The 141,839-nt window shown below is 40.2% G+C and overlaps 6 protein-coding genes and 1 long non-coding RNA gene across 10 annotated transcripts; all 7 read left to right on the forward strand.

Annotated features, from left to right (window-relative positions):
- The first annotated feature begins 1,845 nt into the window (after positions 1 to 1,845).
- On the forward strand, positions 1,846 to 21,023 carry ZBTB41 (zinc finger and BTB domain containing 41). 2 transcript variants are annotated; one of them, XM_082765964.1, is made up of 11 exons: positions 1,846 to 1,945; positions 2,581 to 3,816; positions 5,055 to 5,262; positions 5,993 to 6,062; positions 8,668 to 8,815; positions 9,458 to 9,587; positions 11,087 to 11,182; positions 11,764 to 11,870; positions 13,394 to 13,499; positions 14,575 to 14,663; positions 15,412 to 21,023. In XM_082765964.1, the coding sequence occupies exons 2-11, from the start codon at positions 2,697 to 2,699 to the stop codon at positions 16,053 to 16,055; spliced, it is 2,718 nt and encodes a 905-aa protein (XP_082622090.1). In that variant the 5' UTR covers positions 1,846 to 1,945; positions 2,581 to 2,696; the 3' UTR covers positions 16,056 to 21,023. The 2 variants fall into 2 exon arrangements, with proteins under 2 accessions (XP_082622090.1, XP_082622091.1); XM_082765965.1 differs by lacking the exon at positions 1,846 to 1,945 and adding an exon at positions 1,966 to 2,477.
- Positions 21,024 to 22,025: 1,002 nt separating this feature from the next.
- ASPM (assembly factor for spindle microtubules) lies at positions 22,026 to 50,193 on the forward strand. Its single transcript, XM_082765963.1, has 25 exons — positions 22,026 to 22,312; positions 23,100 to 23,243; positions 23,964 to 25,326; positions 27,308 to 27,409; positions 28,207 to 28,353; positions 29,483 to 29,728; positions 29,885 to 29,952; positions 30,487 to 30,628; positions 30,707 to 30,837; positions 31,359 to 31,534; positions 31,635 to 31,780; positions 31,859 to 31,944; positions 32,721 to 32,939; positions 33,827 to 34,040; positions 34,127 to 34,263; positions 34,351 to 34,479; positions 35,864 to 36,058; positions 38,153 to 42,778; positions 45,387 to 45,533; positions 46,211 to 46,402; positions 46,833 to 47,025; positions 47,176 to 47,330; positions 48,183 to 48,359; positions 49,484 to 49,656; positions 49,733 to 50,193. Exons 1-25 carry the CDS (start codon positions 22,052 to 22,054, stop codon positions 49,842 to 49,844), a joined length of 9,681 nt encoding a protein of 3,226 aa, XP_082622089.1. The 5' UTR covers positions 22,026 to 22,051; the 3' UTR covers positions 49,845 to 50,193.
- Positions 50,194 to 51,209: 1,016 nt separating this feature from the next.
- On the forward strand, positions 51,210 to 64,118 carry LOC309880630 (coagulation factor XIII B chain-like). 3 transcript variants are annotated; one of them, XM_082765751.1, is made up of 13 exons: positions 51,210 to 51,525; positions 52,105 to 52,203; positions 54,085 to 54,285; positions 55,121 to 55,306; positions 55,730 to 55,906; positions 56,089 to 56,265; positions 57,988 to 58,167; positions 58,514 to 58,603; positions 59,285 to 59,467; positions 60,833 to 61,036; positions 61,519 to 61,701; positions 62,031 to 62,272; positions 63,339 to 64,118. In XM_082765751.1, the coding sequence occupies exons 1-12, from the start codon at positions 51,444 to 51,446 to the stop codon at positions 62,246 to 62,248; spliced, it is 1,980 nt and encodes a 659-aa protein (XP_082621877.1). In that variant the 5' UTR covers positions 51,210 to 51,443; the 3' UTR covers positions 62,249 to 62,272; positions 63,339 to 64,118. The 3 variants fall into 3 exon arrangements, with proteins under 3 accessions (XP_082621877.1, XP_082621878.1, XP_082621879.1); XM_082765752.1 differs by lacking the exon at positions 52,105 to 52,203; XM_082765753.1 differs by lacking the exons at positions 52,105 to 52,203; positions 54,085 to 54,285.
- Positions 64,119 to 64,305: 187 nt separating this feature from the next.
- On the forward strand, positions 64,306 to 69,125 carry LOC309880631 (complement factor H-related protein 1-like). Its single transcript, XM_082765754.1, has 7 exons — positions 64,306 to 64,491; positions 65,604 to 65,792; positions 66,223 to 66,399; positions 66,599 to 66,781; positions 67,316 to 67,516; positions 68,299 to 68,493; positions 68,749 to 69,125. Exons 1-7 carry the CDS (start codon positions 64,431 to 64,433, stop codon positions 68,760 to 68,762), a joined length of 1,020 nt encoding a protein of 339 aa, XP_082621880.1. The 5' UTR covers positions 64,306 to 64,430; the 3' UTR covers positions 68,763 to 69,125.
- Positions 69,126 to 73,188: 4,063 nt separating this feature from the next.
- Positions 73,189 to 140,138, forward strand: LOC309880777 (complement factor H-like). Its single transcript, XM_082766042.1, has 33 exons — positions 73,189 to 73,312; positions 74,101 to 74,289; positions 75,178 to 75,354; positions 76,024 to 76,200; positions 77,668 to 77,844; positions 78,583 to 78,765; positions 79,390 to 79,590; positions 80,510 to 80,707; positions 80,965 to 81,165; positions 97,872 to 98,066; positions 102,279 to 102,458; positions 103,978 to 104,169; positions 105,433 to 105,609; positions 106,588 to 106,764; positions 107,875 to 108,054; positions 109,252 to 109,425; positions 110,586 to 110,768; positions 112,699 to 112,875; positions 122,297 to 122,434; positions 126,475 to 126,720; positions 127,614 to 127,790; positions 128,315 to 128,491; positions 129,819 to 130,022; positions 131,314 to 131,511; positions 132,039 to 132,239; positions 133,182 to 133,376; positions 133,870 to 134,046; positions 135,035 to 135,211; positions 136,539 to 136,715; positions 137,430 to 137,612; positions 138,249 to 138,449; positions 139,320 to 139,514; positions 139,770 to 140,138. Exons 1-33 carry the CDS (start codon positions 73,252 to 73,254, stop codon positions 139,781 to 139,783), a joined length of 5,859 nt encoding a protein of 1,952 aa, XP_082622168.1. The 5' UTR covers positions 73,189 to 73,251; the 3' UTR covers positions 139,784 to 140,138.
- Positions 88,671 to 91,969, forward strand: LOC309880632 (complement factor H-related protein 1-like). The gene is made up of 5 exons (XM_082765755.1): positions 88,671 to 88,783; positions 89,882 to 90,070; positions 90,501 to 90,677; positions 91,343 to 91,519; positions 91,661 to 91,969. Exons 1-5 carry the CDS (start codon positions 88,723 to 88,725, stop codon positions 91,675 to 91,677), a joined length of 621 nt encoding a protein of 206 aa, XP_082621881.1. The 5' UTR covers positions 88,671 to 88,722; the 3' UTR covers positions 91,678 to 91,969.
- On the forward strand, positions 114,290 to 118,905 carry LOC309880633. The gene is made up of 3 exons (XR_014318012.1): positions 114,290 to 114,450; positions 115,803 to 115,979; positions 117,937 to 118,905. It is a non-coding gene; the product is annotated as an uncharacterized lncRNA (long non-coding RNA).
- Positions 140,139 to 141,839: the final 1,701 nt, after the last annotated feature.

The raw sequence follows: 141,839 nt of genomic DNA on the forward strand, positions 1-141,839 counted from the left end.
GGCTGAGGCAAATGGGATCATGTTCAACAAGGCCAAGTGCCTGGTCGTGCACTTTGGCCACCACAACCCCATGCAACGCTATAGGCTTGGGGCAGAGTGACTAGAAGACTATGAAGAGGAAAGGGATCTGGGAGTGTTCACTGATGCTTGCTGAACGTGAGCTGACAGTGTGCCCAGGTGGCCAAGAAAGCCAATGGCATCCTGACTTGTATCAGGAATAGTGTAGCCAGCAGGAGCAGGGAGGCAATCATCGCCCTGTACTTAGCTCTGGTGAGGCCACACCTCAAGTGCTGTGTTCAGTTTTGGGCCCCTCACTACAAGAAAGACATTGAGGCCCCCATGCATGTCCAGAGAAGGGCAACAAAACTGGTGAGGGGTCTGGAGCACAAGTCTTATGAGGAGTGGCTGAGACAACTGGGATTGTTTAGTCTGGAGAAGAGGAGGCTCCCCTCTCTCAGGGGAGACCTCACTGTACTCTACAACTTCCTGAAGGGAGGTTTGTGATAAGGAGGGGGTCGGTCTCTTCTCCCAGATAACTAATGATAACACTCAAGGAAATGGCCACAAGTTGGGCCTGGGAAGATTTAGATTTGGTACCAGGAAAAACTTTTTTTCTCAAAGAGTGGTCAGGCATTGGAACGGCCTGCCCAGGTAGGTGGTGGAGTCACTGTCCCTCATGGTGTTCAAGAAGCACCTGGATGAGGTGCTACAAGATATGATTTAGTAATTTAGTAGATATTATTGGTGATAGGAGGATGGTTGGACTAAATGATCTTTCCAACCTTATGTTTCTATGATTCTATGTTTAGGGACATGGTTTAGTGTATGACAGTACTAGTAGGGTGATGGTTGGACCAGATGACCTTGGAGGTCTTTTCCAACCTTAATGACTCTGATTCTGTAACTGTGCACATCTCAAACCTGTTCTAGTTAGTCCTGCTGGCAAAGTAGTGTTCACCAAGGTTGTACTTTCATCATATACTTCACTCATAAAAAACTCACACTCAGTTTGGAACTATAAATATATGTATTTGCTATGGAAACAGAGCCAAGAACGCAATTTACCTGGCTTAATTAGAGTTTTGCCTTCAGTGAAAGCAAAATCATAGTAGTGTTTGCTGTTCTATTATTAATTAATTATGCCTTTTTTTTTTTTTTTTTTCTTCAGGAGTAGTAACTGGAAGAACAGACAATTTAGGGTACTTGAAACATTTAAAATAGTATTTTTAATGTACTTACAGTGAGAAATTTAGTTAAATAATGGTAGACTGTAAATAAAATGTGTGGGGATTTTGAGTACTTGTGTAATAACAATCATGAAGTGACAGATGCTTTGAGAATTTTCAGAACTTGTATTGAGAAAAAAACATAATAATATGTGAAAGTCATGCACCACTTGTGCGAAATGACGATTTCGTTCCTTCTCAAATCTCTAAGTAGACGGAAGTAGCTGTGGCACAGGATTTGATCCTGCACCCTCCCTGAAGCCCTCAGAAAACGAAGCCCGTTCCAGGGGCCGCTGCACCCCCCGGCGGTCGCGAGCCGCAGCCCCGCCGCTCCTCAGCGCCCTGGCGAGAGGAGAAGCGCGGAGCCGGCGCAGTACGCGAGGGCTCCGAGTAGGAGACGCTGCAAACGCCAAAACAACGTTTGGAGGGCGGCTGCCGGTGGGCTGGGCGCCCGGCGCTGTGCGAGGACAGCTGCCCCAGCTCCTCCACAGCCTTCTGGAACACGCCGCGTGTGTGCGCAGCTGCCTGAGGCGGCCCCGAGCCCGCGCGGGCGCATGCTCAGAGGCGGCCCCGCCGCTGCCTCCCGCCCGCCCTCCGGCGCAGGGAGCGCGGCTGCGCGCGGCGCCGGGACCCGGAAGCGGCGGAAGCGGCCGCGGGGGCGCGGGGCGCAGCGGCCTGCAGCGGCCCAGCGGGCCCGGCGAGCGCCCGGCGCCGCGCAGGTGCGTGGGGGCCGCGCGGGGCCGCCCCGTCAGGGGGAGGGGGCGCGCCCGGGGTGGGGCGCGGCCATTTTGTGCCCCGCTCGGCGGGCCCCGGGCGCCCTCTTTGCCCCCCCCCGAGCTCGGCGCTGCGGAGCGGGGAGGGCCCCTCCGGGCCGAGCCCGGGCTCCGCGCTCGGCGGTGGGTTTGTTGGCACGGGAACAAAGGCCCAGTGAGGCGGGGAGCCCGCCGCCGGCTTGACACGGGGCGGTGACAGGCGCGGGGAGCGGGCTGGGCCGGCCCACACAGCCCCCCGCCGGCCTGCCAGGCCCGAGGGAGGCCCCCGGGGAGCGAAAGGCGAGGTGAAGCCGCTCGGGGCGCTGAGTGCCATCGCGCCCCCTTCTCCACGCTGTCTGTGGCGGGGAGGAGAGCGACAGCAGCCTCTGTCGCCGCTTTAGAGCTACTAATAGTCGGCGGCGGTTCCCTCGCTCGTAGCGTTACGTGGTGGCCTGGAGCGGGAAGCGATGAGATTTTAAAAGTTCAGTAAGTGCTTAAGGTACGCAGCGTAGATAAAACTGAAGTGGCATGCAAAGAGCACCCAACTCAGAAAAATGCATAGTTAAGCGCTAAATGCCGTTACTGTCGTCATTCTTTTGTAGATTATGAAATTACTGTTCAGTGTTTTCTCAAGGAGGTCTGGAGCAGAAGCAAGTCCTCACGAGAATCTTTTCTCAATCACCTATGAAGCTCCTGATTTTAAGGTTGCGTTTCTGCAATGAAGAAAAGGAGACGGCTCGCTGCAAATCTAAATGAAAAGGTTCATCTTGGCCATGAGAAAGATACTTCAGATCAGATTCTTGTAGTTGACTGTGCTCAAGAAATTGTCTCAAAGTCTGCAGAAATCGCCCCTGCAGATCGGCTCGAATCTTCCCAAGAACTTTCACCATCGTCGGAACAAAGGAAGCTACTGAGCTCCTTACAGTATAACAAAAATCTACTTAAATATCTAAACGATGATAGACAGAAGCGTCCATCATTTTGTGATTTGCTCATCATTGTAGAAGGAAAAGAATTTAGTGCTCACAAAGTTGTAGTTGCTGTTGGGAGTAGTTATTTTCATGCCTGTTTGAGCAAAAATCCAAGCACCGATGTTGTCACACTAGATCATGTAACTCATTCTGTCTTTCAGCACTTGCTTGAGTTTCTGTACACCTCTGAGTTCTTTGTGTATAAAAATGAAATTCCACTGGTGCTGGAAGCAGCAAAATTTTTGGATATTATAGATGCAGTGAAGTTATTAAATAATGAAAGTGTTTCTAGCGTACAGTCTGATGTGGTAACTGATGTACCTACACCAGTAGAAACACTCAATGAACTGACTGGTAAACTGTTAAATAGTCATCAGTGCACTTTTTGTGGTCGAAACTTCTGTTACAAGAAGTCCTTAGAAAATCATTTGGCTAGAGCCCACAGATCCCTTTCGCTGGAAAGAAAACATGGCTTAAAAATGGTTGAGAAAGCAGGCTTTTCTACTAGGCGATCTACAAGAAACCGCAAATGTCCAGCTAAATTTGAGAACAGTGACAGCGAAAGTGGTGATGCATCTGACAGCAATTTGGAGAAAGTTAGTTCTGACAAGGAAACATCTGATAGAAGTGAGTTTGAAGACAGTGGAAGTGAAAGCAATGTTGATGAAGAAGGGCAGGAGGAAGAAATGTCAGGTGAAGATTCAGACACTGAAGAGCAAAGTGAAAAGGAACATGATACTGAAGAGGGTTCTGAGACGGTTGATTCGGTGGGAAATATTCCTGAAGGCTTAGCTCCAGTTGTCATTCAAAGCAGTAGCAAAAAACTACTGCAGTGTCCCAAGTGTGACAAAAAATTTGATCGAATAGGTAAGAGCAAGTTAGGTAGTTCTTTCCTTTTTACCATATGGTGGTGCTATTTGTATGGGAAATAAACTGAGGTGATGGTTTCTCTTTCTGAATGTGAGGATCAGAATTTCTGGATTGTCCTGTCAATCCAGTCATCCGCTAACTTGTTAAAATGTATTAAGTTGTTATTTGTGATGCCAACCAATTTCAGGAAATGAACTGAGGGCACTATTTGAAAAATCTGCAAATGCTAAATTTGTTTTTTTCTTTCACTGCTCTGGATTTTAGTTGTTAGCATGCTATATGCAAGCAGCTCTGAAAAGGGAGAGAAGTGTAACAAGACATTAAAAGATAAGTTGCATGAAGTGTGAAACCTGTACTGTATTTTCAGCTAAGTAACTTCAAGTAACGAGGCTGTTAATTTATTACAGTATATTTATTACAAAGTTGAATTATGGTCATATAAGGTGGTAACAGTCTTTAGATCACATGTACTGGGAAAAAAACCAGTTCCTTGTAGTATTAGTGTGTATATATATATATATATATATATATATATATATATATATATAGTATTATAGTATTATATACATTATATACATATTATATATACATATATATAATATATATATATTATATTACACATATATACATTATATACATATTATTATATACATATTTTATATATAGTATTATAGTGTATATATATATATAGTATTAGGATTCTTTTTTTTTTTTTTCCTTTTAATAGCTGCATTGCGTCTTTTATTGTTTTGAAATATAAAGGTTTAAAAAATGGGGTAAGGTTGATGGTGCATGTCTTGGTTCCTCCATAAGCAGTGTGTTTGCTCTTGTTCAAAAAGTTGTTTGATATGACCCTCAGAACTGTTTTGCTTTCCTGACTTTTGCAAAAAAAAAAAAAAAACAAAAAAAAAAACAACAACTTTATTATAACATTAAAATGTAGTTCTGAATTGGTTTAGTTTTTATGTACATCTTTTCATTTTAAATATACTTTATAAACATTAATTAGTTGAGTTTATCAGCAGTTTTGAATGTAGTATTAACCACATTCTACAGTTCACCATGCAGCTTTCAGTTTTCAGTGTAAGCCAGTAAAAATCTGAAGATCCATATGGAAAGCACCCAGCCCTTGGTGACATTTGAGAGAGAGGTTACCGAATAAAACCCCAACCATGCATAGCATAGGTGATAATCTGTTATAGTTTATACTAACAAATTTTTTTTATGTTGCGTAGGCAAATATGAGAGCCATACACGTGTACACACGGGTGAGAAGCCTTTTGAATGTGATATATGTCATCAGCGCTATTCAACAAAGTCCAACCTGACAGTGCACAGAAAGAAACATTCTAGTGACACAGACTTTCATAAAAAGGAACACAAATGTCCTTACTGCAATAAGCTGCATGCAAGCAAGAAGACGTTAGCGAAACACGTAAAGAGGTATGGGCAAATTTGACTTACTTTCTGAACTATTTTTTGTATGTCAAAAGCTACGATAAATACATACACCATGTGTATGTGAACAGCATGTTTTTGCTTTATAACTAGTTTTAAGTATCTTTTCAAAAGACCTAGGGTTAGCAGTGTGAACTAACTTGCCATATAGAGAATATGGGAGTTGACTAAATAGCAGTTGTAGAGCAGTTCTGTAGTAGTTGTGCCGCAGGTTTTTGCTATCAATTTTAGAATGCTCACATTAGCTATTGCAGTCGATCAGAACATAACAGTCTTAATAATTACCTACGTTTTTTTAATTTGAGGGAAGAATGAAAGATTTTTGGTTTTAGATGCTAATGCTATCCTGTTGATGATAATAGATAGGTAAACCATTTCTCTGTGGATTTAGGTGAATGAATTGTCTGTGACAGTTGTAATTATAAAATATAAATATTTACATATCACTTTTCTCTCTTTGTTTGTAAACATCCGTAAAGCATTATAATTGAAACTGTCCTTTTTCTTAGCAACTATCAGATGAAGTTCTACAGGAGTCTATAGTCAACATTGTTTTTCAGTTACTTGTGCCTTTAGAATTGTTTAATTATCAGTGTTTTGTTCTGCTGTTTCGATGATCAGCTTTCATGACACACAAAGTTGGGAAACGGGTATATAGTATTTGAGTGATCTTCACAAAAATTAAGAATACTTTCAGCCTCTGTCTTTCTTGTAGATTTCATCCAGAGAATGTACAAGAATTTCTTTCTATTAAAAAGACAAAGAGTGAAGGTTGGAAATGTGATGTAAGTATTACTTCAGTACTTTTATGTTGTTTATATAGATACTATTTTGTTTTGTGACCCGAATACCTAAGTGAAAATAATGTATGTGTTTCTATGAAATCTCAGTAAGCTTTGCAGGTTCAGTATAAATTTCATAGGCTGAATTTAATTTTTTAGGTACAGCTTGTGACTAAGTAGACAGTACCAAGTTGAATTCTGAAATATTTTGAAGGCCCTAATATATTGTGTGATTAGCTGTTACTTTTATCAAAATACACCCATTTCCAGTGAGTGTCCTAACTTGAATCTTATGAATACTTTAAAAACAGAGTACTTGCTCTTCTGTTAATTACACACCTCAAACAATGACCATAAAGTGTATATTTTAGGAAGGCTTTGAAGATGTATGTTAAATATGAGACATTTTCTTATTTAGCTGCACACGCGTGTCAACAGAGTTGTAAATTTGTACTAAATTTAGATGTAAAATTGTAGCATCCTTTCCTCATTTTTCGTAGGAGAGGCTTATGTGTGAAATTACATCTACTGTAAAAAGAGGTGTGTAGAACTCCCACTCATTATCAGTCTGCTGCCAAATAATGTTTTAAGGTTTAAAATGTATTTTTGTTGTTGTTTTTAAAAAGGGGGCTGTTTTTTTGTTTGTTTTTTTTTTTTTCCAAGGCAGCTGTTTTCTTTATGCTAAATGCTGTATGCCCCTATTATGTTACAGACATAAGTCTGTTGCATTAGAGTGTGAAACATTAAGTGCTATAACATGATGTAATGAGTCTTGCTTTGTTTATGAGCTTCGGTTTATAAACGTGCATGAGGAAGCTGGGAGATATCAACTGCAGGAATTAGTGGTGTTCATTCTGCTGGTGATTGCACCATGGTTGGAGGCACTGCGTAGTTGGTCAACTTCTGTTATCTTCCAGAAGTTATGTTGAATGAACATATTACAGATTCCATTTGCTACTAAGTAAGGAACACTTTAAGAGCAGGAATTAATCATGCACCATAGACATTCCTTTCTCGGAATACATTCTTAGCAGATTTGGTAAACTCTGATGTATGAGGTTTCTTATTTGTTCTTACTTGAAAATTTTAAGTTCATGTTAAGTAGAAATTTTTAAAAAGCAGGCTGCTGCTCTTGCACCTTTCTTTGTGTGCTTAGAGAATTGGAAAGTAGAGGTAGGATTTTGACTTATTGCAGTTAGAGGCTGTTCCAAAGCCTTTGAAGTTGTGACTTTGTTTTCAGGTTGTCTAACATGTTCTGAGGGCTGAGATGTCACAGATGTAAGTTCCACGATTTCTTTAGCTTGTTGGTTTATGCTGTGATCCATGTAAGAACATCAGGAATTGCTGCCTACACTTTATTTTAATCCTTGAGGAGTATGAACAAATTCAAAGAAGCAGTTGGGTATTGATAATAAAGAAAAGCAAGAAGGCTATTACGCTTTTCACAGCTATGGGATTTTCTTACACTTGTATTTAAAAATATTTTTTTTAACAAACAAAGCCATTGCATTGGATTTTCTGAGACTAAAAGTGTTATTCAGGTATGCTCTCAAAAATTGATTGTGCAATGTAACATAATGAGAGTTGGGTAAGGCTAAAATCAGCTGTTGTCATAAACAATGGCAACAGGTGCACGGGGAAATCTGTAAGCACCATGTTGATTTATGTTTGAGTGTAGGACCCTGGTGATAGATTGTATAATACCTAGTTTAAATGCTTGAATTTGAGATGTGACAACAATTCTGTAAATGAACAGCATGCTTACTTTAATGACAACTAATAATGCTTATTCTTATAGGCTTTGACTAATTAGAAAACAATCCTAAAGAGTCATGTTATTTTAAAGTTGCTAAAGTTCTATATCCCTAATATATGTTTTAGGGTTGGATTGCTTTGCTGGTATTTGCATTTTCTTTTTAAATACATGCTATCAGAAGATTTCCCAGTGGAAATAAGTGACAAGTATAATTCCAGTTCTACAGAACTTTTACCACTGTCATAGAATCAGAATCGCTTGGGTCAAAGGAGACCATGATCATCTGGTTCCAACCCTCCTGCCATAAGCAGGGATGCCACCCACCAGATCAGGTTGGCCAAGGCCCCATCCAACATGGCCCTGAACGCATCCAGGGATGGGGCATCTGTAACTTCTCTGGACAACCTATTCCAGTGCCTCACCCTGTCCCACAGGCCTGTTTCGGCATATAAAACTGATCCAAAATGACTTGCTTTTGAAGATTTATTTTCTCTTGTATTACCATTTTGAAACACCCTAGGAAAAGTCTCTTAAGTGTTGGAGTCAGTAGAAAGTAGGGAGAGCGGAACATGTGGCAGTACAGAGCAGGTACCAGTAGTTAGTTTGATTTAGGCTGCTGTGGATCTGCATCCTGATTTATATAGTACAATCCACTAGGGTACATGTAGAACACAGGTTTTTCTGATGTTGACTGTAAGGCTTTACAAGTTTGGATGAAGTATGGCTTTGAGGAGTGAATTTAATTTTAATTTAGTTCACCTGCTCACTGCAGCAATGCAAAACTGGTAAAATTTATAAATAAAAACCACTTTGTAACTGAAGTATCTTTGACATATTTTGTTATCGTTTTAGATTTGTAAGAAGTCCTTCACTCGCAGACCTCATTTAGAAGAGCATATGATCCTTCATTCTCAGGATAAACCCTTTAAGTGTACCTACTGCGAAGAGCACTTTAAATCCCGATTTGCAAGACTGAAACATCAAGAAAAATTCCATCTCGGTATAGAAACCTCCTTCTGACATGTAAACAATAGATTTAAAGTAAAACCTTCCCCCCTCATTGTATGTCCTGATCAGTTTGGTTTCTATTTAATACACTCCTACTCTTCCAATTCTTTCTCTTTTGGATTTTTTTTTGTAATTTTCTCTTCAGCTGTCTTTTTGAGGCACTGTATCATGTCTACATAAATGAAAAGTTGGGAGGGAGGAAATTACATGTAGTTTAATTTTAAAATTGTTTTGTGTAAATTGTTCTCAATTGTAAAGTCAAATTCTACCTGAAGTTTTCCAAAGACCTTTTCCTTACTACCAAGTATTTCTGGCACTTAGGAGCTAGGGAACAGATTGTTGATAATAATGGAAATTTGTTTTTTGGAACAGTCTAAGTGGGCTTAAATATTTTGACTACTAATGCAAAAGTTTTGTTTTGCGGTCATGACACTTGACAAAATACCTGGCATTACAAATTAAGGAGAAATTGAAGGAAATTAAAGTATACTGACTGTACTAAACATTTATCATTTGTTAGGCAAAGGTTTTTGTTTGTTTGTTTTGCAAAATGATCATTTTTTTTCCATAGGTCAGTAATTTGTGCATCTTACTTGGTTTAACTGACAGTCTGCGCATATCTGTTTCCTTGTAGGGCCTTTTCCCTGTGACATTTGTGGCCGCCAATTTAATGATACAGGAAATCTGAAACGCCATATAGAATGTACTCATGGAGGAAAGAGAAAATGGACGTGTTTCATCTGTGGAAAGTCTGTTAGGGAACGGTAAGAAATTTCGCGACAGCTTAAACATCAGTATAACAGAGAAATACTTTGCATGTTTTGCTTGATTCTGAATATGTTTTAGCTTTGAGTTTTTAACATACAGGAAAAAAATTCAGAGGGCTAGTGTATCAAAAAGTAGTGTCAGAGCCACAGGTAACATGCAATTTTTTGAAGGTCCTTTAAATGCAAGAGTAACAACTGTAAGTAATTAGTTATGAGATAGAATTATATTAAAAATATCCTACCTCTAATTCACTCTAGTTGGGGTTCGTGTGTTGTGCCAGAACATGTTGCATTTATTTGAGAAAGAGCTTTCTCCTGTAGATGTTTTGGTAAATGCGCTGTTGAAGATAGGAATATGAGGAACACTGGTGAGTGAGAATGACTAAGAAGGAATTGGACTTTTACAAACAGAATTTCATGGAAGATGGAATAACGCTTTGCTGCTTCCCTGAATGGAAGATGGAATAATACTTTGCTGCTGCTTCTCTGAATTGAGAATACTGTTAACCTAACATTTTGAACAATGGAAATTCTAAATGTTTGCTAATAAATTCTGTACTATTTTTTCCACAAATATAATGTAGTATACATAAAATAGAAATAACATGTAAATACGAAATAAACTTCTAAATACAGTTCAGACCATTGGTAGCTAGAGCAGAAAAAAATGTAGAAATCAGACACACCCATTTCTATTCTAGGTATATAAAGAAAAAGATACGAATTCTAAATGGTTATTAATATAGCTTTAATGCAGGTGTATTGTGCTGCTCTGTAAAGGGAGGGATATCTTTAAAGTTTTCCCAAAAGTGACTTCTATTTGTGTTCTGAAACAATAATTCTTATTTTTTTTCTTTGGACAAAAGATACTTGTATTTGCCAAAAGCCATTTCAATAAATGACTGAAATTCTACTTGTAGAATCTGTTGAAAAGGTTTATGCATACTGTATTTTTTCTTTATTTATTCTCCCCCATCGTAAATGTAGACTTAATTTGTATACGTATATACATGTGCATATATATAGCTCTATATAAATAAATATGCTCTGTGAAGAATTAATTAAATAGACTTCCATGATTTGGATTTCCTTCTGTTTTGACATTAAAGTCTGGTTTATATATATATAGTAACAAAGAGATTATTACATAGAAAATAGCATCAAAATTGGTGTTTTCTTTAACGTATCTGGGAACAGATATATTAAACATATCTGGGAACCCAGCTATGTTGAAGGTCCCAGATATGTTAAATCCCCTTTAACATATCTAGGAACAGATATATTAAAGACCCAGCTGGTTAAGTACATAGGTTGTGGTACTACCATTGAGTGTACATGTATGTGTTTATATCTGCATAAATTGAGGCAGTTACTTGGATTCATCAGTTATTTAGACCCCTCAGAACTAAAGATGCAGAAAATGATGGCGTATTTCACTTCCAAATGTCAGTGACACTGTGCGCTTAAAATTAAATTTTACTGCCTTTGTTAAACAGAACAACTTTGAAAGAACATCTGAGAATTCACAGTGGAGAGAAGCCTCATCTTTGCAGTATTTGTGGGCAGAGTTTTCGTCATGGAAGCTCTTACAGGTACAGATTGGTATTATATACAATGCTGAAGTGTCTCACTTATTTGGTGATATATATATCCACTCAATGAACATAATTATTCATAATGTATGTGGATTTTGATTTATTGTAACTCTGGGAACATTAGTAAATGCTTTAAACACGATTAAATATTGAAAATATATTCATATGTGAGCAATCATTCATTTTTTAATTCAAGGTGTATTTGTGATTTCAACACAGACAGAATCCCGTACAAATTTTGTATCAAAGTTGAATTTCTTGCACTCATAAAAACTTCTGCATAGTTGTTAATCAGTTGTTAATCAGTGGGAAATTAAGTGGAGGACTAAAATATGATAAATTAATTTCAGATATGAGAGTTTAGCTCTATCATTTGTTGCTTTTTAAAAGCAGTTAAGAATACCTCAACTAAACATTATTTCCTGAGATTTGTGAGAAGCATTTTCTGGTATTTTGCATTAAATTTGCCATACAGATTATGTTAAGAAAATTGCCATTTATGGTTATGTTTATGACTACAAATTTGCTAGTCTTGAACAGTGGTATGGAAGTAAACTTTTTTCTCCATTCTAACACAGACTTCATCTAAGAGTCCACCATGATGACAAGAGATATGAATGTGAAGAATGTGGGAAAACATTTATTCGGCATGACCATCTGACAAAACACAAAAAAATACACTCAGGTAGGTATTTTCTTTGAAAATAGGCTCAGCAATAACTGATTTGAAATAAGATCAAACAATTACAGATTTTTTTCACTGTATATGTATGTGATGTCTCTCTCGCTGTTTTTAGGGTCTGCTTCAGTAGGGTTAATCTTCTTATATGTTTTCAAGGTTTAAATGCTAAATGTTTCCTCCATGTTAACCTAGAAAGCTGAGGGACAGTCAAAAACATGTAACAGTGAATTGCTTTAAAATAAAAATTTAAAAAAAAAAAAAAAAGCAAAAGTGAAAAAGGAGGATTTTTTTTAATGAGTTCAGATTTCTTTTTTTAATAGCAATTGCGTGAAACATTAATGCTACAACACAGAAGAAGCTGTCACAGTCTCTGTCAAAGTTTGTACACTGATCACTTTAATGTAAAAGTATCAGAAAGGTGTTTCTGAAGTTCTCTGGTATGGGGAAGGGGGAAGAAAGGAGGGTGGTGGGAGTCAACCCTAAGAACAGCCAGATGGAGATGATCAGGAGGAAGAAAAAAAATCATAAAAATATCTTTGCGTTGCACTGAGAGTGGAAAGGTTATGAAATGTATAGGAAGAGTGAAGATTCACTAGGGACTTTTTCAGAACAGGATCCAAAGAGAACGTGACCTTCTAGGAGGAAAAATTCTTTCTAGGCAGTATAAAAATATGAAAGTGATCAGAGTCTAAACTTCCTGAGCCTTCATTTTGAAGGACAGCTTCTTTCTTAGTGTTTGAAATCATAATGTCTGCTATAAAATAAAGAAATCTTTTTTGAAAACTCAAGTTAAAAAAAAAAAATCCTCTTTTCTACTCTATTTGCTTTTTTCCCCCTCTAGAAAGTTACATTCTTTGACTGTCCACACTCCTCCTACTTACATGAGAAGAAACATTCTGCCACTTTGTGGAAGATCTCAAGATGACTAAAAAAGAATCAAGATTATTTTAAGCAGCAGCATAAAAGGAAAAGGTAACTATGTAAATCAGGGTAATAATTTAAAAAAAAAAAAAAAAAAAGTAATATGATGCAATTTTAATTCTAAAAAGTAAATTACTGGAAATAATTGGTATGTTTAAATAAGCTTTTCTTTTAAGCCTCTCAGTTATTGAATGTTACCATGTTTCAGGCTGTAAAGAAAAGCATAGATTCCTAAGTCATTAATTAGTACCTCTCATGCAGTGGGTGTCTGGGGAAGTGTCCTTTAACTCATTAAAATGAATTCATGCATAGGAACGATGAAGAGGTCAGTTATAGTCACAAATAACAAGTGGTTAAAACCTTTACTCTGGCAGGACCACCCTACTTCTTGAATTTTGTTCTTTGATAACAGAAAATCCTTTGGTATAAGCATTGCGTAAGCTACGGAAGAGCTTGATTGGCTGGACTTTGTTTCTAAACGTGGATCTAGTCTGTGTTACAATTACAACTCTTAAACATAAAATCATAGCGTGATTCCGAATCAAACATTCACCTAGTAAGTTCTAGAAGAGTTAACCAAAATGTATTGAATTTTGCCTTTAAAGGTGAAAAAGCACATCAGTGTGAAGAATGTGGAAAATGTTTTGGCCGTAGAGATCACCTCACTGTTCACTATAAAAGTGTTCATCTAGGAGAAAAAGTTTGGCAGAAGTAAGTATGGGTGTCGTTCTTTTTTTTGTTTGTTTGTTTTTACTGGATAAAACATGTTTGTACTATAACTGTTTTTGTTAAGACTTGCACTTTCATGCGGAGATCTAGTAGTCTTGGTGTTTGTCGTGTTTGTTACCTTAGTCATTTGTAGACATACCATTGTGTTGGTTTGAAATGGATGTCAGAAAATTGCCTACACAATTTAAGCAAGATGTTTTCTTTGTAGCATAATAAAGTGAAAAACAAGATGAAAGAAGATCCAATTTTAATCCTATAGAAGTCTATCAGTTAGTAGCTGTCTCAGTGTTGTTCTATATGGGTGGTTTATTGTAATATTTCTAACTGTCATTGCATACTAATTAAGACAATTATTAAGACATCATTTAAGCATTGTGAGAACTCTCCCACAATTACGTAGTTTTGGAAGCTGGTAGTAGATTAGTAGCTTTGAAAGGAGATTAAAACTTTAAAAAAACCTAGGTACGTCTAAAAATTGAAAATACAGTAAGTTTTTAATTACTGAGTTCTAAAAATGAGCCTTTCAGAGATTTGCAAATAAACTGAGATCTAATTGTTTTTCAAACAATATACTTCAACTGTTTGTACTCAGCACTTGTGTATAAGCCGTTATAAACTTGTCTGTGTTGGAAGTACAATGCAATGTCTGTTCATTGTATGTTTGTTTTTTGTTGTTTTTTTGGTAGCCAGTAGTTTAAACTATCCTTGGTACATAGTTTATGGCATACTTCAACCAGAATGAAATTACCTTGTGGATGTTGGTCAAAAATGTTTTGGGGAAGGATACATTTGGAGTCAGAAAAGAAATTTTAGTGGTGTTTGCTCTAATTGTCAGTCCCTGCAGAGAATAAAAGAATAAGTTCTAGTATAGAGAAGAATCCAATTGGTTTTATTGTTATGTAGATGATGGGAAGCATGAATGTAAGTGAAGAAATTTGGAAAGTTTGATGCTCCATTATTTTGCAGTTAAAGATTTCAAAAAGGATTATGTATGTAGCTTGTTTGTTGTTTTAGAAAAAAAAACACTCTAATATGAAATGTGTTTTCTTCTTTAAAGATATAAAGCAACATTTCACCAGTGTGAAGTCTGTAAGAAAGTTTTTAAAGGGAAATCAAGTTTGGAAATGCATTTTAGGACACATTCAGGTAAAAAAAAAAAATAATGCACATGAATATATCCTTTTGCATCAAACTTGATGCTATTATTTAATCTATTATGGTTGAGCATTCAGGGTAAGAGTAGCAGGATATGGCAAGCCTTTTTATTCTTGTCTATGTATGCTGGCCCTTCCTGAATACTACCTTCTGGGTGTGTAAGTTGAAGTACTGAGAATCCTTAGCAATCCTTGGCTTATGGTATACTTTCTATACCTATTCCTTTTATTTACTGTTATATATTATTGCCAAACTTACCCAGATCACCAAATCAGTTTTGTTGTCCAGAGAAGACTACATTTCAACTGGTAATCTGAACAAGGATTTGAAAGCCATTTGGAAAGGTTTATGTCTATATGTTTGGCTTTATGTTAAAGAAATTTGTTGTCCTTTCAAAATGTGAAGTGCAAATTAAGCTTATTTAATAACAGTACTATAACAGTTGAAAGTTTGTTTGTTTTTTTTTTTTTTAAATTTGGTTTATATCTGATTATTTTTACATGTATGGAAAACCGATGTATTGGGATAATTATTGGTAAGGAGAAGGGTTTGCCGATATAATTTCTAAACTTCTGATGGCTCTCTTAATTCCTAAATTATTGCTAAGCATATGCTCTTTGTTTTCAGTGCACTCATTTTACACTAGGTTTCTATGCCATAATCCATGCATCTATTTGCAAGTTTGTGTGTGAAATGGTGTTACTCAGAATAACCTTAAATCTCTTTTGCATCTTTCTAGGTGAGAAACCATACAAGTGTCAAATCTGTAATCAGTCTTTCAGAATAAAGAAGACATTAACAAAACACATGGTTATTCACTCAGATGCTCGACCTTTTAATTGCCAACACTGCAATGCAACATTTAAACGAAAAGACAAGCTGAAATATCATATTGATCATGTTCATGGAACAAAGGCTGCAGAAGAGGCATTGACATCTTCTTCAGAGGAAAAGCTTGTCTCCTTACCAGTACAATACACCTCTGATGACAAAGTTTATCAAACTGAGGCTAAACAGTATGTGGAACAGTCCAAAACATATCAGTCGGAAGCCAAAACTTTGTTACAGAATGTACCTGCGGAAGTATGTGTGCCAGTGACTCTGGTACCAGTTCAGATGTCTGATCCTCAAGCTGACCTAGTACAGCATACGAGTCAGTCACATGGAATTCTTCCTCCACAGCCTGAGCAGGCAGATTATCAACGAGCAGCAGATCTGTCATTTCTAGAGAAATATACTCTTACTCCACAACCTGCAAATATTGTTCATCCTGTAAGGCCTGAGCAAATGTTGGATCCTAGAGACCAGTCATATCTTGGAACTTTACTGGGGCTGGATACAGCTCCTACTGTACAGAATATTTCAAATAATGAACATTCATGATCAGAGCATAACATTCCACCTAATTTACTAAGCCATTAGCCAACAGAAGGCTGATATGGCAATTAAGATTTATATTTTATATTTTATTTGGACTCATGAGTCTTCTGCATAGTTTTTGGAAAAACAGGTTTGTTTACATAATATTTGAACATTTAGGCACACTGATGTATACTGAGAGAGTGTTTCTTGTGATTTTAAGAGTTTATAAAAATCTTATAGATGGTCTTTTAAAAATTATGCTCTGAAATACCTTTTAAGGATGGTTGCTGAAGAAATTTAATTACTTATCTGGCTATTAATTTAAAAAATCGTTTGCCTTTTTGTATCTCACGATGAGTTAATATTTAATGTGTAATAGAAATCATACTGGAAGAACAAGGACTATATCAGATTCATTAGAAGTGGTAAGGGAAGACAGGAGTACAAAACACAAACTTCAAATTATGTTTCACATATAAATTAAGATTGAACCCTCAGGCATTTTTGGAGGATTTTCAAATCTCTGGTTTTAAAGAGTCTGGAGCCATGTTGATGGATATGGGAACGAGATAACTCTGAAAAGCAATTCATTTATTCAATTAACACACAAAAGGGGGAACTGTAGAGAACTCCCCTAAGAATAATTAGGCTACCTAATTAAGGCATCATACTTCTTTCTTGGTCTTTAATACTGAATTATGTGGGAAGATTTAGGGAAGATTTAGACAATGCTATTGTCTAATTTTCTACAGTTAGTCCTGTATAATGTAGTATGCATTTTTTCTTGCCTTTTTATACATATTTGTCTTCTAAAGTGTGTCCCACACTCTAACTCTGAAAGAAATGTTAACCTATGATCAGTCATATACAATTGGCATGGTTTATCCTCGTTAGTGCATAAATTGTACTAGTGTCCACCATTAGCATGCTTGTTTTCAAGCTGTCTGTGATGAAGAAGAAATTTAAAGGCAATTATTTCTAGAACAGCACTCAACCTTTATTTAAAAAAGAAATAATCAGTAATTATAAACCTCTTGTGAGTTGCTAACAAAATTGTTTTTTCACTTGTACTGTTTATAAACCGAAGTCAAGCTCTTGAGAGTGTTCTATGTCTTTAGTTATTTTTTTTATTTACTAGAAATAAGGTTCAAAAATCCTTTTTGAACTACAAGTCTAGTGTAATTTACCATGAAATGTAATATAATTTAAGCTCATCAGGCTATTTTAAATCTAATTTAAAAATTACACTTCCATGTTTATTTTGTGAAGATTATGCCAAAGAAGGTATCTGAAGTCATTTTATAATCTTTATTATTCCTCACAAGAATTACATTCTAACGCAAAATTTTCTTCATTTTTTCCTAGAAATCTGCTATTCTTAAATTATTATTTTAAAGAAACTTTAAAATGGGAAACTGGATGTATGTATATTATTGTAACTATTGAGTTTATCCACTGACCTGAACACCACTGATCTGTCATGAAAAGCTCTTTTATCATCCCAGTTCTGTAAACTCTAAATAACACTGAACATGTTAAATACTATTCAAATACTTTGTCGTTAGATTCTTTTAATCCTCATCTACTTTGCTGTTCAGTGGTTTGCAGGAGAGGGGCCAAAGCTGTCCCAATCTTCATACTTTGAAGCTTGTGCCCTGTTGGATTCTTGACACACCAAAGATTTGTTAGCTGTTAAATAGTGGCAGAGTTATAGAATTTTAAGTGTTATCAATATTTAAATAGGACTTAGCCAAAGAAGCACATAGAAGTCCTAAACTTTAAAAGTTCAGTTTCTGAAACAGGACTGTGTATGTTTAACTGTTCTGTGTTTGTATCTCTAAAGTAAAATTTAGAGCTGTGCTTTGGGAATGTTCAGACTGACATGCTGTAAATACGTCTGGTAAGAAGCTGAATACTAGCGATTACACAGCAATAATGAGGCCTTTGAATGCCACCTTCCAAAAGGACACTATCAAGTACTATCCTTCCTGCTTTCGAACTCCACCTTTATCTCATTTCAAAAATAAAACCGTTTCTGTCATCTTTACACTCCATGGCTTGAAAATTGCTGTTTTATGTGTAGTTTTCAAGTTAACATGTATGTATCATATCCATATTATTATGAGGATGTGAAACATTATTTCCAACGTCTGTAACAGTACAACTAAAACTCATCAATGGGGTCAGTGCAGTTCTCAGACTACAAAGCCTTTGTTATTTTTTGTCTGTTCTGTCCTACAATAGAAGTAAGTATTGCAGGATTTTGATAAAACAGTGGCTTAAAGTAGTTGGTAACTACTTTTTCTTGTAAGGTCCAGTCCTTTTGCAAGGCAGTCTAGTAAAATACTAAAACAGAATTTAGAGCACATTTACTTGATAATGTCCTTTTAAAAATTCTTTCATGACTGTGCCTTTTACGTATATTCTGAATAGTGGCTTTTTGTCTAGTTCAGTTGATAATTCAGAAAGAGTTAAGGTCAATATCTTCCAGAGGGCTTCATGTTTTTGGGTGCCCAGCAAGAAATAGACTTTAAAAGGACTTGTTTTTCAGAAAAAGAAAAAAGAAAAAAAAAAAAAAGCTCTAATCTTTGCTGTTTGGGTGACCAGATTTACTAGTCATTCCTGAAAAAAAGTACTTGCTATTTCTGTGGCAATCTTTTATTTGCAGATAACAGATCTGTGTTTTTACCTGCTGGTCAGGCTGGATCATTGCCCGTTGACAATGAAAGAAAATAGGGAAGCTTATGTACTAGATATGTAGTTGTGTTTTTTTTTTTTTTTTTTTTTTTTTTTGTCTATTTTTTGTTTTAATACCGTGAGCCATAATTTATGGCTTTGCATCTATTTAAATTCATGTATGAGCTAAGCGCATTTTCATGGACTGGTACTTCATTTGGTAGGTGGAAGTAGCTAATCTCTGCTTGATGGAGGACGGTTCCTCTTAGGTGTACTGGTGTTGAAGGACAGATCTGAACCTCACAGCTGCATGGGTCGAAACTCCTTAGGTGTCTCGTACCTCTATTTTAATATGTGTATACTCATTCAGTAGTGCATGTCCTGTTAATCTGGGGGGCATTTTTACAATAACAGCTGTGTTGTTTTTGGCAGTAATTGACTCAGCTGGCTGTTTTTTGCCAAAGATGTGTCTCTCAAAATGTCTCTAAAGATTGAACAGTGGCACATTGTAAAATGTTGATCTTTTCCACGTGCTGACCTTTGGGGAGAGGCACAGAAAGTCTGTATTGGTACTGTAAACTACTGCATAGTTCTGAGAACTTCCTGCACTCATTCTGTAAACATTGAATTCCTTGGGTTTTGCTAAACAATATTAGTAATTTCTGGTTGTTGACTGGATTACTGCCCTTATTTCTTTAAATGGATTTTATATTCCGTTTTATTTATTTATACTGGAATTTCCTCCTTGAGCACTGACACTTTTCTACAGAGGTATGGCTGTAATGGATTCTTTTTATTCTGAGCATCAGTAATTGTAATGGTGATGATATATCTTTTGTAAGGTTAGGGTTTCCTTAAAACATATAGTGTTACTTTAGTCTGGATTGTGATTTGGGTAATTATTTTTGAAGATGGGTCAGGTCAAAACACAAAGAAGATTTATTTGCTGTCAACAATGTGCTAAGTTTATTTTCATAGTAACAGACGTGAAAGTATTCAGAATACTGAAGAATGCTTCAAAGGAGTTACATTATGTAACATGCTTAATCAAATGCTGAATGTTGTTGAGTGATAAGGAATAAATGACCCTGAAGTTTGTTTCTACAATAAGAATAATAATTTATTTGTAAAAACTCATGGAAAGAAAGATTACAATTCTGAGAAGGATGTTGCAGATTGTTGCAGGAAGCACGGCCGAAAGCACAACAGACGCCAGTATGGTCAGATCATGCTTCATTTTATTGCCCGAATAGCCTAACTTTTATAGTGAACTTAACAGGGGTGGATAGTGTCTCACACAAGATTATTAGTCAAAAGCACTCAGACAAACAACTACAAGAAAACAACCCCACCTGCAAGAAAACAACCCCCTTGTGATTAGCAGTCACATAGACCTTGTCCTCAAAGCCAGCTGCTGGTAACAATGTTTTTCTAAATTCCTCAATTGGGCAATATGGGAACACTGTCACTGGAACTTCTCATAGTCATCCTGGTAACTTGGTTTGCTCAGCTGCAGCAAGCCATGGGATCTTTGCTGTTTCAAAAATCCCTCAACAGCAGATGAATTATTATTTTCCCCCTTAACCAGAAAGATTTTTTTTTTTTCCTCTTTTTCTATACTGAGCATACATGCCTGCTAGATTCCAGGCTGCATGTTCTTCATATGACTATAGGAACTGTAAGAAGTCGCTTTTTTTCCAGTATCATCTCCCAGTAAATCAGTTGTTTCATTGTATGCATTGAATAATAATACTTGCAGAATATAGTGCACGGCAGTCAGTGTTTAAGCCCATGAGGATCTTTTTCATAGTTCATAAGAAATGTTTTGGCTTAAAAGAATTTGAAGCATTAAAGATGGTAATAATGACATTTTTTTTTTTTGAATCTTCCATTACCATTTTGATCATGTTTAAATGTTGGTCCTTTTTAATGAAACAATAAGGTGAAATAAACTTCATATTTTGTCACTGGTATATGAAATACTGTGTTTTAAATGTGGTCTGTATAGGTTGATATTTTAGATGGAAGACTCTAAGTACAGTTGTCTTTTTAGGATAAATTCTTTGCTGTAAGGAAAAGTTAGGAAGTGTACTGTAAATGTAGAAGTACTCAGTCCAATGTGTAATTCTGTTTGTTATGGGAAAAGTGAAGTTCTTTTGTCTTAACACTGCTTGCTTCACAGGATTTCTTGCAGTGTTACTTGATAAAAGTTTTGATTTCTGCCTTTTTTTGTTTGAACAGTGTGGAAACGCCATGGCCTGTACATCTTTAACTTTTAATGCTCTTGGAAAGATAAACAGATGAGGCAACTTGGTCACGTTTGTGCGCGTCTCATTTTACTTTATAAAATATTTCATAAATTAAATTTATTTTAAAATACACTTCGCTTTGTAATAAATGGCTCAGTCTTCAAAATAGGACTATAATCAAAGTTCACAATTTATTAAAGGAATAGAGGTAAGCAAACAGCACTGGGTGCGCCGGGAGTCTCTGCTCCACCAAGATGCACACCAGTTACATCAAGCAGCTGATTTTTATGCTCCTAGGCTAATACATATTCATTACTACTTCTAAAAAAAACAGGGTTATTATAATTAGTTTCCGGAATCCAAACCCTCCTACTGGAGCATGCGTATCAGTCTCCGGTGGTCCCTCTGGGGGTCTCTTGTGCTGAAGGCTCATAGTCTTCCTCCCTCTTGTCCTTCTCCTTTGTCCAACTTGGCTGTATGTCAGAGACTTGTGCAGCATCCCCTGCAAGCTTTGTCTTTTAGTTGTTTTTCATCTCTCCCCGTCTCCTTAATCTCCTGGCCAGATATCAGAGACTTACATTGTGTCCCATGCAATAGTCATAATAGTTAGCAGTTATTCTGAAACCCCCCCGATATCAGAGACTTCAAGAAAAAGCCTACAAATACATTTCCCTTCAAGCTCTCTACAAGAATTATATACATTAACCACTCTGTTTTTCTTAGACTTGTGGTTATACAAGGGTATGTAAGACAGAAGGCCATACTGACACGAATCAGATGAAGATATCTCACAGCTCCAAGTGATTTTCTTATTATTTTTTTTTTCTTTGAGATGGGGAAGAGGTGGCAGCACCGAGCTGAGCCCACCTTTATTTGTACGCTTATTTATTTGTATTTTTTTTTGAGCAGGGCCGGGCCCTGCGGCCGCCACCGCCTCAGGGCGGTGCCGGGCGGTTTGAACCAAACGCCCCGCGCCCATTGGCGGCGCAGCCAGGCGGGGGCGGAGGCGCCGGGTTTGAAGCGGGGGCGGAGGCGCGGCCGTTGGCGCTCAGGGCGCTGCTGCTGCTCCTGCTGCCGCGGGGGGCTCCGGCCATGGCCGCCTGGGACCTGAACTGCGCGGCCAAGCCTCGCAGGCGGCGCTGGTCCGAAGATGAGGAGGACCCCGCCGTGCTGGTGCTCAGCCACTTCTCCCGGCCGCCCCACCTGAGTTTCGGCAGCCTGCGTGTCGGCGCCTCCCGCACGCGGCTGCTGGGCATCCATAACCCCAACGCGGAAGATGTCGAGGTGGTGGTGGAGCGCGTCCCGCCGCCCGCCCGCGGCTTCAGCCTCGGCTGCCGCCGCTTCTCACTGCAGGTACCGGGCATGAGGCGAGGCGAAGCGAGGCGGCTTCGGGGTCCCCTCCCCCGAGGGGAAAGCCGGGGGACTCGTCGTAAAAAGGAGGGGAAGGGGGGCGAAAATTAGGAATAAATGCTTGCGGTTCGGATAAGGAAATCTTAGGCACGGCTGATCGAGCCCGTGCTGACTTGTGGTGGGCAGTTGTGACGGGCTGGGACCTGGGAGCTCGGGGGGGCTCCCCGCAGGTTGCTCGCAACGCGGGGCTTAAAAAGCAGGCTGGACCCTCAGCCTGTGGTGTTTGGGTAGCTACTTCCCGTGGTAATTAATAAATACTAGGTGTTATATGCGGTAGAACTTGCCAAAGCACACGCTGGATTAGTGATTATGTCATCGTGAAATGGACTTGCCCAGAGGCGGAACTCCTCATTCAGATGCTCAAAAGACAGGTCGCTGTCACGCTCCTTGAATTTGTCTGTGGTGTGACCACAAATACAACAGCTGGTCTGTTAGTACTGAGATCAGCAGGGTGCTGAAGTGATCTGGTAGGTCACTGGATGAAGAACTGTAACACAGATCTGGATAGGGCTCCACGGCTTCCCTGTTTATTTATTTATTTTTTTTTAAGTCTTCTTGTATTTACGTATGCTGGGGTAAAGCTGACATTTAGTAATCATTTGTCACTTCATGATGTCAAAATATGCATTCCTTCTGTGTACTGGTTTTCATTTGATTTGAATACTCTGTCTTGGATGTTAGAAAAACTTACGTAAGTGCTATGTATTAAACATTTATTTCTCTCCATTAGTCAGGACAAAGCATCTCTATTTCTGTAACATGGACACCATTAGAAGAGGGCAAGGTCAGAGAACTGATAACTTTTGTTATTAATGGCATCATAAAGCATCAAGCTGTGCTCTTAGGTGTTGCTGAACAGCCTGTGAAGAAAAAAGTGAGTATGTTTTTATTGTCTGAACTAATTTTATTATTTTAGCATAGTTGAAACATACTGTTTTTATTAGTTAAAAAGATCAGTGCAGGAGAATTAAAAATGGATAAATGTTGTTTGTGGGAGAGTCCGTTACATTTAAACTTTTTTCCAACAGGCTGGGGAAATAGATACTGGTGCATTATATTGCTTAGAGAATAAAACTTGATACACACACAAAAACAATCAGTCATGGAAATAAGTTATAGTGAGTTTTGGACTAGGTATATTGGTTTTACCTTCTTTTCTTGATATACTAGGTATTAATTTTATTGTGATGCTTAGTCCTGTGATGTGTTTTGATATTTGTTCCAGTTTATGGCAATCACAGAAAGCTTTTGATTTGAAGTGGTGTCTGGAAATTGTCTTATCCAGCCTTCTGCTGAAAGAAGAACTTTAGACTACCTCATCCAAGGCATTGCCCAGTCAAGCCTTGAGTGTTTGCAATGAGGGAGATTTCACAGCTTCTGTGGACATCCTATTCCTATATATGTATATAGGAATGTATTCTTATATATGTAATAATATTCCTATATATATTATTGTATATAGTGTATAATACAATATGTATATTATTATTATATATATTTAATATTATTATATAATCCTATATATAATGTTTGCTTCTACGCAAATGTATGTAGAAAGTCAGCATACTAAACTTTCTTTATGGGTCCTTTTCAGAAGAGTCTCTGGGAAACTATGAAAAAGAACAACATTGCAGAAACATCGGCGTCAATAAAAGTTAAAAAAAGAAATTCAGAAGTTAAACATGTTAATGAAACCTTTGAAGTTTCTCAGAAGGTAGAGAGACTAAGGAGCCCACTTCAGTCATGTGAAAATCAGAACATAGTGGAAAACAGTACATCCCCGGGAAATGACTCTCTTGCTGGCTCAGAAAATAAATTGCCTTTATCTCCGATTTCACCTGTGCTACAGCCATGTCCTAATACTGCTTACACGCCACTTTCAATGAGAAGATCTACTACTTTCTCAGATATTGCTTCTGCTGTACGTGATGAGTTATTGCCTGAAATAGACTTCTATAATATCAAGAAATCTGTTGATAACCATGATGAATTGAAATCTGAAAGTGCATACAATTTTACTGGATTAGAAAAACCACTAAATTCAAATAATGAAGCAATTCTTAATTGTAAAATCTCACATGTTTGCATTCCAGAACATTCGGCATCTGTGCCCATTTTAAGTACAAGGAGAATTTTAAGTCCAGATTCTTTTGTGAATGACTATCATCATGTTGATGTAGATACAATAGAGCAGTGTGTTCCAATTCTGTCACCTGATCAGTTTGTGAAAGACAGCTTAGCATATGTACAACCAAAGACTCCTAAACCTGAGACGGCTTTAATATCTTCTGCTATGGGAACTTATGTCGTGAAGAGATTTTTGCCCCCAAAATGGAAAAAAAATGGAGACAGAGAGACAAAAACACAAGTCCACGTAAACTACATGTTAAATGAAGCCTTTGAGACACACAACGTAGAATCAGAGGTACTTCATTATAGCAAACCCAAAGAAAATCAGTCAAAATTTCCTTCTACAGAGGAGCTCCAGACATCCAATTCTCAGGCAGAGCAAACAAAAAAGCGATCAGTTCTTTCTGTCACAGTCATCAAAAAGAAGCCTGATGCTGGTGAAGGAAGAAGAATGGAAACTCTCCAGCCAAAATCTAAAAAATGCCTTAATAGAGCAATAAAGGATTGTGAAAATGTGGTGCCTGTATATACAAAGGTAGAAATATCGAAACACCTTCCAGTTACAGATCCAGTTTCAGCTGGAAATAAGTGTCACAATGAAAAAATAAGTTCACAGCCTACTACTGGATCAACTTCTTTGAGTCGTAAGAGGAAAAGCGAAATAAATATAGAAAAAAATAGAGTTACAGGCCCAGTGTATGTGGAAGAAGTGGAAAGAAAAAGAACTCTAACTAGCATGTACAATAAAAATAAAACACATACTGCTGTGACAACATCGGCCTTCAAGCCTACAAACCAAGGGAGAGTAGGGCTGAAAAAGAAAGCTGGTGAGTAGTATCTTCATTTACACCTTTTGGAAACATGCTTTTGATTATGAAATTTGTATAGCAAACTGAACTGTCTAGCAGCAGTCAAGGATATTTCATCTCACTGAAATAGGGGTTTTTGCATTTTCTTTTTTAGATATTACCTGCATTTTACAAGGTTGAAAACTAGATCAGAGTTTTGGTTATGTAATTGGCTTAAAATTTATTCGATTCTTTTGTAAACCTTGGCAATGACAGCAACAGGAAAAGTATCTGTCAGTTCCTGGGCAGAGTAATTCAAATTTGCAGGAAACTTGATCACTTTACAAGTGATTTCTGTCATGTGTACATTTACCATTGTGCATATTTGAATTCATAGCTGTTGTTGTGTATTTTCAAATATGTTGTTTCTGAGTCTCATTCATGCTGCCTGTTTTTTGTTTTTTTTTTTTTAATAATTAGTCTGGTATCAGCCTTGTGTAGATCTTTCTGTCTTTACAATTTGCTGATGTTTTGACCTTCAAGCAACAAAGTAAGTTGACTTCTTGTATTTCAACATTCTTTGGGTTTCAAAATGTTCCACTCCCAATTGTGCTTTGGAATACAAGAAGAATGTGTGTCACTAACTGAAGGAAGCACTCTGTTTGCTGAATCTTCATGCAATCCCTGCAATATAACTACCAGGAAAAATTATTACAGCTTTCAGATTAAAATAGCATGTGCTGCTTTCTTCAGATGATGTATTCTATCTAGATTTGATTTTCAGCCTTGAGTTCAGGCTTTTTAAGACAGTGTACATAAAAACTCACTAGGTCTGTGTCCACCAGGAAAAGCGGTATTATATACCAGATTATTTCTGTTCCTCCATTTGTATGTGGACTGGACAGGAAAGTATTCTGAGAGCCTAACATTTCTTAGGTGTCTCTTGATCCTGGCTGTAAAATGCAAAAATGATAACAGCTTTGAATTATACTCTATTTGTAGCAATTTTTCTTCCAAAAAATGTCTTGGTATTTTAATTGCTTTTGGAGGCAATGCAGTAGGTGCTGCTTGTAGTAGTGGAATGTGATTTTTCTTTGTGAAGCCTGAAAGTTAGCTTTGAAATATCCATCCTTAGGGTAATCCACCTGAAATCCAACTTAAAAGCAATCAAAACATTATTAAAAAGCTATTAGATTTGTGTGAGAGACTGGAATAAGCATGAAAAAAGCTAAGCATGAGTGCAACCTGTAATTTATGATCTCTTATATTTTTTTCATCTGAAATAGCATCTTGTTAGTGGGTATCAGACAGCAACCACTGACCATTTGCAAAAGCATGCATTTTTTAGTCTTCATTTGATGTCAGCATAAAGTGTTTGCATTAAATATATGTTTTCATGTGTTGAGAATTAGAAAGTGTGTATCTATTTTTTACCTGTGTTTTAAGTCCTTCTACCACTAGGTGGTAGATAAAACTTATCAGCTAATACCTTGATGCCTAAGGTAATACGCTCAGGCTGCTATAAAATGAACATCAATGTAGCATGCAATCTAACTGGAGGAAGAGGTCAATCAAGCTCCAAAAAGCCATGCATTTTACCCAGATGTTCACAGAATACCCAATTTCACATATCCTAATAAATATTTCTACCAATTATATTAGCTTTGTGTTCTAGGATATGATAATAAATCTAAAAACCTCAAAATGAAGGGGACCACTTTTTTTACGCATGTTGTGTGTTAACATGTTCTGTTCCTTGCTTGGCTGAGACCAGGGTGCAGTATTTGAGTACGTGTAGTGGAAGAACCAGGGAATACAATAGTCCTTATTTGCTCTTAACTGTTTTTCCCATGTGTATTGTAGACAAACTGCTTAAATGTTTCCATCATCAAGGGATCGCAAGTATGTTGAAGGGGGTTTATAGGGAATCACTCCAGTTCTTTGCTGTACAAGTGATATGAACCTTAATATGTTAACTTTCACTGACATCTGCATCACTGATGTGTTTTAATACTTGTAGGTTCTTCCCGTCAGGGAGCATCAAAAACTGCCAACAAAATTAATAAACCCGTTGCTGGATTGGCTCAGTCTCACCTGACATTTTTGAAACCATTGAAAACAGGTAGGCAGACTTCTGGTATTTAGTAGAACAATATCCACTGAACTGAATATCACAACTGCTGTACTGCTGTCTGTAGTTGAGACCCAACTGAGTAGAGTATGAAATAGAAGGTTGTACCCACAGTGAAAAACAATTAGTAGAAAAATTTATATACCTTTCATAATGTGTCTGCATCATAAGAAAATTGGTTGCCATACTTAGTCAGCTGAATGTAAATGTTCCTTTCCTCCGTTTTTGCATGTAAGTGTAAAAAACTACAGGTGTGCTCCCGGGGACTGATGGATATCAGTGAAATGCTTCTTCCACATCTGGTAATTTTACTGTAACAGAATATCATTTTGGCAGGTAGTTTTCTATTCTTAGGTACTTATTTTGCAACTCATATTAATACCAAGTTGATCTGATCAGAAAAATATATTTATAAAATGGTTGTTCCTGGCAGTAATACAACTGGACTTGGTTTTGATCCAAGATATGCATTAAAACATATTTTAAAAATATATTTTTAGATATTAAAAACACACATATTTGATATTAAAAATAATAAGAATATGGGTTCTTGTATTTGATCTAGTGCTTTAATAACTTAATGCAGGATTTGTGGCTAAAATTTATTTAACAACAGCTGACCTGTTTTTTTTTCTGCTATAGTGCTAAATAGAGTATCAAACTTTAATATTTACCACGATAAGGCATATAATGCTTATCATGTTATAATATATCATGTCATGATATAATGCTTATATCTTTAAATAGCAATCAAAGAAAGAGAGACTTATTTATTTATTTATTTTAAGTCATTCCTAGGCACCCAATGCCTTTTGCAGCTAAAAATATGTTTTACGATGAACGTTGGAAGGAGAAGCAACAACGAGGTTTTACATGGTGGTTAAATTTTGTACTTACCCCTGATGACTTCAGTGTAAGAACAAACACCTCACAAGGTAGAGACAAGAATTTTCACTTTATCTTTTAATATTCTTAAATGTTACATAAGGTGCCTTATTCATATTAGTGAATAGGGGTCCTTGTTTAACAGTAACCCCAACTCATCATTTTACTTTGTGTAGCATTATGCTTTTCTGTAAGAGTACATCCTTTTTTTTTTTCAATTTTTTGTATATTATATGCATTTTCAACCTTTGACTTAATACTGTGATAAGCTTAAAGCAAATATTTGGTGATGGGTTTCAGTGGCAGTTGGGCTAAAAAATATGGAGTATACTAAACCAAAGGCAATTCTAATGTTGGAGATGGTGCTGTGCAAGATGCATTGGAACAAGGAATACACACTGGAACTTGTGGCTGCAGTACCTCTCCGTGGGTGTTGAGTGGGGAATCCCCACCTGCTGAGAAACATTATAGTTGCTGCTGTATTAAAATGATGATAATATACTTCTATCTCTATTTTCAACCTAAAATTCTGAAGGTTGTCAAATTCATTTTAGAACTAAATTTCCAGCCCAGCCATTATTAGCCCATTACTTTAGGAAATAAGTGTTGTTATAACAAATATGTGGCTAATATATGTCTTGCCAGGTACAGGAATATAATGACAAGCTTCCTGAGGAACTGTTGCAGGAAGCACAGCCGAAAGCACGACAGACACCAGTAGAGTCAGATCATGCTCCATCTTATTGCCCGAATAGCCTAACTTTTATAGTGAACTTAACAGGGGTTGGATAGTGTTTCACACCACACAAGATCATTGTATTGGTCCAAAGCACTCAGACAAACAACTACAAGAAAACAACCCCACCTGCAAGAAAACAACCCCCTTGTGATTAGCAGTCACATAGACTTTGTCCTCAAAGCCAGCTGCTGGCAACAATATTTCTCTAAATTCCTCAATTGGGCAATGTGGGAACACTGTCATGGGAACTTCTCATAGTTGCCCTGGTAGCTTGGTTTGCTCAGCTGCAGCAAGCCATGGGATTTTTGCTGTTTCAAAAAATCCCTCAACAAGGAACAAAATTGTTACGCAGAAGTAAAATAACATTGTGAACATAGAAGGGGCAAAACTACTTTTGTTTGAGATCTAAGGGCATACTTTTTGTGTGTGCATTTAAACAGTAAATGCAGCTGCTCTTATCTTGGGAGAAGAGAACCATCATAAAACCAGTGTTCCTAAAGCACCAACAAAAGAGGAAGCATCTCTAAAAGCCTATACTGCCCATCGTAGATTGAATAAGTTACGACGTGATGCTTGCCGTTTATTTACATCTGAAGAAATGGTTAAAGCTATTAAGAAGCTGGAAGTTGAGATTGAAACTCGACGTTTGATAGTTCGTCGAGACAGACACCTCTGGAAAGATGTAGGTAAGAATGATAAAAATTTGCATACTTTCTTTACTTGCAAGTAGAAAAAAGTTTACTCATACGCTTAGTTGATTTAATCTAAAATAGATTGTTAGTAATATTATTTATAACATGAAATTTTTGCTAGATATAATATTATAAGATGTTCTCTTGCAGGAGAGAGACAAAAAGTCCTTAACTGGCTCTTATCTTATAACCCTTTGTGGCTGCGTATAGGTCTGGAGGTAAGTGCAGAATATGTGGTCTATAATCAAAGTTTTAGAGAGATCTAACACCCTTTCTAGTAGGGAGCGTTTTGGGTTTCTTTATATTTTCTGTTTTATTAATCCAAGTAAGTTCAATTTAATTATAGTGAGTTTATGTGTCTTTTTCTTTATTATAACAGACTTGCTTTAAAAACATTTACCTTATTAAAAAAAAGAAAATATTCAATCAAGGAAAGTGAGAATTAACTCCCCGACCAATAACAGAAGAGCAGTTCACAGTTTGACTCTTAGAGGAAAATGTGTCTTTCTTAAGAGAACTACTGATTGATTGATTCCTGAGATATAGATGATCAAATGTTTTTATATGAGACAGAATATTCTAAAATTTCCGTTGGTTCTATCCTTTAGTCAATATTTTGAACAAATTGATTTTTAGAGGCTAATAAACATTTGCTATCACAAAATTTCAGTATTAAATGATGTTCACAAATACATACATTGTTTAGGGTCATTTTTAATGGTTATGCTTTTTTCCCTTTTCCTTCATATTAGACTGTTTATGGGGAACTGATACCTTTGGAGAGCAATAGTGATGTTACGGGCTTGGCAATATTTATTCTTAATCGCTTGCTCTGGAACCCTGATATTGCAGCAGAATATAGACATCCCACTGTGCCTCACCTTTATCAAGAAGGTAATGGGTATTTCCAAAAATAGACTATTTGTAGCACTTAATTTTTGAACTGACATTTAATGGGTTCTATCTTTTTAGGCCATGAAGAAGCTTTGTCTAAATTTACACTGAAAAAAATGCTGCTGTTAGTTTGCTTTCTGGATTGTGCCAAACAGTCCAGACTGATTGACCATGACCCTTGCCTCTTTTGCAAGGATGCAGAGTTCAAGGTAAGAGAGCTGTGATTTGAAGTCTTTGTCCAATATTGTTCTATGTAATATGAATATTCTGTGACTGAATGTAGGACGCGTGTTTTTTATGCCTTTAGGTGCATTTCTTTAACAAGTATTGGCTGTTGATGTTTTTATGTGAACGTTCTCAGTATATGGTCTCATGGTTACGAAAAAATTTCCCAAGAAATCTTTGAGGTGTTGGTTCTGTAGAAAGGACTCCGTTATGTTGCATTAACTTGCTTTCCTCTCTGAAGTTAAGCTTCTGCAATATTTTTAAATATCACTGTAGCATACTGCAGCTGATCTTAAACTCCAAGTAAGTCCAGGCTTTTTTCTTGTCTTTTCTTGTTCTGCTGTAATAAGAGATGATGCAACATCTGTCATAGAAACTCTTTGATTAACAAATCTTTGCTATGCTGAAATAAAATTTCCTTTAGTTCATTATATACTGTGTAGACAGACTGTGATTTTTTTTTTTTAAATATTAGTATTTAAGGTGTGTGTTTGTTTGTTTTAAGACAAGTAAAGGCATTCTGCTGGCAATTTCTCGAGGCTTCCTGAGTGGTGAAGGTGACCTTTCCCGTCATCTTGGTTTCCTGGGACTACGTGTCAGCCATATTCAAACTCCACTTGATGAATTTGATTTTGCTGTAACAAATCTGGCTGTGGACTTACAATGTGGTATTCGTCTTGTGTGCGTTGATAAAGAATTATTTTGAACTATTCATTTTCTTTTATATAATACTTAATACGAGCTTAGCTAAGCTATTAAACTGTGACGTTCCCTTTTTTAGGAGAGCAATGGAACTTCTCACCAAAGACTGGAGTCTTTCAAAACAGTTGAGAGTTCCTGCAATAAGTCGCCTACAGAAGATGCATAATGTTGATATTGTTCTTAATGTCCTTAAAGAGCGAGGAATTCACTTGGAGGATGAGAGTGGTAAGGCCTAGAAATCGGAGTTATTCTAAGCCCATTGTAGGACTAGCACACATTTCATTTCTTTGTTTTATTTAATAGGCGCTTCAATTGACTGTAGGGATATTGTGGACAGACACAGAGAACGAACATTAGCACTGCTGTGGAAAATTGTCTTTGCTTTCCAGGTACTACTCGATTACTTTTTTTTTCATTTCTTACTAATTACAAGTGAAAGATAATGGAAAACATTAGCGCTTCAGCAATTATTTGTTGTCTGTGAAGGCTTCTACTAATCTAATTTTAAATTGTGGAACAATCTACTTTGTATGTTTGAAGTGCAGTGCAAACATTACATGACGTTCTTAACAGTCCATCTTAACCTTTTAATTATGCTCTTTTTTGTATACCTTCATAAAAGCTTTTGGAGGGGGAAAACAAACAAACAAAAAAAAACACTATTTTTGAGCTTCTGTTCTTAATGCTACCAGAACTGACAATTAGACTAAAATAATGTTGGTCTCTAAATGCTGTTAAGTTCTTACTAACTGAAAAGGGAATGTGGGAAATCAAATTTCGAATCAGCTTGTGAGGTCACTCTGACAGACAAATATAGAGTAAGCTCGATCTTTTTTACTATATCTTTTTGTTTTATCTATACTGAAGCTGTATCTTTTTAACTTTTTTCCAATTATCTCAAAACAGTAAATTTGAATAAATGTTCGGTAAGCTGGTCTTTAACAGTTTCCCACAAAACAGTGAGAGTGTGGGTTTAAGTTCTTTATTTCAAGCAGTTGGTAGCTGCCACTGCCACCTATGCTGGCAAATCTAGATTACCACTACTGATTCAGTGTGGCAGATAGTGAGAGTGGTTTCTCTTTAAAATGCTATATATAAAACTTATACATTCATCTGCTACCATGCATAGCAAAATAAAATCTTTTTTTTTTTTTCTTCCTAATAGGTGGATGTTCTTCTTAACGTGGAACAGTTAAAAGAAGAAATCATGTTTTTAAGGAATGCACATAAGATAAAAACACAACTGGGCACTCTCAAACTTTTTTCAAATTGTTGTAGAATACAAGAAGATAACAGTCGTAACTCCTTACCTCAGAATTACAGTGAAAACGTGAAGCTGCTGATGGCATGGGTTAACGCTGTTTGTGGATTTTACAATATAAAGGTAAAATGCTTACTCTTTAAAGAGCACAATTCTTCAATTTCAAATTCTTTCATGTGTATTAACAGCCAATGGTAATTAGTTTTAAACATTCCTACATTCTTCTCAACTTTATTTAATCTGATTTGGATTAATCATCTTACTGTGGATGTACCTGCAGAAGACAAATTTGAGTAAAAGGATTTCCCCTTCTAGCTAGTCTCATGTATAAAAATGCCTTTTAAAAATATAGTTGGAGTTCTAGTTGGAGGTGGTTTATAGTTTTTTGTTTTTGTTTTTTTTTTTTTCAATTGATATTCATCCTAAACAGATTTGCACATAAAATTTTCACCATTAGTAGGAACTGTGAGCATTAAACTAATGTTTAGGCTAAGGAGGATTCTTTTCATCAGAGGTGTTTATTCAAAAGGGTTGTGTTGTTGGTTGTTCCCTCTTAAGAAGAGAGGCCCTGTTCAGACTTGACTCTGATCAGAGTACTGTCACACTTGATAGTTTTTCCTGAAGGGCAAAATAGAACATTTGAAACTAATGCAAGTTCAGACCTTATTTCTGCACTGAAGACCTTAAAAGCTATCTCTAGAAGTTTCCTGGGGATCCTTCAATAGAAATACCGCTTTCTGTTGGGTTTCTTAAGTCTCTCTCTTGAAGATTCACTGTATAGTGGTTCACACCTGTGTTGCAGATTTCTTACAGCTACGTGCCAATGTACAGTGAATGTTCAAAGGAAGCACTGATTTTGTAACTTTTTCTCTTTGTCTAAAATAAATTTGCAGAATTCATACTTGGTCATTTTCAAAGGTGCAAGATGAAAAATTCTATATCCAGTTTATACCGATTAACTGTTACCAAAAATTCAAGGAACTTGTAACTTACTGTATTTTATTAAACAGGTGGAGAATTTCACAGTCTGTTTCTCAGATGGTAGAGTACTGTGTCATTTAATTCATCATTATCATCCATGTTACGTGCCTTTGGAAGCTGTGTGTCAACGTACAACTCAAACAGTAGAGTGCTCAAGAACTCATATGGTGGGACTAAACTTATCCTCCTCATCCTCAGAGTCTGATACTTCTCTAAATGTTATGGAAGGAACATTTGACCAAAGTAAGTTATTTAATACACGAAAACTCATGTTAAATCGATTTCTCTTGTATCCAATCTGATCTGACAAATATTTTTTCTTTGCAAAGCCTCAGTCATGTACAAGGAATTGTTGGACAATGAAAAGAAGAACTTTCAGCTGATCAGTACTGCAGTTTCTGACCTAGGTGGCATACCAGCAATGATTCATCACTCAGACATGTCAAATACAATTCCTGATGAGAAGGTGAGATAGCTGCCTTTAGAGTTGAAGTAAATGTGTCCTGCTGTCCTGTGTGTAGTCCTTAACTTGCTGCTTTCTGTGTTTAAATAGGTTGTTATTACCTACCTATCATTTCTGTGTTCGAGGCTTCTAGATCTTCGGCAAGAAACTCGAGCTGCTCGATTAATTCAGTCTGCTTGGAGGAAATACAGGCTGAAAAAGGAACTGAAACTTTCTCAGGTACTCTTTGCTTCTGCAATCTCGTGGCTCCTACTTTGAGAAAAACTAAATAAAGAATATAACTTCATTGTTTGGAGTATACAGGTTTATTAGAATAATATTGACATTTAATTTTAGCACCACTATTATCCAAATGTACATGTATAGGCTTCTTGGTAATTACTAAATTTAAGACTACTCTAAGGTAGTTACTTTTGTTTAAAGGGGATTATTCTTTAAAAGAAACCCTGAAGTACAATAGTCTTTAGTTTCTAACTAAAGTGTGGCACCCCTCAAACCCTTTTTCCAAGTCAAATATGAAACTGTTGCACTGCTTCCTTGAAACAAAGAGTTGTTCTTTTTTGATTCCTATTAATATCTCTTTGTAGTTTGTAAAATTAAACCTGCACATGGATTTAATATTTTTGTGTAGATGCTGAACTTCACCAAAGTGTTTTGAGTCAAGTTGCATGGTATTTTCTTTCTTACTTTTTTTGGTAGTTATGTCAGATCTTGTGATGGCTTTAAAACTATGACACCATTAAGGCTGATAAACACCATCACTGTATCTGAGATGTTTTAGAAACTCAAGCAGTGTTCAAGTGAAATATTTTGAGAATCTGTGGAATAAAGGGGGGATTTTTTATCTCAAATTTCTTTTTTTTTTTTTTTTTTTATTAAAAGTGTACAGCCTTAATGATAAAACATTTCCTTTATAACTGTTTTTCAATAGTGAATAGCAAAGGTGCTTGAGGGAGATGTCAAAGAAAACACATAAGCTTTGCAGACATTATTTTGAATTTAATCTTGCAATGTGCTCAAGTATGCTCTGCCATGTTACCATGTGGATAGTCTACTAGTAGGGATCTGACAAGACGAGCTACTTACCGAAGTATTACCTCTGTAAGTTGCTTTTTCCTGTTGCCCTGATGTTTATCAGTCTGTTACTATGACCTTTTGGTTATTATGAAAACACGGATAGATGTAAACAAAAATCTGGGCTGGATGGACATGATCCAGTGTGACTGTCTTTGTACTTGGGTTATTTCAGTATAGCTGGAAAACACTGGTACGTCAGTTAATATGGATATCTTAAACTCTTATGAATGAGAACTAAAATTGAGCTTTAAAAAAGGTTTACTTAGGAGTGCTAAAAAAAAATAGAGCAACAAGAACTATCAAGGTGGGAAGATGCAGATTTAGGTGATACCACACTTTTACAAAAAACTTAATGCTGAATTAAACGTTTTCTGTTTAAGAAAAGTTCTTGCCATAGAATAAAGAAAAGCTGTGTTATCAACAAGCCTAATTTTTATAAGATTGCTTTAGATAGTCATTCTAATACATCAAAATATGGGTGGAAATTGCAAATCCTAACTGTTCAGTGGAAATTGACTCTTTGTAGGAAAGAGACAGAGCTGCTCGGATAATTCAAAAACATGCAGTAAACTTCTTGTCTCATCGACGTATCTTGAGGAAAAACAATGCAGCAGTGTTAATCCAGAAGCACTGGAGAAGATACTTAGCCAGGATGAAGTTTTTAAAACTAAAAAACACAAAACTGGAGGAAATCAGAAGTAAATCTGCCACAGTAATTAAGGTAATATGATATAAAATGAGATTACACATCAAGGTAATATGATATAAAGTGAGATTCAAAGAAAACTCTCTGAAACCTATAAGAAAAAGGATGGCTCAGGGTCATTTGTTCTGCTTACAGCAGCAGATGTTTTCACGAGAACATACACGGTCTGTTCTGAAAGTAGTAGGACTGGCTTTTTCCTGGGTGAATGGGCAGACGAGAGGCGGTCTGCGCACGCAGGATCGGTGGAGGAGTATATTGGGAACGCTGGGAAAAATCGTCTGTCGGCTGTTGAAGAGAGCAGGTCGCTTGTACTGTGAACACCTGTCGAAATGCCTTGTCATGGAGAATCATGGAGCGTTTACTGGAGCAGTGATACGTGATCAAATTTTGTGTAAAGCTTGGTAAAACGGGCAAAGAGACTCACAACATGATTAAGGAGGCCTACGGTGATGCTGCCATGTGTAGATCGGGTGTTTTTGAGTGGCACAAGCTGTTCTGAGAAGGTAGGGAAAGAGTGGAAGATGACGACCGCTCCGGACGCCCTTCGACCAGCAAGACCAACAAAAATGTGTCGCGAGTGAAAAATTTACTGAACCATGACCGCAGGATGAGTATCAGAATGATTGCTGATGACTTGAGCATTCCTCAAACCCAAGTTTTTGAGATGGTGAAAGAAAATTTAGCCATGAGGAAAGTGTGCGTGAAGTTTGTGCCGCGAGTGTTGTCAGAGGAGCAAAAGGCCAACCGGAAAGCGATCTGCTAGAATCTTCTTCATCATGTGAATGAGGAGCCTGACTTTTTGGACAACGTAGTGTCCGGTGACGAGACGTGGGTGTTTGAATACGACCCGGAGAGTAAGCGGCAGAGCACAGAATGGCATACCCCTGCTTCCCCACGTCCCAAGAAAGCACGAATGAGCAAATCCAAGCAAAAGTCCGTGCTCATTTGCTTTTTTGATCGACATGGAGGCATCCACAAAGAATTTGTACCACCCGGACAAACAGTTAATGCATTTTTTTATGTGGAAGTGCTCACAAGACTGCGAAAATGCATTGCTCGTGTCCGCCCAGCCATTGTCAATAATTGGCAGCTGCAACATGACAATGCGCCGAGCCACACAGCGTTCCGCGTAGTGGAGTATCTTGCCCAGCACAAGGTGGCAACGCTGCCTCAGCCCCCCTACAGGCCCGACTTGGCCCCGCCAGACTTTTTTCTATTCCCGAGTATAAAATTGACGCTCAAGGGGAAGCATCACGCATCAGTAGAGGCGCTTCAAGAGGCCGTGACGAGGGAGCTAAACAGCATTCCGGTCCAGGCGTTCCTGTAGGCATACGAAAACTGGTTGACTCGTTGGCAGCAGTGTGTAGATGCGGAAGTGTGCTACCTTGAAAAATTCTAATCGTTTGTTCTATTCTCATGAATAATTTTTTTTTTTTAAATGAGTCCTACTACTTTCAGAACAGACCGTGTAATACACTTTTTTCCTTTTTTGACATGTTTTGGTAATTTTCTCTCTCCAGAGAGAAATGGTAATATGCTTTTAAGTCTATACTTGTTCCTTCTTAGTATATATTTTGTGCTGATATGCCATAAATATTAAAACACTGGACCATAACCAAGGCAATGTAAGGACCAATCAGATTGTTCTGGCTTGCTACTTTACAGCTGCTGAACACCATTAAAGAAGCCAGACAATAATTGGCCACCTAATGTTATGATACCTGCATTGAGCACTTTCAGAATGCCAAAAATTAGTTACCAGCTGGTAGTTAGTAATTGATAGTTAATGTAGTTTCTCAAGATACTTTTCCCAGCTGTTACCCAAAGCCATATATTACATTCTTAGGACTTTTTGTAATGGATTTTAAAGGTTCACTGATTTATCACATAGTTTAACAGGGAATCTTTTGTTGCCAGGGCAAATTTAGTGCTTTTTTTCTGGAATTTAAAGTGCTAAAAAAACAAGGTTTCAAGCATTTGGACGTTGTTTTTTATGTAGGTTATGGAGGTTAAGTAGAAGTACACAAATCTTAATAAGTCTGAGGGCAGTAGTTGTCAAGATTAGACTTAAGCTATCATAAATAAAATACTAATTTTTTTTTTTTGCAGGCTTATTGGAGGAGATACTCTGCTAGGAAAAAGTATTTGCAGCTAAGATACTATGTTATCTTTGTACAAGCAAAGAGAAGGATGGTAATGGCTGTTTCTGCATATAAACAAATTGTTTGGGCTACTGTTACAATTCAGAGACATCTGCGGGCAACTAAGTTGGCAAAAGAAGATCGACAAAGATATGAAATCTTAAAGTCTTCAGCACTTACTATTCAGTCTGCATTCAGAAGATGGAGAAAACGCAAAATGCAGCAGAAAATTAGAGCTACTTTAGTGCTCCAGACTTATTTCCGAAAATGGCAATCTTCAAAACTGGCTAAAAGAAGGAGAGCTGCCCTTGTCTTGCAGTCTTGGTACAGGATGAACAGAGATCTGAAGCGTTATCTACATATTAAGCAAAGCGTTATCAAGATTCAGGCTTGGTACAGGTGTCAGATAGCTAGGCATATTTACCAGCAGCATAGGGCACAAATAGTGACCATTCAGCAGTATTACAGAGCTTATATATTAGGAAAAAATGAGAGAGAGAACTACTTGCGAAAGCGTGCAGCTGTAGTAGTTCTCCAAGCTGCTTTTAGAGGCATGAATGCACGTATACTATACAGGCAAACCAAAGCAGCTTGTGTTATTCAGTCCCTATGGAGAATGAGACAAGAGAAACAAAGATTTTTACAATTAAAAAAACACATTACTATCTTGCAGTCACATGTGAGAAAATACCAACAGGTAAAAAGATACAAAGAGATGAAAAATGCTGCTTCTGTAATTCAAGCTTGGTATAGGGCATGTGTGGATTCTAAAAAAGCAGCCTTGTCTTTCCAGAGGATGCGTCTGGCTACTATTGTCCTACAGTCTGCCTACAGAGGAAGGAAAGCTAGGAAAGAGGCGCACATATTGAGATCTGTGATAAAAATTCAGTCAAGTTATCGTGCTTATATTGTCCGGAAGAGATTTAAAGACTTAAGAGATGCAACAGTGAAAATACAAGCTTTTGTAAAGATGAGACAAGCACGTAGGTATTATTGTGCGTTACTGGAGGCAACGCTTTATGTCCAGCAAAGGTATCGGTCTCATAGATATGCTCTTCAACTTAGAGAAGATTATAGAAAATTGAAGGATGCTTGCATAAGAATTCAAGCTGTAGTTCGAGGCTATCTTGTCAGGAAACAAATACAGAAGTGGACAGATGCTGCAGTATTTCTTCAGGCACGATACCGAATGAGAAGGGACAGGACACGTTATTTAATCATCTACAGAGCTGCTGTTGTCATTCAAAAACACTATCGTGCATACCAAAAACAGCTCTGCCAGAGGCAGGAGTTCTTACAAGCTAAAAAAGCATCCGTGTGCTTACAGGCAGCCTACAGGGGTTATAAAGCACGCAAAATGCTTAAACTTGAATATAGAGCTGCTGTTAAAATTCAGACTGCTTTTCGAGCTCATGCTGCAAGAATGAAGTATCAGGCCATGATTCAGGCCTCCATTGTGATTCAGAGATGGTACAGAGCTTGCAAGACTAGAAGCAGGCAAAGATTGACCTTCTTAATGACAAGAGCAGCTGTGCTTTCTTTACAAGCAGCATTTCGTGCCTGGCAGGTACGAAAGCAGATTCGAAGACAATGTGCTGCTGCAACAGTAATACAGGCTGCCTTCAGAAAATTCATCGCTCTGAAAAGATTCAGACTTATGAACCACGCTGTACTAATTATCCAAAAACATTACAGAGCCAGTGTCATAGGCCGAAAGCAACGGCAAGAGTATATTGAGCTGCGTAACTGTGTAGTACGTCTTCAGGCCATATGGAGGGGGAAAATGGTGAGAAAAAAAATTCAAAAGGAACACCATCTCGCAACTATTATTCAGTCCTATTACAGAATGCATGTAAATCAACTACAATTTAAAAAAATAAGACATTCGACTTTAGTGATTCAGAGATACTTTAGAGCTTACTATATGAAAAAACAACAACGTGCACTTTATCTAAAAACAAAGGCAGCTGCATTAGTCTTGCAGTCTGCTTACCGTGGGATGACTGTGAGGAAACAACTGAGGAAAAAAAGAAAAGCTGCTACAACCATACAAACAGCCTTCAGATCATATGTGGTGAAAAAGGACTATGTAACACTTAGATCTGCAGCTATAGTAGTTCAAAGGCACTATCGCGCAGTTATTCATGCTAAATGGCAAAAGCAAAAATACTTATCTTTAAAAACAGCTGTAGTCAAAATGCAAGCAATTTACAGAGGTATGAAAGTCAGACGACAAATTCACTGTATGCACCAAGCAGCTATTTGTATTCAAGCCACGTTTAAGATGCATCGCATAAACATTAGATATCGGGCAATGAGAATGGCAGCAATTATAATTCAAAGACAACGTAGAGCATTTTGTTTAGGTAAAGTACAGCGTCAGAAGTACTTGGAGCTTAAGAAATCCGCCATTATCCTTCAGGCTGCCTATAGAGGCATGAAAGTTCGACGAGACTTAAAAACTATGCACCAGTCAGCAGCAATGATACAGTCCTATTATCGAATGCACAAACAACAAAGGGATTTCAGAAACTTGTTGCTGGCAACTAGACGGATTCAACAGTGGTTCCGTGCTTGTAAGGAGAGAAATGCACAAGTTCATAACTATATGGCCGTGAGAAGTGCTACGCTTCGTCTCCAGGCTGCATTCCGTGGCATGAAAACAAGAAGACTTTTAAGAACCATGACTGAATCTGCTGAAGTTATTCAGAGAAGATTTAGAACTTTTCTCATAAGAAAACATTTTATTTCCCTTAGGACAGCTGCTATTGTAATTCAGAGAAAATACCGAGCAACAAAACTAGCAAAAATTCAACGTCAAAAATACCTCTCATTCCTTAATGCTGCTGTTACCATACAGTCTGCCTACAGAGGCTTTGTGGTAAGGCAAAAAATACAGCAGATGCATCAAGCTGCTGCGGTCATCCAAGCAACATTAAAAATGCATAAAATTTACATTTCTTACCAAGCTCTAAGGCTTGCTTCGATAATCATACAACAACGTTACCGTGCTTACAGGGAAGGGAAGCGTGTCAGAGAAATATACTTAAAACAGTACAATTCTGTTTTAGTTCTTCAGGCTGCCTATAGAGGAATGAAAACAAGATGCTTCTTGAAGAAAAGGCATGAGGCAGCACTTATAATACAGAGAAACTACCGAATGTACAGGCAGTACCACCACTACAGAAAAGTTCAGTGGGCAACTCAGCTAATACAGAAGAGATACCGAGCGAATAACCTAAGGAATATTGCAGTACAGCACTACTCTTCATTAAAGAAAGCAGTAATTTGTATTCAGAAAGCTTTTCGAGACATGCGTTTAAAAAAACTACTTCAAGAAAAGCACTGTGCTGCTATTGTTGTTCAGAAAAATTTTAAAGCTTTTAGAGAACGTCAAAGGTATCTCTCTCTTAAAGCAGCTACTCTTGTCTTTCAGAGAAGATACAGAGCTTTGATTCTGTCAAGGCAGCGTGCTCAGGAGTATCTTTGTCTTCGCAGAGCAACTATTCTTATACAGGCTGTGTACAGAGGTATTAGAGTGCGGAAGAGTATTGAGTGTATGCATTTAGCAGCTACTACAATACAGTCAGCCTACAAAATGCACAGGAAGAGAAGGTCCTATCAAAATATGAGAGTTGCAGCTATTGCTATACAAAACTACTATCGATCCTACATTAAACAAAAGAATCAACAGAAGGAATATCTGACAATGAAGAAATCTGCTCTTGTTATTCAAGCATATTATAGAGGCATTAAGGAACGACAGAAACTGAAACTTATGCATGCTTCAGCAACTGTAATACAATCTAATTATCGAATGCATGTACAGCATAGGTATTATAAACAGTTGCGCTGGGCAGCCAGAGTTATACAACAGAGGTTCAGAGCCAAAGTAGCAAAAGAAGCTGACATGGAGAACTATGCAAAAACAAAAAAGGCCGTCATTTGCCTACAGTCCTCTTTTTGTGCTAAAAAAGCAAGGCAGTTGTATAAAACCAATCTTGCTGCACTACGCATACAATCATTTTTCCAAATGTATGTAGAAAGGAAGCATTTTCTTGCAAAAAAAGCAGCAGCGATAACGATCCAGTCTGCGTTCCGATGCCAAAGAACAAGGACTCACTATAAATTGATTCAGAATTCAATAGTTGCTATTCAGAGGTGGTACAGGGCATGCCACAGGGCTCGTTTACAGAAAGCAGAATACTCTGCTCAAAAGCAAGCAATAGTAATTATTCAGTCTGCCTGTCGTGGAATGAAAGCAAGAAAAACAGCAAGACAAATACGAGCCGCAAGGAAGATTCAGTCTTTTCTTTGGATGGCCATGCATCGCAGAAAATTTATTCAACTTAAAACAGCAGCAATTACAATAGAAGCCTATTACTTAATGTATAAAGCTAAATCACAGTATGCAAGCTATAAAAAAGCAGCAGTTGTCTTACAGAGATGGTACAAATCCCGTTTGATTGTAAAATGCCAAAGAACGACTTACTTACAAACCCGGAAGAAAATCATCATTGTGCAGGCAAGAGTCAAGGGATTCATCGAAAGGAAGAGGTTTCACAAAATGAAAGAAAGCACAATAAAAATTCAGGTAATTTAAAATGTACAATAATGGTTTTGTTTGTTTTAGATTAGTGCTACTATTTCAAACATACATGGTCTGTTCTGAAAGTAGTAGGACTTGCTTTTTCCTGGGTGAATGGGCAGACAAGAGGCGGTCTGCACACGCAGGATCGGTGGAGGGGGATATTGGGAACGCTGGGAAAAATTGGCAGTCGTCTGTCGGCCATTGAAGAGAGCAGGTCGCTTGTACTGTGAACACATGTCAAAACGCCTCTTCATGAAGAATAATGGAGCATTTACTGGAGCAGTGATACGCAATCAAATTTTGTGTAAAGCTTGGTAAAACGGGCAAAGAGACTCACGACACGATTAAGGAGGCCTACGGTGATGCTGCCTTGGGTAGATCGGGTGTTTTTGAGTGGCACAAGCTGTTCTGAGATGGTAGGGAAAGAGTGGAAGATGACGACCGCTCATTTGCTTTTTTGATCGACATGGAGTCATCCACAAAGAGTTTGTACATCTGTACCACGTGGTCACAGTCTTGTGAGCACGTGGAAGTGCTCACAAGACTGCGAAAACACATTGCTCGTGTCCGCCCAGCCATCATCAATAATTGGCGGCTGCACCATGACAACGCGCCGAGCCACACAGCTTTCCGCGTAGTGGAGTATCTTGCCCAGCACAAGGTGGCAACGCTGCCTCAGCCCCCCTACAGGCCCGACTTGGCCCTGCCAGACTTTTTTCTATTCCCGAGAATAAAATTGACGCTCAAGGGGAAGCATCACGCATTGGTAGAGGTGCTTCAAGAGGCCATGACGAGGGAGCTAAACAGCATTCCGGTCCAGGCGTTCCTGTAGGCATACGAAAACTGGTTGACTCGTTGGCAGCAGTGTGTAGATGCGGAAGGGTGCTACCTTGAAAAATTCTAATCGTTTGTTCTATTCTCATGAATATATATATTTTTTAAATGAGTCCTACTACTTTCAGAACAGACCATGTATATGTTAAAACAGAATTAAGTTCTGAAGTACAGTATTTCAGGTTTGTAGCTTTTAGTATTGCAGAGCACAGAAACGAGTCTGTATCTTGTTTTGGTTTTCCTTGCTGAAGCATTCATTTCAAAAGTGATATTCTCTTCCTTCATTTCTTTCCGCTACTTCTTTGGCCTGACTAGCTTCCACCTACTTAAATAGTAACAGCTTAATTTTTTTTTTTTTTTTTTTTATTGGAATGCAAATGAAAGCTGTTTTGATGTGTTGACATTAGTTGGCACAGGTACTAAGAGTAAAGTGAAGTAAATGGAAGAAGTACAATTGCTGCATTCTTTAAGACTTTCTGATATTTTCATGTCTTCTTAAATAATCAAAGTATGGTGTTTTTTTTTTTCCTTGTTTTTAAGACATTAAATAGACCCAGAATAATTTTGGTGCCTAGCTAATGTTTTGACAAAGAATTTGAGGAGACATATTTCATTCTTAGGGAAAAGTGATTAAACACTCTTTTCCTTCCCTCACTGATGGGATAACATATTAGTGTGGTTGGCAAGAAGTAATGGGAGTTGCTCTATCTCCCTGTAGCAAGCTAAATATGTCTAGTTAAAGTCCAGGAGACCTGTTCCTCTGATGTGATTTTGCCTTTTTTTTTTTTTTTTTTTTTGTGGTGGGTAAAGGAGAGAAGATATTTCTGCCTGTTATTTATATTAATTATGTTTTGTACTGGGAGTCATTTTTATTTTAAATTAATGTTCTGTCGTTCCTTCTGGGAGAAGTTTTACATGACTTCCTGTGTTGTTCTTAATTATTATACCCTAAGGTAAAAGGAAAGAGGTTTGTCTTCAGGACATTACCTGAAAAGAGAGCTTTTTTCTCCAGATCAGGAAGGAAAGGGAAATAATCTCTCATAATTGTTCAGGTTGCTGTTACCATCCTGTTGGAGAGCACAATTTTCTTTTGGCAGGTAATAAAACAAGTGTGCCTTCCTCACTTCTATTCTTTGGAGGGTTGGGAGTGAAATGGCAGCCTATTAGCTATTTTTCTGAATAAAACATACATACAGATATTTTAAGGAGAGAAGAAAATTTATTCAACAAAAAGCTGCTGCTGTGATCATCCAAAAACATCTGAGATCTTGGCAGGAAGGCAGGCTTAAATTTATGAAATACAACAGAACTAGAAGAGCTATCATTAAACTGCAAGCATTTATATGGGGTTATTTAGTCAGAAAAAAGGTTGGTATACTTCACGTTATAACTACTTTTGATGTAAAATATCTCCATAGCAATTTTAGCATTAATTCTAGCTGCCAAAGAAGAAGAACTTTTTTTTAAATGCTTGTGAAATCTTTTTGGCTTACCCATAAACTGATCCTTTACACCCATGCATGCTTACAATGAAACTGTTTTCTTCTATCTGTTAAAGTTGTTACTTACAATCATTTCTATGTGTTACTGTTCAGATTAGAGAGACCTAGGAATGAGGAAAGGTATCTTACTTAGTTCTGAGCTAAATAATTCAGCGGTCATTATTCAGCATCTTGCTGAAGTATACTTTTGCTGTATGCTTTGGTCTTCGCATAGATGATCAGTTATCTCTGGGTATGAAAATTAATGATGTTCGTTCTTCTGTTTTCCTTGACAGATTTCAGAACAGAAACAGAAGAAACTGCTTTACTTTATAGCGGCTGCATATCATCATGTCTCTGCAATTAAAATTCAAAGGGCCTATAGGATGCATCTCACCTTAAAGCTAGCACAAAACCATATCTCATCTGTTCTTATAATACAGGTTAGTCTAATTAAGGATGAATCCTTTTGTGTACCTATTTTGTCAGCTGAGCTGTAGCACTAAGGTACGGTAGTTCCTTCATACGTGAAAATAAAGCTAAAACACAGAGACTACAGTTTAGCAAGTAATGCTGCTTATAGCCAGCTAAATGTAATAAAGTGGATCTCAGTAGGCTCTGGAGGTTTCCAGAGTGGTCACTAGCTTAGTCCCATTGATGGAAGGAGTTCAGTATTAGATAAGTTGAGAGGTAATAGTAAACAATTAGATAAGCGTTTGGTAAGATTTGGCATACAGAACACTATTTCCCCTCCCTATAGAGGGGAAGAAACAGACCAGGGAAACAGGAAGTGGAATAGTGGTTCTTCCTAAAAGACAGCTGAGAAAAAAAAACAGAATTCCGTGCCTACCTGTTCCTAGCTGAGGAAGAGTTCTGCAGTTGAGTTGATTTTGCAGTCATTCATTACAGCCACTAGGCAGATCAGAGCTGAGTCATGGTGGTCAGGTGAATGCTAGGGATATTTAGTGCCTGTATGTCAAAACTCATGTTAAAATAGTGCTTTTTTTTTTTTTTTTTTTTTTTTTTTTTTTTTTTTTACCAATGCTTGTTTAGGAAGGGAAGTAAGAATTTAGGGAGAAGTCTTAAGTAAATAAATAGAAATCTACTTTAATTTAAACAGAGATGGTTTCGAGCAAAAATGCAACAGAAAAGATTTCTAAGAGATTATCAAAGAATCATTCAATTGCAACGTATGATTCGAGGCTGGCTAAATCGCAGAAATGATGCAGCAACCATAATCCAACGAAGCATACGAAGATTTCTTGCCTGCAGACGTAACAGAAAATTTGCCAATGGAATAATTAAATTTCAGGTAAATACCTGCTAAAACTGCAGTTTTCTCAGTTTTTGTTTCATGGGCTTTTGGAGAGAGGACAAATGTAAATGTTTACATTGGTCGTTGAATTTATCAGTTAAATTACAAGACAAGCCATTTTCAATTCAAAATTAAGCACAAACATGAAGTAATATTAAGCAGATACTGTTTTAGGTGACTTTTGGGAAGTGTGTGGGGATATGTATACATTCGTGTTTGTTTTGTTCTTTTGTTTTGCAAATGCGCTATTTGGGAAATTAAACACTGAATGTGATTATTGGGTACTTACTTAAAAATGAATAACTGAAGTGTTTAAATAGTTAATCAGACTTATATAATGTTGATTTAGAAAGCTAATGCAATTCTGTTCTATTGTCTCTTCTGTTCACAACTTTTTTGGGGGCTTTATGAAATTCCTTTTCTATAGGCATTGTGGAGAGGATATTCTTGGAGGAAGAGTAATGACACAGCAAAAACTAGAGCTTTAAGGCGCTGTTTGGAAAAGGCTAATGAAAAGAGCAAAGAAGAAGAAAAATTGTGCAACAGAACCGCAATTGCTATTGAACACCTTCTAAAATACAAACATCTTTCGTACGTTCTTGCAGCATTAAAGCATCTAGGTCAGTGTTTTATTTTAGTATGGAATCATATTATATCAAAAATATTTTTTACTTCTTTACAGGGTCTATTTAAATTTAAGAGGAAGATCTGTAATTTTGAAAATAAATTGCTTGAGCTTAAGGATCTTATTTAAATGTTCTATGTTATAGAGGTAGTTACCAGACTCTCCCCACTCTGTTGCGAAAATATGGTCCAGAGCAGAGCAATCTTCAGTATTTTTGTTCTGATTCGAAGTTGCAACCGGAGTGTTCCATGCATGGATGTGATCAGATACTCAATTCAAGTTCTACTTAATGTTTCAAAGGTAATGTTAATATTTTCTTTTGCAGGGCTATGAGCCGTAGGCTACTTTATTGCAGTTATTATTTATCCACAAAATTGCTGAATGAATTTAAACCAAATTGAACAATTTTGAAGAGCAAAAATAAATCTGAGTTTTAATTAGGTTATTTCTTAAGAAAATTAAATAATTACTACATTTGGTAAAAGAAAATGCTTCCATGGGCATAAAGTAGTGATTTTTTGTAACTGTTTACATTATTAGGATATCCCAAGTATTGTGTAGAAACGGGTAACTGTAGTAAAGAACTGTCAAAGTTCTTAAAGTAAAAACATATATGTTGAAGAAGATAGGATACTTTTCCAAATTCATGTCAGAGAATAGATCACTTCTTACAGAGCTGATCATTTTCATAAATACTTAAAGTTGTAGTAGTACTGTAGATATTGACTCTGGATTGATTGATCTAGAGTTCTTATTCTGAAATTTATAAAACTTGTTAACGTAATTTTTTGGTCTTATATCCAACTTACAGACATTTATATTCAAATACATTTTTCTTATTTCAGGAAAATAAGAAGAACATTCAGGCTACATCTGTTCCTATTTTTTTCTAAACCTATTGTAATTTGTTATTCTATTTTAAATGTAAAATCCATTTCTGGGGATTTTTAAATGAGGGTTGGGAGCAAAAGGGTAGCTTTTTGTAACCCATTACAATGGCATAACATGCAAAAGCGATTTTTACTACTTGGATGCCAGACAAGTGGCAAATTTGATCAAGGGAAGAATGTGGATATTGCTTTATCATCTAATCTGAAAGTTATGTTGAGGATCTGTCTATATAAGACTTCTTGTCTCTTTCTTGTACAACAGTATGAAAGAACTACTCAAGCAGTTTATGAAGTAGAAAATTCCATAGATACGTTACTAAACCTACTGCAAATGTACAGAGCAAAAGCTGGGGACAAAATTTCAGAGAAAGGAGGAAGTATTTTCACAAAGACTTGTTGTTTGTTGGCTATCCTTTCAAAGGACTCAAAAAGAGCTTTGGTAAGACTTAGTGTCTTGTTTTTAATAGTTTGATTTAATGGTATTTTGCTCTTCATTTATGTTTTGGTGTTGTGTTTTTTATTCTGTACTAATACCAATTACAGCTGTAATGTTAATTATAACTAAACTCTGTTGATGGGAAAATGCAGTTCCAGGATGGTGAAAACAGTTATTACTTAGAGTTTTGTATGCCCTCATTACTCAGAGCTAGTCAATATGTCACTGACTTTTTGATCCTGCAATCCTTGCAAGATTGTTATTGCAATCACTTTTTTTCCACGGTTTTTAATAGTTTCTGTAATCATAGAATGGCTTGGGTTGGAAAGGACCTTAAAGATCATTTAGTTCCAACCCCCCTGCCATAGACAGGGATGCCATCGTCTAGATCAAGTTGCTCAGGACCAAGTTACTTAGCACTGGATACAGTTTATTTGTTTTTTAATTAACTCTCCCCCTCCCCCCATTTCTGCAAGTTTACTTTTGCTTTTCAGATAAAGTTAAGATAAAAACAGGATAAAGTAAATAAAAGATAAGTCAATAAAAACAGGCAATATAATTGCAATATAATTGCTCATGACTTCGTGTTGATACATTCTATTGTAACAGAGACATAGCCTGTTTTTGAAAGACATTTCCTTTGCTCGTGCTTATTGATAGAATCTTCAACAAGGTTATCAGGATAATCTGGGTTCTATGCTACAAATAGGCATCATCTGTTTATCCATCAGGTAGGAGCACTTAAGTCATCCAGTCACCTCTGACAACTGTGTTAATCTTTCATTGATAGGAAGATGCACATAAACATTAATTTGTCTCTGTATCACTTGTTGCAGACATATGCCAGTGACATATTAAAATGGTTAAAGTGAGAAATTAGTAAAATATGACCTGCGCTTTTTTATTTTTCTGAGGTCTCAAGTGGCGTTACAGTGACATATTTTGATAGCAATAGATCACTGATTTGTAGTAGGTGTGCTGGTTTTGAAACAGTTTCACTGTACGTGTGGATAGAAGTTCAGCTTACAGTAAAAATGTCGAGTTTCCATTGAATAAAGTAGATTTCTTGATCTAAATTGATTTCAAGTTTGTAGTATTAATTATGTATTGTTTTCATCTTTTCTCAGGAAATCCGAAGCTTGCCAAGAGCTGTGGCTTGCATTCAAAGCCTCTATAAACTTACAGCTCATAAATGCAAAATGGATGCAGAGAGAACACTTGTGAAACAGAAGACAAACCCTTTAATTAATGGAACTTCCTTTATTCCAGTAATTCCTCTGAGGACGACAACAGTTTCAAGGTAAGAACTTAAAAATTAGTCTGCAGTTTTTGCAGCAGCAATATGCTATTTTAATAAACCACTATTATTTCAACAGAATTAAACCAGACTGGGTTTTGAGGAAGGATAACATTCAAGAAATTGTAGATCCTCTCCAAGCAATTCTGATGGTGATGGATACACTTGGCATTACCTGTTATGAAAATTAAATCAGTTATGAAAAGTAAATAAGATATATGAAAGCATTTTTGTACAGTATGTATGTGGGAGGCAGCAAAATTATTTTGAAATAAAATAAATGTGTTATCTACCCTTGAGATTGTTTTTTTTTTTTTTTTTTCAAATTGTATATTACTTTTTTGCAACTTTTTTGTATTGTATACAGCTTTTGAAATCCTATTTTGTTCTACTACCAAAAAGAATTGTACAATAAAATCATACATTCTTGACAATTTTCCTAGTGCAGTAATGCAATTGTTCTTATGCAACTGTAAGTCTTACCAATAGCAATGTATTCCTCATCTGATTAAAGTATTTCATAGTTGTTTGTGTGGGACAGTTATATTGGCTTGTCTGACATGGAGAGCTATAGATAAGAAGGACAAGTAGTCTGATTTTGAAACTGGCTAGTGATTCCAGGGGCTTGGGTTCACTTTCTAGTGAACTTTCAGAGGTCATGAGTGACCATGGGAACATTTTTTTAATGCTACAAGGTTATGATAGAACAAAGGGGTGTTATAAGGGCGAATTCAGGAACTCACCTGTTACTTTAAGAGGAGGTTTTTCTGGGAGTGCTTTCTTTCTTTGAAGCCAGCAATACATATAAGCATGCTTCTCATCCAGCTGAAGGGTATTCATCACAGCTGAAGAGTATTCATCACAGAATCTCCCTTAAATTGTGTTCTATTGTGCCTTGGATCTGTGTTTTCTTAGAGCAAATCTTCCCACAAGGTTTGGAGATTGTCTCCTAAGGGCAGAATTTGATGCTAAATCAACTTGTAGCCATAAGTCAATCTGTTCAGAGAATCATAGAATCATTAGGTCTGAAAAAGACCTCCAAGATCAGTTGGTCCAACGGTCCTCCTACCCCCGATATCACCCACTAAATCATGCACCTAAGCACCACATCCAACCTTTCCTTAAACACTCCCAATAAAATCATAGAATCATTAAGGTTGGAAAAGACCTCCAAGGTCATCTGGTCCAAACACCCTATTGTTAAGAAATTAATCTCACTTCCTTAGGGAATAATAAGGTTCTGTCTTTCTTTGGTTTAAAAAAAAAAAAAAAAAAAAAAGACCTTAAGGAGATAGCTGTATGCTACAGAATGTAAGGATAGGTAATAACAGTTCTCCTTAATGTAAGAGCCTCCAGAATGAATAATATAAAGGATAAAACAGAATGGTTATATGGGGAAAGAGAAAGTGTGGGGGGAGAAGGGGAGGTTTATTTATTTATTTTCCCTCTTATTGTAGCCAAGGTAAATATCCTGATAACAGAATGCCCTTTAGACTTCGAACTCAAGAGGTTTTGAGGGGAACAGTGTTCAGTTAGTTTAAGTTTGTGGCCTGTTTTCACTGTAAAATGATAAATTCTATCTTTGCTGATATAAAGCATGCCGAATGGAAGAAGAGTTCTGCAAGTCTGATTAGGGTATTTGGAGAATTAAATAAAAATAATGTTTTCAGCAAAGTAACTCGTGTTACAACATACTATGGACACTAGAGTATTTGTGAATACCTTTGAAAATTCAGTTAATAATTTACAGAAGCAATACTTGGAGTCTTCTCAGATGGTGAAAACCATTGATGGAGATGGCAATGAAGATGAGATTTAAAGGCTGTTTTTTCTTCCTAGTTATGATGAATTCAGGCAAACTCTTTGCAGAAGGTAAGAACACTGAATTCTGTTGTTAATAAGTATACATTGAGTTCAAAACATGCAGTTTAGCTGCCTTAAGTGCAGTGTCTTTCATATCTTTACCAAGAATAAACACTGCTTTTTAAATACAGTTTTGTGAGATGGCTGATGATTATGATTCAGTTGTTGCTTCTTATCGGATCTACAGATTCATGTCTAAGCTGTGAAGCTGTAAAATAGAAAGGTTCAGACTTTTTCAGAAAAGTTTTCTGTTTGAAACGTATTTGAGCCATTTTGAGGCACTTAAACAAATTGAATTTTACACCCCTAAGCATTATATATAATGACGTGTAATTGGAATGTCTTGTCTGACCACTGAGCAAAAGAGCAGAAGTTAAATAGAGCCTGAAGTAACTAGATTGGGGAAATGTTTCACATTTCTTATCCCTATTTGCAGTACCGTTTTAAATTCCTGGGTTTATATAGGTCGCATGCCACCTGAACTGCAACGTCGCAATGCTATAGGCTGTTCATTGGGGTACATCTCTATTAAGTAAAAGGATCTCTCTCTTTTTCATTTTCTTTTAAATCTACTAATATGTATTTCAGTCCAACGTATTTGTTGCTACTACTTCTGTCTTCACCAGTTTTGTTCTTATGCAAAGCGGTTGAAATTACACTGGTATGTTTTTGAAAGTCAAACAAAAGGTATGTAGGTAGCAACCACTTCTGACTTAAAACTGCTCTAAAATCTTAATAGACAAGTTTTTTGTTGTTGTTGTTGTTATTTTTTTTTTCTCATTTAATTTAGGTATGATGCAGTAGCAGTGTGGGGAAGGGAAATACAAGCAATGAGATTATCTGGGTAATTTATTAAAAAAATTCTGCAGCAAATTCTGGTGACTTGTTTGAGGAAAGGTGCAATAATTTATCAAGGTTCAAATTAGATTCTTCAAATTAGATTGCCTTACCATGCCATCGAGAGATTTTAAGACCCAAGGAATAATTGTAAAAGAAATCCAAACATAAATATTGTTTGTTCTTTTTGTTTGTTTCAGTTTTCCTCATTGAGTTACTCAAGTAACTCAATACCCTTCTTGTAATGAGAGGCCCAAAACTCAACACAGCAAAAGCCTTTGTTAGCTGATCTCGTAGAAATAATGGGATTGGTACAAAGATGAAATTCTTGTTCCTTTCCTAGGAGATATCCTAGAGTTTAAAATGCACTGGGGCCTCCCAGGTAAATGGCTTGTTAGCATGTCCCCCAGGCCTATGTTTGTTCAGGACTTTTTCCCTAGGTGAGTGCAAAGAAGGGGTAGCACTCAGGAGAAGTGAGTACATGGCCTAAATCTAGTTTTGAGGATATACCGATCTCAAGCTTCATCTGGGGATAGGAATGGGCTGCCAGTATTGCTGCTTCTGTAGCATTAGAATTGATACATACACTGTGGTAAATATTATAGCAACAGGTAGCATGGGAAATGTCTATTTTGTGAAGACCTTTAAGGAACGTTTATGCTGAGAAATTATGGGTTTGTTTAGAATGGTGCAACTGCATAATTCCTCTCTTTTATACACTTGTTGAAAGTAAAATCGCTTTTTTTGATCTGGATTTTCATTTTGGTGAGAAAACGAGGGGTAAGAAGCCATTCTAGATCAGTCAGAATCACCTGAACAATTGGCTTATGCACTGTATAGTAAAATGAATTGCTTTGCTTACTGTTTTGCTTAGTTGAGCAAACATTATGTATTTTTAGTTTTCAGATGTAAGAAATAAATGTCCTCCACCACCACTTCCTCCTTAGGCCTATGTCATCTCAGCTAGGAGAGTTCTTTTTTTTGTTTTTGTTTTCATACTGAAGCGTCACATTCAGCACTAATTTGAAATATTTTCTTATTACTGCTTTTTTCTTTCTTTTTTTTTTTTTTTTTTTTTCTTGTAATTATTTGCTGTTCTGCTTTTTGTTTGCTTAACCTCTATTTCTTCTTTTTATTTTTTTCCCTTACAACTGTTCTTTAACACCCTTCCATCAGCAAGTTTAATTCTTATATTACCTCCTGGCAGTTTGTCATGCTTATTCTTATTCAATTTGTCATTCTCATACCATGTGGCTATGGCATAGCAAAGTCTTGGCACTGTATTTTAGAGCATGCCTCAATACAGTTATTCAGTAGAGGGTGCCCTTATTTACATCTTCCAGGCTAAAAAGCATCAAATGTGTTCTGCATCAGTTTTGTACAGCTGACGTGAGCAAGTTTCATTCTGTAGGTGATATTTCTGTACACCTTAAAATCAAAAGCAGATATAATTCCGATATATATTAATTTCAGTGAGTCTTATAAAAACTTTCACGCTTAAGATGAGATTTAATAAATAAGTAAATAGAACAAGTATGGATACTTAGATGAATCATTTTTGATTTAATAATGACTGCCAAAGAAATTAGCTGTGACCTTGTTAGTATTCACAATTTCATTTATCTTGTTTGAAAGCCTGAATCAATCCAACTGACTTTAAACAAATTAATGCAAAAAAAATCTTGTATGGGATGAGGTTTTTAGTGAGAAATGTTTATCATCTCTTTGCAGATAAATTTTGTGATTTGCCACATATAGAAAATGGAAAGATTGCCCCATACTATTATAATTTCAAAGGTTACTATTTTCCTATGCGTAAAGACAAAAAAATTTCCTATTCTTGTGTTGCTGGTTATACAACTGAAACTGGGACTCAAGAAGGAAGAATAACTTGTACAGCAAAAGGATGGTCTCCAGTGCCACAGTGCTACAGTGAGTTAGCTTTATTAAGTTCGTTGTTGTTTCTAGTGGGAAACTTTTCTAGCTCAATTTCCTTAATCACAGAATCAGAATTTTCTAGGTTGGAAGAGACCTCAAGGTCATCGAGTCCAACCTCCAACCTAATGCTAACAGCCCTCCACTAAACCATATCCCTAAGCTCTACATCTAAACATCTTTTGAAGACTTCCAGGGATGGTGACTCCACCACTTCCCTGGGCAGCCTGTTCCAGTGCCTCACAACCCTTTCAGTGAAGAAGTTCTTCCTAACATCTAACCTAAAACTCCCCTGGCTCAACTTAAGCCCATTCCCCCTCGTCCTGTCACCAGGCACGTGGGAGAACAGGCCAACCCCCACCTCGCTACAGCCTCCCTTGAGGTACCTAAAAAGAGCGATAAAGCATACAGGGTCAGAAGCTGCAGAACAGAAGGGATAAAATGCGTGTTAGGACAAGGTTAAATACATTATGTATACAAACTACATTTTGATATATGGAATATTTTTACAATAATACATATGGTAAGAGCCCTTAAAATATATGCTTTTATAAGAGTTTCAAGAAAGTTGCCAGTCTACCTTATTTCTGGAAAATTAATTGACAGTTTTGTCCCTGATATGTATCTGAGCCTCCATAGCTCTAGATTCTTTGGTTCTCATGTTCCATGATATTAACATATGTTTGTATCTTATGATTGTGGCAGAGTTGCTTCAACAGATCAAGAAAATAAAATCAGATGGAGATAATTAAAAGCCCTTTTCCCGTGCTTATTGGAGAACAACACATTCCGTTAATTCTTTCTTCTAACCAAGCTATCTCTTTTCATTTAGAAAAATGTAAGAAGCCTCTTTTGGAAAATGGCTTTTTTTATGGTACAGAAATGTCCTTCAAAATACATGAGAAACTGCAGTACAAATGTAATCTAGGCTACCACACTCCAAATGGTGGTACCGAGGATACAGTACAATGTCAAGCGGATGGATGGTCCTCACAGCCAAGCTGTACTAAAAATTTTGGTAGGATTGTGCATTTCCCTCCTTACAATTTTTATATATATAAAATTCTGCTGTCCTTGCTGTGCCTGTGTTGTCAAATTGCCAATGTTATGACACTTGGATGCTCCTCAAGCAAGTTCTCAGCTGTACGTCGTGCAATTAAGTTCTCAGATTTCACACATTGGTTGTTTAGTCAATTGGCATAGATAAAGTTATATGTAGATGGATTCAATATAGATGAAATGATATTGTTTCAAATAAATCTATTTCCAACCAAACTTTGTTCCGAAACAAAGACTGGAGAACCTGTGTAAAATAATGCATTTTTAATTATTCATTACCTGCAAAGTCTTTTCCTCAGATATGATCACTTTTAACTAAAATTTTAGATGAGTAACTTTAAATGAAAAGAGCAATTAACATTATGTGTATGTTCTATTTAAGAGTCATGCCAAGTACCTGATTTACATCATGGCTATTACTTCACAACCCAGCAAGAGCTTCGAGTGAATGAAACACTGCTATATGAATGTGATGAGGGATATCACACTGCAGGAGGAAACACTACAGAAGAAGCAAGGTGCCTAGCACATGGGTGGTCCCTTACTCCAAACTGCACTAGTATGTAGTGGGCACGGAAATAATTCTGTTTGAAATGTGACTTATTCTACAACTGAATAAAAATTTACAAACAGGTTTATTTTTTAAACTGTTAAAGGTTTTTGTTTATTTGTTTGTTTGTTTTTAAGGAAGCCTTCTAGCCTCTATCAACTGTTTTTCCCTGCTTTGTGTTTTCTTCCTAGAAATAACTTGCCACCCTTTGAGTAGAATAGAACATGGAGGTTTCTATCCTGTGAAGAAAATCTATGAAGAGGGAGATGTTGTTCATTTTTTCTGTGAGGCAAATTATTCTTTCCGTGAATTTGACCTAATTCAATGTTATTATTTTGGATGGTATCCAGATCCTCCAGTGTGTGAAGGTAGCGTATTTTTACATTTGTAGTATATAGTCTTTCACTAGCACTTTCTTTCATGAAATGAAATGCTTTATGAATGCAAAATAAAAATATGCTTTTATACCAGTTGACAACCTAAATAGAAATGAAGAGTTAGCAGAAAAGCATGGAGCCAAAGTAGAAGGGAGGAGGCAATGATAACTGGAATTAGGCTGCTTCTGCCTGTTTTCAGTGGAATCTAAAAATAGAGCAGATACTGTTCTCTTCTCTTACTTCTCTGTGTGTTGTTTCCTGGAAAAGTACAAAGAAACAATTACAGGGAAGATGCTCAGCCCTTAAAATTCAAGGTAAACCATGTTGAGATTATGTGAAGGATTAATCAAGCATGTGTAGGAGCTTCATGAGGTGGAAACATACCTCTTGAGGTGTAAGAATTATTTTATTTATTTACAACTTTTTCCTAGTTTGTGTTATTCAGCACTTTTCAGAGTTTTGCAGCCTCACCAAACTGTATCTTTTGGATGGAATTAACTAGAAGGGTCATCCTGAGGAAAGAAACATGCTTTTGGCAATTATTATTGCTTCCATAGTCTTTGGGAGATACTGGAAATTCCTCCCCCCCCCAAAAAAAAACCAAAAAAAAAAAAAAAAGAAAAAGTCCTTTCAGAAGAATGAAAGGCCTAGTGATGCAGAACTGTGAGCTACAGCGTACAGCAGAAAACAGAGAAAATGAACTAGCTGAGAATTTTTAATATTACTGAAAGAACATACGCTGATGTTATGTTTCAAACCTCTTGCATGAAGAAATTCTTCCCGATATCCAATCTAAACCTCTTGTGCAACATGAGGGCATTGCCTCATGTTCTACCACTTCTGACCCAATAAAAGAAACTGATGCTTCCCTTGCTGCGACCTCCTTTCAGGTAGTTACAGAGAACAATGAGGTCTCCCCTCAGCTTTCTTTTCTCCAGACTAAACAGCCCCAGTTCCCTCAGCTGTTCCTCATATGTCTCACTTTCTAGTCCCTTCACCAGCTTGGTTGCTTTTCTTTGCACACACTCAAGTAACTCAGTACCCTTCTTGTAATGAGAGGCCCAAAACTCAACACAGCAAAAGCCTTTGTTAGCTGATCTCGTAGAAATAATGGGATTGGTACAAAGATGAAATTCTTGTTCCTTTCCTAGGAGATATCCTAGAGTTTAAAATGCACTGGGGCCTCCCAGGTAAATGGCTTGTTAGCATGTCCCCCAGGCCTATGTTTGTTCAGGACTTTTTCCCTAGGTGAGTGCAAAGAAGGGGTAGCACTCAGGAGAAGTGAGTACATGGCCTAAATCTAGTTTTGAGGATATACCGATCTCAAGCTTCATCTGGGGATAGGAATGGGCTGCCAGTATTGCTGCATCTGTAACATTAGAATTGATACATACACTGTGGTAAATATTATAGCAACAGGTAGCATGGGAAATGTCTATTTTGTGAAGACCTTTAAGGAACGTTTATGCTGAGAAATTATGGGTTTGTTTAGAATGGTGCAACTGCATAATTCCTCTCTTTTATACACTTGTTGAAAGTAAAATCACTGTTCTGTTCTGGATTTTCTTTCAGGGAGAAAATGAGGGGTAAGATGTTGCTCTGGATTAACCAGAAACATCACCTAAACAATTGGCTTATGCACTGTATAGTAAAATGAATTGTTTTGCTTACTGTTTTGCTTAGTGAGCAAACATTGTGTTCTTTAATTTTCAGATGTAAGAAATAAATGTCCTCCACCACCACTTCCTCCTCATGCCCATGTCACCACAGTTAGCAGAACATATCATAATGGTGACAAAGTTCGTATACAGTGTCAAAGTAAATTTGAAATAAGAGGATATGAGGAAATTCAGTGTGAAAAAGGAAAATGGACATCACCTCCTATTTGTATCGGTTAGTACTTCCAGCGCCAAAGCAGAAATGGATCTTCAAACAATGCCTTGATTTTCCTAATAGAGCCTCAGTTTAAATGTCTGCAAATCTGTTTGTTCTCCTTTGTTAAATAGGCGAGAGTTAAAATGCTATATTATTTTGCAGCCAATCAATCTTTCACAGATTAAGAGAAGGGGTGAGCTAGATGGATTGAACTGGAATCCATGTTGTATAGCTCTCCTTTAGAATACTGATTTCTATTACATCTTATAAAACATCAGTGTTTTGTGGTATTTGTGTGTGTGTGTGTATTTGAAAATGAATTATTTTTGAACAAGCTGATTCTAAGTTTCTGCTGTGGTTTTAGGATCTATAAATAAACAGGAATCTGAGCCAACATCACTTCAGCTAGATGCAGCAATAAGGACAAGCAAAACGTATCACAGTGAAGAAATGGGTAGGTGAACCTTGATTTATTTGTTAATTTAATAGAGAATGCAGTGATCACCAATAATGTTATAGGCATTTTTATGACTAACCTTACCACTTCTTTGCTATATCACAGTTCCTTACTCTTTAAAATGTTTGCATATGTTCTTTGTATAAGAAGCTGAGTGAATGATCATTGTCTTCTGTGACTGTAAACAACACTTATAAGTCTGTCCCGTATATGTAATTTTATTTAGCGTTAGCTAAATAAAATTTATTTAGTCTTAGCATTTACCTTCAGTCATTTTGTACCTTTTCTGTTGATAATCTCTGAACATGCAGATTCAAGAGTATTGGATCCTTTGTTTAGTAACTCACTGAGGTTTATTCTGAACTCCATATGGGTTTAACATTTCAAGCAACACATAAAGACAATCTCAGCACAGAAAAGCAACCAATCCATATTGACTGTAAACCAGCAGGAGTCAAGTGTGGACATAAGTGAGGAGTGTAGAAGGAACAGAAATAGTCTGAACATCAGTAAAATAAATCTAGAGCATCTGAAACTGAAACTTCTAAAAAGAAGTTCACTTATGTACACATTTTTGGTATGAAAATTTTGGACCAAAGTCAGTTGGAATGCTGATGCTTTCAGCAGCGTTAATATTATTTTAAAGATCTAATTGCATCTCTCCCTCCCTTGTATTAGAAATGCAGCAGAACTGTACCTCTCCACCGGTGATTAAAAATGGTGTTCTTCTAAGTCCTCTACTGCTGAGCTACAAAAATGGTTCTTCAGTAGAATATGGTTGCCAGCTTTACCATTTTTTGGATGGACCTAGCACTGTTTACTGCAAAGAAGGAAACTGGACAGAACAACCGACTTGCTTAGGTAAGGTTTGTGAGAAAAAAAGTGAAAAATTATGACATGTAATGTAGAAAGGAAAATCTGGAAAGGACCTCTACATAATCTTTTAATGACTCCCTCTTCTCTTTCATTTGAGCTAACAGATTTCAGAAACACACGGCTGAACCATTATCAACTATACCTAGCCCACTGCTGCTAAGTGTCTTCTGGCCTATTCTTAGTTCCTCTGTTTTCCTGAGTGAAGAGTTCTAGAACTCAGCTGGCCTCATTATTTTGGAACGTTTTCTAATTTCTTTATCTTCCACGTCCTCCATTCAGTGGATTTCTTCCTGTCTTTTGAAAGATGTTTAGAAGAAATGACTGCAGTCCTTGCCTAAATAGTTTTTTTGGTTAGGGTTAGCAAGTATTGTGACTTGGACTTTCATTTTTAAACTTTCAGCCTTTGTGTTTGTTGTGTCCTTGTATCCACCTCTTAATTCCTGATTTCCTAATTGTTCCATGATGCTCCTGTGTATGCTGCTTGAAACAACCTATAGATCTCCCACTAGGAGTTTACAAATGTAGGCAGGAATACTACTTCTGATGATTTACAAGAGTTCTTAGTTTATCCTTCTTTCCTTCCTCTAATTAAATGATTTCTACACCATGCTTTGCACATTCGTTAGATTGTGCAACAGGTAATCTCTCCTTGCCTTTCCTTCAGAAAATCATTAATAAGGGCCGCTGTCAAGTCTCTTGAGACTTGCAGGAATTTGTTTTTTCAACTGCCCCTTTGTCAGGCTTTATTGAAGTGGAGCAGTGGATTCAAAAGTTAGAGGTTAATTGTTGGACAGAAAGCTAGGTAACCCAATTTGATCCTGGCACTAAGAAGTCTGTCAGAAAGCAACCGAGATAATACTGACCTTGAAGAACCTGAAAAAGCCTAAAGAAAACCACAAACTTCAGGAAGAAAAAAAAAAAAAAAAAAAAAAAAGATGATGTTTAAATACTTTATACATATTGGCTACTGTATGTTTGCAAATATTTGTAGAATCCCGATTGTATCTGAAGTGTGATTTCTGAGCTTATTATTTTTGCATGTTCTTTTTGTTACTTCAGACTATTTCTTTGCTTCTGCTTTCTTTCTAAATGTGCTTTTAGTTCTATTTCTTGCATGATTCCAAAACAATTTATAAGTACTGTTTTAGATTTCTCCTTTTCAACTCCTGCAAAAGGCAGTTAAGAAATGACTTCATAGAATCATAGAATATCCAAGTTGGAAAGGACCCACAAGGATCATCTAGTCCAACGCCTGGGTCGCTAAAGGATCACCCAGAAAAATCAGATCATCTATCTGGGAGCATTGTCTAAAGTTGATTACTTTTATTGAACTATGCTTTTATTTCCTAGATCCATGCGTTCTTAATGCAACTGTTCTAAACAATAACAACCTAGAGTTAAAATGGAGACAGGAAGAATTAATGTTCCTACATGGTGACCTCATAGAGTTTGAATGTAAAGAGGGATATGATTTTCCCCAGACTACCCTTCCATCTCCTGGGAGGACGCAGTGTAACCATGGGAGACTGAAATACCCAAAATGTGTCGTTAAAGGTAAAGCAATATTTTGTCGCTTGTCCTTTTGAATTTATCAGTGTCGAGCCTATTTAGAAACATTTGCTCCAGCGGTGGAAGCCTGGAATTTATTGTCAATAAAAATCAATGTTTAGTGTCGGACGATACAGGTGCACACACATATCCCTAAGCAATACAGGTACAGTGATAAATATATGTGAGCATAGCAAAAACAATACAACTTCCTTGGATGGGAAGGCTGTAGAAGGGAGCAAGGAGCTGTTCTCCAAGCATGGGGAACTCAAAGCTCTGTAGAAAGACACCTGTAAACAATGAAATGCACGCAAGGGTTTTCTTGTGGTTAGAAGTAGATGGGAGGTTGCGTTCGGGTTTGAGACATAATGCAGTAGTAATGAGCAGACACTGAGAGCTGATAGTTACCTAGTGTTGGCAGTTTAAAGCTGCTGCTTTGTTAGTTTCTCATGTTGAACGTTTCTCAAAGATTTTTGACGTTATTGCAGCTCCGATGGAAAAATGTGACTCTCCACCTCCTATTGCAAATGGAGCTCTTAAACTCCCACCCCTGGCCCAGTATGAGAGTGGTTCTTCAGTTCAGTATAGTTGCTATGACTATCATTTCTTGCAAGGATCTGAGAGAATCTACTGTTCTGCAGGCCAGTGGACCTCACCACCAGTTTGTATAGGTAGGCATGAGAAGATACATAAGCTTTTATTTCTCCTACTCAGATGCTTTGCATTTGTAACTTGGGTGTTGTCAGCTGGAACATTAAGATCTTAACCTCATCTCTTTTTCATTTTGAGAGGACAGCTTTAACAGATGCAAGAGTAAGAGTTTTTGGCTTTTCTATTACATAAGTCTGACGTGCCTGCAGAGTCCAAAAGTACAGTGATGTCACATATAGTATATTAAGAGAATGGGGAATAATAGCCTGCATTCTCCGTGTCCATTGCAGTCACAATGACATGATTTCAAAAATAATTTATTGACACTGAATATGTCTCTATTCTTTAGAGCCATGCACTTTGTCAAAAAATGAAATGGAGAAAAATAATGTTCTGCTGGAAGGGTTTTATGAGAACCAAGTTTACTTCTACCATGGAGACTATGTTGGATTCTACTGCAAACAGAACCATTTTGGAGAAGAATCTGGTACAACTTTATTTCAAGTGCAGTGTAAGAGAGGCCAGCTAGCGTATCCAAGATGTGTCGAAAGAGGAAAAAAAGTGTGAACTTCAGGAAATTTCATAGGAAAGGTATGTTGTTTATCTGGTATTAAAAGATGCATGAATACTGCTTCATATTTCAAGATGACTGCAGTCAACTTTCAGAAATGGGTGTTCAGTGGCACAGTTGTCTCTGAGCCAAAGTGGGATGGAAGCGGGGAAGTGGTATGTGGCACGAGGACTGGGAAAGCACCAGAACAATGCAATGTTGACACACTATGTGTGGAAATTTTAGGAAGTAGTAGTTCTTTGAGGCTTATAATGCTAAACTTGAGAATGCATAACAATCTGGAGAACTTGAGCAAGGGACAAGAAAAGGAGAGAGCATTTTAAGAGAATGTCTGTAAAGGATGAAAATATTTAAAATATAGAAATATGTGAGTTCCACTCAGTAGTTAATTATTAATCTTAAATGAAAAGTGAAGCAAACAGTTGTATTTGCTATTTGAGAACATTCCAGCTATTCAAATGATCTGCTGTAACTACTTAGTAGGATTGCTTTGACACTTGCACGTTTGTACTCCTGGGACTCTGGCCTGTGAGAATGTAGCACGGCTGCAGATCCAAGGAAAATTCAGGAAGACAGAACATGCTTGCCTCACGTCAATTTTGTAAAATAAACACAAAAATGCACAGTGATCTCCTGTCACTCTGTGTCTGAGAAGAGTCTCTTTCCCTTTCTCTGTACTCTCCCAACAGGAAGCCAAAACCAGAAGGAAGGTCTCCTCCCAGCTTTGTCATCTTAAACATTCAGCAAAGAAAGGGGGGTTTGGTTTGTTTGTGAAAGGCACGATAAGAATAACTATTTTGTGTTTCTGTTAGTGCCTTTCCTCACATAGCAGAGCCTTCTAATAGCATCAGAATTGCCATGTATCTCAGTTCTGTTATTTCATGGCAAAGGTGCTAGTTCGGGAGCAGGCAGATGACACGATGATGTTTCTTCACTGAGTTTGGCACATGCAAATGTTTTCAAGATTGCTCTTGTATTTGTTAACTTTTCTGCTTGTATAACAACCTCGTGTTTATGCAAGATTTCTGCCAACTTCAGCAAAAAGCCATTTGGATATATTTATAGACTGTCATTTCTGTACTCCAGTTAAGTTCTTGCCTCCTCCTTTGAGGAACTCTGAATGAAGCAAGTGAATATTTGGGAAATATCAGAAGACTCTTCTCCTTAATGAGCAGACCAACTGGAAAAGGAGGGAAAAGGATTCAAGTCTGTCTCTGGAATATTTCTTGAGAGTAACATTTGAAGTGATTTCCCACATTTGAAGAGATGGTGATTTGCTTTCTGAAGTCATGATACAGAATTGATGGGTTTTAGAAGTCAGTCAGTTCTCATGGGCCTTGGATGATTACAGGATAGTAATTTCCATGGCTTGGACAGAACAGGAGGATAGTATTTTCTACTCTGACCTTTCTGTTCCACAGTACATGCAGAACTAAGACCCCACTCCACCAATCTTGCATCAAAGCGACACCTTGGCCCCATGAGAACAGCCACTCCAGCCCATTGTCAGGTGCTGGATTCTGGCTGCTCCTGCACGTAGTGGGCTCAGGCTCCTCCGTGGTGTTGGACATCTGTACATGGAGTTCCTCTTCCTCTGTCCTATTGATTCTACTGTACACTGTCAGCATAAGCTGCTAGAGACCTTTTTAATCACGTAGACTCTAACCACTTGGTTTTATGCGTATGTGAGTCCAGTTAAAGATTGTCACCAGAATCCCTACAACCCTCTGGTCTCCCCACCCCAGTGCTTTACAGAAATTGTGAAGTTGGAGGCTAGCAAATGTGTTTTTGTTAGGCTCTCAAGGTTTCAGTAAGGTTGTTGATAAATTTTTGGCTCCACATATAAGGTAGTTCTTGCCCAAAAGAAAATTTTACGTGACGACATTAGAAAAACAAGATGTGTTTTATAAACACACCGGGAGTCTTTGCTGGTGTGTTTCATGTGTGCTGTGTCATGTTCAGTCTGAAAGGTTTTGTGAGAAATTACTGAAGAATTTTTGCAACAATCACTTGTTTTATATCTCTGCGGAATGACTACTGTGTCACAAGAAAATTAGGGGAGGAGTTTTCAAGGGCAACCCTCGGAAAGGTGGGAGTTGAATAGAAGTATATGCAATTTGGAGTAGGGGAAACAGCAAGTCTTTTGCAGAGGACATCTTCAATTTCTAAAGTGTGGAAATGACACTGCTGCGCCTCACCACAGGGTTTCTGCTGTGGATGTGTTGTGCTACACATAAAGGTAAGTCTTTAAATGGAATTCCATGCTTTAACCGATGTGTAGGGACCGGTGACAATCAAGAATAAGGAACTGAAAAATAAATTATTTGTCACTTTTAATGGAACCTGTTTCAGAAGTTCTAAATAAAAATTATATTTTAGAATGTGATGCTTGAAAATACTTGCCTTTTTTTTTTTTTTTTTTTTTTTTTTTTTTTGTCTGAGTTCTCTTCTTTGCTTTGTGCCTGAAATTAATGGCTCACATGGCAAACCTGACTTATAACTAGACATAACCCCCTCAACATACATGCATATAAATTTCTTTGTATTTCAGGTGAACTGCTGTTATTCTGAAAACATGCTATTTAAATGCAGAATTCTGATTTGATTTTAAAATATTGCACAACTCTTAGGGTATTTTGTCATTTCAGTAAGTTCTGTGACGAATGCAGCCTGAAGAAGCTCTTCATTGAATATGTACCTTTACTAAAATGACTGGTTTTAAACTCTATTATTGATCCATTTCATAGTCTTCAGCATATCAAAACTCTTCTCCCTCCACACAGGCACATCTTAGAAGTGCTTTCCATGCACATAGCATATACTTTGAAAGAACGATCCAAGTTCTTTCACTTCAAAGTGATGGAACTAATTTTGGTAATTTGAGACAAACTGATTTGATCAAGGAACTAAAGACAATTGAGCATCATGGCTGTAAGTGTAAATCACTAGTTTAGTATAACACTGGAAAACAAGAGCCGTAATCTGAGAAATTCAGAAGTTTATTCATCTGTTCAGTTCAAGTGTTTTTACTTTAGTAACTCCATCTTATGGGAAGACTGTAAAAATAGTATAGAGGCACAAAATTTCTTAGAGCAAAGAGATTTATTAGTACAGTCTATTCCCAAATGCAGGGATGCAGGTTATCTGAATATTATTCAACTCCCGTGTAGCACCATTCTTTGGAGATTTGATTACCCTGCGGTATCTATCAGATGAGAAGAAATTTTAGATATTTTCTGGTGGAACAACATGCAAACACCCACTTGTCATTCATTTTGAAGAAATTGGATGTTGGAATAAATCAGGATATAAACAGCAGCGTGCAGCCAAATAACAGAAACCTGTGCACAGCTTCTGCAGGAGCAGCATGTGAAGACCAACCTCTCATTGAGTTTGGCAAAATTGTTAGTGGCGTTAAATCCGAATATGAGGAAAATGACAGAGTGCAATACACATGCGACCCTGGATATGCTTTATCAGGATCAGAATGGGTAACATGCCATGGAAAATTCTGGATGCCTGGACCACCTCAGTGTTTGGGTAAGGGTAATTGTTTTTGCTGTTTGACTTGGCAACGGTGGACATTTCTCATTCTCTTGCACCATGTACCATTACCATGTACTGTGGTAACTCCCTTGTCCTGCAGCTGTCTGTGAGCCTTATTTCAGTTGCATTGAATGTCTGTGGTAAACAGACAGCAGGAAGAGTCCTGCAGGTGCTCCCATTTTCACTCATCTGTTTCAGGATACTTCTTCTTGGAGTCTTACTTTTTTGGACCCTGCAGCAGTCCAAAAGAGAGGTTTCATCTCACTTGATCTATGTATGTTATCTAGTGGCTGCGTGGTTAGTTAAATTCCCCTAGACAGCGGTATGTGCTGATGCTATAAAAGGCATCTTTTTTGGTGGGAACAATACAGTCATTCTATGTGCATCGCATTACCCAAAGTTTCAAGTTTGCATATCTTTTCAGAAAGACCATGTGGAAGTATTCCAGCAGTGGCCAATGCTGCATTTGAAGGCAGGAGCAAGGAGAAGTATGAGCCTGGTGAAACAGTTCGCTACCAGTGTCATGAAGGATTTCAGGTCACTGGTCCCCCTGAAATTTTTTGCAGAAGGGGAAATTGGTCAACACCACCAATCTGTGAAGGTATAGGTTGTACTTCTAAGTAGTCTATGATCCTTCTTAGTCTTCCAGGAACAGTAGTTAATGTAACGCCAACCGACAGTTTTCTCTCTGCTTTCTTCCAAGTCTCTCGAAGTACTGCATACATGGTCTTCTGAAGAATTTGTGGCTAGGCCTCTTTTGCAACTAAACTTGGATGTTTTTCTTTTTAATCTTCTTTCAGAGAAGGATAGAAAATGTGGCCCACCTCCAGATATTGAATACGGAGACACCCTTTCCTTCCCATTACCAGAATATGACCATGGAAAAACTGTGAAATACAAATGCCCAAGTTTTTACATCCTGAAAGGACCTGAGCAAATCACCTGCATTTATGGGCAGTGGACAAATCCCCCAGTTTGCTTGGGTAGGTGGAAGCTGGTGCTGCGTGGCCCAGAGCTGTGTGAGCTGCTCGTTGTCTTTTTCTCAGGCCCTGTGTGCGCTGCATTTTTGTAGCAGCACTTGTGCTGGGGCTGCGATGCTGACAGGGCAGAAGAGCAGCTGGTGCTTCTCCTGTGCAGAAGGAATTTCCTCTGGAGGTCAGCTCCTGTAGCTGCCTCTGCTGCCTGCTGTCCCTCCCTGCCCCCAGTCACCAGCAGATCCAGGAGAGTTTTTTGGTCTGAGTGCAAGGAAATCCAGGGCCACGAGGGAATGAATTTGAGAAGTGCTGGGACGAGGGCAAGGAGAGAGCCCAAAAAAGACACAGGGAAATTCATTGCTGCCTTCTGGGTGCCCCCAGCCCAGGCTGTGCTTCCCCCTTGCCCTGTGAGACTGTCAGAGGGCAAAGGCCTCTCCACAGCGGTGTGTGGCGACTCAGCCATCATTGTTTTTCCATTTTGCTTTGTTGGATGCATGATGTGTCTGCATGAACTTATGACATTCTTCTCTTGCCTTTTCCAAGCGGCTTGTACGACATCTGAAGAAGATATGGACAGAAACAACATTGAGCTGAAATGGAGTGGAGAAGGAAAGCTGTATTTAAAATCTGGCGATTTTGTTGAATTTGATTGTAAAATAGGATACGTGCAGGACCCAGCATCTTCCCCCTTCAGAGTGCAGTGCATGGACGGGACATTAGAATACCCACGGTGCAAGCCAGGAAGTAAGTCACCTCCACTCTGTCACTGCTTGGCCGCTGCCTTGGTGCATTTTTAGTGCAGAAGCTGAGAGGAAAGCCCCTAGCAAGTGTGCCTGGGGAAGAAATAATGGGGTTGCTGGGGCTTATCTGGGTTACTGATGCTGGGCCTGCCCATCTGCTTCCAGGCAGGACGGAAGGGCTGGTAAGTTCTCTGCAAGTGGCTTCTCTGAAATAAGAAGGTGCCATTTCCCTGACTGTGGCAGGGCTGAAGAGAAGGAGACCATTTCCTTGCAGGCTCTCCCAGGCCTGCCTGTTCAGGCAGGGCTTTGTCCCAGCGATCTTCTCTCCTGCTTCTCTCTTGCAGCCACAGCTGTGCCCCCTTTGCACCCGTGGCTTTCCCAGCTCCTCTCTGGTTGTGCCCTGCTCTGGTGTGTGTGGAGGCAGGGGTCAATGCCCATTGCACGCCTTCACAGGCTTCTCCAGCAGGAAACCTGTGCTTGCCTCCTCCTACAATTTCCCCAAGCTACAATTACTGCGACATTGCTGAAGGGTATGAAATGGGCTTTTGCATTTCATCATTGGCACTGTGCATTGATACAGGTGTGGTCAGATGCAGCAGGGATGCAGCACAGGAGAATAAGTAGTTTCAGTCACTCAGCAGGTACCAACAGGTTCAGAGGATCAGTTGGCAATACGAGGTCTACAGGCAACTGATGAAAGTACTTTCTGTTGTGGTGGTGGCTGTTCTTTTCTTTTTCTATTGTTTTTCTCGTCTTTTTTTTTTTTTTTTTTTTTTTCTTCCCAAGGGAACTGTAGTTTGAGTGAGACGGCTATGGACTGGAACAAGATTAAACTAAGACACTTGAGGAGAAGATCTAACATATATCGCTCTAAGGAGACTATTTCATTTACATGCTATTTTTGGTTCCGGAAAGTCTCAAACCCAGAGGATTTTGAGGCACAGTGCCACGATGGAGTGATTAACTACCCGCGATGTGAATGTAAGTGCTCTGTGTGGAGGGCACAGTGCTCTGTAGAATTGTGGACAAGAAGGGAGGGTCAGCTTTAGGGGCCTTCACTTAACCCTCTACCAGTTTGTGACTGTCGTGGGGCTGCTCCTGTTCCAAGGGGCCTGGGGAATCAAACTGAAGCAATGGGAATGCTAGGCAATTTTGCTGTCCACTGCTCTCAAGAATCATGGCTATGTGCCAGCCTTGGTGTTCATTCCTTTTCCACTTCCTCTCTTTACACTGCAGGGATTTTTGGATAAATGGAAAGGACATGAAGGAGCCCAGCTGGAGAAATGAAAGACCGTTGATCAACCCAGTGATTTGAGCTCAATTTTCCTTGGAGTTTGATGTTTCATTGTGCTGTGTTTGCAGCTTAGCCAATGTTCTCTGTTGGAATTTGCCTTTTTTGTTTGTTTGTTTTATTTGAATTTTTGTATGATTGTTTTTACACTTAACCATTTTTGTAAGAGTATTTACATTTTATCCATTGAAATGACTGTACTTCCTTCTTACTTTTGTTCTGTATTGATCTCACTGTTATTTTATTAACATTTGCATCCTGAAGTAGGCTGGCTTTGATGGCATATTAAGACATCAATTAAAGTGTGCAGCTAATTTGCTGATCAGCAAGTAGTGTGTGTGTGGTCTCGTGTGCTCCTAGCTTCTGCTCCATGTGCTTGCCTGGGAGTTTAGCCTGGGGTCATGGCAGAGATGAGTGTCCTCACAGCCTCATCATGATGTGAAGGTGAGTGCTCTCCTTTAAATAAGGAGACTTCAGCCTCTGTGATATTTGGAGGAGAGAGTTATCAAGTGTGGACATAGGTGAGGTGTGTAGAAGGCACAGAAATAGTCTGAACATCAGTAAAATAAATCTAGAGCATCTGAAACTGAAACTTCTAAATAGAAGTTCACTTACATGCACTTTTATGGTATGAAATTTTTGGACCAAAGTCTGTTGCTATGCTGATGCTTTCAACAGTGTTAATATTATTTTAAAGATCTAAATGCATCTCTCCCTTCCTTGTATTAGAAATGCAGCAGAGCTGTACCTCTCCACCAGTGATTAAAAACGTGTTCTTCTTAGCCCTCTATTTCAGGGGAAAAAAAAAAAAAAAGTGTGTAAATACTTTCCACAGTGACAAAACATAGGGGGGGGGGGGGAAGCAACGGATTGCCAAAACACTTCATTAGGTTAATAGCTTAAATTTCCTATGTATGATCTCCCACTGTCACTGAAGGGCTTGCCAAGAGTGACAGGTCTGTTTGGATGGATTAATATTCCATAATTATTTCATAAACTTTTCAAGATACAATAAACAAGTTCTGTTCTTCTTCAGTGGTATACCCTAGCTGCTGTATGTTTGCAAATATTTGTAGAATCCTGACTGTATCTGAAGTAAGTTTTCTGAGCTTTACCATTTTTTGGATGGACCTAGCACTGTTTACTGCAAAGAAGGAAACTGGACAGAACAACCGACTTGCTTAGGTAAGGTTTGTGAGAAAAAAAGTGAAAAACTGTGACATGTAATGTAGAAAGAAAAATCTGGAAAGGACCTCTAGATAATCTTTTATTGACTCCCTCTTCTCTTTCATTTGAGCTAACAGATTTCAGAAACACACGGCTGAACCATTATCAACTATACCTAGCCCACTGCTGCTAAGTGTCTTCTGGCCTATTCTTAGTTCCTCTGTTTTCCTGAGTGAAGAGTTCTAGAACTCAGCTGGCCTCATTATTTTGGAACGTTTTCTAATTTCTTTATCTTCCACGTCCTCCATTCAGTGGATTTCTTCCTGTCTTTTGAAAGATGTTTAGAAGAAATGACTGCAGTCCTTGCCTAAATAGTTTTTTTGGTTAGGGTTAGCAAGTATTGTGATTTGGACTTTCATTTTTAAACTTTCAGCCTTTGTGTTTGTTGTGTCCTTGTATCCACCTCTTAATTCCTGATTTCCTAAGTGTTCCATGATGCTCCCATGTATGCTGCTCGAAACAACCTATAGATCTCCCACTAGGAGTTTACAAATGTAGGCAGGAATACTACTTCTGATGATTTACAAGAGTTCTTAGTTTATCCTTCTTTCCTTCCTCTAATTAAATGATTTCTATACCATGCTTTGCACATTAGTTAGATTGTGCAACAGGTAATCTCTCCTTGAATTTCCTTCATAAAATCATTAATAAGGGCCTCTGTCAAGCACTGATTCTCTTGAGACTTGCAGGAATTTGTTTTTTCAACTGTCCCTTTGTCAGGCTTTATTGAAGTGGAGCAGTGGATTCAAAAGTTAGAGGTTAATTGTTGGACAGAAAGCTAGGTTACCCAATTTGATCCTAGCACTAAGAAGTCTGTCAGAAAGCAACCGAAGTAATACTGACCTTGAAGAACCTGAAAAAGCCTAAAGAAAACCACAAACTTCAGGAAGAAAAAAAAAAAAAAAAGGCAATAAAAAAAAAAGGAAAATGTTTAAATACTTTATATATTGACAAAACATGGGGGGAAAGAGGGAGGAAGCAAATGAATTGTCAAAACACTTTGTTAAGTTAATAGCTTAAATTTTCTGTTTCTTCTGTTCTGTTCTTCAGTCGTATATCCTGGCTGTTGTATGTTTGCAAATATTTGTAGAATCCCGATTGTATCTGAAGTGTGATTTCTGAGCTTATTATTTTTGCATGTTCTTTTTGTTACTTCAGACTATTTCTTTGCTTCTGCTTTCTTTCTAAATGTGCTTTTAGTTCTATTTCTTGCATGATTCCAAAACAATTTATAAGTACTGTTTTAGATTTCTCCTGTTCAACTCCTGCAAAAGGCAGTTAAGAAATCACTTCATAGAATCATAGAATATCCAAGTTGGAAAGGACCCACAAGGATCATCTAAAATAAACACAAAATTCCTGGATTTTAAAATTCAGTCAGTTTTCATGGGCCTTGGATGATTACAGGATAGTAATTTCCATGGCTTGGACAGAACAGGAGGATAGTATTTTCTACTCTGACCTTTCTGTTCCACAGTACATGCAGAACTAAGACCCCGCTCCACCAATCCTGCATCAAAGCGATACCTTGGCCCCATGAGAACAGCCACTCCAGCCCATTGTCAGGTGCTGGATTCTGGCTGCTCCTGCATGTAGTGCACTCAGGCTCCTCCGTGGTGTTGGACATCTGTACATGGAGTTCCTCTTCCTCTGTCCGTCCTATTGTTTCCACTGTAGGCTGTCAGCATAAGCTGCTAGAGATCTTTCTAATCACGTAGACTCTAACCACTTGGTTTTATGCGTATGTGAGTCTAGTTAAAGATTGTCACCAGAATCTCTACAACCCTCTGGTCTCCCCACCCCAGTGTTTTACAGAAATTTTGACAGTGGTGGCTGGCAAATATCAAAGAGCAAATTTGTCCACTGCAGCCTTGCTACCCTGCTCGTAGCAGGTTCATCTTTTCACAGCTGGGTAAATACAGCCATGTTCTCTCTTTCCTGAGCCATACCTTCAGGCAGTCTTCAGCCCATGTCATCAGTGCAGCAGGCTCATCTTGCTGAGCATCCTCCTGTAGCGAGTCAAAGCAAAGTGATCAAACACATCCTCTGCTAGGAACAGTCGTCTTCTACTTGGGTGTGGAGATCAGATCTTTTAAAATCTGCCTATATTTTCTCAGGCAAAAATAAGAAAGCATGATCCTGCATAGGATCACTTGTGCTTTTCTTGCTTTGTACAAAAATAAACCTATCTACATGCCTTATAATGGAAATGATGCAAGCATATTAGAGCTGACTGGAAATGGCTGCTGGATCAACAGTTGCTGTTTTAGGAAGGTAATTCAGTGTGTTCCAGGAACCGAGTTACAAATGACAGCTGAAGTTAATGATCTATTCACTAGCAGGAATGGTGGCAGATAACAGAGCACAGACAGGAGTGGCCTGTTCTCCTGGGTGACCATGGTGCCAGTTGAAAGCGGACCGCAGGAGCAGGGCCTCTTGGTGCAATACTAAACACAAAAGCTCCTGAGTGGAGAGCCTGATCTTTGTGAAGCATGGGGGGATTAGAAAGTGAGGAAGTGAGACAGAGATGGCCCACAGTGGTATCTGAAAAGCTTTGTCATATGCTGTTTGTGGGGTTCTTTGCTTCATATGGCCTTTGAGAAGGGCAGCTGGGATGGGGCTTTGAGCATCCTGGTCTGCTGGGAGGTGTCCCTGCCCATGGCAGGGGGTTGTCACTGGATGATCTTTAAGGTCGCTTCCAACCCAAAGCATTCTGTGGTATGGCAAAACTCCAGGACTCCATAAACAGCAATGCTTAGGGTCGTCTTGGGCTAGTAATTCAAGTACTAGACTAGTATTAACGTAGTACGTGTTACTGTATTCGTTAGGCTGTTAAGGTTTCAATAAGGCTGTTGATAAGTTCTTGGCTCCACATAGATGGTAGTTTCTGCCCATAAGAAAATTTTACGTGATGACACTGGAAAAACGAGTGTGTGCTATTTTGTGCTTTATAAACACATTGAGTCTTTGCTGATGGGTTTCATGTGTGCTGTGTCAAGTTCAGTCTGAAAGGTTTTGTGAGAAATTACTGAAGAATTTTTGCAACAATCGCTTGTTTAATATCTGTGCGGAATGACTACTGTGTTGCAAGAAAATTAGGGGAGGAGTTTGCAAGGGCAACCCTCGGAAAGGTGGGAGTTGGAATACAAGTATATGCAATTTGGAGTAGGGGAAACAGCAAGTCTTTTGCAGAGGACATCTTCAATTTCTAAAGTGTGGAAATGACACTGCTGCGCCTCACCACAGGGTTTCTGCTGTGGATGTGTTGTGCTACACATAAAGGTAAGTCTTTAAATGGAAATTCACGCTTCAAGTGATGTGTAGTGACCAGTGATAATCAAGAATAAGGAACTGAAAAATAAATTATTTGTCACTTTTAATGGAACCTGTTTCAGAAGTTCTGAATGAGAATTATATTTTAGAATTTCATATTTGAGAATATTATTTTGTCTGAGTTCTCTTCTTTGCATTGTGCCTGAACTTAATGGCTCACATAGCGAACCTGACTTATAACTAGACATAACCCCCTCAATATACATACATATAAAATCCTTTGTATTTCAGTTGAGCTGCTGTTATTGCTGTTATTCAGTTCAGTGCAGAATTCTGATTGGATTTTAAAATATTGCACAACTCTTAGGGTATTTTGTTATTCTAGTAAGTTCTATGACGAATGCAGCCTGAAGAAAGTCTTCACTGAATATGTACCTTTACTAAAATGACTGATTTCAAACTCTATAATTGATTCATTATATAGTCTTCAGAATATCACAACTCTTCTCCCTCCACACAGGCACATCTTAGAAGTGCTTTAGGAGATTTATTAGTACAGTCTATTCCCAAATGCAGGCATGTAGGTTATCTGAATATTATTCAACTCCTGTGTAGCACCATTCTTTGGAGATCTGATTACTCTGCAGTATCTATCAGATGAGAAGAATTTTTTTTTATATTTTCTGGTGAACAGCATGCAAACACCCACTTGTCATTCATTTTGAAGAAATTGGATGTTGGAATAAATCAGGATATAAACAGCAGCATGCAGCCAAATAACAGAAACCTGTGCACAGCTTCTGCAGGAGCAGCATGTGAAGACCCACCTCTCATTGAGTTTGGCAAAATTGTTAGTGGCGTTAAATCCGAATATGAGGAAAATGACAGAGTGCAATACACATGCGACCCTGGATATGCTTTATCAGGATCAGAATGGGTAACATGCCATGGAAAATTCTGGATGCCTGGACCACCTCAGTGTTTGGGTAAGGGTAATTTTTTTTGCTGCTTGACTTGGCAACGGTGGACATTTCTCATTCTCTTGCACCATGTACCACTACGAAACAGCAACTGGGAGCCAAAATGTCCTACCCCAAAGACTGTTCTGTTGCCATTTGTTTTCACGCCTCATTACTTTCTCTATGCAGAACTGTAGTAGCTGTGACCCATGCAAGCAGAAATCACAAGGGTGATGACAGTAAAGATGTTGTTTATAACATAGGCACCCTACAGGGAAGGTCCTTTTCCATATCCATTGAGAACTGTGGATAAGTTGGAAGGTTAGAGCAAAAATTGAACTCTGTAACTGCCATGGTCTTGCACAGTCCTGTGGTGAAAACCTTTCTGAGCCAAATCTGCACAAGCACAACCCCTTGGGAGGACATGTCCTATGCATGTGGAAAGGAAGGCTGACAGCTTTCTGTTCTTCATCTCCTGTACCTGTGGCTGAAGGATCCTTTGCCTAGAAAGGGAAGAAGGTTGGAACGCAGGCTCTGGATTTCCTAACTCCTCCTGAATGGTAGCTCCCTTGCCCTGCAGCTGTCCATGACCCTGTTTTGAGTTGCATTGAACGTCTGTGGTAAACACACAGCAGGAAGAGTCCTGCAGGTGCTCCCGTTTTCACTCATCTGTTTCAGGATACTTCTCGGAGTCTTACTTTTTTGGACCCTGCTGTAGTCTACTGCACGTCAACAGTAATAAAGGTTTCATCTCACTTGATCTGTGTATGTTATCTAGTGGCTGCGTGGTTAGTTAAATTCCCCTAGACAGTGGCATGTGCTGATGCTATAAAAGGCATCTTTTTTGGTGGGAACAATACAGTCATTCTATGTGCATCGCATTACCCAAAGTTTCAAGTTTGCATATCTTTTCAGAAAGACCATGTGGAAGTATTCCAGCAGTGGCCAATGCTGCATTTGAAGGCAGGAGCAAGGAGAAGTATGAGCCTGGTGAAACAGTTCGCTACCAGTGTCATGAAGGATTTCAGGTCACTGGTCCCCCTGAAATTTTTTGCAGAAGGGGAAATTGGTCAACACCACCAATCTGTGAAGGTATAGGTTGTACTTCTAAGTAGTCTATGATCCTTCTTAGTCTTCCAGGAACAGTAATTAATGTAACGCCAACCGAAATGTGCAAGTGAGTCAGACCAGTAGAGCTGATCATTGAGTTGCTTTTAACAGATTGCTACAACACCTGTTTTTCTGGTCCCTGAGAAGCACCAAGAAAACAAATCTTTTTCCCTTCTGGACTGAAGCCAGTAGCCACAGCTTCGCTCACTGCTTAGATAAGCAGGCAGCGGATTATGGAGGAAAGTGTGCTGGCTGCAAAGAGTGACATAGCTGGTAGCCTTACATATCTCATTTTCTTATCACTAGAAATTTCAATCTATGAAAGTTACCTTCGAGTAGTAAATAAACCACTTTGTTCTCCAGTGCTTTGGCACACAATGATGTATGGCATCAGCCTGCACATGCAGCTGGTCTCTGCAGCTCCTTTTCTCTTTTTAAGTCACTGTAGGCAAAAATAAATAAGTAAATAAAGAATTGCCTGATGAAGCATTGCAGAATGAAACCCATAGTATCTTCCTTTCCGACTTGTAGAAAATGACCTACCATATGCCAACCATCTGTCCTCATCAGGAATAATGGTGCTTCTGAATGCGCTATTCTGTGATAGCCATATTCCTGTCCTACGATTCTTAAATGCACCTCTCTTTTCAGATGTTAGCTGTGGACCCCCACCTGAAATTCCCAATGCTCATATTACCAGCAATCAACAGCAGAGGTATCTGCCTGGTGCCAAGGTGCATTATGAATGTGTAAGCAATTCACAAATTATGGGTGTAAATTATGTCATTTGTTCAGATGGACACTGGACAAAAGTGCCAAGCTGCAGAGGTAGGAATTTGTGCTTTCATTATGGCTGTTTGCTTTGTTTGGATTACCTTAATACTAGAAAAAAATGTTTGGATTACCTTAATACTAGAAAGACATTACCTTTTTTAGTTCTGTTTTCTTTGTGTACTGCAGCTCTGTACCTGTGGTAGTTTTACTGATGTCGGCAGCCGAGCTCCACCACAACTGCTCTCTCACTGCCCCTCTCCTCAAAGAGGAAGGGGGAGAAAATACAACACAGAGAACTCGAGGTTTGAGATGAGAAAGGTTTAATTAAAAGGAAAGGGAATGGGGAGGAAAAAAAAAGAAACAAAAGGAACAATCAGTCCGCGCAGAAGCATAGAGAGAAGGGAAAAAAAATTATTCTCTACTTCCCATCAACGAGCGGTGTTCGGCCACGTCCTGGGAAGCAGGGCCTCAAATGCGTAGTGGTTGTTCAGGAGGAACAGCCCCCTCCCCCACGAGTGCCCCCCCTTTTATTGCTGAGTGTGACATCAGGTGTTATGGAATATCTCTTTGGTTGGTTTAGGTCAGCTGCCCCAACACAGTACCCACTATTGCTTTCTTGCACAGAACTTTAATTCAGCTTAATGCTTCTAGAAACACTATGGGTGTTTTCATCGAGAACAAAAATATCTTGAAGAAAAAAGGCCTAGAGTATGCTGACTTGCTATTCTTCTCTGCAATACAAGTAATTTCCAGACTACACCATTTTACTGAGCTTCACTAGAAAGATGTGTAAGGGCTCCTCTGTTGTGTTCAACACTGTCAGAGAGTATCGGAATGGCAGAAGCACTAGAGGAGAGAAACAGGAGCTCTTCTCTGAGGCTCCACTATGACAGAGATGCCAGCAGAGCCTCAGGAACTAAAACATGCAGATCGGCTGGGTTCTGCAATGGCAAGAAGGTTCCTCTGAAGAGGAGCTGTGCCGTCCTTCTAGTCCCTGTCCAAATCTGTGGCTGGGGGCTGAACAAGTGCAACGTGGCAGTCATACACCTCCATGGAGTCAACTTTACTTACCTGTCCCATGAGTAGTACAGGCTGATAATGTCTTCCAGAGCTCTGCAGTTCAGCAGAGAGCCAGCTTGGCTGCTGCATCTGTGATTTTGAGAAGCGCTGGGGTTTCACAGCAGAGGGCCATGGCCTTGCAAGGAGGCTTTTTGTGGCATGTGGTGTATCTACAGAAACGTTGGCTTTTTCTAGAAGCTCTTACTGTCCCGGTCATCTCCTGAGAATCTGGAAGGTGTTCTGCTGCCATTAAGTGACATTCCTGGGGTTCACAGTGTTTAGAAACACTAATGGTCAAGGAAAAAAGAGGGGGAAAAAAATCAAGTCACATTGGTAAGGCAATATTGTCTCTTGCACTTAAGAACATCATTTGGGGAGTAACAAGATGATTCTCTTAACTGTAGTTTGTGTAGGGGAACACGTGAGTGCCTACAAACTGAGTGGAGAAATGTCTCTTTTCAGATGTGACGTGTGAACCTCCTCCAGAAATTGCTGGTGGAAAAGTTCAAGGTGTTAAAAAGCCAAGGTATTTGCCTGGGGAGACAGCTCACTATCAGTGCTGGCAAGGTTTTCAGATGATGGGGGCTTCCACTGTAACGTGTCAGAATGGGACCTGGACAGAGCCGCCCCAGTGCAAAGGTAAGTTCCTTCACTCTCCATCCAGTACACTGTCAGTGAAGACTGCCCTCAAGCTAGCTCAGTGGCATTTAGGTCTCCAAATTTCAGTCTCAGGACTGTGAGCAAGTGTAACAATATCTGTCAGACTCAGGAAAAACGGATTTTCCATGGTATCCTTCCATTTGTGGTGGCAGGATGTGTTTAATGGAAGTCTACCAGATGGCTTCACTCAAGGGGTGCCACATTTGGAAAAGTACCCTGAGGCTGAGAGCAACTGCTGGCCAGCTCTGATTTTGAGACTGCAATCTTTCAGTTCTGCAAATCTACTTTCTGAGAATGCCTAATGTGAGGAGAGTGAGAAATTGTGCTGTCTGTGCTGGAGAACAGAGCTCACAGCTCTCCTGCTCACTGACATCCAGGAAATTCAAGTGGTGCATTGCCTTTGTGAATGCCGTGTAATTGAGTCAGCTGTTAAATTACCTGCGGGCCGTAGCTGATGGGTGAGCTAACAGCTGGTACCACATTGGTGCCTAGGACTTCACGAGCACATTGAATAATCTCATTTGATTTCATGAGGCATGTGCTAGGTTTCAGCAAATGAAAAAATGCAGCATTTGGTGTCAAAGTGACAGTTTTCTCTCTGCTTTCCTTAAAGTCTCCTGAAGTACTGCTTACAAGGTCTTCTGAAGAATTTGTGACTAGGCCTCTCTTGCAGCTAAACTCAGATGGCTTGCTTTCTAACGGTTGCTGGTCTTCCAGGGGAAGGTGGAAAATGTGGCCCACCTCCAGATATTGAAAATGGAGACATCCTTTCTTTCCAGTTGAAACAATACCCCCAAGGTGCATCGCTGAAATACAAATGTGCAAGTTTCTACATCCTGAAAGGACCTGAGCAAATCACCTGCACTGGCGGGCAGTGGACAAATCCCCCAGTTTGCTTGGGTAGGTGGAAGCTGGTGCTGTGTGGCCCAGAGCTGTGTGAGCTGCTCACTGTCTTTCTCTCAGGCCCTGCAGGCCCTGCACTTGTGAAGCAGCGCTTGTGCTGGGGCTGCGATGCTGACAGGGCAGAAGAGCAGCTGGTGCTTCTCCTGTGCAGAAGGAATTTCCTCTGGAGGTCAGCTCCTGTAGCTGCCTCTGCTGCCTGCTGTCCCTCCCTGCCCCCAGTCACCAGCAGATCCAGGAGGGTGGGTTGGTCTGTGTGCAAGGAAATCCAGGGCCACGAGGGAATGAATTTGAGAAGTGCTGGGATGAGGGCAAGGAGAGAGCCCAAAAAAGACACAGGGAAGTTCATTGCTGAGTGCCCCCAGCCCAGGCTGTGCTTCCCCCTTGCCCTGTGAGACTGTCAGAGGGCAAAGGCCTCTCCACAGCGGTGTGTGGCGACTCAGCCATCATTGTTTTTCCCTTTTGCCTTCTTAAGAATGTCTTTCCTGTTGGAAAACTCAGAGGGTGAGAGCTCATTGCTGGAAGAGTTTTGTGAAGTACAGCTGTAAGATCAGAGAGTAGAAGAAAATGCATGTGTGGTACATCTGTATGAACTTATCACATCCTTCTCTTGCCTTTTCCAAGCGGCTTGTACGGCCTCTGAAGAAGACATGGACAGAAACAATATTGAGCTGAGATGGAGAGGAGAAAGAAAGCTGTACTCAACATCAGGCGATTTTATTGAATTTGATTGTAAAATAGGATATGTGCAGGACCCAGCATCTTCCCCCTTCAGAGTGCAGTGCATGGACGGGACATTAGAATACCCACGGTGCAAGCCAGGAAGTAAGTCACCTCCACTCTGTCACTGCTTGGCTGCTACCTTGGTGCATTTTTAGTGCAGAAGCTGAGAGGAAAACCCCTAGCAAATGTGCCTGGGGAAAAAATAGCGGGGCACCAAGGTGGGATAACACCCTGATTTGATTTCATGAGGCATGTGCTAGGTTTCAGTACATGAACATATGCTTTGTCATTTGACTCGGACACTGCCCAACTGGCAGTTAAATGGGGTGCAGACATACCAGATGAATTAAGACCGGGCTCCCTATTGTGGTTGCTGAGCACAATGCCAAGTGCAAAGAGCAGCATTACTGGTGCCAGTGACCCAGTGCAGGATCTTCTCAAAGCAACGCCCATTAGAATGCCAGGCTTCAGAGCAGGGTGGTGCTTCAACAGGTATAAAAATCCAAGAAGCTGCAGGGCCCGACTTTTAAAAGTGAGTAAGAAATCAGGCATGATGCATTCATGCTGGCTTGTGTAGCCTCCTCAGTGGCTGTAAGTGCTCCACAGAGGCAAAAAGCTATCATCTCATTAGGAACCAAAATGGTACAGCCCAGTGACATTTGTTCTGGTTTGCAAACTGATCCACTCTTGTCCCTGTTCAGGCTGCACAGGGAGTGGGGGAGAGTCAGTCTCTTCTGCAGCAAGAGCTGTGCCAAAAACACTACCCCATTGTGAAGGACCAGTGCAAGTCCTGCAGAAAGATGCAAAGACTCCAGTAAAGAAAAAATGGATGAACTGGTAGTTATGAGTTCTGGCAGCAGATGAATGAGAAGCTTTTCCATTTACCAGGCATTTGGTGTCAAGGTGACAGTTTTCTCTCTGCTTTCCTCCAAGTCTCTCGAAGTGCTGCCTACAATTCTTCTGAAGAATTTGTGACTAAGCCTCTGTTGCAGCTAAACTCTGATGGCTTGCTTTCGAACAGTTGTTGGTCTTCCAGGGGAAGGTGGAAAATGTGGCCCACCTCCAGATATTGAAAACGGAGACATCCTTTCCTTCCAGTTGAAACAATACCCCCAAGGTGCATCGCTGAAATACAAATGTGCAAGTTTCTACATCCTGAAAGGACCTGAGCAAATCACCTGCATTGACGGGCAGTGGACAAATCCCCCAGTTTGTTTGGGTACGTGGAAGCTGGTGCTGTGTGGCCCAGAGCTGTGTGAGCTGCTCGTTGTCTTTCTCTCAGGCCCTGCAGGCCCTGCACTTGTGAAGCTGTGCTTGTGCTGGGGCTGCGACGCTGATAGGGCAGAAAAGGGTGAGGGCTCATTGCTGGAAGAGTTTTGTGATATAAAGTACACCTGCAGGCTCAGAGAGGAGAAGAAAATGTATGTGTGGTGCATTTGTATGAACTTATCACATCCTTTTCTTACCTTTTCCAAGCGGCTTGTACGGCCTCTGAAGAAGATATGGACAGAAACAATATTGAGCTGAGATGGAGAGGAGAAAGAAAGCTGTACTCAACATCAGGCGATTTTGTACAATTTGATTGTAAAATAGGATATGTGCAGGACCCAGCATCTTCCCCCTTCAGAGTGCAGTGCATGGACGGGACATTAGAATACCCACGGTGCAAGCCAGGAAGTAAGTCACCTCCACTCTGTCACTGCTTGGCCGCTGCCTTGGTGCATTTTTAGTGCAGAAGCTGAGAGGAAAGCCCCTAGCAAGTGTGCCTGGGGAAGAAATAATGGGGTTGCTGGGGCTTATCTGGGTTACTGGTGCTGGGCCTGCCCATCCACTTCCAGGCAGGATGGAAGGGCTGGTAATTTCCCTGGAAGTGGCTTCTCTTAAATGAGAAGGTGCCATTTCTCTGACTGAAGAGAGGGAGACCATTACCCTGTAGGCTCTCCCAGGCCTGCCTGTTCAGGCAGGGCTTTGTCCCAGTGAGCTTCTCTTCTGCTTCTCTCTTGCAGCCACAGCTGTGCCCCCTTTGCACTCATGGCCTTCCCAAGTCCTCTCTGGTTGTGCCCTGCTCTGGTGTGTGTGGAGGCAGGGGTCAATGCCCATTGCACGCCTTCACAGGCTTCTCCAGCAGGAAACCTGTGCTTGCCTCCTCCTACAGTTTCCCCAAGCCACAATTACTGTGACATTGCTGAAGGGTATGAAATGGGCTTTTGCCTTTCATCATCGGCAATGTGTGTTGATACAGGTGTGGTCAGATGCAGCAGGGATGCAGCACAGGAGAATAAGTAGTGTCAGTCACTCAGCAGGTACCAAAAGGTTCAGACAGTTGACAACGAGGTCTACAGGCAACTGATGAAAGTACTTTCTGTTGTGGTGGTGGCTGTTCTTTTCTTTTTCTAGTTTTTCTCTAACTTTTTTTTTCTTCCCGAGGGAACTGTAGTTTGAGTGAGATGGCTATGAAGAGGAACAATATTAAACTAAGACACTCGAGGAGAAGATCTAACATATATCGCTCTAAGGAGACTATTTTGTTTGAATGCTATTTTCCCTACCGGGAAGTCTCAAACCCAGAGGATTTTGAGGCACAGTGTCAGGATGGAGTGATTAACTACCCCCGATGTCAACGTAAGTGCTCTGTGTGGAGGGCGCAGTGCTCTGTAGAATTTTTGAGAAGAAGGTAGGGTCAGCTTTAGGGGCCTTCACTTAACCCTCTACCGGTTTGTGACTGTTGTGGGGCTGCTCCTGTTCCAAGGGGCCTGGGGAATCAAACTGAAGCAATGGGAATGCTAGGCAACTTTGCTGTCCACTGCTCTCAAGAACCATGGCTATGTGCCAGCCTTGGTGTTCATTCCTTTTCCACTTCCTCTCTTTACACTGCAGGGGCTTTTGGATAAATGGAAAGGGCATGAAGGAGCCCAGCTGGAGAAATGGAAGATCCTTTGACCAGCCCAGAGATTTGAGCATAATTTTCCCTGGAGTTTGCTATTTCATTGTGCTGTGTTTGCAGCTGTTTTTACACTTAACCATTTTTGTAAAAGTATTTACATTTTATCCATTCAAATGACTGTACTTCCTTCTTACTTTTGTTCTATATTGATCTCACTGTTATTTTATAAACATTTGCATCCTGAAGTAGGCTGGCTTTGGTAGTATACTGACACATCGATTAAAGTGTGCAGCTAATTTGCTGATCAGCAAGTAGTGTGTGTGTGTGGTCTTGTGTGGTCCATGTACTTGCCTGGGAATTTAGCCTGGGGTCATGGCAGAGATGAGTGTCCTCACAGCCTCATCATGATGTGAAGGCGAGTGCTCTCCTTTAAACAACTCAGGGAAGTTTGTGGATCATAGACCCCAATTCTTATGCATGACTTGAGCCTCTGTGATATTTGGAGGGAGGAGTTATCAAGTGTGGACATAGGTGAGGAGTGTAAAGGGATTAGAAATATATAAACTTATATACTTTTTTTTTTGTATTTTTTTGACCAAAGTCTATTGCATACGCTTCATATAGCAATAGCTGTGTGAATGATCTTTGTCTTCTGTGACTGTAAACAACACTTATGAGTCTGTCCTGTATATGTAATTTTATTTCATGTGTTAGCGTTTACCTTTAGTCATTTTGTACCTCTTCTGTTGATAATCTCTGAACATGCAGATTCAGGAGTATTTGGATCCTTTGTTTAGTAACTCACTGAGGTTTATTCTGAACTCCATATGGGTTTAACATTTCAAGCAACACATAAAGACAATCTCAGCACAGAAAAGCAACCAATCCGTATTGACTGTAACCCAGCAGGAGTCAAGTGTGGACATAAGTGAGGAGTGTAGAAGGAACAGAAATAGTCTGAACATCAGTAAAATAAATGTAGAGTATCTGAAACTGAAACTTCTAAAAAGAAGTTCACTTACATACACGTTTTTGGTATGAAAATTTTGGACCAAAGTCAGTTGGTATTCTGATGCTTTCAATAGTATTAATATTATTTTACAGATCTAATTGCATCTCTCCCTTCCTTGTATTAGAAATGCAGCAGAGCTGTACCTCTCCACTGCTGATTAAAAACGATGTTCTTCTTAGTCCTCTATTGCTTAGCTTCAAAAATGGTTCTTCAGTAGAATATGGTTGCCAGCTTTAACATTTTTTGGATGGACTGTTTACTGCAAAGAAGGAAACTGGACAGAACAACCGACTTGCTTAGGTGAGGTTTGTGAGGGAATAAAAAAAAAAAAAAATGACATGTAATGTAGAATGGAAAATCTGGAAAGGACCTCTAGATAATCTTTTAATGACTCCCTCTTCTCTTTCATTAGAGCTAACAGATTTCAGAAACACGAGGCTGAACCATTATCAACTATACCTAGCCCACTGCTGCTAAGTGTCTTCTGGCCTGTTCTTAGTTCCTCTGTTTTCCTGAGTGAAGAGGTCTAGAACTTAGCTAGCCTCATTATTTTGGAACGTTTTCTAATTTCTTTACCTTCCATGACCTCCATTCAGTGGATTTCTTCCTGTCTTTTGAAAGATGTTTAGAAGAAATGACTGCAGTCCTTGCCTAAATAGTTTTTTTTTGGTTAGGGTTAGCAAGTATTGTGACTTGGACTTTCATTTTTAAACTTTCAGCCTTTGTGTTTGTTGTGTCCTTGTATCCACCACTTAATTCTGGACTTCTAATTGTTCCATGTTGCTCCCATGAATTCTGCTCGAAACACCCTATAGAACTCCCACTAGGAGTATATAAATGTAGGCAGGAATACTACTTCTGATGACTTACAAGAGTTCTTAGTTTATCCTTCCTTCCTTCCTTCCTCTAATGAAATGATTTCTATACCACGCCTCCCCTCAGCCTGCATCCGTTGCTGAATATATTCACTTTAAGTTTTTAATCTACTGTGAAAATGCAAATAAATAACCGATTCAGTTTAAATGATTTATTTCTAAGTGAATAAAACATACAACAATTTTAACAAATTTCTGTGAAATAATGAAATCTCCTCAGGTATGAATATTGTGTATGTTCCAAGCATCCCGTTAACTGCATTATCCTATTCATGTCTTCTGAGATTTGTCCCCACCCAATCAGTTGGGAAATAGCCTGTACTGTAGGTAGTTTGGGGAAATATCCATGCCAATATTTTGTTACAGCGCTGTTGTTAGAATGTGCAATAGGTAATCTCTCCTTGCCTTTCCTTCAGAAAATCATTAATAAGGGCCGCTGTCAAGCACTCTTGAGACTTGCAGGAATTTGTTTTTTCATCTGCCCCTTTGTCAGGCTTTATTGAAGTGGAGCAGTGGATTCAAAAGTTAGAGGTTAATTGTCGGACAGAAAGCTAGGTTACCCAATTTGATCCTAGCACTAAGAAGTCTGTCAGAAAGCAACCGAAATAATACTGACCTTGAAGTACCTGAAAAAGACTAAAGAAAACCACAAACTTCAGGCCAAAAAGAAAAAAAAGATGATGTCTAAATACTTTATATATCCTGGCTGCTGTATGTTTGCAAATATTTGTAGAGTCCCGATTGTATCTGAAGTGTGATTTCTGAGCTTATTATTTTTGCATATTCTTTTTGTTACTTCAGACTATTTCTTTGCTTCTGCTTTCTTTCTAAATGTGCTTTTAGTTCTATTTCTTGCAAGATTCCAAAACAATTTATAAGTACTGTTTTAGATTTCTCCTGTTCAACTCCTGCAAAAGGCAGTTAAAAAATCACTTCATAGAAATGCAGAATATCTGAGTTGGAAGGGACCCACAAGGATCATCAAGTCCTACGCCTGGGTCGCTAAAGGATCACCCAGAAAAATCAGATCATGTATCTGGGAGCATTGTCCAAAGCTGATTACTTTTATTGAACTATGCTTTTATTTCCTAGATCCATGCGTTCTTAATGTAACTGCTCTAAACAATAACAACCTAGAGTTAAAATGGAGTCAGGAAGAACTAATGTTCCTACATGGTGACCTCATAGAGTTTGAATGTAAAGAGGGATATGATTTTCCCCAGACTACCCTTCCATCTCCTGGGAGGACGCAGTGTAACCATGGGAGACTGAAATACCCAAAATGTGTCGTTAAAGGTAAAGCAATATTTTGTCGCTTGTCCTTTTGAATTCATCAGTGTCAGACCTATTTGGAAATTTTTGTTCCAGGAAAATAACTGTGGACTTCAGGAAATTTCATCAGAAAAATATATTGTTTATCTGGTATTAAAAGGTGCATGAATACTGCTTCATATTTCAAGATGACTGCAGTCAACTTTCAGAAATGGGTGTTCAGTGGCACAGTTGTCTCTGAGCCAAAGTGGGATGGAAGCGGGGAAGTGGTATGTGGCACGAGGACTGGGAAAGCACCAGAACAATGCAATGTTGACACACTATGTGTGGAAATTTTAGGAAGTAGTAGTTCTTTGAGGCTTATAATGCTAAACTTGAGAATGCATAACAATCTGGAGAACTTGAGCAAGGGACAAGAAAAGGAGAAAGCATTTTAAGAGAATGTCTGTAAAGGATGAAAATATTTAAAATATAGAAATATGTGAGTTCCACTCAGTAGTTAATTATTAATCTTAAATGAAAAGTGAAGCAAACAGTTGTATTTGCTATTTGAGAACATTCCAGCTATTCAAATGATCTGCTTTAACTACTTTGTAGGATTGCTTTGACACTTGCACATTTGTACTCCTGGGACTCTGGCCTGTGAGAATGTAGAACGGCTGAAGATCCAATGAAAATTCAGGAAGACAGAACATGCTTGCCTCACGTCAATTTTGTAAAATAAACACAAAAATGCACAGTGATCTCCTGTCACTCTGTGTCTGAGAAGAGTCTCTTTCCCTTTCTCTGTACTCTCCCAACAGGAAGCCAAAACCAGAAGGAAGGTCTCCTCCCAGCTTTGTCATCTTAAATACTCAGCAAAGAAAGGGGGGTTTGGTTTGTTTGTGAAAGGCACGATAAGAATAACTATTTTGTGTTTCTGTTAGTGCCTTTCCTCACATAGCAGAGCCTTCTAATAGCATCAGAATCGCCATGTATCTCAGTTCTGTTGTTTCATGGCAAAGGTGCTAGTTCGGGAGCAGGCAGATGACACGATGATGTTTCTTCACCGAATTTGGCACATGCAAATGTTTTCAAGATTGCTCTTGTATTTGTTAACTTTTCTGCTTGCATAACAACCTTGTGTTTATGCAAGATTTCTGCCAACTTCAGCAAAAAGCCATTTGGATGTATTTATAGACTGTCATTTCTGTATTCCAGTTAAGTTCTTGCCTCCTCCTTTGAGGAACTCTGCATGAAGCAAGTGAATATTTGGGAAATATCAGAAGACCCTTCTCCTAAAGAGCAGACCAACTGGAAAAGGAGGGAAAAGGATTCAAGTCTGTCTCTGGAATATTTCTTGAGAGTAACATTTGAAGCAATTTCCCACGTTTGAAGAGATGGTGATTTGCTTTCTGAAGTCATGATACAGAATTGCTGGATTTTAGAAGTAAATCAGTTCTCGTGGGCCTTGGATGATTACAGGATAGTAATTTCCATGGCTTGGACAGAACAGGAGGATAGTATTTTCTACTCTGACCTTTCTGTTCCACAGTACATGCAGAACTAAGACCCCGCTCCACCGATCCTGCGTCAAAGCGACACCTTGGCCCCATGAGAACAGCCACTCCAGCCCATTGTCAGGTGCTGGATTCTGGCTGCTCCTGCACGTAGTGGGCTCAGGCTCCTCCGTGGTGTTGGACATCTGTACATGGAGTTCCTCTTCCTCTGTCCTATTGATTCTACTGTACACTGTCAGCATAAGCTGCTAGAGACCTTTCTAATCACGTAGACTCTAACCACTTGGTTTTATCTGTATGTGTGTCCAGTTAAAGATTGTCACCAGAATCTCTACAACCCTCTGGTCTCCCCACCCCAGTGTTTTACAGAAATTTTGACAGTGGTGGCTGACAAATATCAAAGAGCATCCTTGCTACCCTGCTCGTAGCAGGTTCATCTTTTCAGAGCTGGGTAAATACAGCCATGTTCTCTCTTTCCTGAGCCATACCTTCAGGCAGTCTTCAGCCCGTGGCATCAGTGCAGCAGGCTGATCTTGCTGAGCACCCTCCTGTAGCGAGTCAAAACGAAAGGGATCAAACACATCCTCTGCTAGGAACAGTCGTCTTCTACTTGGGTGTGGAGATCAGATCTTTTAAAATCTGCCTATATTTTCTCAGGCAAGAATAAGAAAGCATGATCCTGCATAGGCAGAACGCTTGTGCTTTTCTTGCTTTGTACAAAAATAAACCTATCTACATGCCTTATAATGAAAATGATGCAAGCATATTAGAGCTGACTGGAAATGGCTGCTGGATCAACAGTTGCTGTTTTAGGAAGGTAATTCAGTGTGTTCCAGGAACCGAGTTACAAATGACAGCTGAAGTTAATGATCTATTCACTGTCAGGAATGGTGGCAGATAACAGAGCACAGACAGGAGTGGCCTGTTCTCCTGGGTGACCATGGTGCCAGTTGAAAGCGGACCGCAGGAGCAGGGCCTCTTGGTGCAATACTAAACACAAAAGCTCCTGAGTGGAGAGCCTGATCTTTGTGAAGCCCGGGAGGATAAGAAAGTGAGGAAGTCAGACAGAGATGGCCCACAGTGGTATCTGAAAAGCTTTGTCATATGCTGTTTGTGGGGTTCTTTGCTTCATATGGCCTTTGAGAAGGGCAGCTGGGATGGGGCTTTGAGCATCCTGGTCTGCTGGGAGGTGTCCCTGCCCATGGCAGGGGGTTGTCACTGGATGATCTTTAAGGTCGCTTCCAACCCAAAGCATTCTGTGGTATGGCAAAACTCCAGGACTCCATAAGCAACAGTGCTTAGGGTCATGTTGGGCTAGTAATTCAAGTATTAAACTAGTATTAACGTAGTAACCTTTAGTGTTTTTTTGGGAACAATACAGTCACTGCAAAAAAGAGATGTGTTCTATATTGTGTTTTATAAAGACACTGTGAGTATTTGGTGATGGGTTTCATAAGTGTGCTGTGTCAAGTTCAGTCTGAAAGGTTTTGTGAGAAATTACTGAAGAATTTTTGCAACAATCGCTTGTTTAATATCTGTGCGGAATGACTACTGTGTCACAAGAAAATTAGGGGAGGAGTTTGCAAGGGCAACCCTCGGAAAGGTGGGAGTGGAATACAAGTATATGCAATTTGGAATAGAGAAAACAGCAAGTCTTTTGCAGAGGACATCTTTAATTTCTAAAACGTGGAAATGACATTGCTGCACCTCACGACAGGGTTTCTGCTGTGGATGTGTTGTGCTACACATAAAGGTAAGTCTTTAAATGGAAATTCACACTTTAAGTGATGTGTAGTGACCGGTGACAATCAAGAATAAGGAACTGAAAAATAAATTATTTGTCACTTTTAATGGAACCTGTTTCAGAAGTTCTAAATGAGAATTACATTTTAGAATGTGATGCTTGAGAATACTTGCCTTTTTTTTTTTTTTTTTGTCTGAGTTCTCTTCTTTGCTTTGTGCCTGAACTTAACGGCTCACATGGCAAACCTGACTTATAACTAGACATAACCCCCTCAACATACATGCATATAAATTTCTTTGTATTTCAGGTGAACTGCTGTTATTCTGAAAACATGCTATTTAAATGCAGAATTCTGACTTGATTTTAAAATATTGCACAACTCTTAGGGTATTTTGTCATTTCAGTAAGTTCTGTGACGAATGCAGCCTGAAGAAGCTCTTCACTGAACATGTACCTTTACTAAAATGACTGGTTTTAAACTCTATTATTGATCCATTTCATAGTCTTCAGCATATCAAAACTCTTCTCCCTCCACACAGGCACATCTTAGAAGAGCTTTCCATGCACATAGCTTATACTTTGAAAGAACGATCCAAGTTCTTTCACTTCAAAGTGATGGAACTAATTTTAATAATTTGAGACAAACTGATTTGATCAAGGAACTAAAGACAATTGAGCATCATGGCTGTAAGTGTAAATCACTAGTTTAGTATAACACTGGAAAACAAGAGCCGTAATCTGAGAAATTCAGAAGTTTATTCATCTGTTCAGTTCAAGTGTTTTTACTTTAGTAACTCCATCTTATGGGAAGACTGTAAAAATAGTATAGAAGTACACATTTTCGTAGAGCAAAGAGATTTATTAGTACAGTCTATTCCCAAATGCAGGGATATAGGTTATCTGAATATTATTCAATTCCCGTGTAGCACCATTCTTTGGCGATCTGATTACTCTGCAGTATCTATCAGATGAGAAGAAATTTTATATATTTTCTGGTGGAACAACATGCAAACACCCACTTGTCATTCATTTTGAAGAAATTGGATGTTGGAATAAATCAGGATATAAACAGCAGCGTGCAGCCAAATAACAGAAACCTGTGCACAGCTTCTGCAGGAGCAGCATGTGAAGACCCACCTCTCATTGAGTTTGGCAAAATTGTTAGTGGCGTTAAATCCGAATATGAGGAAAATGACAGAGTGCAATACACATGCGACCCTGGATATGCTTTATCAGGATCAGAATGGGTAACATGCCATGGAAAAGTCTGGATGCCTGGACCACCACAGTGTTTGGGTAAGGGTAATTGTTTTTGCTGTTTGACTTGGCAACAATGGACATTTCTCATTCTCTTGCACCATGTACCATTACCATGTACTGTGGTAACTCCTGTGTCCTGCAGCTGTCCGTGACCCTGTTTTGAGTTGCATTGAATGTCTGTGGTAAACAGACAGCAGGAAGAGTCCTGCAGGTGCTCCCGTTTTCACTCATCTGTTTCAGGATACTTCTTCTCGGAGTCTGACTTTTTTGGACCCTGCAGTAGTCCAAAAGAGAGGTTTCATCTCACTTGATCTATGTATGTTATCTAGTGGCTGCGTGGTTAGTTAAATTCCCCTAGACAGTGGCATGTGCTGATGCTATAGAAGGCATCTTTTTTGGTGGGAACAATACAGTCATTCTATGTGCATCGCATTACCCAAAGTTTCAAGTTTGCATATCTTTTCAGAAAGACCATGTGGAAGTATTCCAGCAGTGGCCAATGCTGCATTTGAAGGCAGGAGCAAGGAGAAGTATGAGCCTGGTGAAACAGTTCGCTACCAGTGTCATGAAGGATTTCAGGTCACTGGTCCCCCTGAAATTTTTTGCAGAAGGGGAAATTGGTCAACACCACCAATCTGTGAAGGTATAGGTTGTACTTCTAAGTAGTCTATGATCCTTCTTAGTCTTCCAGGAACAGTAGTTAATGTAACGCCAACCAATATCTGCAAGTGAGTCAGACCAGTTGAGCTGATCATTGAGTTGCTTTTAATAGATTGCTACAACACCTGTTTTTCTGGTCCCTGAAAAGCACCAAGCAGAACTGATCAGCAAAGAAATCTTTTCCCTTTCTGGACTGAAGCCAGTAGCCACAGCTTCGCTCACTGCTTAGATTAGCAGTTAGATGATCATGGAGGAAAGTGTGTTGGCTGCAAAGAGTGACATAGCTGGTAGCCTTACATATTTTAAATTTCAGTCTATGAAAGTTACCTTCGAATAGTAAATAAACCATTTTGTTCTCCAGTGCTTTGGCACACAATGCTGTATGGCATCAGCCTGCACATGCAGCTAGTCTCTGCAGCTCCTTTCCTCTTTTTAAGTCACTTTAAGCAAAAATAAAATAATAAATAATAATTGCCTGATGAAGCATTGCAGAATGAAACCCACAGTATCTTCCTTTCCGACTTGTAGAAAATAACCTACCATATGCAAACCATCTGTCCTCATCAGGAATAATGGTGCTTCTGAATGTGCTATTCTGTGATAGCCATATTCCTGTCCTACAATTCTTAAACGCACCCCTCTTTTCAGATGTTAGCTGTGGACCCCCTCCTGAAATTCCCAATGCTCATATTACCAGCCCTCAGCAGCAGAGGTATCTTCCTGGTGCCAAAGTGCATTATGAATGTGAAAGCAATTCACAAATTATGGGTGTAAATTATGTCATTTGTTCAGATGGACACTGGACAAAAGTGCCAAGCTGCAGAGGTAGGAATTTGTGCTTTCATTATGGGTGTTTGCTTCGTGGGGACTGTTTGGATTACCTTAATACTAGAAAGACATTACCTTTTTTAGTTTTGTTTTCTTTGGGTAATGCAGCTTTGTACCTACTACTTCTTTCTTCCACAGAACTTTGGGACCAGTAAAACCGCTGTATTGGACTTCTGGAGGGCTGACTTTATGCTGCTGAGGATACTGGTTGGTAGAGTCCCTTGGGAGGCGGTTCTGATGGGCAGAGGAATCCAGGAAGGCTCAGCGCTCTTCAACAGGGAAATCTTGATGGCGCAGGAATAGTCTGTCCCCATGTGCCCAAAGACAAGCTAGCGGGGAAGAAGACCAGCCTGGCTGAACAGAGAATTGTGGCTTGAGCTTAGGAGGAAAAAGAAGGATTATAAGCTTTGGAAAAGTGGACAGGCCACTCGGGAGGACTATAAGGATGTTGTGAGGCTGTGCAGGGACAAAATTAGAAAGGCCAAAGCTCATCTGGAGCTCAATCTGGCTACTGCCGTTAAAGATAACAAAAAATGTTTCTATAAATACATCAACACAAAAAGGAGGACTAAGGAGAATCTCCATCCTTTACTGGATGCGGGGGGAAACTTAGTTACAAGAGATGAGGAAAAGGCGGAGGTGCTCAATGCCTTCTTCACCTCAGTCTTTAGCGGCAATACCAGTTGTTCTCTGGATACCCAGTACCCTGAGCTGGTGGAAGGGGATGGGAGCAGGATGTGGCCCTCATTATCCATGAAAAAATGGTTGGTGACCTGGTACGGCACTTGGATGTGCACAAGTCTATGGGGCCGGATGGGATCCACCCAAGGATACTGAGAGAACTGGCAGAGGAGCTGGCCAAGCCACTATCCATCATTTATCAGCAGTCCTGGCTATCGGGGGTGGTCCCAGTTGACTGGCGGCTAGCAAACGTGACACCCATCTACAAGAAGGGCTGGAGGGCAGACCTGGGAAACTACAGGCCTGTCAGTTTGACCTCAGTTCGAGGGAAGCTCATGGAGCAGATTCTCTTGAGAGTCATCACGCAGCACTTGCAGGGCCAGCAGGCGATCAGGCCCAGTCAGCATGGGTTTATGAAAGGCAGATCCTGCTTGACGAACCTGATCTCCTTCTATGACAAAGTGACGCGTTGGGTGGATGAGGGAAAGGCTGTGGATGCGGTCTACCTTGACTTCAGCAAGGCTTTTGACACCGTCTCCCACAGCATTCTCCTCAAGAAACTGGCTGCTCTTGGCTTGGACTGGCGCACACTTCGTTGGGTTAGAAACTGGCTTGGATAGCCGGGCCCAAAGAGTTGTGGTGAATGGAGCCAAGTCCAGTTGGAGGCCAGTCACTAGTCGTATTCCCCAAGGCTCGGTGCTGCAGCCGGTCCTCTTTAATATCTTCATCGATGATCTGGATGAGGGCATTGAGTGCACCCTCAGTAAGTTTGCAGATGACACCAAGCTAGGTGCGTGTGTCGATCTGCTCGAGGGTAGGACGGCTCTGCAGGAGGATCTGGATAGGCTGCACCGATGGGCTGAGGTCAACTGCATGAAGTTCAACAAGGCCAAGTGCAGGGTCCTGCACCTGGGGTGCAATAACCCCAAGCAGAGCTACAGCCTGGGAGATGAGTGGTTGGAGAGCTGCCAGGCAGAGAAGGACCTGGCAGTGATGGTGGATAGTCGGCTGAATATGAGCCAGCAGTGTGCTCAGGTGGCCAAGAAGGCCAACGGCATCCTGGCTTGCATAAGAAGCAGTGTGGCCAGCAGGGCTAGGGAGGTGATCGTCCCCCTGTACTCGGCTCTGGTGAGGCCGCACCTCGAGTACTGTGTTCAGTTTTGGGCCCCTCGCTACAAGAAGGACATCGAGGTGCTTGAGCGGGTGCAGAGAAGGGAGACGAAGCTGGTGAGGGGCCTGGAGAACAAGTCCTACGAGGAGCGGCTGAGGGAGCTGGGCTTGTTCAGCCTGGAGAAGAGGAGGCTCAGGGGCGACCTTATCGCTCTCTATAGGTACCTCAAAGGAGGCTGTAGTGAGGTGGGGGTTGGTTTGTTCTCCCACATGCCTGGTGACAGGATGAGGGGGAATGGGCTTAAGTTGCGCCAGGGGAGTTTTAGGTTGGATGTTAGGAATAACTTCTTTACCGAAAGGGTTGTTAGACATTGGAACAGGCTGCCCAGGGAAGTGGTGGAGTCACCATCCCTGGACGTCTTTAAAAGACGTTTAGATGTAGAGCTTAGGGATATGGTTTAGTGGGGACTGTTAGCGTTAGGTCAGAGGTTGGACTCGATGATCTTGAGGTCTCTTCCAACCTAGAAATTCTGTGATTCTGTGATTAATTTAGCTTAATGCTTCTAGAAATACTATGGGTATTTTCATCAAGAGCAAAAATATCTTGAAGAAAAAAGGCCTAGAGTATGCTGACTTGCTATTCTTCTCTGCAATACAAGTAATTTCCAGACTACACCATTTTACTGAGCTTCACTAGAAAGATGTGTAAGGGCTCCTCTGTTGTGTTCAACGCTGTCAGAGAGTATCAGAATGGCAGAAGCACTAGAGGAGAGAAACGGGTGCTCTTCTCTGAGGCTCCACTATGACAGAGATGCCAGCAGAGCCTCAGGAACTAAAACATGCAGATCGGCTGGGTTCTGCAATGTCAAGAAGGTTCCTCTGAAGAGGAGCTGTGCCGTCCTCCTAGTCCCTGCCCAAATCTGTGGCTTGGGGCTGAACAAGTGCAACGTGGCAGTCATACACCTCCATGGAGTCAACTTTACTTACCTGTCCCATGAGTAGTACAGGCTGATAATGTCTTCCAGAGCTCTGCAGTTCAGCAGAGAGCCAGCTTGGCTGCTACATCTGTGATTTTGAGAAGTGCTCAGGTTCTCAGCAGAGGGCCATGGCCTTGCAAGGAGGATTTTGTGGCATGTGGTGTATCTACAGAAACGTTGGCTTTTTCTAGAAGCTCTTACTGTCCCGGTCATCTCCTGAGAATCTGGAAGGTGTTCTGCTGCCATTGTCATGTTAATTTACATTCCTGGGGCTCACAGTGCCCCTGAAATCCAAGGAAAAAAGGGGGGAAAAATCAAGTGATGTTGGTAAGGCAATATTGTCTCTTGCACTTAATAACATCATCTGGGGAATAACACAATGATTCTCTTAACTGTACTTTGTATAGGGGAATACGTGAGGGTGTACAAATTGTGTGACATTTAGGTCTCCAAATTTCAGTCTCAGGACTGTGAGCAAGTGTAACAATATCTGTCAGACTCAGGAAAAAGGGATTTTCCATGGTATCTCTCCATTCGTGGTGGCAGGATGTGTTTAATGGAAGTCTACCAGATGGCTTCACTCAAGGGGTGCCAAATCTGGAAAAGTACCCTGAGGCTGAGAGCAACTGCTGGCCAGCTCTGATTTTCAGACTCCAACCTTTCACTTCTGCAAATCTACTTTCTGAGAATGCCTAATGTGAAGAGAGTGAGAAATGTGCTGTCTGTGCTGGAGAACAGAGCTCACAGCTCTCCTGCTCTCTGACATCCTGAAAATTCAAGTGCAGCATTGCCTTTGTGAATGCCGTGCAATTGAGTCAACTGTTAAATTACCTGCGGGCCGTAGCTGATGGGTGAGCTAACTCCTGGTACCACGTTGGTGCCCAGGATTTCACAAGCACATTGAATAATCTCATTTGATTTCATGAGGCATGTGCTAGGTTTCAGCACATGAACAAATACAGTGTCATTTGACTCGGACACTGCCCAGCTGGCAGTTAAATGGGGTGCAGACATACCAGATGAATTAAGACCGGGCTCCCTATTGTGGTTGCTGAGCACAATGCCAAGTGCAAAGAGCAGCATTACTGGTGCCAGTGACCCAGTGCAGGATCTTCTCAAAACGACGCCCATTAGAATGCCAGGCTTCAGAGCAGGGTGGTGCTTCAACAGGTATAAAAATCCAAGAAGCTGCAGGGCCCGACTTTTAAAAGTGAGTAAGAAATCAGGCATGATGCATTCATGCTGGCTTGCATAGTCTCCTCAGTGGCTGTAAGTGCTCCACAGAGGCAAAAAGCTATCATCTCATTAGGAACCAAAATGGTATAGCCCAGTGACATTTGTTCTGGTTTGCAAACTGATCCACTCTTGTCCCTGTTCAGGCTGCACAGGGAGCGGGGGAGAGTCAGTCTCTTCTGCTGCAAGAGCTGTGCCAAAAACACTACCCCATTACGTAGGACCAGTGCAAGTCCTGCAGAAAGATGTAAATATTCCAGAAAGGAAAAATGGATGAACTGGTAGTTATGAGTCCTGGCAGCAGATGAATGAGAAGCTTTTCCATTTACCAGGCATTTGGTGTCAAGGTGACAGTTTTCTCTCTGCTTTCCTCCAAGTCTCTCGAAGTGCTGCCTAGCTGGTCTTCTGAAGAATTTATAACTAGGCTTCTGTTGCAGCTAAACTCAGATGGCTTGCTTTCTAACAGTTGTTGGTCTTCCAGGGGAAGGTGGAAAATGTGGCCCACCTCCAGATATTGAAAACGGAGACATCCTTTCCTTCCAGTTGAAACAATACCCCCAAGGTGCAATGCTGAAATACAAATGTGCAAGTTTCTACATCCTGAAAGGACCTGAGCAAATCACCTGCATTGACGGGCAGTGGACAAATCCCCCAGTTTGCTTGGGTAGGTGGAAGCTGGTGCTGTGTGGCCCAGAGCTGTGTGAGCTTCTCGTTGTCTTTTTCTCAGGCCCTGTGTGCGCTGCATTTTTGAAGCAGCACTTGTGCTCGGGCTGCGATGCTGACAGGGCAGAAGAGCAGCTGATGCTTCTCCTGTGCAGAAGGAATTTCCTCTGGAGGTCAGCTCCTGTAGCTGCCTCTGCTTCCTGCTGTCCCTCCCTGTCCCCAGTCACCAGCAGATCCAGGAGGGTGGGTTGGTCTGAGTGCAAGGAAATCCAGGGCCACGAGGGAATGAATTTGAGAAGTTCTGGGACGAGGGCAAGGAGAGAGCCCAAAAAAAACACAGGGAGGTTCATTGCTGAGTGCCCCCACCCCAAGCTGTGCTTCCCCCTTGCCCTGTGAGACTGTTAGAGGGCAAAAGCCTCTCCAAGGTGGTGTGTGGTGACTCAGCCATCATTGTTTTTCCATTTTGCTTTGTTGGATGCATGATGTGTCTGCATGAACTTATGACATTCTTCTCTTGCCTTTTCCAAGCGGCTTGTACGACATCTGAAGAAGATATGGACAGAAACAACATTGAGCTGAAACGGAGTGGAGAAAGAAAGCTGTATTTAAAATCTGGCGATTTTGTTGAATTTGACTGTAAAATTGGATATGTGCAGGACCCAGCATCTTCCCCCTTCAGAGTGCAGTGCATGGACGGGACATTAGAATACCCATGGTGCAAGCCAGGAAGTAAGTCACCTCCACTCTGTCACTGCTTGGCCGCTGCCTTGGTGCATTTTTAGCGCAGAAGCTGAGAGGAAAGCCCCTAGCAAGTGTGCCTGGGGAAGAAATAGAGGGGCACCAAGATGGGAGAGCACCCTGCAAAGCTGCAGGCCATGAGGGGAGGTGCCCCCAAGAAGCCGCCGACTGGCGAAGCTGAGCTGGAAAGGCTCCTGGGGAACAGGCTCGCTGGGGCTCATCAGGGTCACTGGTGCTGGGCCTGCCCGGCCGGTTCCAGGCAGGACGGAAGGGCTGGTAAGTTCCCTGCAAGTGGCTTCCCTGAAATTGGAGGGTGCCATGGACTGTGGCAGGGCTGAAGAGAGGGAGACCATTTCCTTGCAGGCTCTCCCAAGCCTGCCTGTTCAGGCAGGGCTTTGTCACAGCCTTAGGGATAGAAAAGGATCTTGAAGAATCATCTAGCCCAATCCCCTTCCTGAGCAGGAGCACCTAAATCTGGTCACACAGGAATGCGTCCAGGTGGGTTTTGAAAGTCTCCACTGATGGACACTCCACACCTCCTCTGGGCAGCCTGTTGCATTATTCTTTCACCCTCACTGTAAAAAATAGTTATTTTCTCACATTTAAGCGTAATCTTCAATGTTCCAGCTTGCACCCTTTTCCTCTTTATCTGTCGTTGGGTGTCACTGAGAAGAGTCTCGCTCCATCCTCCTGACGCTTGCCCTTTATAAATTTATAGAAATTAATAAAGTCACAACTCAGTCTCCTCTTCCTCAAGGTAAAGAGACCCAACTCCCTCAGCCTGTCCTTGTAAGGAAGAAGCTCCACTCCCTTAATCATCCTCGTGGCTCTGCGCTGGACTCTGTCAAGCAGTTCCCTGTCCTTCTTGAACTGGGGACCTGAACTGGATGCAATATTTTACTTTTAATTTATTTATTTATTATTTTTTAATTTTTTATCTTCCCCAGAGGACTGTACAGTGCTTGAGACAGCTATGGAGAGCAACAATATTAAACTAAGACAGCCAAGGAGAAGATCTTACACGTATCGTTCTGAGGAGTATATTTTGTTTACATGCAAGGATTCCTACCATGAAGTTTCGAACCCAGAGGATTTTAACGCCCAGTGTCAGGATGGAGTGGTAAACTACCCCCAATGTGAAAGTAAGTGCTCTGTGTGGAAGATACACTGCTCTGCAGAACTGTGGATAACAACCCAGCAGTGCAGGCTGATAACTACTTCAGAGCTCTACAGTTCAGCAGAGAGCCAACTTGGCTGCTACATCTGTGATTCTGAGAAGCGCTTCGGTTCTCAGCAGAGGGCCATGGCCTTGCAGGGAGGCTTTTGGTGGCATGTGGTGTATCTACAGAAACGTTGGCTTTTTCTAGAAGCTCTCACTGTCCCGGTCATCTCCTGAGAATTTGGAAGGTGTTCTGCTGCCATTAAGTGACATTCCTGGGGTTCACAGTGTTTAGAAACATTCATGGTCAAGGCAAAAAAAGGGGGAAAGACATCAAGTCGCATTGGTAAGGCAATATTGTCTCTTGCACTTAAGAACATCTTCTGGGGAGTAACATGATGATTCTCTTAACTGTAGTTTGTGTAGGGGAACATGTGAGTGCCTACAAACTGAGTGGAGAAATGTCTCTTTTCTGATGTGACGTGTGAACCTCCTCCAGAAATTGTTGGTGGAAAAGTTCAAGGTATTAAAAAGCCAAGGTATTTGCCTGGGGAGACAGCTCACTATCAGTGCTGGCAAGGTTTTCAGATGATGGGGGCTTCCACTGTAACGTGTCAGAATGGGACCTGGACAGAGCCACCCCAGTGCAAATGGCAAATGTGAGTTCCCTCTCTCTCCATGCAATAGACTGTCAGTGAAGACAGCCCTCAAGCTAGCTTAGCGGCATTTTTGTCTCCAAATTTCAGTCTCGAGACTGTGAGGAAATTTTTTTTTTTTTTTTTTTTTTGCCTTAAATATGCTCTCACAAAGGTACTTGTGAGTCCTGACAGCAGAGGAATGAGAAACTTGCAATTTTCCCTTTGCTACGTATTTGGTGTCAAGGTGACAGTTTTCTCTCTGCTTTCCTCCAAGTCTTTCAAAGTGCTGCCTACATGGTCTTCTGAAGTATTTGTGGCTAGGCCTCTTTTGCATCTAAACTCTGATGGCCTTCTTTGTAATGGTTATTGGTCTTCCAGGGTTAGGTGGAAAATGTGGCCCACCTCGAGATACTGAAAACGGAGACATCCTTTCCTTCCAGTTGAAACAATACCCCCAAGGTGCAACTGTGAAATTGAAATGCCCAAGTTCCTACATTCTCAAGGATCTGAGCAAATCACTTGTACTGATGGGCAGTGTACAAATCCCCCAGTTTGCTTGGGTAGGTGGAAGCATATACTGCGTGGCCAGCACATGAGATCTCTAAACTTGAGATCTGCCAAGGTGTGCAGTTGTGATTCTGTCAGTTCTAGGAAACACTCAAATGATGAAGTAGTATCTGAACTAAAACTTGGATTTGTGCGTAACTCAAAGTCATCTTACAAGCAGTCTGAACAACTACACTTTGGTTGTGAAAAAGGATACACATTTGGTGAAAGAGCAAATGCATTATGTACTGAATCTGGATGGCATCCAACCCCCTGCTGCACTGGGCTGCCTTTTCCTAAAGTTATTTTGGACACTGGTTGTATTTGGAAGTAATTTCAGTATTATCATAATCATTATCATTAGTCTTTTTATTAAAAAAAAATAAAAAATCATCCACATCTTGCAGATACACCATGAAAATCTGGAAGGACTAGGGAATTGAGGGACAAACCAACTGAATATGAGTTTTCCATGAGAGGCCATAGCAAAAAGTGGTTAGTTCAGCCTTTCTTGAGTATATACTCAAGCATGTACTTGAGTATAGTTGGATGGGCCTATGAAGATAGAATTGCTCACATGTACTGCCTAAATGAGATGGATGATGAAATACTTTAGCATTAGAAGCTGCTTAATTTTATCCTGTGCCTTTTTTATTCTGTGACTCTGAATTAGTGGGGATAACATAGCAAAAATACTCTTGGTTTATAAATAATTCTTAATTTGCATAGGAAGGATAAAGTTGAATCTCTTTATCTTCTACAAAATACAGTGAAAATGCTTTAGTGAAGGGATGGAAAAAAAAATCAGACATTAAAAAGATTATTGAAGCAAGCAGAAAAACCACTAATACTGGAGAAATTAAAACTAGAGAAAGAATCTGAAATTTTTAATGGCACAGAAAAATTAACATTTGAAACCAACTTAGAGAAGTGATATGATTTCTGAAGTCCTGTTGTCTTCAAATCAAGACATGATACTTTTTTAAGTGAAATTCAAGTATACTGCTTTTAACTTGAATATTACTGGTGAAAGTCAGTGGCTGTTCTGAAAATAAAAAGAGGGGGTTAAATACTGGATACCATATGAATTGCAGCAGTATGGATAAAACTGGCTCTCAGCTTGATGACCTACTTGCTTATGAATCACAAGCAGTTCTTTGAGGTGGAGCTACAAATTTATGCATCTTCAAGTCTTCCACGTTCAGTAGCTGAGATGCTGTGGCACCGTAGCCACCACTCTGCTACTTGTAATTTTAAGAGAGTAAAATGCCACTCAGCATCTCACCCTGTATGACCCTGTGAAACAACAGAAGGCTTGAAGACAATAGAATAGTAGGTTTTCCTGACCTACTGAACTGATTTCTGCATTTTTCTTGAGTGTTCCTGAGTCTTACCATAGTTTGAGTAGACTGAGCACCTGTTTGCTCATTGTTACATTAGCTTTTGAAATTTCTGAGCTACTAGTTCTGAGAAACTAGTTCCAATGAAAGAGGAACAATTCAAAAATGATCTCTGTTTCACTGATAGACCTTCAGTAAGAAATTGTTAGTGTTCTGTGCACCTTTTTTTAAAAAAATGAGTGGAAATTACAAAAAGTACCTTTCAAAATACCTTTCAAATTTAAATCCTCACTTAAGGTCAAGAAATAGTAAGACAGGGTTGTAGGGAGAACAGTCTGAAGTGGTTATGGCCGTTTCCATAGGAATAAGAGCAAATTTGAAGTAGTCCAGTCTCAGAAGGGTAAGTTGTCCATTGATGGCCACGAGTGTCTAGGCTGAAAAATACAGTGGAATTGTAGTGTTGCAATATACACAAAGCTAGCTGAAATGTGCTCTCTACACAGACATTATGTCAAGAATTAGGTACAGTATGTCTGACATTCACTAACCTAAAGAACCAATCTGGCCCTGAAGTGATGTATAATCAGAGACTAAAGTAACATGGTTTGCGTGAATCCTGCCGCTGTCCATGACTCTTAGCCTACGATGAAGACAGCAGTTTGTTTACTATTACCGGAACTGTAATTGTGCAACCACATTATTCATGATGTTCAGAGTTCCCATCAGAAATTGTCTAAGGATCTCTACAAATACATACATTTACAGTGATGAAACTCCCTTATGCTTTCTAACTCCCAAACACCGTCTGTGCAGTTCAGATGACAAATCCATGATTTCTGACGTCAGTCCTGTTGGACATCTGCACTCTGGGTCACTGATTTTGATTTAGTTTCACTCAGCTACAGTACTTAAAGACTTCCGTTAGAACTCCAAATCCCACAAACAGACATATGTGCATGATGTCCTAGCTGAAATAATTTGATATACATTTTTGAGAAATCTTTATACTGTATCAAATCATGTTCAAGAAATTGCCAAAGAACACTTGAAACTGGAAAAAAAAAATGTTTGCAAAAGGGCAGTGTTACAGGATGTTATGTGCCACCCACCTTCCTGGGACCTCTTCCAGAAAGACTCCTTTAGAAACAAAGAGTAGTCAGTCCTAGTGCCCACTCAGTCCTTGAACTTTCTGCTTCAAGATTAGTAATGATACTAATCAATATGCATTGCCTATGGTTTAGCAGCATACTGCTTTTGAGACGTGACAAACAAAGCCTTCTTCCAGACATGGATATACTGGGCTCTGATACTTGGGCTGTATGCAATTATAAATCCTCTCCAAGGTCATTCTATAGTAGGAAAATATAAAATAATTTCTGTCCTCCTTCATTCCTGTAGCTTTATGCTACCATGAAGTTGTTCTAGATCTTATTTGACTTACCAGGAGCCTAGATGACTAAGCAGCACATGTATGCAGCTGATTCATCCACCTTCACTCCACAGGAGGACCAACTTGTGGTGACTGTATAATCATCCCCTCACTCCCTAAGACATCTCTATTTGAAAGTTATTTTATGCAATTTTGGTCAATAGACTGTGAAGATAAAAACTTCTGCAATTAATATAAAGGCATTCTTCAAATTAGCACTGCATTTTTCTCTTTCCATTTAGAAATTCTATGCTCTCCTCCAAGAGTTCCCAATGGGAACTTTAGACCTCAAGAAGACAGCTACAGAGAAGGGGCTATGATCACAATAGACTGTAATCCTGGATATCATTTGAGAACACTGTCTGGCAAAAACACAGCTCAATGCACCAGCAGAGGCTGGGTACCTGCTCCAGATTGTGTTGGTAAGTAGCTCTTGTGAGTGAAGGCACAATATACACGATTGTTATTTTGGAAATATCTCAAGAGAAAAACCTCAGCACCGTAGGAAATAAAAAATGCTTATTCATTGTGTTTCCTGGTGTTATAAAACTTAATGTGAATGGCTTAGAAAACAAACAGCTAAGAAGCAAAGGTATAATGTAAATGTACATTATGTTTATAAACATGGGCATTATCTGTTACTATATTTGTGAAATTATATAGTAAAGTCTGCAATAGTCAGCTCCCTGACAGGAAGGTTTGTGGTCCAACTGAGGAGTAGCATGCCAGTCAAGATAAGAGGACACAGTGAGTATTGAAATATCCAAACCAGTGCGTAGGTGATGGTTGGAAGGTATGTTTCATCATGTTAACCAGAACTTTAGATTTTTGCTTGCAGTTTTGTGTTGATATGTTATGAACAATTGCAGCTTTATTATACTCTGTCAAATGGCAAAACAAAATACTCTTGATTGATTGGTAATGAGTTCTTTTTTGGCTTAAACTTCCATTAATTACAATTATAGTTTTTCCCATTATATGCAGTAGAAAAACAAAAGTCAGCAATTTCATTATTTATTGGTCTTTGATCTTTGATTACTGAAAATGAAAGAAAAACATACAAAACAGAAGGAGGTGAAAGAAACCCTGACAAAATCAGTCTTGTAAATGAACCTTTGGGTAAAATTATTTGATCTATCCAAGAAAAGTACATTGTTAACAAGTGGATTAAGCATTTATCTATTTGTAGATTCTGAAATTGAGGAATCTTTTGGAGACCACCTCTCTCATTATTAAATGGTCCGTTCAGTGGCTGATCCCTCCTCCCCATCCTCCTCACCCCCAGCATGTGGGCTTTGGTTCAGGGCACGTCAGGAGGAACCTAGCTGCCTTGGCCAAGCAGGACACCCTGGGTAATCTTTGAGTGACAGCTGCTGCTAAGCCTGACTTGTTCCTGAAAAGCGCTTTTGAGGAACTGAGAAAACAAAAGAAATATCACGTTTTAAAATGAAAAAGAGTAAAGCTAGAAAGAGCTTTTGGTGTAAGATCTCGGAAGTGACAAATAAAAATGGTGACAGCTGTTACAACAATTGCTAGACTCTGCACTTTAGTGTCTAGATCTGAGCTAGCTGCCTGGGTTCCCATCAGTGTCAGTATAGTACACTTAGCTGAGACCCTGTGAAGAAACTGTGTTATCTCGCCATGGAATTAATACTTACATTTGGTTGCATGAATCAGCCTCTAGTGTCCACCAAGAAGATGGACTGGATTTCTGTTGATTGCAATGAAAACAGGCAACCAGCATAGCTGTAGACATCGATTGAACACAGCCTAGTTGATCCTGCACTCCTTGAGATCTGCCAAAGTGTGCAGTTCTGATTCTGTCAGTTCCAGGAAACACTCAAATAATGAAGTGGTATCTGAATTAATATTTAGGACTTTGTGTGCTGAGCTTTTTGCCATGCATGTGTTGATACTGTTGCTGTTAAATTCTATTTCAAGAGAAACCCTGTGACTACCCAGTGATAGAAAACGGCAAGATAAGTGAAAGAATGGCACACTCTTACTTTCCAATGAGGATTGGACAGTATGTTGATTACCACTGTCGTAATGGCTACTTAGCCCCAAATGGAGAAAGAGTCGTTCGAATATACTGTTCGAAAGGGGGCTGGAATCCAGAGCCAAAATGCCTCAGTAAGTGCACTTCTACTATATGCTCAATTTTGTTATGATTATTGATGATCTGTGCAGCAGAAATCGTGCTGGTGGAATGCAAGTAGCAGCAACGTACAGTTTGTTAAAGTATAACTGGTTGAGTTGAACCCTGGAACTTCACCCAGACTGTTATCGTGTCTGCAGAGCTCAGCCACTTGATAAGTGATACTCTGAAGTGAGCAAGGCTGAAATGATAAATCTGGATTTGGGATGTTCTTTACTCCTGCACCTATCCCCGAGATTAAAAAAAAATAAATAAGAGAAATAAGATTTAGGAAATGTTTTTCATCTCTGGCTTCTGGGTCCTATGCATGTATCTGCTTTCACCTGCACACGCAGCAAGACATTCCAAGAACATCTTCTCTGTGTAAATGTATTATTCCTGCAGTGGCTTGTGCACTTTGTCTAGAGGTTGCTGTCTGGGATTCACTGCCCAGTCTTTTTGGATAACGTTTGGGACTGGCCAGGTGGCACACTCTCGCAATAAGCTGAGAGTGAGTATTGCTGCAGCAAGAGATCCAGATACACTGGCTTAATCTTTCAGTGATAGAAAATATTTAAACCAGTAAGCTGAGGCCTTCTCTCGTAACCCCCATCTTCAGTCAGATTACAGTTCCTACCTATCGATAGGACCTGAAAGATCAACAAAAGGTTGGTCTTTCTCCAGTTGCCCTGAGCATAGTGGAGGTCAGTACAGGGGAGAAGTGGAGTCCCGCCTAGAGGAAAGGAGCAGTTACTCCAATAACGGAGCCACAGCATTCCTTCATCCATCCGTAGGGCCAGCATGCTTAGCAGTTGGTAAAATCTCTACAGCTGCTTTGAGACGCATTTGCATAGAGATGGTAAAATCTCCTGAGGGGAAATGCCAAAAATTGTCTCAGCACAGGCATCAACATATGAGAGACTCAGCAGACCGTACCAGAGCTAGTGCTCATGACACTAGATGCAATGCAGTTAGCCAGCCTTGCTTATGAACTATGGTAAGGACTAATGTTTACCAGATCACTTCTTACTGCATTACGGGGTCATTTGAACTCCCGCTCCTGTGATACGTTAACCTCAGGGCAGTGAAGGAAAGCATACTTTAATTCAGATTTGAGCATGGACGTCTTTGGGGAATAGAATGATAAAGAAAGGTGCTAGGAGGCCCCTTTTTTGGTAACGGTCTTCCTAAGCATTATTGTACCTGAGTTTTAGCTGTTCAGATTACTGTGGTTAAATGTACTTACCTTTCTTCTTTAGAAACATGCTCTGTAACACGCCTGGAAAATGGTTATTTCAGATATAATCGTTATATTTACACGGAAGGTGAAAGAAGTCAATATGTCTGCAACCAAGACTATCATACTGAAAGTGAAGGTGGTGAAGTTACATGCACAAAGAATGGCTGGTCACCTTTCCCAAGATGTATCCGTAAGAGTGAGTGTGCTTACATTTTGTCACAATTTCTAGCTAAAAAACAATAAATCCATCGTCACATCACCCGCATTAATCCATCACTGCTGCTTGGGGTAACTCTAAGTCTAGGTGCTTTACATGTGAAACACAGTGCCGTGATTCCTTCAGCTGTCTCATGCAGCTCTTGAGTCCCTGTGTGCTACTGAGGTCAGTAGCTATAAAAACATGCAGAATGATGCCCTGTAAAATGGCCACACCAGGCTCATTCAGTTCTCCTGGACTGTAAGCTCTAGGGTGGGAGTCAGACCCTCTTGGTCTTTGGTAGTGAAATTTTCTATAACCCAGCAGTACAGTAATGTAATAAATAGTAATCACTCCCTTTGAACAGCCTGTAATTTCTTCTCTCCTTAGAGCCTCCATCTATGCCACTTCATCCCCTTTTGCTTGCCTTCCAGCTGGCATCATACTGGAAGGAGGGAGGAACAGGAAGGTTCTCTCTCCTAATACCCTTTCCAGCTTTTGAACCTGACTTGCAGCAAGCCTAAAATTGCTATGATGTCACACCTAAACTTTAGATAACTTTATATAATGACTAGATACTTTATATAACGATTTTATATGGACAAAAGAAGTAATTAAACAATTCCAGCATGAAAGAGACACCTACCATAGAATGTTTTGGACAGCCACTTGCTGATATTTTCACATAGCTATGAGCAAGCAAAACAAAATTTGATAATTCTTAGTGTTAGCCAATAGTGAGCATCATGACTGTAAATACCAAAAAAATATATATATAAATACCAGTTAGTAACACTGAGTTTTGACTTTTCACATTCTGGTTGTACCTGAGGAAGGGAGCTTAACACAGAAGCAGAAAATAATGTGCTCTTAAAATTGTTCTCAATCCTTTTGCTGTTTTCATTTGTCCTCCATCTTCTGGGTATCATAAGTATGTAGTTTAGCGGCATTTTACTGGAAAGGAATTTTGTCTTTCAGAAACATGCAAGAATACTGTGCTGGACAATGCTTCTTTCCTCTCGGCAAGGGGTACGTTTGGCTTACAGGCAAAAGTCACCTATACGTGTCATGATGGCTTTGTAACTCCAGAAGGAAAAGACAGAGGAGAGACATGGTGTCAAGAGAATGGCTGGACTCCAACTCCAAAGTGCATCAGTGAGTAGTACAACTTCAGAGCTCCCTGTTGCAACCACTAGTACAAACAAGATGCCCTATGTACTCTGATTTTCTTCATCTATATTGGTAGAGGTTTCTTACAGAGCAGAGGGAGAGTCAAACAGAGGACTGAGCCTCCAGAGATGAACTTTTCTGGGGCTCCAAGAATGAAAGACAGAAAGCAAAATTGAAGCGAGTATGCAGGGAAAATATCTTCTGTCTTCTAGGTGAGCTATTTTTTTTCGAACCTCAGTGTTATGAAGTAGATGATCACTGCCCTCTCCAGTGATTTTAGGTGATATATATATATATAGGTGCATATACCCAATCTTACTCCCAGTTTCTCCAATATTTTTGATAAGAGGGTGAGAACCTTTCACACTTGTGAAGGACAATTTATGAAGAAATGCCTGTGAGCCAAAGAATTATGTCAATAACTTTCTTTAAAAGTGACCAAATAAGAAAAGTGATTCATTATTTGGACAGATGTTATGACTGTGCATAAAAGAATAGGCTGTGCTTTCTACCCTGGGGCTAGAAAGCACATTTTTGAAAAAGACCAGAGTGTTCTTTTCTGAGAAATACTTCCATACTGTTGTTGCCTTTCTCCTGTTAGAAGTCCTTTCCTCTCCTGTACAGGGGTATAGGACACTAAAAGAGGAACTTAGATCTTCCAGTGTTGTAAGGCCAAGGTCTGTAATACTGACCAACATTAGCTAGCACTTTCTTCTGTCCTTTTGGTTCAGACTGAATTTACACAGATGTTTTTTTCTGATCAGCTCACAAAAGGCCACGGGGAACAGGAGTACAAACGGTGTGATATGACACTTATAATAAAAATAAATAGTGGAAGGAAAGGAATTGAATCCAATGAATTTGTGCCAGATTCTACTCCTCCTTCTTTCTAGAATGCAGAATGCAATAGATACTACGTGAATGTATTACATATAATATTCTAAATTCATATGCTGGCAATGCAGAATTTTTAATGTTTTAAATATCCTGAATTGTCCACTAACCTAGCACACACTAAAGTACCTACAGCAATGATGTTTCCAACAGGCAATGTTTCTGGATTGCAAAATGCTCTAACATTATTTTATTCTACAGGATCATGTAGAAAACCTGATGTTCACATTTTGGATGACCATGTAGATAAAAGCGTGTTCCTTCCTGGAGATACAATTGCATATTCATGTTCAGAGGGATTTCAAACTGCAGATAATATGGCAACTGGTACTACAAGTTGTGAAATAAATGGTGAATGGAAACCAGCACCCAGGTGTCTTGGTAAATATTTTTCTGCTTGCTGACCAGTGTAACTGTATGAACTTTGTGAAGCTTTATTCTTTCATTTGGTTTTGTTCTAATCAGTGCTAAGTGATGATAAGAGCATGACTGCCTCCTCTACCTGCTCTGGCCCAGAATCGCTCCTGCCTGGCTGCTGGAATCCAGCCCGGTGCCACAGGGATCTGGGACCTCTGCTAAGGCCAAGGGATGCAGCTGCCACTTTCCCCTTTGCAGGTTCAACCAGTAACAAAGCTGAGCACATATCCAAGACTCACAGACACAGGACACTGACACAGCCACATGAATTGCCACAGGCAAGGCTTGCGCTCAACAACACGTGCATACGGCACTCAGATAAAACGTAAATATGGACAGCTACGTCCCCTTCCTCCTCTTCAGCTGGTAAAGATAGAGTTTCACTAGTCCAGGTGCACACACAGCACTTTCTAGGTTCACAGGCACATGCATTCATGGAGCCCTCAAGGCCTTTGCTTGCCTCACTCACACCAGTGTCCACCCCGTAGCTGTTTTTTGGGACATACTGTTCCCACTCCAGTGGCTGGAAGGTAAAGACCCCCACAGGCTCCAGTAGCTGCACTGGAACCCCACCTACTTAACTGGCACCATTTTTTTTTTACTCACACACATACAGTAGTTCTCACCAGTAGCTAGCACCTAAACCTTGCTACACATAGGGGGATAGAGAGTGACATTACACAGTGAGAGAGTTAAGAACAGATTTAATAAAATGCAGATGATAGGACAGACTGCAGTGATCAGGTGCAGGGCTCAGCCAGGCAAGCATACTGACATGCACAGTGTTACATGACTGGTCCCTTTTATCTCTTTTCTGCCTATCCCGATCTTTGTTCTCCTTGCGCTCACTTGCCCCTCCATGTCCCCTCATGGGTTTGTATGGTTGTGTCAATTCCCACACTGTTTCCCTTCCAGGTTCTCCCTGGTTTAGTCTTAGTTGCAAAGACTAGATTGATTATCTTGAAAGTGGTGCCTGTAGTTTTTTGATAGCTAACCAATTAGTGTGACTGGGAGGTTTGTTTCTTGTCATTGCCTCCATGTTGTTTTTTCAGGGCTGTGTGTCTGTGTATTTAGTTTTTGGTTTCCCCCCTTTCCATTAGTAGTATCTCATGTATTTTTTGTAGGTCTTACAGTATATGTTAAAATATTTTGTCTTTGTAGAAATAGAATGTGAAATACCAATAGTGCCCAATGGATATATTTCTCCCAGGGCGGATAAATATAGCAATGGAGATGTTGTGAATTTTTTCTGTAAAAAAAAATACAAAAGAGTGGGACCTGCCTCTGCTCAGTGCTATTACTTTGGATGGTCTCCATCACCACCAACATGTAAAGGTAAATCTTTTGTTGACTTTATTGTGGGAGGAAATGTATGAAAATGCCTGGGTCCTGAAGACTTTTGTGGTCACCTTGTCTCTAAAAGGGCAGGTACTGGTCTACATGTGGTATTATTCTGCTATTTCTTGCGAGAGAGTCTGAGCAGTTGGATTTTCAATGATGTTCACTTTTCTGTGCGTAAAAACATTGAACATGTCTAGAACATTTTTCTGGTCATCAGCCCAAATATTTTTCTTGTTGCCTTATTCTTTTATCTTCAGTTATGCCAACTGGAGTTCTGCAATAACTGAAAGTGAGCTGGTAAATGGCTTGCAAAAAATTTCACTGCAATGTATGAAAAAAATATTATTTATTCGAAAAGACATAAATAGGCTGCAATATGGCAGCCAGGAATTATTTATTTGAGCAATGCCCTCTCTTACTCTATCCTGTTTTTATATTTTAAAAAAATGTTTTTGGAGATGATACATAGCTGAACTCAAGGCAAAAAAAAAAAAAAAAACTCAGTGAAGGCTTTTTACTATGAAATTCCTCAGTTGCATCCTGTAGGATTAACAATGTCATGCAGAAGGGAAGACATATTCCCCTATTCTTCTTCTGAAGGAAGCTCAAGATGGCAAGAGCATCTCATATTTCTCACATTTCTTTCCTGCTTGATCAGTTATGTTGTTGTCTTTCTTTTTGCTCACTCTCTTTTGCATTTGAAAACAAGTATATTTTATGTTGTTAGCTCTTCAGCTCAAAAGCATGTTAAGCTCCCTTGGCAGGAGTTCATTCCTTTAGAAGTACATATTACTTTCTGGGTGATTTGCATAACATGCCATTGTTTCTTGTAGTTTTTTTTTTTTTTTGTGAAATGCATGTCCATGTAACACTTTTCTTCTCTTAAAAATGGTTTTGTTTCATCAACTGTTTCTTTTATCATGGCAGGAAATTGACAGCACATGGAAGTAAGAGAGTAGACTGAGCCAGGGTCATTCATCTCAGACGATGGGCTGCAGCCCAACATGAATCCAAATAGTCAAAGCCTGTTTAACCTGTTCTGTGGATTTTTCTTAACTTTAAACAAGAATCTCAGTTTATTTTGTGCTGCACTTAATATGTAAGTGTGCTGATAGTACTGAGTAAAGAGCATAAAATTAATCTCTTGATTTCAGAGAATCCCAGAGGCTGTGGACCTCCACCTGAGATTACCAATGGAAGTATTGCCGCTGGCTCTCTGCAACAGTATCAGCATGGGAGTAGAACAGAATATGAATGTGACACCATATTTAAATTGGTTGGATCAAAGGAAATAGAATGTGTTGATGGACAGTGGTCACCTCCTCCTTCTTGCATTGGTATCCTACATAATTCTATATATAAAAAGCTGTGGTGTTGCCATACAAAGATAACCAGAAGTAAAGTAAAAGAGCTAATGCCAACTGATCACTAGGAAAAAAAAAATGCTGTTACAGTAAAAGCAAGTAAAACTAAGTCTTCAGGTAGGTCAGGACATGTTCTGACAAAGTAAGCCGGATATGCCTCCATCCTGAGGCTTTGTATACTCAGTACAAATGCCATGGCCTGTTTCCAGCAATGACAATACTGTATGTTGCAGGGGCTCAGGGCTGCAAATGTGATGACTGTATATGCATTGTGTTGCTGTCTTCCCTAGGCTAGAGTTAGATGCACCACATTTTTTTATAGTGCTGACATTGAAATGGTGAATGGTTCTACAGTCAGGTGTTCAGCCTCGACACAAGCACCCACTCTCTGTGCATGTCATTAGATGGTGTACCTCAGACCACAGAGTATGGATGTCAATTGCAGGAGTACAAAACTACCATTCACTTGTTAAGACAGTGTCTCAGAATTGAAGCGAGAATATGCAGATACAGAAAATAATTAGGAGTGTCCTTAAGGAAGAGAACCAATAAACATTGTGTTTTCATGGACTAGTTTACTTTGTCCTACAAATCATCTTCTGTATCAACTGCAGTGCTCATCTAAGTGCCATACAAATTCCCTTATTCTCCCCATAATATGTCTTAATATGCAGAAAAATCCACCCACTCAAGATACTTCTCTCCTCAAGCTCTGATCCTTGTGTAGTTTGTGTACAGAGAGATCAAATGGAAATATCTTCAACAGGTGGCTCTTCTGCTACAGCTGCCCCTCATTTTCACAGGGCTCTTGAGAACTTTCTTTTGCAAATATCTATCATCTTCCATGTTTTATTCAACTGTTCAGAAGATTCTAAAACTATTTTTTTTTTTTTTTTTTTTTTTTTTTTTTGCGCGCACGCGCGGGGGGGAAGGGCTCTGGGAACAGGCAGAAAGGGATATACAATCATGTGGGTCTCCTTCTTTAGAAACCAGGCTAAAATCCATTAGCAACAAAATCTTCTGCACTGACAGAGGTCCCAAAAGACTTGTGATTCCCTTGGAAAGTCTGGTGGTCTGTTTGAATTCTTACACATCTTCCAAAAGCAACACTGATGTTTTAAAAATGTATAGCATGGAGAATGATTGCTCACATCTTTTTGATATTTGTTCCACAGAGAACAGTTTCTGTGCACAAGTTGGAAAAAAAGAGTGGTTCAAGATTGAGCGCAAAGTTGTTCAAATCCAGTTTCTGAGATTAACATGGGTCTTTCCTCTTCCCTGTTCAAAACCGGCTGTATGCCCCTACTCTGATACATCCCTTTTTCCTCCCTCAAAATAAATACCCTCGTACTGCACTCAACTGTGCAAACCATTAACCTTTACTTTCACTACCACAGCAACAGTGGCAGCCCACAGCAGGAACCACAGTTAGCACATAGAGATGACAGCCCTGCAGCTCTCTAAGTGATGTTACAGTGGGTTTCAGCTCTTGTAGTAACACTAATTGAGGGTGCACATTACAAATGTGTAGGTGTGTAACTGAATATAATTTTGATTGATCAGAATCAGGATCCAGATGAACTGGATTAATTGAAGGTTTTCTTACACTTTAGGATTCATGTATCTTTGAAAAACAGAATTTTGGGAATTAACCTTAGCTGAAACTACTTGGGGAGTATGCTGTGGAGTTATTGCAGTGATGGAAAAAGAAGGAAAAGGTCTGGAAAGGGATTTAGTAAACTGACTAAATTACATACAAACCTCAGCTCTATAGAAGGTATTGTTAGTTAATAGGAGTAGGTTTGACTTACCAAGTGCAAATGTAATTCTTTTCATTTAATCCTTTCAGATACTCAAATGTGATTCCTGTAAAATTGTGGTATATTTCTGCTCTTTTCCACAGAAGACAAAACACCATGTGGATCACCTTCCTCTATCCCGAATATTGTTCTTCACCAGCAAGACCAGCTCGAGTTTTCTCATGGTGACGAAGTATTATATGGATGTGAAAATGGCGATGCTGGAAGTATGAGGACAAAATGTCTTAATGGGGAATGGAAGCCTTTACCTCTTTGTGATGGTAATCTGTTTCCATAATATTTCAGATATGAGTTTAACATTGTATTCAATATTTCAAGATCTTCAGGAATCAATAAGTAGCCAGAGATACTATAGTTTTATGCATCTTAACTAAGTGCTTTTTTATTTACTCCTCTTAAGTGTGAACATGTCGTTCATCCTGGAATGACTCTGAAGGTACAAATTAGTAAATACTCTGAGTCAGTCTGGGGAAAGAAATGGACAGTTTCACAGTGGGTAACATCAAATATGATGATACATCAATTATGGCACTGCACACCTTTGGTGTGCAATGACCTTATGACATGAGTATTTTTTACCTGTTTTCCAGTGTTCCTCACCAACAAAGACCCTTCAGAAGCCTTGGGACATACAAGCAATAAAGTCACATGCCTATTGTATTACTTACATGGAGATTTGTGTCTCTACATACTACTTTGATTTTTTAAAATCCTAATAGAAATTAGAAATAGTAGTAATAGCCATGATGTGCTGGTCTTATCTTATCCTTGCCATTTTTATGTAGATTATTCCTTTTCATTTCTGATCAGTAGTTTTCTTTTTTCTTTTTTCTATCCTTCCCATTTAGTTTCACAGTGCATAAACTGTTGAAAGTAGTCATTTTAAAAGATGTGAAATAAACCCTTTGCCTAAGTCACAAAAAAACAATGTATTGGACTCAGTAGGTTTAACAAAAAAAAAAAAAAAAGTGACAAGTATTGTATGAGAAGGTGTTTTGGCTGGAATAAATTTGACTGGAGTATATAGGCTATTATTTATCTTTAGTGAAATACAGTTTATTATATTCAATTCTTAGTTTTCCTTTCTACAGAAGTGATTTTGTATTTCTCAGGGATTTGGATACGCTGTACCTGTATTTGCAGTTGAGGACTGAATCTGGAACAAAATACAATCCGCTTAGCTTTTGCATTAGCTTGTCTTCTCACACTCAGAATCACCAGTCAAGGACACAAAATGTGGTTATGACTTACATACACTTTCCCTGGAGACTGATACCTGGTATATATTTAGTGTGGAATACTACTACCTCCATGCTCCTGTTTCTGCAAGCAAAAGAAGGGTTCTATTCTTGTTTGTCGGTTTTGAGGAAGAAATGAATGCTTAGTTTTTCAGTTAATGGACTCAGCAGAAGGGATCCTGTTAAAATAAAATAATTTTGTTAGCAATACCAGTCTGTGCTTTAGACAGCAAGAACAAAATCTTGTTTCTGTAATCTAGGAATCTTAGGAGTTACTTCAAACTACTGTAAATGAAAAAACATCTTCACATGGACATGCATTAGGAAACCAATGACCTCTTCATCAGTGAATGCACATGTACATCTTATCTGAATCAAATCTGTTCTTTAGCTGTTTGTGTTGATTTTATTCAGCTCCATATCATCGCTGCGTGACTCCAGTGGATGTTGAGGTTGTACAACCTAGCTATTTTTCCAAGCCAAAAAAGGAGACTGAGCCACATGGAGTTATACGGTATAAATGTACATCAGCTGACAACAATATTAAAGAGGCAACTTGTGTGTCTGGAAAATGGTCACCGGAGATTAATTGTACAGGTGTGGTTTTACTATGCATACAATTTCTTCTTTTTATATTGGAATGATAAATGCTCATTATTAAAGCTTATTAGTATCTGTGCCACTAGTCTGAAACAGAAATGCTAACACGCTTATATATGTGTGTGTAATCAACTATATGCTAAGGGATAGTCATGGGAACTAATGATGGGAATGATTTGAACAGTGAACAAGGTTCAGAGACACTATTTTAGTGAAGCAGACCTAATAATACCTACTATGACAATTGGAACAGTTGGCCCTGTCACTTCTGCTGTGAGAAAAGATGCAAAGATAAATTTAAGCTTTTTTTCTTCCAAAAGGGCTGTACCCTGGTAGAAATGGGAGTAGCACATAGCTCAAGTTCCAGCCAAAGTTACTTTATTTTCTTTAAAGTTCAAAGCTCTTCTTTTGCTATTTTTTATTCTATTTTTTTTTCCCAGTCATTTCTTATCAAAACAACAGGAAAAAAGCTGAACTGGCCAGACTGCCCCAACCTAATGCACACCAAAGGTCAGATGCCTGCAGGATTGCCTTCAAGAGTCATAGGTAGAGCAGGATATTGCCTGTAAAAGAGTAAAAACAATCATGGTCTCATTGCCTGCTTTGATTGTGCGATATTGATGGGAAAGGATGTGTGGAAGTGGAAGAAGTGCATAGGGTGGCATTCTCTTTCAAAAACAGTTCCTACCTTCCCAGTGTTCTGAGACCATGAGAAGCAACAAACCAAGCTTCTGAGGTTTTCTCCTGCTCAGATCTACCTCTTTCCCTCCTTTTTCCTTTCCTATGACAGGAGCTGCCCCTTATTCCTTGAGCAGCAAAATTCGTATTTATTTTTTTGTTTCCTTTCATGGTTCTCATTTAACTCTACTATTAGCTATGCCTGGGAAAAACAATAACAACAACAAAGCAAACAATCAGAAAAGCTGGCAAAACCAACCACACAAACTGTAAACAACCGAGAGAATTGGTCCACAAGCTGGACCAGTTTTCCTGAAATACCTCACCATACAGAGAGAGTCAGGGAAAGTACACAAGCTTGTGCAGCTGTGTAAGGGAAAGAGGGGACTACCAGCTTACATTACTGAAGACAATTTTGATGTAGAAAAATATATTGATGGTGTTTTTTTCTGACCATGTGTTCTGTGAATACATGTTGAAAACATGAGCATCTAAAGGCAGCTCTGGTGTTTCTGAGGCAGAACAAAATTATTATGATACTAGTTGAAGCTTCAGGTAGCTACTGAAGACTTATCTAATGCCAGTGTTTTCTTGGTTGTTAGTATTGTAATCTGTGGTGAACTGTTACGCTTTATCTTATGTTCTGTTATGATGTGCATATGTGTCCTTAGGTGAAAGCACTTGCCCACCTCCGCCTCAGCTGCACGGTGCTAAACAGATACCAGCTGAAAGAAATTACAAGAATGGGAGTAAAATAATTTTTTCGTGTCTTGAGAGTTTCCAGCTCATTGGTGGGAATGAAATAACATGTATAAATGGGAGATGGCAGTCACCACCACGCTGTGTTGGTCAGTAGTGGATTTTTTTTTTCTATTTGTTTTATTATGAACTTCTGTGTTATGTACTTGCACTCATAATTAGCAGAAGGATGATGTTATTCTTGTTAAGACTGCCCCAAACAGGTAATTGTGCAGAAAAGCAATAGAATGTAAGTTGCTAAAGAAGGTGCAGTTCACCAATTGTCATGTAATAAGTTTGTGGGGTGTTTTGGTTGGTTGGTTGTTTTTTTTTATTTGGACAAACTCATCTGAGATGGAGCATAAAACCTTCAGGCAGCTCCTCAGGAGCCGTGTGTTTATTTATGTTGCTTGGATGTAGTTTTAGCAGTCTTTGTTTGTTTGTTTGTTTGTTTTTGTTTTGTTTTGTTTGTTTGTTTGTTTTCTGTCTTTATTCTTACTTGATTTTTCTCCTTTCCTTTGTGTGACTTCTTCCTGTAATACAAATGTGAACGATATGGCATAACTTTGGCCATCTGTTCTAAGGAATCATAGAACCACAGAATGGTTTGGATTGGAATGCACCTTAAAGATCACCCAGTTCCAACCCCCTGCCATGGGAGGGACACCTCCCACCAGACCAAGTTGCCGAAAAGCCTCATCTAGCCTGGCCATAGGCACTGCCAGGAATGGAGCATCCACAGCTTCTCTGGGATGTTCCTGTGCCTCACCACCCTTTGAGTGAGGAATTTCTTCCTAGTATCTAATCTAAATCTACCCTGCTTTAGTTTAAATCCATTACCCCCTGTCCTATCTCTACACTCCCTGACAAAGAGTCCCTCCCCAGCTTTCCTGTAGGTCCCCTTTAGGTACTGGAAGGCCATTGTAAAGTCTTCCCAGAGCCTTCTCTTCTCCAGGCTGAACCACCCTAACCCCAACAGCTTGACTCCATAGGAGAGGTGCTCCAGCCCTCTGGTCATCCCCATGGCATTCCTCTGGACTCATTTGAATATGTCCATGCTCTTCTTGTACTGGGTGCCCCAGGTGGAGTCTCACAAGAGCAGAGTAGAGGGGGAGAATCACCTCCCTCGACCTGCTGGCCATGCTTCTTTAGATGCAGCCCAGCATACAGTTGGTTTTCTCAGCTGCAAGAACACACTGCTGGCTCATACTGAGTTCTTCATCAACCAACACTTCCAAGTTCTTCTCCTGAAGGTTCTTCTCAATACATTCTATGCTCAGCCTGTATTTGTGCTTGGAATGCTGAGGAATCCACAAGCTGACTGTTCAAACATTGCTGATGCAGATGATATCTTGTAAGCAGAAGTTCATTAAGAAGTAGAAGAAAGTGTTTTCAGAAATGGGTAGGAGATAGATGAGCGCAGGACAAACGAGGTGCAAGCTGGTGACTGATATGCACAACATGCCAAGCAAGCCTGTATTTTTAAGCTACAAAATTCTAATGCCCTGTGGTTTCTTTCCTCTTTTGTTGCTTGGGAGACTCTGTTTCCACTGATATGGCAGAGATAGAGAAGAATAATGAAAAAAGTGCTTGAGCTGTTCATAAAATAAACTAAGCTTCAGTATTGCTACAGCAAGAGATCCAGATACACTGGCTTAATCTTTCAGCGATAGAAAATATTTAAACCAGCGAGCCGAGGTCTTCTCTCATAACCCCCATCTTCAGTCAGAGTACAAGCCTACCTATCAATAGGACCTGAAAGATCAACAAAAGGTTGGTCTTTATCCAGTTGCCCTGAGTGGAGTGGCGGTCAGTGCAGGGGACAAGTGGAGTCCCGCCCAGAGTTACTCCAATAACAAGAAGGGAGGGTGAGCTTTAGGGGCCTTCACTTAACCCTCTACCAGTTTGTGTCTGTCGTGAGGCTGTTCCTGTTCCAAGGGGCCGGGGGAATCAAACTGAAGCAATGGGAATTCTAGGCAACTTTGCTGTCCACTGCTCTCAAGAAACATGGCTATGTGCCAGCCTTGGTGTTCATTCCTTTTCTGCTTTTTCCTCTTTACAATGCAGGGACTTTTGGATAAATGGAAAGGGCATGAAGGAACCCAGCTGGAGAAATGGAAGATCCTTTGATCAACCCAGTGATTTGAGCTCAATTTTCCCTGGAGTTTGCTGTTTCATTGTGCTGTGTTTGCAGCTTAGCCAATGTTCTGTGTTGGAATATGCCTTTTTTTTTTTTTTCCCTTTAAATTGTCGGATGATTGTTTTGATATGTAACCATTTTTGTAAAGGTATTTACATTTATCCATTCAAATGACTGTACTTCCTTCTTACTTTTGTTCTGTATTGATCTCACTGTTATATTACTAACATTTGCATCCTGAAGTAGGCTGGCTTTGGTGGTATACTGAGACATCAATTAAAGTGTGCAGTTAGTTTGCTGATCAGCAAGTAGTGTGTGTGGGGTCTTGTGTGCTCCTAGCTTCTTCTCCATGTGCTTGCCTGGGAGTTTAGCCTGGGGTCATGGCAGAGGTGAGTGTCCTCACAGCCTCATCATGATGTGAAGGCGAGTGCTCTCCTTTAAACAACTCAGGGAAGTCTGCGGATCATAGACCCCAATTCTTATGCATGACTTGAGCCTCTGTGATATTTGGAGGGAGGAGTTATCAAGTGTGGACATAGGTGAGGAGTGTAGAGGGATTAGAAATATATAAACTTATATACACTTTTTTTTTTTTTTGTATTTTTTTTGACCAAAGTCTATTGCATATGCTTCATATAGCAGCAGCTGAGTGAATGATCTTTGTTTTCTGTGACTGTAAACAACACTTATAAGTCTGTCCCGTATATGTAATTTTATTTCATGTGTTAGTGTTTACCTTCAGTCATTTTGTACCTCTTCTGTTGATAATCTCTGAACATGCAGATTCAAGAGTATTTGGATCCTTTGTTTAGTAACTCACTGAGGTTTATTCTGAACTCCATATGGGTTTAACATCTCAAGGAACAAATAAAGACAATCTCAGCACAGAAAAGCAACCAATCTGTAACCCAGCAGGAGTCAAGTGTGGACATAAGTGAGGAGTGTAGAAGGAACAGAAATAGTCTGAACATCAGTAAAATAAATGTAGAGCATCTGAAACTGAAACTTCTAAAAAGAAGTTCACTTATGTACACATTTTTGGTATGAAAATTTTGGACCAAAGTCAGTTGGAATGCTGATGCTTTCAATAGTATTAATATTATTTTAAAGATCTAATTGCATCTCTCCCTCCCTTGTATTAGAAATGCAGCAGAGCTGTACCTCTGCACCGGTGATTAAAAACGGTGTTCTTCTTAGCCCCCTATTGCTTAGCTATAAAAATGGTTCTTCAGTAGAATATGGTTGCCAGCTTTACCATTTTTTGATTGGACCTAGCACTGTTTACTGCAAAGAAGGAAACTGGACAGAACAACCGACTTGCTTAGGTGAGGTTTGTGAGCGAAAAAAAAAACAAAACAAAACAAAGTGACATGTAATGTAGAATGGAAAATCTGGAAAGGACCTCTACATAATCTGTTATTGACTGCCACTTCTCTTTCATTAGAGCTAACAGATTTCAGAAACACGAGGCTGAACCATTATCAACTATACCTAGCCCACTGCTGCTAAGTGTCTTCTGGCCTGTTCTTAGTTCCTCTGTTTTCCTTAGTGGAGAGTTCTAGAACTCAGCTGGCCTCATTATTTTGGAACGTTTTCTAATTTCTTTATCTTCCACGTCCTCCATTCAGTGGATTTCTTCCTGTCTATCGAAAGATGTTTAGAAGAAATGACTGCAGTCATTTAGGCAATGCCTAAATAGTTGTTTTTTTTTTTTTTTTTTTTTTTTTTTTAGGATTAGCAAGGAACTTGACTCTGACTCTCATTTTTAAACTTTCAGCCTTTGTGTTTGTTGTGTCCTTGTATCCACCTCTTAATTCCGGACTTCCTAATTGTTCCATGTTGCTCCCATGTATGCTGCTCAAAACAACCTATAGAACTCCCACTAGGAGTTAACAAATGTAGGCAGGAATAATACTTCTGATGACTTACAAGAGTTCTTAGTTTATCCTTCCTTCTTTCCTTCCTCTAATGAAATGATTTCTACACCACGCTTCGACTCGGCCAGCATCCGTTGCGGAATGTATTCACTTTAAGTTTTTAATCTCCTGTGAAAATGCAAATAAATAACTGATTCAGTTTAAATTATTTACTTCTAAGTGAGTAAAACATACCTACTTAGGATTGAAAGGCCCCGGTCTGCGTTCTTGCATCTTAATAATGAGATTATCAAATTCTGTGAAATAATGAAAACTCCTCAGGTATGAATACTGTGTATGTTCTAAGCATCCCGTTAACTGCATTATCCTATTCATGTCTTCTGAGATTTGTCCCCACCCAATCACCTGTGAAATAGCCTGCACTGTAGGCAGTCTGGGGAAATATCCATGCCAATATTTTGTTAAAGTGCTGTTGTTAGAATGTGCAATAGGTAATCTCTCCTTGCCTTTCCTTCAGAAAATCATTAATCAGGGCCTCTGTCAAGTCTCTTGAGACTTGCAGGAATTTGTTTTTTCAACTGCCCCTTTGTCAGGCTTTATTGAAGTGGAGCAGTGGATTCAAAAGTTAGAGGTTAATTGTTGGACAGAAAGCTAGGTTACCCAATTTGATCCTAGCACTAAGAAGTCTGTCAGAAAGCAACCAAAATGATACTGACCTTGAAGAACCTGAAAAAGCCTAAAGAAAACCACACACTTCAGGAAGAAAAAAAAAAAAAAAAAAGAAGGAAGATGGGGGGAAAAAAAAAGCAAACGAATTGTCAAAACACTTAGGTTAATAGCTTAAATTTCTTATGTACGAGCTCCTACTGTCCCAGAAAGGCTTACCAAGCATGACAGTTTGCTTTGGATGGAATAATATTCCATAATTGTTTACCGTAACTTGAAAAGTTTATGAAATATGTTCTCTTATAACTCAGTGGTATACCCTAGCTGCTGTATGTTTGCAAATATTTGTAGAAACTCAACTCCTGCAAAAGGCAGTTAAAAAATCACTTCATAGAATCATAGAATATCCAGGTTGGAAAGGACCCACAAGGATCATCAAGTCCAACACCTGGGTCGCTAAAGGATCACCCAGAAAAATCAGATCATCTATCTGGGAGCATTGTCCAAAGTTGATTGCTTTTATTGAACTATGCTTTTATTTCCTAGATCCATGCGTTCTTAATGCAACTGCTCTAAACAATAACAACCTAGAGTTAAAATGGAGACAGGAAGAATTAATGTTCCTACATGGTGACCTCATAGAGTTTGAATGTAAAGAGGGATATGATTTTCCCCAGACTACCCTTCCATCTCCTGGGAGGACGCAGTGTAACCATGGGAGACTGAAATACCCAAAATGTGTCGTTAAAGGTAAAGCAATATTTTGTTGCTTGTCCTTTTGAATTCATCAGTGTCGAGCCTATTTGGAAACATTTGCTCCAGCGGTGGAGGCCTGGAATTTATTGTCAATAAAAATAAATGTTTAGTGTCGGACGATACAGGTGCACACACATATCCCTAAGCAATACAGGTACAGTGATAAATATATGTGAGCATAGCAAAAACAATACAACTTCCTTGGATGGGAAGGCTGTAGAAGGGAGCAAGGAGCTGTTCTCCAAGCATGGGGAACTCAAAGCTCTGTAGAAAGACACCTGTAAACAATGAAATGCACGCAAGGGTTTTCTTGTGGTTAGAAGTAGATGGGAGGTTGTGTTCGGGTTTGAGACATAATGCAGTAGTAATGAGCAGACACTGAGAGCTGATAGTTACCTAGTGTTGGCAGTTTAAAGCTGCTGCTTTGTTAGTTTCTCATGTTGAACGTTTCTCAAAGATTTTTGACGTTATTGCAGCTCCGATGGAAAAATGTGACTCTCCACCTCCTATTGCAAATGGAGCTCTTAAACTCCCACCCCTGGCCCAGTATGAGAGTGGTTCTTCAGTTCAGTATAGTTGCTATGACTATCATTTCTTGCAAGGATCTGAGAGAATCTACTGTTCTGCAGGCCAGTGGACCTCACCACCAGTTTGTATAGGTAGGCATGAGAAGATACATAAGCTTTTATTTCTCCTACTCAGATGCTTTGCATTTGTAACTTGGGTGTTGTCAGCTGGAACATTAAGATCTTAACCTCATCTCTTTTTCATTTTGAGATGACAGCTTTAACAGATGCAAGAGTAAGAGTTTTTGGCTTTTCTATTACATAAGTCTGACGTGCCTGCAGAGTCCAAAAGTACAGTGATGTCACATATAGTATATTAAGAGAATGGGGAATAATAGCCTGCATTCTCCGTGTCCATTGCAGTCACAATGACATGATTTCAAAAATAATTTATTGACACTGAATATGTCTCTATTCTTTAGAGCCATGCACCTTGTCAAAAAACGAAATGGAGAAAAATAATGTTCTGCTGGAAGGGTTTTATGAGAACCGAGTTTACTTCTACCATGAGGACTATGTTGGATTTTACTGCAAACGGAACCATTTTGGAGAAGAATCTGGTACAACTTTATTTCAAGTGCAGTGTAAGAGAGGCCAGCTAGCGTATCCAAGATGTGTCGAAAGAGGAAAAAAAGTGTGAACTTCAGGAAATTTCATAGGAAAGGTATGTTGTTTATCTGGTATTAAAAGTTGCATGAATACTGCTTCATATTTCAAGATTACTGCAGTCAACTTTCAGAAATGGGTGTTCAGTGGCATAGTTGGCTGTGAGCCAACTATGGGAGGGAAGCAGGGAAGCGGTATGTGGCACGAGGACTGGGAAAGCACCAGAACAATGCAATGTTGACACACTATGTGTGGAAATTTTAGGAAGTAGTAGTTCTTTGACGCTTATAATGCTAAACTTGAGAATGCTTAACAATCTGGAGAACCTGAGTGAGGGACAAGAAAAGGAGAAAGCATTTTAAGAGAATGTCTGTAAAGGATGAAAATATTTAAAATATAGAAATATGTGAGTTCCACTCAGTAGTTAATTATTAATCTTAAATGAAAAGTGAAGCAAACAGTTGTATTTGCTATTTGAGAACATTCTAGCTATTCAAATGATCTGCTGTAACTACTTTGTAGGATTGCTTTGACACTTGCACGTTTGTACTCCTGGGACTCTGGCCTGTGAGAATGTAGCATGGCTGAAGATCCAATGAAAATTCAGGAATACAGAACATGCTTGCCTCACGTCAATTTTGTAAAATAAACACAAAAATGCACAGTGATCTCCTGTCACTCTGTGTCTGAGAAGAGTCTGTTTCTCTTTCTCTGTACTCTCCCAACAGGAAGCCAAAAACAGAAGGAAGGTCTCCTCCCAGCTTTGTTATCTTAATCATTCAGCAAAGAAACAGGGGGGTTGTTTTTTTTGTGAAAGGCACGATAAGAATAACTATTTTGTGTTTCTGTTAGTGCCTTTCCTCACTTAGCAGAGCCTTCTAATAGCATCAGAATCGCCATGTATCTCAGTTCTGTTGTTTCATGGCAAAGGTGCTAGTTCGGGAGCAGGCAGATGACACAATGATGTTTCTTCACTGAGTTTGGCACATGCAAATGTTTTCAAGATTGGTCTTGTATTTGTTAACTTTTCTGCTTGCATAACGACCTTGTGTTTATGCAAGATTTCTGCCAACTTCAGCAAAAAGCCATTCGGATGTATTTATACACTGTCATTTCTGTATTCCAGTTAAGTTCTTGCCTCCTCCTTTGAGGAACTCTAAATGAAGCAAGTGAATATTTGGGAAATATCAGAAGACCTTTCTCCTTAAAGAGCAGACCTACTGGAAAAGGAGTGAAAAAGATTCAAGTCTGTCTCTGGAATATTTCTTGAGAGTAACATTTGAAGCGATTTCCCACGTTTGAAGAGATGGTGATTTGCTTTCTGAAGTCATGATACAGAATTGCTGGATTTTAGAAGTCGGTCACTTCTGCATGTGCTGTGGAACAGAAAGGTCACAGTAGAAAATACTATCCTCCTGTTCTGTCCAAGCCATGGAAATTACTGTCCAGTAATCATCCAAGGCCCATGAGAACTAAGACCTCGCTCCACCGATCCTGCGTCAAAGCGACACCTTGGCCCCATGAGAACAGCCACTCCAACCCATTGTCAGGTGCTGGATTCTGGCTGCTCCTGCACGTAGTGGGCTCAGGCTCCTCCGTGGTGTTGGACATCTGTACATGGAGTTCCTCTTCCTCTGTCCTATTGTTTCCACTGTAGGCTGTCAGCATAAGCTGCTAGAGACCTTTCTAATCACGTAGACTCTAACCACTTGGTTTTATGCGTATGTGTGTCCAGTTAAAGATTGTCACCAGAATCTCTACAACCCTGTGGTCTCCCCACCCCAGTGTACTACAGAAATTGTGACATGGGTTGCTGGCAAAAGTCAAAGAGCAAATTTGTCCACTGCAGCCTTGCTACCCTGCTCGTAGCAGGTTCATCTTTTCAGAGCTGGGTAAATACAGCCATGTTCTCTCTTTCCTGAGCCATACCTTCAGGCAGTCTTCAGCCCGTGGCATCAGTGCAGCAGGCTGATCTTGCTGAGCACCCTCCTGTAGCGAGTCAAAACGAAAGGGATCAAACACATCCTCTGCTAGGAACAGTCGTCTTCTACTTGGGTGTGGAGATCAGATCTTTTAAAATCTGCCTATATTTTCTCAGGCAAGAATAAGAAAGCATGATCCTGCATAGGCAGAACGCTTGTGCTTTTCTTGCTTTGTACAAAAATAAACCTATCTACATGCCTTATAATGGAAATGATGCAAACATATTAGAGCTGACTGGAAATGGCTGCTGGATCAACAGTTGCTGTTTTAGGAAGGTAATTCAGTGTGTTCCAGGAACCGAGTTACAAATGACAGCTGAAGTTAATGATCTATTCACTGGCAGGAATGGTGGCAGATAACAGAGCACAGACAGGAGTGGCCTGTTCTCCTGGGTGACCATGGTGCCAGTTGAAAGCGGACCGCAGGAGCAGGGCCTCTTGGTGCAATACTAAACACAAAAGCTCCTGAGTGGAGAGCCTGATCTTTGTGAAGCCTGGGAGGATAAGAAAGTGAGGAAGTCAGACAGAGATGGCCCACAGTGGTATCTGAAAAGCTTTGTTGTATGCTGTTTGTGGGGTTCTTTGCTTCATATGGCCTTTGAGAAGGGCAGCTGGGATGGGGCTTTGAGCATCCTGGTCTGCTGGGAGGTGTCCCTGCCCATGGCAGGGGGTTGTAACTGGATGATCTTTAAGGTCGCTTCAACCCAAAGCATTCTGTGGTATGGCAAAACTCCAGGACTCCATAAACAGCAATGCTTAGGGTCGTCTTGGGCTAGTAATTCAAGTATTAGACTAGTATTAACGTAGTACGTGTTACTGTATTCGTTAGGCTGTTAAGGTTTCAATAAGGCTGTTGATAAATTCTTGGCTCCACATAGATGGTAGTTTCTGCCCATAAGAAAATTTTACGTGATGACACTAGAAAAATGAGATGTGTGCTATATTGTGCTTTATAAACACACTGAGTCTTTGCTGATGGGTTTCATGTGTGCTGTGTCAAGTTCAGTCTGAAAGGTTTTGTGAGAAATTACTGAAGAATTTTTGCAACAATCACTTGTTTAATATCTGTGTGAAATGACTACTGTGTCGCAAGAAAATTAGGGGAGGAGTTTTCAAGGGCAACCCTCGGAAAGGTGGGAGTTGAATACAAGTATATGCAATTTGGAGTAGAGGAAACAGCAAGTCTTTTGCAGAGGACATCTTCAGTTTCTAAAGTGTGGAAATGACACTGCTGCGCCTCACGACAGGGTTTCTGCTGTGGATGTGTTGTGCTACACATAAAGGTAAGTCTTTAAATGGAAATTCACGCTTTAAGTGATGTGTAGTGACCAGTGACAATCAAGAATAAGGAACTGAAAAATAAATTATTTGTCACTTTTAATGGAACCTGTTTCAGAAGTTCTAAATGAGAATTATATTTTAGAATGTCATATTTGAGAATATTATTTTGTCTGAGTTCTCTTCTTTGCTTTGTGCCTGAACTTAATGGCTCACATAGCGAACCTGACTTATAACTATACATAACCCCCTCAATATACATACATATAAAATCCTTGGTATTTCAGTTGAGCTGCTGTTATTGCTGTTATTCAGTTCAGTGCAGAATTCTGATTGGATTTTAAAATATTGCACAAATCTTAGGGTATTTTGTTATTCCAGTAAGTTCTATGACGAATGTAGCCTGAAGAAAGTCTTCACTGAAGACTTCTTTACTAAAATGACCGGTTTTAAACTCTATAATTGATCCATTATATAGTCTTCAGAATATCAAAACTCTTCTCCCTCCACACAGGCACATCTTAGAAGTGCTTTAGGAGATTTATTAACACAGTCTATTCCCAAATGCAGGGATGCAGGTTATCTGAATATTATTCAACTCCTGTGTAGCACCATTCTTTGGAGATCTGATTACTCTGCAGTATCTATCAGATGAGAAGAATTTTTTTTTATATTTTCTGGTGAACAGCATGCAAACACCGACTTGTCATTCATTTTGAAGAAATTGGTGGTAGGAATAAATCAGGATATAAACAGCAACGTGCAGCCAAATAACAGAAACCTGTGCACAGCTTCTGCAGGAGCAGCATGTGAAGACCCACCTCTCATTGAGTTTGGCAAAATTGTTAGTGGCGTTAAATCCGAATATGAGGAAAATGACAGAGTGCAATACACATGCGACCCTGGATATGCTTTATCAGGATCAGAATGGGTAACATGCCATGGAAAAGTCTGGATGCCTGGACCACCTCAGTGTTTGGGTAAGGGTAATTTTTTTTGCTGTTTGACTTGGCAACGGTGGACATTTCTCATTCTCTTGCACCATGTACCATTACGAAACAGCAACTGGGAGCCAAAATGTGCTACCCCAAAGACTGTTCTGTTGCCATTCATGTTCACGCCTCATTGCTTTCTCTATGCAGAACTGTAGTAGCTGTGACCCATGCAAGCAGAAATCACAAGGGTGATGACAGTAAAGAGTTTGTGTATAACATAGGCACCCTACAGGGAAAGTCCTTTTCCATATCCGTTGAGAACAGTGGATAAGTTGGAAGGTTAGAGCAAAAAATTGAACTCTGTAACTGCCATGGTCTTGCACAGTCCTGTGGTGAAAACCTTTTTGAGCCAAATCTGCACAAGCACAACCCCTTGGGAGGACATGTCCTATGCATGTGGAAAGGAAGGCTGACAGCTTTTTGTTCTTCATCTCCTGCACCTCTGGCTGAGGGATCCTTTGCCTAGAAAGGGAAGAAGGTTGGAACGCAGGCTCTGGATTTCCTAACTCCTCCTGAATGGTAGCTCCGTTGTCCTGCAGCAGTCCGTGAGCCTTATTTCAGTTGCATTGAACGTCTGTGGTATACAGACAGCAGGAAGAGTCCTGCAGGTGCTCCTGTTTTCACCCATCTGTTTCAAGATGCTTCTTCTTGGAGTCTGACTTTTTTGGACCCTGCAGTAGTCTACTGCACGTCAACAATAATAAAGGTTTCATCTCACTTGATCTGTGTATGTTATCTAGTGGCTGCGTGGTTAGTTAAATTCCCCTAGACAGTGGTATGTCCTGATGCTATAAAAGGCATCTTTTTTTGGTGGGAACAATACAGTCATTCTATGTGCATCGCATTACCCAAAGTTTCAAGTTTGCATATCTTTTCAGAAAGACCATGTGGAAGTATTCCAGCAGTGGCCAATGCTGCATTTGAAGGCAGGAGCAAGGAGAAGTATGAGCCTGGTGAAACAGTTCGCTACCAGTGTCATGAAGGATTTCAGGTCACTGGTCCCCCTGAAATTTTTTGCAGAAGGGGAAATTGGTCAACACCACCAACCTGTGAAGGTATAGGTTGTACTTCTAAGTAGTCTATGATCCTTCTTAGTCTTCCAGGAACAGTAATTAATGTAATGCCAACCGATATGTGCAAGTGAGTCAGACCAGTAGAGCTGATCATTGAGTTGCTTTTAATAGATTGCTACAACACCTGTTTTTCTGGTCCCTGAGAAGCACCAAGCAGAACTGATCAGCAAAGAAATCTTTTCCCCTTCGGGACTGAAGCCAGTAGCCATAGCTTCGCTCACTGCTTAGATCAAGCAGTCAGCGGGTTATGGAGGAAAGTTTGTTGGCTGCAAAGAGTGACATAGTGACAAGTAACTTTAGGCAATAAATAAATAAATAATAATAAAAAAATGGCCTGGTGAAGCATTGCAGAACGAAAATATAGTATCTTCATTTCCTACTTGTAGAAAATGACCTACCATATGCAAATCATCTGTCCTCATCAGGAATAATGGTGCTTCTGAATTCACTATTCTATGATAGCCATATTCCTGTCGTACGATCCTTAAACGCACCTCTCTTTTCAGATGTTAGCTGTGGAGCCCCTCCTGAAATTCTCAATGCTCATATTACCAGCCCTCAGCAGCAGAGGTATCTGCCTGGTGCCAAAGTGCATTATGAATGTGTAAGCAATTCACAAATTATGGGTGTAAATTATGTCATTTGTTCAGATGGACACTGGACAAAAGTGCCAAGCTGCAGAGGTAGGAATTTGTGCTTTCATTATGGCTGTTCGCTTCATGGGGACTGTTTGGATTACCTTAAAACTAGAAAGACATTACCTTTTTTAGTTTTGTTTTCTTTGTGTACTGCAGCTTTGTACCTACTACTGCTTTCTTGCACAGAACTTTAATTTAGCTTAATGCTTCTAGAAATACTATGGGTATTTTCATCAAGAGCAAAAATATCTTGAAGAAAAAAGGCCTAGAGTATGCTGACTTGCTATTCTTCTCTGCAATACAAGTAATTTCCAGACTACACCATTTTACTGAGCTTCACTAGAAAGATGTGTAAGGGCTCCTATGTTGTGTTCAGCGCTGTCAGAGAGTATCGGAATGGCAGAAGCACTAGAGGAGAGAAACAGGAGCTCTTCTCTGAGGCTCCACGATGACAGAGATCCCAGCAGAGCTTCAGGAACTAAAACATGCAGATCGGCTGGGTTCTGCAATGGCAAGAAGGTTCCTCTGAAGAGGAGCTGTGCCATCCTCCTAGTCCCTGCCCAAATCTGTGGCTTGGGGCTGAACAAGTGCAACGTGGCAGTCATACACCTCCATGGAGTCAACTTTACTTACCTGTCCCATGAGTAGTACAGGCTGATAATGTCTTCCAGAGCTCTGCAGTTCAGCAGAGAGCCAACTTGGCTGCTACATCTGTGATTTTGGGAAGCGCTGGGGATCTCAGCAGAGGGCCATGGCTTTGCAAGGAGGCTTTTTGTGGCATGTGTTGCAGCTACAGAAACGTTGGCTTTTTCTAGAAGCTCTCACTGTCCCGGTCATCTCCTGAGAATCTGGAAGGTGTTCTGCTGCCATTAAGTGACATTCCTGGGGTTCACAGTGTTTAGAAACATTCATGGTCAAGGAAAAAAAGGGGGGAAAGAATCAAGTGATATTGGTAAGGCAATATTGTCTCTTGCACTTAAGCACATCATCTGGGGAGTAACACAATGATTCTCCTAACTGTAGTTTGTGTAGGGGAACATGTGAGTTCTTACAAATTGAGTGGGGAAATATTGTGGCAGTGTAGCTACAGAAATGTTGGCTTTTTCTAGAAGCTCTCCCTGTCCCTGTCATCCCCTGAGAATCTGGAAGGTGTTCTGCTGCCATTGTCATGTTAATTTACATTCCTGGGGCTCGCAGTGCCCCAGAAAGCCAAGGGAAAAATGGGGGGCAAATCAAATCAGGTTGGTAAGGCAATATTGTCTCTTGCACTTAAGAACATCATCTGGGGAGTTACAAGATAGTTTTCTTAACTGCAGTTTGTGTAACAACATATGAATGCTTACAAATCAAGTGGAGAAATGTCTCTTTTCAGATGTGACGTGTGAACCTCCTCCAGAAATTGCTGGTGGAAAAGTTCAAGGTGTTAAAAAGCCAAGGTATTTGCCTGGGGAGACAGCTCACTATCAGTGCTGGCAAGGTTTTCAGATGATGGGGGCTTCCACTGTAACGTGTCAGAATGGGATCTGGATAGAGCGGCCCCAGTGCAAATGTGCTTTTTCTCTCCATGCAGTAGACTGTCAGTGAAGACTGCCCTCAAGCTAGCTCAGTGGCATTTAGGTCTCCAAATTTCAGTCTCAGGATTATGAGCAAGTGCAGCAATATCTGTCAGACTCAGGAAAAAGGGATTTTCCATGGTATCTCTCCATTCGTGGTGGCAGGATGTGTTTAATGGAAGTCTACCAGATGGCTTCACTCAAGGGGTGCCACATCTGGAGAAGTACCGTGAGGCTGAGAGCAACTGCTGGCCAGCTCTGATTTTCAGACTCCAGCCTTTCACTTCTGCAAATCTACTTTCTGAGAATGCCTAATGTGAGGAGAGTGAGAAATTGTGCTGTCTGTGCTGGAGAACAGAGCTCACAGCTCTCCTGCTTACTGACATCCAGGAAATTCAAGTGGTGCATTGCCTTTGTGAATGCCGTGTAATTGAGTCAACTGTTAAATTACCTGCGGACCGTAGCTGATGGGTGAGCTATCACCTGGTACCACGTTGGTGCCTAGGATTTCACAAGCATATTGAATAATCTCATTTGATTTCATGAGGCATGTGCTAGGTTTCAGCACATGAACAAATGCAGTGTCTCAGACACTGCCGTTGACTCGGACACTGCCCAACTGGCAGGTGAATGGGGTGCAGACATACCAGATGAATTAAGACCGGGCTCCTTATTGTGGTTGCTGAGCACAATGCCAAGTGCAAAGAGCAGCATTACTGGTGCCAGTGACCCAGTGCAGGATCTTCTCAAAGCAACGCCCATTAGAATGCCAGGCTTCAGAGCAGGGTGGTGCTTCAACAGGTATGAAAATCCAAGAAGCTGCAGGGCCCGACTTTTAAAAGTCAGTAAGAAATCAGTCATGATGCATTCATGCTGGCTTGCGTAGTCTCCTCAGTGGCTGTAAGTGCTCCACAGAGGCAAAAAGCTATCATCTCATTAGGAACCAAAATGGTACAGCCCATCGACATTTGTTCTGGTTTGCAAACTGATCCGCTCTTGTCCCTGGTCAGGCAGCACAGGGAGCGGGGGAGAGTCAGTCTCTTCTGCAGCAAGAGCTGTGCCAAAAACACTACCCCATTTTGCAGGACAAGTGCAAGTCCTGCAGAAAGATGTAAATATTCCAGCAAGGAAAAATGGATGAACTGGCAGTAGAAGAATGAGAAGCTTTTCCATTTACCAGGCGTTTGGTGTCAAGGTGACAGTTTTCTCTCTGCTTTCCTCCAAGTCTCTGGAAGTGCTGCCTACAAGGTCTTCTGAAGAATTTGTGACTAGGCCTCTGTTTCTACTAAACTCAGATGGCTTGCTTTCTAACAGTTGTTGGTCTTCCAGGGGAAGGTGGAAAATGCGGCCCACCTCCAGATATTGAAAACGGGGACATCCTTTCCTTCCAGTTGAAACAATACCCCCAAGGTGCAATGCTGAAATACAAATGTGCAAGTTTCTACATCCTGAAAGGACCTGAGCAAATCACCTGCATTGACGGGCAGTGGACAAATCCCCCAGTTTGCTTGGGTAGGTGGAAGCTGGTGCTGCGTGGCCCAGAGCTGTGTGAGCTGCTCTTTGTCTTTCTCTCAGGCCCTGTGTGCGCTGCATTTTTGTAGCAGCACTTGTGCTGGGGCTGCGATGCTGACAGGGCAGAAGAGCAGCTGATGCTTCTCCTGTGCAGAAGGAATTTCCTCTGGAGGTCAGCTCCTGTAGCTGCCTCTGCTGCCTGCTGTCCCTCCCTGTCCCCAGTCACCAGCAGATCCAGGAGGGTGGGTTGGTCTGAGTGCAAGGAAATCCAGGGCCACGAGGGAATGAATTTGAGAAGTGCTGGGACGAGTGCAAGGAGAGAGCCCATAAAAGACACAGGGAGGTTCATTGCTGAGTGCCCCCAGCCCAGGCTGTGCTTCCCCCTTGCCCTGTGAGACTGTCAGAGGGCAAAGGCCTCTCCACAGCGGTGTGTGGCGACTCAGCCATCATTGTTTTTCCATTTTGCTTTGTTGGATGCATGATGTGTCTGCATGAACTGATGACGTTCTTCTCTTGCCTTTTCCAAGCGGCTTGTACGACATCTGAAGAAGATATGGACAGAAACAACATTGAGTTGAAATGGAGTGGAGAAAGAAAGCTGTATTTAAAATCTGGCGATTTTGTTGAATTTGACTGTAAAATTGGATATGTGCAGGACCCAGCATCTTCCCCCTTCAGAGTGCAGTGCATGGACGGGACATTAGAATACCCACGGTGCAAGCCAGGAAGTAAGTCACCTCCACTCTGTCACTGCTTGGCCACTACCGTGGTGCATTTTTAGCGCAGAAGCTGAGAGGAAAGCCCCTAGCAAGTGTGCCTGGGGAAGAAATAGTGGGGCACCAAGGTGGCAGAGCACCCTGCAAAGCTGCAGGCCATGAGGGGAGGCTCCCCCAAGAAGCCACTGAGTGGCGTACCAGAGCTGGAAAGGCTCGTGGGAAATGGGCTCACTGGGGCTCATCAGGGTTACTGGTGCTGGGCCTGCCCGGCTGGTTCCAGGCAGGACGGAAGGGCTGCTAAGTTCCCTGCAAGTGGCTTCCCTGAAATTGGAGGGTGCCATGGACTGTGGCAGGGCTGAAGAGAGGGAGACCATTTCCTTGCAGGCTCTCCCAAGCCTGCCTGTTCAGGCAGGGCTTTGTCACAGCCTTAGGGATTGAAAGGGATCTTGAAGAATCATCTAGCCCAATCCTCTTCTTGAGCAGGAGCACCTAAATCGGGTCGCACAGGAATGTGTCCAGGTGGGTTACGAAAGTCTCCACAGATGTACACTCCACAACTCCCGTGGGCAGCCTGTTGCGGTATTCTTTCATCCTCACTGTAAAAAATAGTTATTTTCTCACATTTAAGCGTAATCTTCAATGTTCTGGCTTGCACCCTTTTCCTCTTTATCTGTCGTTGGGTGTCACTTAGAAGAGTCTCGCTCCATCCTCCTGACACTTGCCCTTTATAAATTTATAGAAATTTATAAAGTCACAACTCAGTCTCCTCTTCCTCAAGGTAAAGAGACCCAACTCCCTCAGCCTGTCCTTGTAAGGAAGAAGCTCCCCTCCCTTAATCATCCTCGTGGCTCTGCGCTGGACTCTGTCAAGCAGTTCCCTGTCCTTCTTGAACTGGGGACCTGAACTGGATGCAATATTTTACTTTTTTTTTTTTTTTTTTTTTATCTTCCCCAGAGGACTGTACAGTGCTTGAGACAGCTATGGAGAGCAACAATATTAAACTAAGACAGCCAAGGAGAAGATCTTACATGTATCGTTCTGAGGAGTATATTTTGTTTACATGCAAGGATTCCTACCATGAAGTTTCGAACCCAGAGGATTTTAATGCCCAGTGTCAGGATGGAGTGATAAACTACCCCCGATGTGAAAGTAAGTGCTCTGTGTGGAAGATACACTGCTCTGCAGAACTGTGGATAACAACCCAGCAGTGCAGGCTGATAACTTCTTCCAGAGCTCTACAGTTCAGCAGAGAGCCAACTTGGCTGCTACATCTGTGATTTTGAGAAGCGCTCGGGTTCTCAGCAGAGGGCCATGGCCTTGCAAGGAGGCTTTTTGTGGCATGTGGTGTAGCTGCAGAAACGTTGGCTTTTTCTAGAAGCTCTCACTGTCCCTGTCAACTCCTGAGAATTTGGAAGGTGTTCTGCTGCCATTAAGTGACATTCCTGGGGTTCACAGTGTTTAGAAACACTCATGGTCAAGGAAAAAAGAGGGGGAAAAAAATCAAGTCATGCTGGTAAGGCAGTATAGCCTCTTGCGCTTAAGAACAACATCTGGGGAGTAACATGATGATTCTCTTAACTGTAGTTTGTGTAGGGGAACATGTGAGTGCCTACAAATTGAGCGGAGAAATGTCTCTTTTCAGATGTGACGTGTGAACCTCCTCCAGAAATTGCTGGTGGAAAAGTTCAAGGTGTTAAAAAGCCAAGGTATTTGCCTGGGGAGACAGCTCACTATCAGTGCTGGCAAGGTTTTCAGATGATGGGGGCTTCCACCGTAACATGTCAGAATGGGACCTGGACAGGGCGGCCCCAGTGCAAAGGTGAGTTCTCTCTCTCTCTCCATGCAGTAGACTGTCAGTGAAGACTGCCCTCAAGCTAGCTCAGTGGCATTTAGGTCTCCAACTTTCAGTCTCAGGACTGTGAGCAAGTGCAGCAATATCTGTCAGACTCAGGAAAAAGGGATTTTCCATGGTATCTCTCCATTTGTGGTGGCAGGATGTGTTTAATGGAAGTCTATTGGATGAGTGCCCGCACCCCAGGCTGTGCTTCCTTCTTTCCCTGTCAGAGGGCAAAGGCCTCTCCACAGTGGTGTGCGGCCAGCATCCTAGCCATTATCTTTTTTCCCTTTTCTTTTGTTGAGAGTTTTGTGATGTGAAGAACATCTGCGGGCCCAAGGAGGATATGGGGGTGTGTGTTTTGAAATGTTTTTTTTTTGCATCTGTATAACCTGATCATATCCTTTTCTTGCCTCTTCCAAGTGGCTTGTACGACCTCTGAAGAAGACATGGACAGAAACAATATTGAGCTAAGATGGAGAGGAGAAAGAAAGCTGTACTTGACATCAGGCGATTTTATTGAATTTGATTGTAAAATAGGACATGTGCACTGCTTAGATTAGCAGTCAGTGGATTATGGAGAAAGGGTGCTGGCTGCGAAGAGTGACATAGATGGTAGCCTTACGTATTTTAAATTTCAGTCTATGAAAGTTACCTTTGAATAGTAAATAAACCATTTTGTTATACAGCACTTTGGCACAGAATGCTGTATGGCATCAGCGTGCACATTCAGCTGGTCTCTTAAGCTCCTTTCCACTTTTTAAGTCTCTTTAGGCAAAAATAAATAAATAAATAATAATTGCATGGTGAAGCATTGCAGAATGAAAACCACAGTATATTCCTTTCCGACTTGTAGAAAATAACCTGCCTTATGCAAACCACCTGTCCTCATCAATAATAGTGCTTCTGAATGCGCTGTTCTATGATAGCCATTTTCCTGTCCTACGATCCTGAAACGCACCTCTCTTTTCAGATGTTCGCTGTGGAGCCCCTCCTGAAATTTTCAATGCTCATATTATCAGCACTCAGCAGCAGAGGTATCTGCCTGGTGCCAAAGTGCATTATGAATGTGAAAGTAATTCACAAATTATGGGTGTAAATTATGTCACTTGTTCAGATGGACACTGGACAAAAGTGCCAAGTTGCAGAGGTAGGAATTTGTGCTTTCATAATGGCTGTTTGCTTCGTGGGGACTGTTTGGATTACCTTAAAACTAGAAAGACATTACCATTTTTAGTTTTGTCTTCTTTGTGTACTGCAGCTTTGTACCTACTACTGCTTTCTTGCACAGAACTTTAATTTAGCTTAATGCTTCTAGAAATACTATGGGTATTTTCATCAAGAGCAAAAATATCTTGAAGAAAAAACACCTAGAGTATGCTGACTTGCTATTCTTCTCTGCAATACAAGTAATTTCCAGACTACACCATTTTACTGAGCTTCACTAGAAAGATATGTAAGGGCTCCTATGTTGTGTTCAGCGCTGTCAGAGAGTATCGGAATGGCAGAAGCACTAGAGGAGAGAAACAGGTGCGCTTCTCTGAGGCTCCACTATGACAGAGATCCCAGCAGAGCCTCAGGAACTAAAACATGCAGATCGGCTGGGTTCTGCAATGGCAAGAAGGTTCCTCTGAAGAGGAGCTGTGCCGTCCTCCTAGTCCCTGCCCAAATCTGTGGCTTGGGGCTGAACAAGTGCAACGTGGCAGTCATACACCACCATGGAGTCAACTTTACTTACCTGTCCCATGAGTAGTACAGGCTGATAATGTCTTCCAGAGCTCTGCAGTTCAGCAGAGAGCCAGCTTGGCTGCTACATCTGTGATTTTGGGAAGCGCTTGGGTTCTCAGCAGAGGGCCATGGCCTTGCAAGGAGGCTTTTTGTGGCATGTGTTGCAGCTACAGCAATGCTGCCTTTTCTAGAAGCTCTCACTGTCCCGGTCATCTCCTGAGAATCTGGAAGGTGTTCTGCTGCCATTAAGTGACATTCCTGGGGTTCACAGTGTTTAGAAACATTCATGGTCAAGGAAAAAAAAGGGGAGAAAGAATCAAGTGATATTGGTAAGGCAATATTGTCTCTTGCACTTAAGCACATCATCTGGGGAGTAACACAATGATTCTCCTAACTGTAGTTTGTGTAGGGGAACATGTGAGTTCTTACAAATTGAGTGGGGAAATATTGTGGCAGTGTAGCTACAGAAATGTTGGCTTTTTCTAGAAGCTTTCCCTGTCCCTGTCATCCCCTGAGAATCTGGAAGGTGTTCTGCTGCCATTGTCATGTTAATTTACATTCCTGGGGCTCACAGTGCCCCAGAAAGCCAAGGAAAAAACGGGGGGCAAATCAAATCAGGTTGGTAAGGCAATATTGTCTCTTGCACTTAAGAACATCATCTGGGGAGTTACAAGATAGTTTTCTTAACTGCAGTTTGTGTAACAACATATGAATGCTTACAAATCAAGTGGAGAAATGTCTCTTTTCAGATGTGACGTGTGAACCTCCTCCAGAAATTGCTGGTGGAAAAGTTCAAGGTGTTAAAAAGCCAAGGTATTTGCCTGGGGAGACAGCTCACTATCAGTGCTGGCAAGGTTTTCAGATGATGGGGGCTTCCACCGTAACATGTCAGAATGGGACCTGGACAGGGCGGCCCCAGTGCAAAGGTGAGTTCTCTCTCTCTCTCCATGTAGTAGACTGTCAGTGAAGACTGCCCTCAAGCTAGCTCAGTGGCATTTAGGTCTCCAAATTTCAGTCTCAGGCTTGTGAGCAAGTGCAGCAATATCTGTCATACTCAGGAAAAAGGGATTTTCCATGGTATCTCTTCATTTGTGGTGGCAGGATGTGTTTAATGGAAGTCTATCGGATGGCTTCACTCAAGGGGTGCCACATTTGGAAAAGTACCCTGAGGTTTAGAGCAACTGCTGGCCAGCTCTGATTTTCAGACTCCAGCCTTTCACTTCTGCAAATCTACTTTCTGAGAATGCCTAATGTGAGGAGAGTGAGAAATTGTGCTGTCTGTGCTGGAGAACAGAGCTCACAGAGCTCACTGACATCCAGAAAATTCAAGTGGTGCATTGCCTTTGTGAATGCCGTGTAATTGAGTCAACTGTTAAATTACCTGCGGGCCGTAGCTGATGGGTGAGCTATCACCTGGTACCACGTTGGTGCCTAGGATTTCACAAGCACATTGAATAATCTCATTTGATTTCATGAGGCATGTGCTAGGTTTCAGCAAATGAACAAATGCAGCATTTGGTGTCAAAGTGACAGTTTTCTCTCTGCTTTCCTCCAAGTTTCTCAAAGTGCTTTTGAAGAATTTGTGACTAGGCCTCTGTTGCAACTAAACTTGGATGGTTTTCTTTCTAATCTTCTTTCAGGGAAGCGTAGTAAATGTGGCCCACCTCCAGATATTGAAAATGGGGACATCCTTTCCTTCCCATTACCAGAATATGACCAGGGTCAGACTGTGAAATACAGATGCCCAAGTTTCTACATCCTGAAAGGACCTGAGCAGATCACCTGCATTGACGGGCAGTGGACAAATCCCCCAGTTTGCTTGGGTAGGTGGAAGCTGGTGCTGCGTGGCCCAGAGCTGTGTGAGCTGCTCTTTGTCTTTCTCTCAGGCCCTGTGTGCGCTGCATTTTTGTAGCAGCACCTGTGCTCGGGCTGCGATGCTGACAGGGCAGAAGAGCAGCTGATGCTTCTCCTGTGCAGAAGGAATTTCCTCTGGAGGTCAGCTCCTGTAGCTGCCTCTGCTGCCTGCTGTCCCTCCCTGCCCCCAGTCACCAGCAGATCCAGGAGGGTGGGTTGGTCTGTGTGCAAGGAAATCCAGGGCCACGAGGGAATGAATTTGAGAAGTGCTGGGACGAGTGCAAGGAAAGAGCCCATAAAAGACACAGGGAAGTTCATTGCTACCTTCTGGGTGCCCCTGCTCCAGGCTGTGCTTCCCCCTTGCCCTGTGAGACTGTCCGGGGGAAAAGGCCTCTCCACAGCGGTGTGTGGTGACTCAGCCATCATTGTTTTTCCCTTTTGCCTTCTTAAGAATGTCTTTCCTGTTGGAAAACTCAGAGGGTACGGGCTCATTGCTGGAAGAGTTTTGTGATGTAAAGTACAACTCTAGGCTTGGAGGGGGGAAGAAAATGTATGTGTGATGCATCTGTATGAACTTATCACATCCTTCTCTTGCCTCTTCCAAGCGGCTTGTACGGCCTCTGAAGAGGATATGGACAGAAACCATATTGAGCAGAGATGGAGAGGGGAAAGAAAGCTGTACTCGACATCAGGCGATTTTATTGAATTTGATTGTAAAATAGGATACGTGCAGGACCCAGCATCTTCCCCCTTCAGAGTGCAGTGCATGGATGGGACATTAGAATACCCACGGTGCAAGCCAGGAAGTAAGTCACCTCCACTCTGTCACTGCTTGGCCGCTGCCTTGGTGCATTTTTAGTGCAGAAGCTGAGAGGAAAGCCCCTAGCAAGTGTGCCTGGGGAAGAAATAGTGGGGCACCAAGATGGCAGAGCACCCTGCAAAGCTGCAGGCCATGAGGGGAGGCTCCCCCAGGAAGCCGCCGACTGGCGAAGCTGAGCTGGAAAGGCTCCTGGGGAACAGGCTCGCTGGGGCTCATCAGGGTTACTGGTGCTGGGCCTGCCCATCCGCTTCCAGGCAGGATGGAAGGACTGGTAAGTTCCCTGCAAGTGGCTACCCTGAAAGTGGAAGGTGCCATTTCCCTGACTGTGGCAAGGCTGAAGGGAGGGAGACCATTTCGTTGCAGGCTCTTCGAAGCCTGCCTGTTCAGGTAGAGCTTTGTCCCAGCAAGCTTCTCTCCTGCTTCTCTCTTGCAGCCACAGCTGTGCCCCCTTTGCACCCATGGCCTTCCCGGCTCCTCTCTGGTTGTGCCCTGCTCTGGTGTGTGTGGAGGCAGGGGTCAATGCCCATTGCACGCCTTCACAGGCTTCTCCAGCAGGAAACCTGTGCTTGCCTCCTCCTACAGTTTCCCCAAGCCACAATTACTGTGACATTGCTGAAGGGTATGAAATGGGCTTTTGCCTTTCATCATCGGCAATGTGTGTTGATACAGATGGGGTCAGATGCAGCAGGGATGCAGCACAGGAGAATAAGTAGTGTCAGTCACTCAGCTGGTACCAACAGCTTCACACTGTTGACAACAAGGTCTACAGGCAACTGATGAAAGTACTTTCTCTTGTGGTGGTGGCTGTTCTTTTCTTTTTCTATTGTTTTTCTCTAATTTTTTTTTTCTTCCCTAGGGAACTGTAGTTTGAGTGAGATGGCTATGGACAGGAACAATATAAAACTAAGACACTCGAGGAGAAGATCTAACATATATCGCTCTAAGGAGACTATTTCATTTACATGCAAATTTTGGTTCCGGGAAGTCTCAAACCCAGAGGATTTTGAGGCACAGTGCCACGATGGAGTGATTAACTACCCGCGATGTGAATGTAAGTGCTCTGTGTGGAGGGCACAGTGCTCTGTAGAATTGTGGACAAGAAGGGAGGGTCAGCTTTAGGGGCCTTCACTTAACCCTCTACCAGTTTGTGTCTGTCGTGGGGCTGCTCCTGTTCCAAAGGGCCTGGGGAATCAAACTGAAGCAATGGGAATGCTAGGCAACTTTCCTGTCCACTGCTCTCAAGAAACATGGCTATGTGCCAGCCTTGGTGTTCATTCCTTTTCTACTTCCTCTCTTTACACTGCAGCGTATTTTGCATAAATGGAAAAGGCATGAAGGAACCCAGCTGGAGAAATGAAAGATCCTTTGACCAGCCCAGAGATTTGAGCACAATTTTTCCTGGAGTTTGCTGTTTCATTGTGCTGTGTTTGCAGCTTAGCCAATGTTCTGTGTTGGAATTTGCCTTTCTTTTTTCCCTTTGAATTGTTGATGATTGTTTTGATATGTAACCATTTTTGTAAAAGTATTTACATTTTACCCATTCCAATGACTGTACTTCTTACTTTTGTTCTATATTGATCTCACTGTTATTTTATTAACATTTGCATCCTGAAGCAGGCTGGCTTTGGTAGTATACTGAGACATCAATTAAAGTGTGCAGCTAATTTGCTGATCAGCAAGTAGTGTGTGTGTGGTCTTGTGTGGTCCATGTACTTGCCTGGGAATTTAGCCTGGGGTCATGGCAGAGATGAGTGTCCTCACAGCCTCATCATGATGTGAAGGCGAGTGCTCTCCTTTAAACAACTCAGGGAAGTCTGTGGATCATAGACCCCAATTCTTATGCATGACTTGAGCCTCTGTGATATTTGGAGGGGGGAGTTATCAAGTGTGGACATAGGTGAGGAGTGTAGAGGGATTAGAAATATGTAAACTTATATACACTTTTTTTTTTTTTTGTATTTTTTTTGACCAAAGTCTATTGCATATGCTTCATATAGCAGCAGCTGAGTGAATGATCTTTGTTTTCTGTGACTTTAAACAACACTTATAAGTCTGTCCCGTATATGTAATTTTATTTCATGTGTTAGTGTTTACCTTTAGTCATTTTGTACCTCTTCTGCTGATAATCTCTGAACATGCAGATTCAAGAGTATTTAGATCCTTTGTTTAGTAACTCACTGAGGTTTATTCTGAACTCCATATGGGTTTAACATTTCAAGCAACAAATAAAAGACAATCTCAGCACAGAAAAGCAACCAATCCGTATTGACTGTAACCCAGCAGGAGTCAAGTGTGGACATAAGTGAGGAGTGTAGAAGGAACAGAAATAGTCTGAACATCAGTAAAATAAATGTAGAGCATCTGAAACTGAAACTTCTAAAAGAAGTTCACTTATGTACACATTTTTGGTATGAAAATTTTGGACCAAAGTCATTTGGTATGCTGATGCTTTCAGCAGTGTTAATATTATTTTAAAGATCTAATTGCATCTCTCCCTTCCTTGTATTAGAAATACAGCAGAGCTGTACCTCTGCACCGGTGATTAAAAACGGTGTTCTTCTTAGAATATGGTTGCCAGTTTTACCGTTTTTTGGATGGACATAGCACTGTTTACTGCAAAGAAGAAAACTGGACAGAACAAACTACTTGCTTAGGTAAGGTTTGTGAAAGAATAAAAAAAAATAGTGACATGTAATGTAGAAAGGAAAATCTGGAAAGGACCTCTACATAATCTTGTAATGACTCCCACTTCTCTTTCATTTGAGCTAACAGATTTCAGAAACACGAGGCTGAACCATTATCGACTATACCTAGCCCACTGCTGCTAAGTGTCTTCTGGCCTGTTCTTAGTTCCTCTGTTTTCCTGAGTAAAGAGTTCTAGAACTCAGCTGGCCTCATTATTTTGGAACGTTTTCTAATTTCTTTATCTTCCACATCCTCCATTCAGTGGATTTCTTCCTGTCTATCGAAAGATGTTTAGAAGAAATGACTGCAGTCCTTGCCTAAATAGGTTTTTTTTTGTTTGTTTTTTGTTTTTTTTTTTAGGATTTTTTTTTTTAGGTCCTTGTATCCACAACTTAACACCGGACTTCCTAATTGTTCCATGTTGCTCCCATGTATTGTGCTCGAAACACCCTATAGAACTCCCACTAGGAGTATACAAATGTAGGCAGGAATACTACTTCTGATGACTTACAAGAGTTCTTCGTTTATCCTTGTACTGTGTCTGGCTGGAATGTTAACTTTCCCGGCAGCAGCCCGTACAGTGCCATACTCTGTACTTGTAGCTGGAACAGCAGTGTTATCACACCAGTGTTGTGTCTACTGCTGAGCAGCAGTGGCACAGCATTGGGCCTTTCTTTAACCCTCCTAGGGG

The sequence above is a fragment of the Aythya marila genome (genome assembly GCF_965140915.1).
Source record: "Aythya marila genome assembly, chromosome: 8".
Classification (NCBI taxonomy): Eukaryota; Metazoa; Chordata; class Aves; order Anseriformes; family Anatidae; genus Aythya; species Aythya marila.

Excerpts from the sequence above, each read along its gene's own strand:
- ZBTB41 (XM_082765964.1), top strand. The coding sequence starts at position 2,697 with ATGAAGAAAAGGAGACGGCTCGCTGCAAATCTAAATGAAAAGGTTCAT. Across the intron at positions 6,063-8,667 it reads GTGAAGGTTGGAAATGTGAT|ATTTGTAAGAAGTCCTTCAC; the intron begins GTAAGTATTACT and ends TTATCGTTTTAG. Across the intron at positions 13,500-14,574 it reads GGAGAAAAAGTTTGGCAGAA|ATATAAAGCAACATTTCACC; the intron begins GTAAGTATGGGT and ends TCTTCTTTAAAG.
- ASPM (XM_082765963.1), top strand. The coding sequence starts at position 22,052 with ATGGCCGCCTGGGACCTGAACTGCGCGGCCAAGCCTCGCAGGCGGCGC. Across the intron at positions 30,838-31,358 it reads GCAAGGATGCAGAGTTCAAG|ACAAGTAAAGGCATTCTGCT; the intron begins GTAAGAGAGCTG and ends GTTTGTTTTAAG. Across the intron at positions 45,534-46,210 it reads CATCTGTTCTTATAATACAG|AGATGGTTTCGAGCAAAAAT; the intron begins GTTAGTCTAATT and ends TAATTTAAACAG.
- LOC309880630 (XM_082765751.1), top strand. The coding sequence starts at position 51,444 with ATGGAGATGGCAATGAAGATGAGATTTAAAGGCTGTTTTTTCTTCCTA. Across the intron at positions 54,286-55,120 it reads TCCAGTGCCACAGTGCTACA|AAAAATGTAAGAAGCCTCTT; the intron begins GTGAGTTAGCTT and ends CTTTTCATTTAG. Across the intron at positions 58,604-59,284 it reads GTATCACAGTGAAGAAATGG|AAATGCAGCAGAACTGTACC; the intron begins GTAGGTGAACCT and ends CCCTTGTATTAG.
- LOC309880631 (XM_082765754.1), top strand. The coding sequence starts at position 64,431 with ATGACACTGCTGCGCCTCACCACAGGGTTTCTGCTGTGGATGTGTTGT. Across the intron at positions 66,400-66,598 it reads AACACCACCAATCTGTGAAG|AGAAGGATAGAAAATGTGGC; the intron begins GTATAGGTTGTA and ends ATCTTCTTTCAG. Across the intron at positions 66,782-67,315 it reads AAATCCCCCAGTTTGCTTGG|CGGCTTGTACGACATCTGAA; the intron begins GTAGGTGGAAGC and ends GCCTTTTCCAAG.
- LOC309880777 (XM_082766042.1), top strand. The coding sequence starts at position 73,252 with ATGACACTGCTGCGCCTCACCACAGGGTTTCTGCTGTGGATGTGTTGT. Across the intron at positions 127,791-128,314 it reads AACACCACCAACCTGTGAAG|ATGTTAGCTGTGGAGCCCCT; the intron begins GTATAGGTTGTA and ends CTCTCTTTTCAG. Across the intron at positions 132,240-133,181 it reads CCCACGGTGCAAGCCAGGAA|AGGACTGTACAGTGCTTGAG; the intron begins GTAAGTCACCTC and ends TATCTTCCCCAG.
- LOC309880632 (XM_082765755.1), top strand. The coding sequence starts at position 88,723 with ATGACATTGCTGCACCTCACGACAGGGTTTCTGCTGTGGATGTGTTGT. Across the intron at positions 90,071-90,500 it reads TGGACCACCACAGTGTTTGG|AAAGACCATGTGGAAGTATT; the intron begins GTAAGGGTAATT and ends ATATCTTTTCAG. Across the intron at positions 90,678-91,342 it reads AACACCACCAATCTGTGAAG|ATGTTAGCTGTGGACCCCCT; the intron begins GTATAGGTTGTA and ends CCCTCTTTTCAG.